The 144,179-nt window shown below is 43.2% G+C and overlaps 2 protein-coding genes and 1 non-coding gene across 5 annotated transcripts in view; 1 reads left to right on the forward strand and 2 right to left on the reverse strand.

Moving 5' to 3' along the window:
* Positions 1-12,223: 12,223 nt before the first annotated feature.
* On the reverse strand, positions 12,224-86,075 carry GPR146 (G protein-coupled receptor 146). Of its 3 annotated transcripts, none has more exons than XM_038763908.1 (3): positions 85,599-86,075; positions 36,148-36,228; positions 12,224-14,413 (listed from the first exon to the last, which is right to left on the reverse strand). In XM_038763908.1, the coding sequence occupies exon 3, from the start codon at positions 14,366-14,368 to the stop codon at positions 13,367-13,369; it is 1,002 nt and encodes a 333-aa protein (XP_038619836.1). In that variant the 5' UTR covers positions 14,369-14,413; positions 36,148-36,228; positions 85,599-86,075; the 3' UTR covers positions 12,224-13,366. The 3 variants fall into 3 exon arrangements, with proteins under 3 accessions (XP_038619836.1, XP_038619837.1, XP_038619838.1); XM_038763909.1 differs by lacking the exon at positions 85,599-86,075 and adding an exon at positions 56,213-56,281; XM_038763910.1 differs by lacking the exons at positions 36,148-36,228; positions 85,599-86,075 and adding an exon at positions 18,308-18,380.
* Positions 86,076-99,114: 13,039 nt separating this feature from the next.
* Positions 99,115-144,179, forward strand: part of C21H7orf50 (chromosome 21 C7orf50 homolog) — a 63,354-nt gene continuing 18,289 nt past the window's right edge. The window contains exon 1 of the mRNA XM_038763912.1: positions 99,115-99,307. Coding sequence (XP_038619840.1) covers positions 99,120-99,307 — 188 coding nt within the window. The 5' untranslated portion in view covers positions 99,115-99,119. The remainder of the gene's footprint in view (positions 99,308-144,179) is intronic.
* On the reverse strand, positions 137,607-137,744 carry LOC119943017. The gene has a single exon (XR_005455504.1). It is a non-coding gene; the product is annotated as a small nucleolar RNA SNORA7 (small nucleolar RNA).

Below are 144,179 nucleotides of genomic sequence, written 5' to 3' on the forward strand. Positions count from 1 at the left end.
CCTGCCCACAACCAGCAGGTAGGTGGGTGGGGAGGTGGCACCCAGGCAAGCTCAGGAGGCTGGAGCCAGGCAAGTCCTGGAATGGTCCAGGAAGGCTGCAGGGCCCGGGGCAACCCATTTTTTAAAAGCTACTGCTACAGTGAAATTTTTTTTGCAGACCACTGCTCTGGTGGCACGTTTAACTGAGATTTGGGTTGAAGAGTCCTCTGCACAAAAGGAAATAGCTCACGTTCTTTTCCAGACCCAGTTTTTGTAATGATTTGGATGTCCACAGAATCCCACAGCTCACTGATATACCCGTAGCTCGTGATAGTGGTAAATATTATGTAAAAAGTCAAGTTTAGCAGATGGCCACAGGATGGAGCTGCTCCAATGCGTCTGCCCTTCTTAGGATTTTCCCTTTAAGTGTTGTGTGAAAGGCCTTAGCCGGTGTAGACAGATCACTTTGCTCCTCACCTGTAGCTGTTGTCATTGATTTACTGATATACTGCCGGTAGTAGTTTCCATTTATTAGTACCATCTGGCTAAGGAAATATGTTTATCAACTGGTATTATCCCAAGTGCTGAGTACAGTCTTCTGTACACAGGATGCGCTCAGTAAATACCATTGACTGATTGATGCTTCATGTTACTATTGTCATCTCCAGAAGGGTTTATTGAGCTCCTACTTTCTGTACCTACTGGACTGTCATACTGCTGTGGGAAATTACCAAATAAAGAACAAAATACAGTTCTGCCCTGACCTCATGGAGTTTACAATCAAATGGGGAGGACACCCCCCCCCCCCGCACCATTCATTCACTCACCACCTCAAAGGAAAAGACCCAGAACTTGTAGTTAGATGACTAGAACAAGGACCCAAGGAATAGAGCTAGAATATAAACAATACCAATCTATACCCAGGATTTAATTATCCCTATGGGAAATACATTAAAGTCCCAGAGGGCAGAGAAAACCAATTTGACCAACACTGGGAAAAGTGGAAAGGCGGGGAGGGTTAACAAGAGAAGGTTTTAAACTGGAGGGGGATTTTGGTAGGATTTTGAAGGGTGGAAGGTTGTGTATTGTGCAAGGGGATGGATGGGAGCGGAGCATGCCAGATGGGAGGAAGGTCATATCCAGTGACTCAAGTTGAAAGCTGATTTTGGAAGCTAGGGAAGGTTTGCATGAGCTGAGATGGGGTGTAGCAGAAGGAGAGGACAAGGGAAGCCAGTTAGTGGTGATCCTTGAAGCTCATGGACGGGGTTTAAATGAATGGCAGTGGGGAACAATGGAAGATAGCCGAGAAAGGATGTGACACCATCCAGGCAATGTTTGAAAAAGGTCAGATTGGTTCAAAAAGTAGGTAGTTGGCAGGGAGACCAGCTGGGAGCCTGTAACGTTAGCCTCACCAGGAGGTGATTAAAGGATTTGGCTGCAGAAGTGAGAAGTAAATACAGAGTTGAGTGACTGTTTAAAATGTCCACTTTCATCTAAAGAGAGACAATTGTTTTATCTAAAACAAAGCATATTTATTAGATTCTCAATGACCAGACTTGGGCTGAAGTAGTCATTTTGTGGTGAAGTGCTGTGAGGGTAGCAGTTTGCTGAATCAGAATAAAAAGAATCGCATCTCCCCTCTCAACTATAAGTAAGATCCTTGTGGGCAGGGAACGTGTCTACCATCTCTCTTGTATTGTTCCAAGAGCAGAGTACAGTGGTCTATTCACAGTAAGTGCTCAATAAATGCCATTGATTGATTTCTAGTTATAACAACATAGGGATAGTCTCTGTCTCACTTCATGCTTTATAAATATTTTTCAAACCTGCCACCAGGTGGCAGGAACATTCAGAATCATGTTGGTTTAACTCCGTTTAGGTGTCTCATAGTACTTGCCTCACTCTGAGCCCCAGTACAACCTTGGTTGCCAAGACTATAATCTCTGCTGCCCGGATCATCTTTGTGCAGAAACGCTCTGAGCATGTTACTCCCCTCCTCAAAAATCTCCAGTGGCTGCCTGTCAACCTACGCATCAAGCAAAAACTCCTCACTCTCGGCTTCAAGGCTCTCCATCACCTCACCTCCTCTTACCTCACTTCCCTTCTCTCCTTCTACAGCACAGCCCGCACCCTCCACTCATCTGCTGTTAACCTCCTCACAGTACCTCGTTCTCTCCTGTCCCACCATCGACTCCTGGCCCACGTCCTTCCCATGGCCTGGAATGCCCTCCCTCCACACATCCGCCAAACTAGCTCTCTTCCTCCCTTCAAAGTCCTACTGAGAGCTCACCTCCTCCAGGAGGCCTTTCCAGACTGAGCCCCCTTTTGCCTCTCCTCCTCCCCATCCCCCCCGCCCTATCTTCTTCCCCTCCCCACAGCACTTGTATATATATGTACAGATTTATTAGTCTATTTATTTTACGTGTACATATTTACTATTCTATTTATTTTGTTAATGATGTGCATATAGCTTTAATTCTATTTTTTCTGACAACTTTTGACACCTGTCTACATGTTTTGTTTTTTTGTCTGTCTCCCCATTCTAGACTGTAAGCCCATTGTTGAGTAAGGGCTGTCTCTATATGTTGCCAACTTGTACTTCCCAAGTGCTTAGTACAGTGCTCTGCACACAGGAAGCACTCAATAAATGCAATTGAATGAATGAATGAATGAATGGAAGGTCATGGAAGTTACCTGGTGGTACTTCCTATTGGATTTGATGGCCATGCTCCATCGCAGCTTGCTTTGGGTAGCTACCAGGATTTTACCATCATCCTCTCCCACTTTATATTTTTTTCTAATGGTATGTTCTTAAGCACTCAGTACTTGCCAGGCACCATTAAGCACCGGGGTAGATACAAGCTAATCTCAAGGTGTCCAGTCGCTGTCCCACATGGGGTTTCCAGTCTTGGTCCCCATTTTGCAGTTAAGGTAACTGAGGCACAGAGCAGTGAAGTGGCTTGCCTAAGGTAACACAGCAGAGAAGTGGCAGAGTTGGGATTAGAACCCGGTCTTTTTGACTCCCAGGCCTGCCCGTGCTCTGTCCACTAGGCCACACGGCTTTGGGCTTCTGGAATGTTATCTCTGCCCCCGTTACTCCTACCCCCTTTTCCTGTCATGCCCCTCTCAGGTCTGTGGCATGGAGCCTTTGTTGCCACCATCTAGTGGGAAATCACAAGTCCACAAATTGTTTTGGCTAAAGGAGCTAGTGCACCTACCCCTCCATTCCTCATAGATGCAGCTCAGGGCAGGCAGGAGTGAAGTGGAACAATGTGGAACCAAGCACTGTTAGGAGAATAAGGGCTGCTTAGAATTTTTTTTTCCAGCAGATTATCTTTGAGGTTGTTGTTTTTTGGTTTCAAGTTGAACCATGTGGTGCGGGGCACTTCCTCTTGGTTGCTTAGAGTCTGGATTGCCCCACACTGGCTTGGGTGCAAAGAGTGGACTCGGCCCCAGGGCGACATTATGGGACCGGTCTCTTGGTATGCCGGGCAGCTGGCTGCGCCGTCAACTCCCACAGCAAGCCGGGGTGGCTTTGGGCAGGGCATGGCGAGCCACTCTGGGGTGGGGGCCAACCCGTCCACCTGCTGCTCCTGCCCTTTCATTCTGTAGGACGTGGCCTCTGCCTCAGAGACCTGTGAGGCCTCCCCCTTCTCCCGCAAAATGCTGTCCAGTAGCACTTGTCTGGGTGAATTCATACTCTGTTTCATTCAGTCGTATTTATTGAGCGCTTACTGTGTGCAGAGCACTGTACTGAGTGCTTGGGAAGTACAAGTTGGCAACCTAGAGACGGTCCCTAACCAACAATGGGCTCACAGTCTAGAAAGGGGAGACAACAAAACAAAACATGTGGACAGGTGTCAAGTCATCAGAATAAATAGAAATAAAACTAGATGCACATCATTAACAAAATAAATAGAATAGTAAATATGTACTCTATTTTCTTCTCCGCTTAGTAAATTATTGTAGTGTCCATCTCCTGATGGGTTGGAAGCTCCTTGAGAACAGAGACCCTGTGTAGTGACTCTGGGGCGCTCTGCCAAGCTCTTAGTACAGGGCTAACTTAGCACACAGTCAAACCGTAATAAACACCACTGATGGATTAATTGGTTCCCCTCCTGGGCCAGGCTTCAGGGTGATCTGGGGGCTCACCACCGTCACTTTGATTTTGAATGCCTGCCTCTCTCTGGTATCCCAGCATGGTGCCTGGAATAGCCAGGCATTCAAGGGTGCCTTGGTTCCTCCTCCATTCCAGTGTGAGTCAGGTTTTACGTTCACCCCTGATTTGATAGTCTGTGAGGGGTGCAGATGGGGCTGGAAGAGAGAAGTGGCTGTCCCCTGGCCTCTACTCAAGGTTGAGGCTTGGACTTTTTTCTTCATTTTAACACCCTTAACTTTGGTACAGAGCACCCTAAGTCTACCCGAAACATTTTTTCATGCCCCCCAGATTGCAAACTGATATTGGCTAAGTGTTCCAGAATCACTGGGAAATGTTAGATTTTCTTCACAGTTCATCTTTTCTAAGGTGCTGTGAATTCAAAGCACTTCATATGTTCCTTCCTTCATTCATTCAGTCATATTAAGCACTTGCTGTATGCAAAGCACTATACTAAGTGCTTGGGAGAGTACACGTTAGCAATAAACAGACATCTGTGGGCAGAGAACATGTATACCAACTCTGTTGTATTGTACTCTCCCAAGTGCTTAGAACTGTGCTCTGCACACAGTCTCAGCCTAATAAATACAGTAGAATGATTGATTGACTGATATGCTTTCCCCATCTGCCTTCTCTACCTCTTTGATTGAAGGGCCCTTGTGGGACATGGACTCTGACTCTGATCATCTTGTATTGGCCACCCACCCATACCACAGCACATGGCACTTAGGTAACACTTTGCCACAAATGGCAAATGCCATTTGCATTTCAGTTAATCTTAACAATTGCCCTTTGAGTTAGGGAGCAAGGGAAGGTGTTATTTCCCTCATTTTACCGATGGAGGAACTGAGGTAAATTGTTCAATCACCTAATGCAACATTCTGATTCCGTAACGCTACAATAAATGGAAACCACAGTGGGAATTGGCACGGGGTGACTCAGGGTTCTCCCAGAAGCTAGGCGTTGATGCTCATGAAAAGTGTCACAGGCTCTCCCTCAGCTGGCCGCAGTCTCTGTCCTCTGCAACCCTCCATCCCCTTTTCTGCTTCGATTCCCACTGCCCTTCCTCACAAAGCAGTGGCCCATCACATCATGTTGGGGAATTGGTTCCTTCTGATTGGATCGGGTTGAATTCTTAGTTCGGGGAATTGGTTCCTTACGATCGGATCATGTCGACATGTTACCCAGGCCGCGGTAACCTGCTCTCTGTGGCCTCCGGGAGTTGACCTGGAATGTGCCCTGTAACTTCCTGATTTTGGGGATAAAGCGAACATGGTTATTTAGGGAGTTTCCCATGGGCCGCTATCCCATGAGGAAAGAATCTCCCAAGAAGAACGTTCACTTGACAAAACCAAACTGTGGGAAAGCACAACCCCTTTACCTCCAGGTTTGCCGCTGCCTAGGGACAACTGGAGACAGGTCCCTTACTCCTTGGGTGAGGAACCCTCCAGCTGAGACTCAGACCCAAAATCCTCCTCCATGAATAATCAACTTAATTTCCTGGATTGTTGTTTTTTGGAAGTCTCCCACGTAAATACTGACGCACTCTGATTTTCTTCCAGTAAATTTGTTCCTATGAAGGAGGAGAGTGAGTGTTTGTATTTGGCTGAAGACATGACCTTCTGGAAAATTGATTGTCCCTGGGGAAATACAGGTGATAATGCTGTAGTTTTTAGAAGCAGCAAGGTGTGGTGGTTAGACCATGGGCATGGGAGTCAGAAGGTCACGGGTTTTAGTCCCTGCACCACCACTTGTCTGCTGTGGGACCTTGGACAAGTCATTTCACTTCTCAGTCCTTCAGTTACCTCAACTATAAAATGGGGATTGAGACTATGAATCCCACGTGGTACAGTGGTTTAGCGGAAAGAGTAAGGGCTTGGGAGTCAAAATTCGTGGATTCTAATTCTGGCTCCACCGCTTTTCAGCTGTGTGACTTTGGGCATGTCGCTAAGCTTCTCTGTGCCTCAGTTACCTAATCTGTAAAATGGGGATTAAGACTGTGAGCCCCATGTGGGACAACCTGATTATCTTGTATCTACCCCAGCGCTTAGAACAGTGCTTGGCACATAGTAAGCACTTAACAAACACCATTATTATTATTATTACAGGGACTGTGTCCAACCTGATTTGCTTGTATCCACCCCAGAGCTGAGTACAGTGCCTGGCACATAGTAAACACTTAACAAATACCTACTATTATTATTATTATTGTTGTTAGAATCAGAAATCAGCATCATTCACTGTCCCAGTTGGTGGAAGAAATTATTTACTTGTATTAGTTGTTCAAAGTGCTACAGTCATTCATTGTCGTATTTATTGAGGGCTTACTGTGTGCAGAGCATTGTACTAAGCGCTTGGGAAGTACATTTAGCACCTCAACCCTATAGTTGGGAAGGTACATCCCCACCACTCACCAAGATCTCTATCCTACCACCCCTCTAGACCCAGTTGGTGGAACCCCAGCTCCATCATAGGCAAACATCTGTCCATTCACTCTTCCTCATTATTACCATGGACTGGTGCTTACTTGATGGCCTTGTGTTTGTTTCCCTACTCTGCTCTTGAGGGGATCTCACCTTATCTCATTCCCCCAACTCACAGGAAAAAGGGAAGGAGTCAATCTGCTCTCTCCCTTCAAAATCTGCTTTCCCATCATCCCACCCCCTCCGTCATTCACCTTCTCTTCTTTAGAAATTCACACCATCCGCCTCTGTCACCCACCACAACTACTAATTGCAATCACCTACCTCCTTCCCAGCTCCACCTCTGGTTTTCTTGAATGACTTGGACGCTTTTCACTCCAATGCTATGTCCTGGGACTTCAGTATCAGCATGGATGCTCCTGATAACCACCCCCAACTGCCTGCTTCCTCTCACTTATCAACTCTGTGCACCTCCTGCTCCACCCCACCTCGAGCAACACACAACAACTTTGACATACCTTGGATCTCAACATCAGTAGTGAGTGTACAGTTTCAAACTGCACTCACTGAAGTTCCACTCTCCTATCTTAGCCTCTTAACATGCCATCTTGGTGACGGACACACACACACTCTCTCTCTCTCTCTCTCTCTCCCTCCCTCCTCCCTCTCTCTCTCTTTCTCTCTCTCTCTCTCTCCCCCCCCGCCCAAGTCTTTCAATCTTTTAGACCCCCTTAATCCCAAACCAGTTTGCTCCACATGTGCTCACCACCAAGCCTCCCCACTTTGGATGAACAATCCATGCCCCCAACACTGTCCTCTCCACCCAACACAGCTCCGTTTCTTCCCTGACTGATCACATACCACCAACCCCCAGCTCTTGTTCAACTCCGCAGTATCCTTCCTGTGCTTCTGCACTTGTGCTCCATGCTTCCTTATTCGTTCTGTTCCTTCACTACACCCCTAGTTCACACTTTTTGTTCTTCACAAGCTAACTTGCCTCATTCTTCTTTCTCACCTCAGACCCCCAGCTCAATTCAATCAGTGGTTTTTATGGAGCATATACTGTATGTACTAAGTGCTTGCCCCCATCCATCCTACTGCCCACAATTCCCTCCCCTTCAAGTCACCAGACCACAGCTCTCCTTGTCTTCAAAGCCCTTCTGAAGTCCCATCAACTTGAGGAAGCCACCTGCAATTAATCTTTCTCTTCCTAGATCAAATCCTCCCAAGTGCTGCCTCAGCACTTTTGCTCTGCCTCCATACTTATACATGCATTCGCAGCCACTCTTAGCACTTTTGTTCATTTCAATGTACTCTGCTATTTAAGCACTTGCTTATGCATATATATCCACTTTCCATTCCCTTTCTCTTCCTAAGTGAGATTTGTGTCTGTTCCCATTCCCCATGCCCCTCAACCAGATTGTTAAGCTCCTTGAGGAGATCGTCTCCTAGCTCTACTGAACTCCCCCAATGTGTAGAACAGTGTTCTGATGTAGTAAATGCACAGTAAATACCAATGATTGATTGCTACCAGGCTCCCATTATGAAAATGGAGAAATGGAAGCCCCCAAAGTTCAAATTTAAGTCTCCTTTCTTAGTCCAAAGCTCAGTCAACTGACCAGGCAGCCTCTTTTTTGAATAGCCTCTACATACTGAAGAAAGTTAGAAAGATTTATCAGAACTGGTCAGAAGGACTTTAAGGCAGATGTTCTTCTTCCCCCTTGAGTAAAATCATATTTCTTTCATAGGAGATATGTACTGAGAGAGGGGAAAGACTGAGCATGTTTCTGTCCATGCTTATGTGCTGCAAGTGCCACTTATGACTTGATTTTTAAATAGGGGTGGTCAAGTTGACTTTCCCTGCTGGAGAACAAGATTTGTCTGATGTACAACTGTAGAAATCAAATGGGTCTGTGCAGAGTTGAATGGCTCTGTCAGTTTATTGTTTTGACATAATTGTTTCTTCTATAGTAGAAGGATTACAGGACAATAAATCAACACAAAAATATCTAAATTAAAATCTGTGAGAAAATAATACTGTTAAAGATGGTACTTCTGTGCTGATTTTCCAATATACAATATGTACACAGGGAAACAGACAGTACACTCTAAGAATTCAAAAACTGAATTATGTGGTAATATACCTGTATCTTAATTTTAAGGAATAATTTAATAGACTCACTATATGTTCTTTTTACATCAGTAGGTTTTTTCATTTACACAGTACTTCATATATTTGTATTCAATACATTGGCTCATATTTACAAGAAATCAGTAACTCAGGTGTGAACCAGGAAGACCCTGATTCTGACAACGGGTATGATATACTTTGCTCTCTCTTAGCTGCACCATCACTGATCCTTTCTCAAGGACTAACTTATGAAATGTCTGTGTGTTTATTTCTTAAGTTTTTCATTTTTAATTAGCTATGGGTTCAAATTTATTTATGTTTTTACACACGTGTATATGTATCACAATGTTACTAGATCAGTCCCAAGATTTGAAAAATAATATAATGTCCAAAACAAGGGGGGAAATTAACATTTATGGGCCTAATAGTAATGTTGCCAATGAGGGTTTTGAGATTTAGTCACACCAAAACATAAAACTTAAAAGAATAGCCAAATCCTAGTGTCCTGCAAAGGATGTTAAAGAAGTATGGTTGAGTGCCTGTTGACCTTTTTTTTTGTGTGTGTGTGTCTTTTTCCGGGACAGTTTCTGAATTTCTTGAACTTCTCTCTCCGTTTAATAAGCGGAAATGATAGAAATATTCAAATACAGCAGAATCGAGCAAAATGTCAGTGGGGTAGATTACCTCAAAGATAAATTTATAGCAAACAACCAACCAACCACATGAAAATAGAACAGAAATATGTGGAAACTAAATTATACAGTATGTTGGAGTTAGCAGCCAAAGATATCTTCCAATCAGCTGAGCATGGAGGAGAGATGACCAGTTTTACAAAAATACAACAGCAGAGAACTCACCTATTCTCAGGGGAAGAAAAGAGCAGGAAGGAATACCTAAAAATGATGGTAGGTTTATTTTCACAAAATGATTGCATGGCTCTACACCTGCTGAAAGCTGGGGTGAGATTCTTTATGGACATGAAATAAAGAATGGAGCTGGTTTCAGAATGAAGGAGTTTAAAAGCAAGAGGCTATTCTGACTGGTAAAGAATCCACCTCCATTTCTATGAGTAGCACTAGTGGAGCATCTAATTAAAATTTCTATCATTTTCAACCAGCTGATCGTGGTGTGTCAGGGAAGTAGGTGGAATGCCTCAGTAGAAGAAATAGCAACTTCTTTGGATAGGGAGCAAAGACGTATGTGTAAATGAATCAGCACTGACTCAGCTGTAGATGGAAGCCAGAGATTCCAAAGAGGAATGAGAAAGCACTGTCAGAAGGTGGGAGGTTCTCCCAAATGAGACTGCAGGAAACAACGAAGACTTGTGTGACCTAACTGATTACGAAAGGGAACTGGAACTCAGCTGAAGACTCGCCTGGTACTTTCATTCAGAGGCTGTTTTAGAACTGTGAAAGGAGGCAATGGTTTCGAGAAATGGACCAAACCCTTGTGATTCTGTCCCTGAGCTTTCAAAAACACAAGTTTGAAACCTCTGCCCATGTGAGCCTCTTTCAGCAGTGGTTAGAGAACAGTGGTGTTTAACCACTTACCAGGTGCCAAGTGCTGTTCTAAGCACTGGAGTAGATACAAGATCATCAGGTTCCCCGTGGGACTCACAGCCTAAGTAGGAGGGAGAACAGGTATTGAATCCCCATTTTTCCAATGAGGGATCTGAGGCACAGAGAAGTTGAGTCACTTGCCCAAGGTCACACAACAAAAAAGTGGCAGAGCCAGGATTAGAACCCAGGTCCTCTGACCCCCAGGCCTGTTCTCTTTCCATTAGGCATACTGCTTCTTACAGCATTAGACAATCATTGGCTACATTTGAGAAAGGCAGTGCTACTGGAAGATTTCAAAAGTTGTATGAGCATCATGTCCATCTTAATGAGACTGCCAATGTCTGCATCATTAGCTAGAAAACTTTAGAGGGGAATCTGACATTAACTCTTTTTGTCAAATTTCATCACAGAAGGGCAGTTAACATTAGGCTGAGGGTATGTGAGGCCAGGTGATTTCCCACTGAGATTGAGTCTTCAGACATATCTTCCTCAGAGGGCTGGGAGTCTACTGGATTGACAGTTACTGACTCGGGGATGCAGGTGCCTCTGTGCTCCCTCCAAATCCTTCTCCCAGCTGCCTGGCTTTTGAAAATGCTATTTTAAAACACCTCTTACGAAGAGCTCGACCTAGCTGAGTAATCTGTCACCGAAGGATTCCTATGGGTTCAAAGATGGTGGGTCCAGCATTGATTCCAGGGGCAAAAGTTAGGTATGGATAGATTCCTAACTTTGAAGATGAATGTCAAGGAGGGAGCCATCAGTTGATCCTCCCAAGAGATCTTTGGGGCCCCTGTTGAAAACACTACTGGACTGTTTAGACCAATGTTCTCACCCAGTTCAGCCGTTTTGGTCTTCTAATGTCTCTTACAGACAGGAAGGGAAGAAAACTCCATATCCTCTTACTAACAGGGGAACGAGAGGATATAGCTGTGGGAGAATCAAGTAGAATGGTGTTAGGAGATGAGGGCAGAATGGAAAGGATTAGTGGTCAGTAATTTGGTCTTTCCCTCAATTCCCTCAGTTTCTGGAAGGGAGAAGTTTAAATAATACAAAATCACTTTGAGTGGGCATTGTATAAAGCACAATTGATAGATGGTTGATGGTTCTCTTAGGGACTCAAACTCTATGATCTCTTCCTCATCTTAATGGATCACCTTTTCAGCATGTACAGCTGTGGGTCCTAGGACTCCAGGTACAATTATTGGTGGATTAAAAGATGTGGGCTGGAGCCTCACCCATTTCAAATACCATTTGGATGGACTGTTTCTAAATGTAGTTTATGATTAATTCATCATTTAAATGCCAGTTTTGTTCTTAAGCAGTATTCTTTCTGGCAAAACAAACAAAGCCTGAGTTACTTTTAAATTAAATTGGGTTATGAAAAACTCTAAAAAAAATGTGTGAGGTGTAAATAATGAGAGATTCAAAAATCTGGGAGAGACCTTGATAGATAATATATTATATTCTCCTGCCTCCAGACAGGACACTTTACCCAAACCTTCCTGCCAGACTGATGAGTATTTATCGTATTTTAAAAGGTGTTCACAGTTCTCCTCAAAAGCACTGGTTGGTACTGAAGTGAAAATGTATTACCCTTAGGTATCAATATTTTGCACCATGGCATTGGGAACAGATTTAGTGGAGTTTTAAAATTATCAGCTCCAAACTGCTGAACATCACTTTCTGCCCATCTAAGGCGGAAAGGCAAATTAGAGTACATTATTCCATTTCAGGAAACAAAGAAATGACCTTTTTATGGAATTTAAGAGCTTACTATGTGCCAGGCACTGTACTAAGTGCTGCGGTAGATACAAACTAATCAGATTGGGCACAGTCCATGTCCCATGTGGGGCTCACATTCTTAACCCCCATTTTACAGATGAGGTAACTGAGGCCCAGAGAAGCTAAGTGACTTGGCCAAGGTCACACAGCAGATGTGTGGCAGACCTGGGATTAGAATCCATGTCCTCCGATTCCCAGGCCCATGCTGTTTTCACTGGGCCAGCCAAACTGCTTCTCTAATGACTTCAATGAAACTAGATGATTTTTCAGTTTAAAAACATTCGGAGACCTCAAACCTTTTCTATTACTTTTTCTGAAAATTTTCTGTAATGTCCCTGAATAAAGTGACAAGGAAAATTTTCCTGCCAGGAGGCCGCTCCACGTTCAGCTCTCCATGGCTTTCTCAAAGAACATTTCAACCTGCTTTTCTTTTAAAGGTGAACCCACTGTTGCACTATGTTTCACGAACACACACGGATCTTTAGGCAGTATTTTTAAGAAATCATTTGTAATCCACTATCATTCTGACTTTCACATTTTTTCCTTCATTTTTATAGTGGTGCATTTTCACTGCATTTTTGCATTTCCCATGTAAAGAATAATAATAATTGGGATCCAAGCATTTCTCAATACAAACTGAGTAAAATGTAAATACTGGACTTCTTCATTTTAATTACTTCACTTTTTTTAAAAAAAGCCAGATTTTGTGAAGGCTTTCAAGTAGGTAAGTGACTTAATCCATATGAATGGATGTATAAGATAAATGCACAAACTTTAGGGAGGAGAAAGATAAGTTAACATAGCTTATATTTCACTTCAGGCTGCTGAGACCCCTACCTGCTTCAACACTGTGACTTTGGACAGAGATTGGCTACTCTGAAAAGACACAGGGTACTTCAAGAAGGATGCTAGAATACAAGGCAATTTCCAATGACTTTCTCTTTCTAGGGAGAAAGGAAAATAATATGTCCTTCTGTAACAAAGTGCTATATAGTCCAACAAGACTTCAATTAACCTCTTAGTCATTTATCCAGCCAAGATCCTTAGAACTGGAATGAAACAAAAACAAAAAAAGGCCCATGTTTTGTCTCCAACTTGGTGCTCTGAATGTGCACATAACTGCCAGGTATCCTAACCTTTTAGTGCAGTTTTGCAACCCATGTTACCGGAGGGTTCAGATTTGGTCAGTGTTCCTTGATTCTTCCAGAATCAATGCTCAGAGCTGTTGCATGAATTCTCCATGATAAGTAGTGGGATAATGCTCTGGTTGGAGGGGTTAAGATCCACAGTTCTCAAGGCTCACAGTATCTGAGCCCCCAGGAGTCGACTTTTCCTCTTACGTCATCACTTGCTGTACAGCCGAACGATCGTGAGAACACCTCTGGTTCCCACAGTGCATTTTCTTAATGAGCCGCCGTAGTTTATGAGGAAAGTTTTTGTTGATATAGCGGTAGAGCAGCGGCATCACAAAACTGCTTGAAAACGCCAAGAATTTTGACACGTCCATGACGAAATGTAGAATCTGTAGATGATTGCCATCTACATACTTCCCCTGGGGGAAGACAAATGTGTTTAGCAGAAGAGTCATGTAATAAGGGGTCCATAATGCAAACTGGGTACAGATTGTGGCGATCAAAAGTCTGTGCACAGATGGATCCAGCCTTCCGGTATCATGGTCAAGCGGGGTGGTCTCCTTGCGTATTCGTAAAATCAACACCAGTGCATACAGAACAGCAACGGCTGGGACCACGTACCCGATGAACACCATGATGGCATCAGCAGCTTCCTTGTTTTGCATTTTAGAGCACTCAATAATTTTAGTGGATACATGGTTGCAGATGTAGAAGAGGAGGGAGGAAAAGCTGGTAAGCATCGCCCCGCCCCAGATAAACCCGCAGACGTGTTTTGTATTGTACACACTGGACATGTAAGTCCGTGGCAGAGCCCGCTCAATGAAGTAGTCCAAGCTGAGCAGGGTGGTCGAGTACATGATCACCAGGGACGAAACGTTGAACAGGATCAGCAAGGTGATATAAACTTCGTTGTTAACGTTCCAGATGGCCCACTTTGTGTTGTCAGGCCCCAGGAGGTACATCGGGGCCACCGCGTTGATAATGAGGCCAGCGATAGCGATGTTCACGAAGTAAACGTCGGGCATCGTCATGGTGGCCTTGTTGTACAGGTTGACCAGGATCAGGAGAGCATTGTAGCAAAGGCCAATGGGAAAGCAGATGATGAGGTAGAGGAGGGAGAAGACGGAGAGGATAAGGTGGAAATCATGGCAGAGGTACTGGTCCTCACTGATCCTGGTACCATTAGACACTTCACAGCTCCACATAGTGATCCAATCCGTGGGGGTTCTCTTGGCTGATTACCAGCTGCTCTGTAGAGAAAGGAATAACAAGAAGTAAGATTAGTTATTTTTGCTTCCTGGTCCCAGAGTCACTGACCTTGGGCATTTTCGGGAAGTCAGGGGAAGATGAAAAATAGAGAAGATGATACACTTTGACAACTAAGCATTGCAGAAAAAGGGTGTGTGTATGTGCGTGTGCATTTTCCAAGGTCGGACAATCAACCACCATAATGACTGCTGTCTCGTTAGTCCAGACCAGAGCTGATTATGACCAGAAGCTTTACGATGTTGTAATAATTGTACTGGTCATGATGAATCCTCTCTAATGTAATTTCTGAATAAAATCTGAGTAATGGATAATTCATTCAGGATGCTCAGCCAGAATATTATAAAGAGTGACCTCAAGCTTCCCCCTTCATTTTGCCCAAGAAATGGGGTTCTGCTTATGCTGAGGCAAGGTCTGCTGGGCCAGTGGGCAAGAAACTCCAAATTTCTGAACTTTTTCCTATGACATCAGCCATGCGAGTGACTCTGGCAATAACTGTTGCTGCCCACATGGCTCTTACACAGAAGATAATCAATCAGTAGTACTTATTGAGTGCTTACTGTGTGCAGAGCACTGTACTAAGCACTTGGAAGAATACAGTCCAACAGAGTTCGTGGACATGTTCCTGACCCCTGGTCCCCACAGGTGTTTCTTGTGTCCGTAGCCCTATGCTCTGCCACTTCCCCTATCTGTATTTTATCAGAGTGCCTGTTTCCCCCACTGGACTGTACCTCCTTGAGGGCAGAGATTATGTCAACCAGCTCTATTGAACTCTCTAAAGCATTTAGTACAGTGCTCTGCAAACATTCAGCACTCAGTAAATACCCTAGATGGTGTCCTTTTTTCCAGCTTCCTGATTTCCACTTGCACAAGGATGCCTTACTCTAGCAATCAATCAACTAATAGCATTTATTGAGCACTTACTGTACGCAGGACATTGTACTGAGCACTTGGGAGAGTACAACACAACACTCTGACACATTCCCTCCCCACAATGAGCTTACTAGCCTGCTTTATATATCAATCTGCCAGCCATGTTTCTAGAGGCAATTTAGGGGAGTTAACAAAGGGAAAGTGAGTTACGGTCCCTGCCCTCAAGGAACTTACAATCTAATGAAGGAGATGGGATACATATAAATATACAAACAGCAAGCACAAGTGCCATTTCATAGGTCATAGAGGATTTATTTAGAGGGATATAAATAACAGAAACTCATCCACAAGAACTAGGTAGTGGTAGCTGTTAACATAATGAAGTGGGGTTAATCTGGAAGGCTTTCATGAAGGATGTAAGTTTTGGGGAGCATTTCAAAGGAGTTCCTATGGGAAATTACCGATATGTCTCTAAGGGCAAGTTCAGGGATCAAACCTAGAGGCTTCCTTTGCCTTTCCAAATGAAGAAAACAGCCAAAACCAGAAGCTTGGGTACCTTAATATAAGGAAGACTGCTATGTTTTTATTTGTTTTATTTTTTAAATGAACTTGTTTGAGTCTTTCTAAAATGCACACAAGTTTTACATTTAGAGAAGCGGCATATCCTAATGGAAAAAGCACAGGCCTGGGAATCAGATGGCCTATCCTGGCTTTGCTACTTGTCTGCTGTGTGACTTTGGACAAGTCACTTAACTTCTCTCTGCCTCAGTTCTCTCACCTGCAGAATGGGGATTCAGTACCCTCCTATTCTCCCTCCTAATTAGGCTGTGAGCCCCATGTAGGACCTGATTATTTTGTGTCTTCCCCAGTGCTTAGTATAGTGCTTGGCACATAGTAAGCGTTCAACAAATATTATTATTGCTATCATCATCATCATTATTATTATTTAGTTTCATGATTTCAGAAGCCCAGTTTGGTGAACAATGATGGTTTCTGAACTTAAAAAAAATATTATTATTTTTTATAATAATATTTATTAAGCACTTACTATGTGCAAAGCACTGTTCTAAGCTCTGGGGAGGTTACAAGGTGATCAGGTTGTCCCATGGGGGGCTCACACTCACAGTCTTAATCCCCATTTTACAGATGAGGTAACTGAGGCCCAGAGAAGTTAAGTGACTTGCCCAAAGTCACACAGCTGACAATTGGCAGAGCTGGGATTTGAACCCATGACCTCTGACTCCAAAGCCCGTGCTCTTTCCACTGAGCCATGCTGCTTCCCCTGAGCCACACTGCTTCCCCTCCTTTTTCCTCCTTCCCTCCCACCCTTTCATTTTCCCCAAGCATAGAAAGACTTCAAACTAGTTAATGGTGTTAACATCACTGCCTCCACACTGGGTATGTATCTGAGGATAAAATGATCTCAGTTATATCCCAGGGAAGGTAAGGTACAATCCAATGCTTAGTGCCATAGGAATGCTTATATTCTGATGTATTGAAGTCTATATGGGTATGTGCACACTCTCTAAAAAGAGAGACAGGAAGGAGAGAAATTAAAATTGCTACAGTATTTTGCAATCAAAATGAATGCCACGGAACAGCATGGGACAGTGAATAAGTCATGTGGGTTTCAATTATATAATGAGGGCTGCATACAGTTTAATCACCACCTGCACTCTCTGTTGTTTCTCTGAATGGGCACACGTGAGTCGATTGCATCATCTTATAAAAAGTACTTGCTGGGGAAAACTAAAATGAAAATGCAAACCTTTCAAATAGGACCCTTGATTTCTTAATTCCTTGACCTTCCCATTTTAAGGTGGACATATACTTTTAAGAATAACATAAGGGAAATGTTTATTATTTTAATCATATCTCACTTCCCCCTTCCTCCTTCCTCGTTCTCCCCCTCCCCTGCCAATCTGACCTGGAAATTCAAAATTTTTACTCCATCCAATATTTTGCATGGCTAAATGGTCTCTTTTAAAGGATCATTTAATCTTTGAACTTTCTACACTTCCTCCTACAGGAAGCGTGTGTGTGCTTTTAAATAGGCCTAAATAGCTGGGCCTCACAATATCATTATTTCTGGTGGAGGGTGGGGGAGGAAGGGAGGAAGAAGAGCTGTCCTTCAGATCCAGAAATGAGTAGTGATGGCAGCAAGCAGAAGTTGCTTGCTGTAGATTCAATGACTTAGTGCAACCACTCTGCTGACTAAGCATTCACATTCACTACTTCTAATAGAGCTACCAACCACCCTGAAATAATTCGATTTATATTGTTACATAGGGAAACAATGCCATTTTTGTTCCTATTTTCATTTTTTTATAAAGCTGCTTTTTTGTTGTTTCAGATGATTGTGCCTTTCACCTTCTCTCCTCAAATTACAGCTCAATCAAACAGAATTCAGTTCAGAAAAAAGCATAAGATTCCTTTTTCTTCACCCAGAAACATTACCCTGGTGAAGTGCCACAACTTTTCTTTGAAATATGCATAAATGTGCTAATTTGGAACCACTTCATGTACTTGGTAGGGGGAAGGGCAAGATTAAAAAAAGGTAGGAGTCAACTAGCAAAGGAAAAATTTTAAGAATTACCTAACAATGTTACAAGAGCGAGAAACTACCTTTATTGCGTACATTTAATAATAATTATAATAATAATGGCATTTATTAAGTGCTTACTATGTGCAAAGCACTGTTCTAAGCGCTGAAAAAACCAGAACAGCTGTCTCTCTCAGCTATAGAAAATAAAAGGGTATTTCAGTTTCTGCCTTTTTGTCAAGTCTAATTAAACATTCACATTTTCACAAATCTTGCTCCTGCTATCCTTGAGAGCCAAAGTACTCAATACCCCAGTTTTCACATTTGAATTTCAGAATCAGAGTTCAGTTTAGGTCCTGGTCTCACAGTCCTTGAGCCTAATCTCATGATGTTTCCTTTCTCCTTTTCCTTATGCAGATCTAAGGCATCTATCTGTAGGATTCGAGTTATTCAAAACACCTACCTCTAATTCAGTCGCGCATTCCTCTGTAGAGTGTAGCCCAAACACAGTCGGTATAAGGTAAAGTCCCAGAGGAAGGGAGCAAACAAACAGAAGAGAACTGCCAGGGTCTTTCTCCTCAGGAGCTCCCTATCAGCTGAAGACATGCAGCATGGCATTTCCAGTGTGTGTGTGTGTGGTGAGCACACTGCACTTGTTTTTCTTCTAGTAAATTACTCACAAAGTTTCTGCTTCACTTGGCAAGCTGCATTGGCCCCTCCCTATCTCTGTTTACAGTCAGTTTCAAAAAGCCAGCCTGGGCAGCAAGGAGTGTGGATTGGAGAATTGCACTCAGCTAGAGCCTCGTGCTTTGGATATTTGTTGTCATCGTTGTTGCTGTTCAGAATTCAGATTCTGAGAGCACTTGGCTAAGTTTAGGAGTTTCCGTTTCATTCCCCCTTTCACGTGACTTGATGGAATTACCCCTGTCAAGGGGGGGAAAGTTTGAAAATTTTTTTCATTGGCTGGGCAGAGTCTTGCAATGACTCTCCGTGGTGGCTGTTTCCCGAAATTGTATCATTGGGAAATTCAGATGACTATAGAATTTCCTTTTTACTGGAAAATATGACATTTTCATCTGTATCAAAAACTCCACTAGTACTCCTAGTACCAAAGAATAAAAGAATTAAGGCATTTGTACGGATGCACTGCATAAATGCAGTGCAGTGAACAATTCCAGCTACTTTCATTTTATGACTGTTGACGGTAAAATGATTATTGTGATGAGAGTGAAAAGGGAAAGCACTAGCTTCTGACTCTGCATTGTATTAGCCCTGGAAAACAAAACAAATTTCTCTGCCTAATGTCTTGTGTTCAGCAGTTCTGTAACTGTGTTGGAAGTCACGAAGTGTTGATGCACATATGTGTTTTAGATTATGTATGCTTTATTAAACTAGAATGGACCTCTTAAAATCGGGTACTTCTGTTAGGTTTAAACATTAGAAGTACATTATATGGCAGAATTGCAGATTAGCAGTTGGATTTTTCTCAGCGTGGGTTCCTCTCCATCCAGCCCTCTTTTGAGAATAGCCCCTCTGAGGGCTAAGCACTGCTCCCAGGTGAAGATGAGGGAATTGTCCAAAAAGATGAGCTATTATGTATTCCCCCAAGAATACCTTCATTTCCAGGAGGTCATTGCACAACAAAAATGTGTCCACTAATTTCTTCCAGTGTTGGTATTCTACCGCTATTGAGTCTTTCTGCCCCATTGTTAATTTTAGGAGTTTATCACTCATTTGTTCCAATTATCAGTCATCCATTTCAATGCCAGACTTTTCCAGTGCTTTTACACTTGACTGGAAGAATCAAAAGATCATTAACTGAATGGCAGTCAGGGAGAAATGGTCAAAATCAGGTTGTGAGCCCCACGAAGAACATGGACTATGGCTAATTCCCATCTGTGGATTCTCTCCCAGTGCTTATTTCAGTGCTCTGCACACAGTAAGTGCTTAATAAATACTATTACTAGTATTCTACTGCTATACAAGTACCACTGTACTAGCACTGTACTGCTCCTCAGTAGTAAAAGTACTGAGGAGCAACATGGCCTAGTGGAAAGAGCACAGGCATGGGAGTCAGAGGGCCCGGGTTCTAATCCTAGCTTTGCCACTCATCTGCTGTGTTACCTTGGGCAAGCCACTTAACTTATGTGCCTCCGTTTCCTCATCTGTCAAATTGGGATTAAATAATAATAATAATGATGGTATTTGTTAAGCACTTACTATGTGTGAAGCACTGTTCTACCCTCCTACTTAGATTGTGAGTGCCATATGGGACAGAGATTGTGTCCAACCTAATTATACTCGATGTACCCTAGCACTTAGTGCAGTGCTCAGCACATAGTAAGTGTATAACAAGTACCATTATTATTTTTACTTATCTTTACTACTAGCTACTGCTTCAGCTCTTAGGAGCACTACCATAGCAGTGTCGATTGAATTCATTAATAAAATATTATGTTCTCCATAATAATAATAATAACAATAATGGCATTTATTAAGCGCTTACTATGTGCAAAGTGCTGGGGAGGTTACAAGGTTATCAGGTTTTCCCACAGGGGTTCACAGTCTTAATCCCCATTTTACAGATGAGGTAACTGAAGCACAGAGAAGTTAAGTGATTTGCCCAAAGTCACACAGCTGACAATTGGCGGAGCTGGGATTTGAACCCATGACCTCTGACTCCAAAGCCCACGCTCTTTTCACTGAGCCACGCTGCTTCAGCCAGTGCCTTACACTGATCATGCAAAAGTAAGCTCAAACAGATGGCTGTGGTGCAACGGAACTTGAAAAACACATTCAACTATGGAGAAGGGAATTTCAGAAAAATAAACTTGTTGCTGCCTGAAAATCACCAGTTTCCTTCATTCCAAAGCCTGAGAATCTCCCTCTGGACTTCTTTAGTAGGTCCTGTGTGACAGGGTTGATGGGCAAGCACATTTCCAGTGTTCTTACGCCTGCTAATATAGAGACATTGCGATAAGTACTAGGGATGGCCCCTGAAATCAGAAAGACAGAGGACAAGTATAACATGTTAGGAACCTAACATGTTAGGAAATAGTGCCTTCTACATTGATTACAGGGATAACTATACAAGAGAATAAACTTCTGCAGTAGCTGAGTCATTGTCATTATTCTATAGGTGATGCACGTGGCATAGTTAACATACAGCCGACATTAGTCAACAGGGAAATACTGCTTTATTCAAGAAACTGGAGTGAGTCCAGTATGGTCTTCTGAAACCATAACACTTGGCATCTGAAACTGAGGTAGGATCTCTGAATTTGAAGCCTGTCTACCAGTCTGTCTCCCTAAACATTGTCCCTAGTGAACACTTTGCCACGATTTCAATGTCAGTCATATTTATTGAGTGCTTCTTTGTGCAGAGCACTTTACTAAGCGCTTGGGAGAGTGACAACACAACAATGTAAAAGATACATTCACTGCCCACTTGGTTTGCTGGGGTCAGTCAATCAGTCACTGGTATTGATTGGACTCTTACTGTGTTCAGAGCACTGTACTAAGCACTTCAGAAAGTATAACAAACCAGTAAATTCCCTGCTCTCGACGGGCTTTAAACCAAAAGGGAGCTGTGGACTGAACGCTATTCTGCATCTTCAGGGAGCCCCATGGGTTAAGCCAAAACTTAAATGGAGAATAAAATGCGGATGCCAGGGTGAATAGACTTCATCTCCCTACAGGTCCCGTTCTTCTTCTTTTTCACTTCCTCCTCTTCTGTCTGGTTTAGTTTTTCTGGCCACTGTTGGCAGACTAGATAAAGGAAACTTGAGCCAAAAGAACTCTGATCCTGTTTGGGGAAGAAGGATGTTCTCAATATGCAACTCAGAGAACAATAGCTCAGTTTTTCTAGTCCCATCCCCTGACTCCTGTGACCTGATCTGGATTCTTGGGCAGCTCTGGAAACTCTTGTCTGATTTCAGAGCTGCCTGAATGTTCCTTAGGAAAAAGGGAAGAAAGCACACTAAGTTTTAAAACCCTCCCAATGTGTACCCACGAAGAGTGTTAGGCGTTCTCAAAAGATTAAATTCTGTGTTGATTAATGAAGTGGATAATTTGATGAAGTTGCATACGTCATTTTTCTCCCTGACTTTCTTGCCTAGAGCCCAAGGCCAGGGAGAAAAGAGATTCCCTGACTTAAAGGTCCTTTAAAGGACCTATAGTTTAGAAGGGAAAGGAGCTAACACCTTTCATATCCCTGTGAAAGGAGAAGAGAATGCCGTCCTTGTGGACAATAGGTAAATAGGTGGTGCACTGATGCACAGAGACCACTTCTCAGCTGCATGACCGGTACGGGAGGGTGGGCTCCACAGGGGCTATTTTCCCAAGCAGGAAGGGACCATCATGTGTCCAAAAGAAGGTACATCTACTCCAAGAAGCCTTCCCTAAGTCCCCCTCTCCTCTTCTCCCACTCCCTTCTGCATCGCCTTCACTTGTTCACTTCATTCATCCTCCCTCCCATCCCCAGAGCACATGTATATATCATTTATTTATTTATATTAATGTCTGTCTTCCCATCTAGACCGTAAGGTCATTGTGGGCAGTGAATGTGTCTGTTGTTGTATTGAACTCCCCCAAGCACTTAGTATAGTGCTTTGCACACTGTAAGCACCCAATAATACAACTGAGTTAATGAATGAATGAACATGAGGTAGGACCTGGCTGGTGGAATTCCTAGCCCTAACCCCACACACATCTATTAGATTCCTTCTCCCCAACTCCACTGGTCAGTGGAATTTCTTCCTCCTCTGAGGCATTGCATAATAATAATAATAATAATAATAATAATAATAATGATTGTGGTATTTGTTAAGGGCTTCCTCTGTGCCAGGCATTGTACTAAAGTGCTGGGGTGGATACAAGCAAATCGTGTTGGACACAGTCCCTGTCCCCTATGGGGCACGCAGTCTCAATCCCCATTTTACAAATGAGGTGACCGAGACACAGAGAAGTGAAGTGATTTGGCCAAGGTCACACAACAGCCAGGTAATGAAGCTGGGATTAGAACCCATGACCCTCTGACCCCTAGGCCCGTGCTCTATCCACTATGCCATGCTCCTTCACATAGCTTTTGCTCTGTGTGCGGAAAGTCCTTTTAGACCAGAAGGAGCCACGAGAGGTCACCGCATTTACATTGGAGCCAAGGTGAATGGCTTACATAGGAATTAAGGGGAGAAGTAGTTCCTAGGTATTATTTCTGAATCATTCAAGTGAGAACACATTCCGGGCCCAGTCCAAGTGTCTAAATGTAAACTTCCAACTCTAAGCTCTAGGGAGTGAGGAAAACAAACAACCCAAGAGTCTTCATTTAGGCAGTCTTCATGTTAGTAAGTTTCCATCTCACTTTATATCATGAACAGCACCAAGCTCAAAATTGGTGTAAGTGGGCACTTGGCACAAGTTCTTCTGATTCAGTTCCTTAAGCCCATGGTGTGCCAATGGAAATGTTGTTTCAGATGCAGTATTTGAGCATCAGGAACTGTAAATCTTACATATCAAACTTTCCTTCTAATTAAGGGACCGCACTTCCAGCTCCCTGCCTTACGAGTTACAATATTTATATTAATGTCTGTCTCTCCCTCTAGTCTGTGAGCTCGTTTTGGGCATGGAATGTGTCTGGTTGTTATACTGTACTCTCCCAAGTGCTCAGTACAGTGCTTTGCACACAGTAAGCACTCAATACATTTGAATGAATGAATGAATGAAAGTTTTTGGGAATTACTGACCTTGAGTGCTTTAGTAGTAGTAGTACTTATAGAATGCTAAAAGTACTAAGTGCTTGAAAAATACAAAACAAAAAAGTGATTTGTTCCCTGGCCACAAAGAGCCAGGGGACACAGGCATTAAAGTATGAACAAATAGATCAGTGAAGATAGTTAACTGAATTACAATTGAATAAATGTCTAAATGAAAGTGTTGAGAACAAGATAGATAAATTCATAAGTACTAGAGATGGATGATGGATTTATAAAACTTAGAGTGCTAGGAATTAATTAGGGAAGGCCTGTGGAGAAGGTGGGATTTTAGGAGGTTTTTGAACATGAAAGAGTTGTGGAGAGCTGTGGTCTGCTGAATTTGGCAAGAGAGGTGACAGAGGTGAGAGCATTGTGAGAGAGACAGAAAGACCTACAGTTTGAAGGACATGGGGGGAAACAAAGAATGTTGGGGAATAGCAGGTGTAGAGAGCATAAAGGAATGGTCAGGGAGTTGGCGGAGAACCTTGAAGCCTATTGCGAGGAATTTTTGTTTGTCGTGGAGGAATATTTAGCACTCATGTATGTATGTCGGTTCAGTTTATTTTGACCACTCTAGTTGCACATATTTTTTGTTTGTCTTCCCCGTTGAATGTAAGCTCCTTGTGGACAGGGAATGTATCACTTCATTATTTTGTACTTCCCAAGCATCAAGCGGGTGCTCAGTATATGCTACTGTTGCTGCTACTGCTTCTACTACAACACAGTGGAAAGTTTTGGGAGAGGAGTGATGTGAGCTAAATAATTATTCAAGGCAATGATCCTCATGTAGCCATGGGTGGTCTAGAATAGAATGGGAAGAGTCTGAAGGCAGGGAGACCAGCAAGGAAACTGATATAATAGCCCATCTCTGATACGGCCAGAACTTATACCTGAAGAGAAAGGGGTGGATCCAGATGCTGTTGCCATTGCTCATCAATGAGCAAAGTTTTGTGCAAAAAAAAGACAACAAAATCAAGAGATTTAGCCAATAAGAGCTCTATGGAAACCTAACTTGAACAGGTTTATTACTGTTCTTCGATTTTTTTAAATTGTAATTAAAAATTACTATAGAACCAACAGTGGGCCAGACATTGCTCTGACCATAAACACGATTCAGATCATTGGAGTTACCATCTAAGATCAGACAGACAAGGCACAGAGAGAGGAGAAAAGACCCACAATAAATATCCAAGTGGTTGCACCTATGTTTTGGAGTCTAATGTGCTTCAGAATAGGCTTTCTGCAAGAGTGGTGGACTATGGGATAATAATCTAAGTTTATGGGGCAGCAGAGAAGAATGCACAGACTGTAACAAGCGAGGGCAATCCAAGGAGCAAAAAGATATGTTTGATCAGAGTGAAATTCTAAGGGGAGAGATAGTAACCTTTCCAAGTGAGCACACTGGGAATCTATTGAAGGAATACTATCCAGGCGTCCACCAGGCTCAGCATTTTGAACAATTTGATAGCCAGGTTGAATCTTTCCATGCAGATTTTGGAAAGGACCAATATATTGGCAAGTGGGGGTTTTCAATACCCTTCTAGACTGTAAGCTCGCTGTGGGCAGAAAGCATGCCTGCCAACTCTAAGTTGTACTCTCCCAAGTGCTTATTTAGCATAGTGCTCTGCAGACAGTAAGCGCTCAGTAAATGTGATTGATAACCTTCTGCATTCACAGTTTTTGGACCCTTCTGATTCAAGTCCAGGTATCACCACTGCATTGTAGGATGTCCTTGGGCCAGTCATTCAACTTTCCTGCACCTCTGTAAAATGCAGATAATAACTCAGCTGCCTTCACAAGGGTGTGGTGAGACGTAATTAGTGTCTGTTAAGGACTTTAAGTACTTCAGATGAGAGGCACTGTGGAAGTGCAAGGTGTTATTATTTTAATTTGTTTTCCTCTGAGGATTCTCAATGTGAGGTCCCTGGGTTTGGATAGCTATTTGTAGAAACAAGCTCCTTCCCAAAAAAAGGGTCTGAATGCTAGAAAAGTGCCCCTCCGATCCCTTGTGTAACCTACTGCCCCTTTTTCACCTATGGGAAGTTAGAATTATTCATGATGAAAATGCTTGTGGGTAAAAGGTCGGGGGGATTGTGCACTTCTTAATGTCTTCCCCTATCTTATAATGACTTTTCTAAAAGCTTCTCTTGAGAGATTTGCAGTTGCCAACGTGATACGTTCGAACTTTATGAAGGTCTGAGAACCTTCTCGATATTAGTGGATCATCCTCTTTGTTGTGATTTGGGAGTAAAGATATTTACTCAGTTATTGGGGTTCCACTCTGATCACTTCCACCCTTCAGTGGTATAAGCATTTATTCCTTGTCTTGCGTCACTAATGGACTAAGCCTACGAAATATCAAGCCACAGGGTGGCTGTGGCTAAAGCAATAATTTATTGATCCTAAGCCAAGGTGCAAACAGTTTGGCAACTGAATATGATAATTGGATGAGAGGGGCAATAATGTAGGGTGAAGCATAGCATAGACTTTTAGTTCCTCCCAACACTAATGAGCTTTCTTTTATGTTTTGAAAACTTAATGTAGCTCAAATGGAAATGCACAAATTCAGGGCAAAATGAACCTTCATATTCTTTTTTTTTTGTGGCATTTGTTAAGCACTTATTATGTGCCGGACACTCTTCTAAGCAATGGGGTACATACAAGCTAATCAAGTTGGACACAGTCCCTGTCCTACATGGGGCTCACAGTCTTAATCCCCATTTTACAGTTGAGGTAACAGAGGCACAGAGAAATGAAGTGACTTGCCCAAGGTCATCCAGCAGACAAGTGGCAGAGCTGGGATTAGAACCCAGGTCCTTCTGACTTCTAGACCCATGCTCTAGCGACTAGGACTTACTGCTTCTCACGTCTTCCTTCCCTGTCTTCTGAACAGTGCAGTGAATCTGAGAGTCTGCTTGTTCTGGGCCTCAGTGCAGTAAACCGTTCATTACCCTCAGAAGTATCTCTATAGTTCTAGATAAGGATCTTCCTAGACTATCAAAGGCATTAGCAGAGCACTGTACTAGTTGGGTCCTTGGCCTCAAGGGGCTAGTATGGTAGAAGGGCTGAAAGACCAGCTTTCTCCTTTAGAAATCCAAATTTCCTTGGGTTGACCATTTCTTCCAATCTGAGGCCCGGGAATGTGGCGTGATCCTGGCACCAGGAGGCTGACAGGAAGCACAGATGTTGGTGTTCCCGGAGACCACTAAACAACGCTATTTCCTATCAGTAAAGTAAGCAAAGTAAGGAAGGGCTGACCCAACAACGCAGCAGCGGTGCATTTCACTGCTTGTGGAGGAGTCTGCTTTACACTCTCCTGCTGCAAAAATAGCTGAACTATGTTTGCCATTTGGATAATCTCATGAGAATGATGCCCTGAGATATTTAAAACTAGAAAACACGCAGAATTGCAAAGAGTATGGCACTACAGGTGGATGCATTAAGTGAAGTTACTAATTTTTTTTTCCTAATGTGATTCATATACTTTTAGGCTACACAATGTTAGCAAACTGAAAGCATCTTGCAACCTTAAATCTGGGGTTTTTGAACATTGGAGTTATATATGATGCTTTAAATATACACAAGACTGGATAATCGATGGCATGATGAGCAAATCACATATGGCAGGAGAATATAGGTTATTTCAGCTGAATTTCATTACCAATTTTGTTTTAAAATTTGGAACAATAGGACAGATATGTGCTGTTCGAAATCCAGCCACAAATCAACTCCAAGTGAATGTCTTGGAATAATCAAAATATTTGAAAAATCTGTCTTGGATGTTTATTTGTTTTTTTTTTCAGAATGGACAGAAACTTCAGCTGAAACTAGTTCGTGCCACTATGTACAAGCCAATTTATTTAGAAAGGTTGATAAATTGCTTTCATTCAGCTGGCAAATTGTTTACTTACTAGACACAAGCAGTGCCTTTAACTTAAAAATAAATGATTCATTAAATATCTAGATTACTTAGGTTTAATAACCTGCTTTAAAAACGATTAAATGGCCGAAGAGTGAAATGGAATTGGCCCTGCTGGTTTATTTGTCTAAACAAATTTATTACTCTTAGTTCTTAAATGTGAATTTTAGGGTGGAAGAGTTTGCTTGGCTAGTCAGCCCGATGCTTGCCTTGGACTAATTGAAAAGTGGAATTAATGCCTAGATTGAGCACACACGTTTCATTGCCTAAGGGGACATTGTGTAATTCTCGTTTCCTGAGGTAATCTGTGACTCCTGGGGTGTTGAGGTTTGGGCTCTGGTACTCTACAGCAGAGGAGAACTCCTCTGGCAGCCCAACTCTGACTGCCTGGGTGGTTTCCTGGTACCAGTCCAAAACTGAGAGTGGTCAATCAATCATATTTACTGTGTGCAAAACACTGTACTAAGTGCTTAGGAGAGTACAATATACCAATATAACAGACACATTCCCTGCCCAGTGAGCTTTGGGGATGGTTCAGCTATGAGGTCACCCATCTGTTGTCAGAAGACCTGTCTACTTGGGCTTAAATCTAGAAGTTCTCAAGATGTCAGAGGTCAGGGAAGCCTTGTTTCCTAAGGGAAGAACCATTCATTCATTCAATTGTATTTATTGAGCACTTACTGTGTGCAGAGCACTGTACTAAGTGCTTGGGAAGTATAAGTCAGCAACATATAGAGACGGTCCCTACCCAACAATGGGCTCACAGCCTAAAACCACCCTTTCGGCTTGGCCCAGTGGTGGTGACTGTTTCTGTAGTACCTCAAGAACTTTTGGAATTTGTGTGAAGGTTGGAAGAGTATTTGCACAAAGTGATAATACTACTACTACTAATAATAATAATAATATTTAAGTGCTTACTATGTGCCAAACACTGTTCTAAGCACTAGGGTAGATACAACGTTATCAGGTTGTCCCATGTGGGGCTCACGGTCTTAGTCCCCATTTTACAGATGAGGTAACTGAGGCACAGAGAAGCTAAGCAACTTGCCCAAAGTCACACAGCTGACAAGTGGCAGAGCTGGGATTTGAACCCATGACTTCTGACTCCCAAGCCCGTGCTCTTTCCACTAAGCCACGCTGCTTGTCAAGCGATGCAAAGCTGACCCTTGAAACAACTGTCCTTGCTTGCAAATGCCCTGCTCCGATGTTCCAGCTGTTTTCTGGCTCCAGTCTAATTATGCCCAGCAAATGCCTGGCTACAACCCTCTCCTCCCACCCCTGGCCCCCACCTGCGGTTCCTTTGTCAGGCCTTACCCAGCCAGGCCATTTACTGCAAGTGGCACCAAACATTCTGGAGAATAAGAAGTCCATATCAGGTAATGTCCCATTTAGAGGGGATACTCAGAAGGGGTGCAAAACTGAAGAGACACCTGTGGGATAGGCAGCAGCATGGAACAAATTCATACCCCACATGGAGCACCACAACCACCAGGAAGCTAGGAGCAAGGGAACCTGTGTGACCTTGAGCAAGTCATTTAACTTCTCTGTGCCTTAGTTTCCTCAACTGTAAAATGGGAATTAAATACCTGTTCTTAGACTGTGACTGCAGACTGCTTAGACTGTGAGCCCCATTTGGGGCAGGGACTGTGTCTGAACTGATTAACTTGGGTCTACCCTAGCACTTAGAACAGTGCTTGACACATGGGAAGGGCTTAACAAACCTCATAATAATAATAGTTATGATTAGAAAGGCAGTGTAGCCCAGTGGAAAGAGCATAAAGCTTGGGAGTCAGAGGACCTGGGTTCAATCCCAGCTCTGCCATTTGTCTGCTGTGTGACCTTGGGGAAGTCACTTAACTTCTCTGTGCCTCAGTTCCCGCATCTGCAAAATGGGGATCCATTGCCTATTATTCCTTCTACTTGACTGTGAGCCCACTGTTGGGTAGCGACTGTCCCTATGTGTTGCCGACTTGTACTTCCCAAGCGCTTAGTACAGTGCTCTGCACATAGTAAGCACTCAATAAATACGATTGATTGATTGATTGACTGTGAGCCCCGTGTGGGATCTGATTATCTTATATCTACCCCCCAGTGCTTAGTACAGTGCTTGGCATATAATAAGGGCTTAATAAGTATTATTATTGTTATTGTTGTTGTTGTTGGTCATTATGGTGCCTGAAGCCAAACACCGAGTGAGGCAGATTGTTCCCAGGCAAAAGCCACTTCCAGGAAGGGGAAGGCATATTTGGAAACCTCATTAACTCTTTCTGACCACAAGGACATCATTTTTTGCAATGACTACTTGGTACTCATAGAAGTTAAAAGTTTTGAAAAACATCTTGTCCTGTAGGCTAATCTTAAAATTGATCTTGCTCACCTAAGTACTTGAGTGCTCACCCCCCCTCACCTCCCTCTTTAGCTCTCATATGGAGTTAAACTTGGTTGCTTCCCTCTACCTGTAATTTATTTTCCTGTATGCCTCCCTCCTCTAGATTGTAAGCACCTTGAAGGCAGGGTTCATTTTTACTAACTCTTATACTCTCAAAGGCTTTAACACAAGTGCTCTATAAGAAACATTAAATGATTGATTAGTCTGATTTTGCATCTACCCTCAGCACAATGTCCTCTCCACCCCAGATCGGTGTTATGTGTCAAGAAGTATGTCACATTGTTGCACTGTCGTAGAAGAATCCTGAACAATGGAGATCATTGGTGAGCCATAAAACACAAATGGAATCCTCCTAAATATAAATTATGTACTGTAGACTGTACGCCTGTTATGGGCAGGGAGTGTTTCTGCTAATTCTGTTATATCGTAATAATAATAGTGGTATTTTTTAAGTGCTTACTATGTGCCAAGCACTGTTCTAAGCACTGGGGTAAATACAAGGTAATCAGGGTGTCTGTGGGGCTCACAGTCTCAGTCCCCATTTTACAGATGAGGTAACTGAGGGACAGAGAAGTTAAGTGACTTGCCCAAGGTCACTCAGCAAACAAGTGGCAGAGCCAGGATTAGAACCCACGACCTCTGACTCCCAAGCCCGTGCTCTTGCCACTAGACCATGCTGTTCCTCATACTCTCCCAAGTGCTTAGTACAGTACTCTGCCCACGGTAAACACTCAAATACCATTGATTGATAGTAGTTAATCAAAGGTATTTCTTGAGAGCTTACTATAGTCAGAGCACTGTACTAAGCGCTTATACTTTCTCAACTGTAGCCTGCAATGTGCTTAAGACAACGGGCACAGAGTTCAAGGTAAAAGTTACATTTTGTCTGTGACTCCAGTGTGGGGTAAGCAGGAGACAAAATTACTAAAAAGGTAAACATGTACTGAAACATTTCCATAAAATGACTCGAGTGTTTGAGCTTTGCAGTATTTATGAAATCAGGCACATGACCTGGGAATTATACGTGTCCCACTAAAGCTAAAAGTCACCATGGCCAAAGGCCAGTGAATGGGATTCAGTCTGGCTCATTTGAATTGTATCCCTCTTGCTGTATGAGGCTGACTTGCTGTCTCTTTGTCCAGCTCTCAGGTTCTGCAGCTGGATTTTCAGCGCCCCTCACTCAAGATAAGGATTCTGCTAATATTCCTAGGTGGGCTTGTGACCACTTTACAAGCACATTCCACTGATGCTTCAGGTACTAAATTGCACCGAAGCAAAAAGCTAAGGACTGTCAGGAGTACGATTTTTTAAAAAAATCATATTTAAGCAGAATAATATATTAGTTGAGTGGCCGAAGATTATCTTGGACCTTTACATTGCAGTTTTAATATTGACCTGTTGGAGTTATAAATTACAGATTACAAGCTAAATGAAGTCGCATTACCTTAACATTTTTTAAACAGTTTGTCCATGTAGAGAGAATTGTTTTCCTTTTTCCCATAAGGCCCAGTATAGGTGAATAAACCTGATGCCTCCCGAAAGAGATGCTCAAAGATCCTGTGAAGTTTTAAAACCTGAAAACAACGCCGGGGCTGGAGGAAAACACTGGGGCTGTCCTGTACTGAGTCCCTTCACTGATAACACACAGTAACCCTTGGAGGTACAGTAGCTGAGAGATTGTGTCTGTGTCATGGGGAAGATCATCAGTTAACTAGTTAACAAAGCCAAGTGGGAGAAGTATCCCTTCAGCAAGCTTGACTGCCATCTAAAAACCTTCTAAAACGCCACACAATCTTCTGCTTAATACTTTCCAATACTGTTGGCTTGAGACATTTACAGCAGAGTTTTCTAGACTTCCAGAATGAGCCACACTGCCAATGTGTAGAAACACTCACCTGAGAATTTCCTCCCTGAAGCTCTCCTAGATAGGAGGTGGTTACATTTTGCCTTCTACAGTGTCTGCTTTCCAGATAAAATACCGCTGAAATGTCTCTGCTTCTATGAAGGTTATCATAGCTTTCAAAAAGTACATGGACTCCACTGCACTACTGATTGTGAATGGCACTGAGCTCTGTATACACATATGACCTCCTCTTCCTTCTCCTTAACTTCCCTTCAACTCTCTCTCTCTCTCTCTCTCTCTCTCTCTCAAGCTGTAGCTGACTGCTTTCATTGGTTTTGGAGTGTATTATAAAAACAAGCCTTCCCCAAGTGATATCGCTAAGTGATTAAGACAGGAGGGTTAAGGGGCATTAATCTTGGGACCTGATCATTGCCCCGAGGCTGCTTGCCGACCTATCCAGTTGGAGACATTTTTGCAGTGTCTGTATTTTTAAAAGCACCCATTTGTTTCTGTGTTTTAAATGAATAGTGTTATTGTAATGAGAGGAACAGAAGACTTTGAAAAGTTACATAAGATAAAACAACTTCGGTATATGTACAACCAGTACAATTACTGAAAATTGAACTAAAATAATTTGCCTCAGGCTCTTACATTGAATTGAAAAGGGATCTTTTGAAATTTCTCAAAAGGATCATAACATCAATTTAATGAGAAAATGTCTGTTTTTAAACCCAAATGATTTCCATTGAATCTTTGCAGACATTAAATTAATGAGATTTTCAAAAAGCCCAATTAGCTAGATTTTTTTTTCCCTTTTCTAGGTGATCCACTGTATTTGCTCATTAAGCTGAGTCAGATAATGCTTAAATTCACCTTGGTTTTAGACCAGGATGTTCAAGTGATGAAATCTTGGTTTCTATGTTCCAGATTCTTCCCAAACAGAAATATTGTTACTGGACTCTCAGGCGTCCTTTTAAATCTGCAGGCAGCCCTCGTCCCCCTCTCCCCACTTCCTCCATGTTTTCTTGCTGATACTTGGACCAGCCCCTTGCTTCCTTTATTTTAAAATATTCTTTTCAGGCTGTAGCTTGGCTGTCCGAAAATGATTTAAATAGGTGATAGAGTCGAGCAGCGAGTTCTTACAGGTCTCAGACACTATAATTGGGTTAGCTTGTACTATTTCCAAATTATTAAATGGCTGGAAAATAACAGCCTTCCTTTTCCCATCCTCTGTCCCCTACATGAGAATGCTGTGTCCCCGATCCCTAATTTTGGTTCAGGATCTGACATGTCCATGCACTTTGGAGTTAGTGAATTTGCCAGATAAAATTTCAACTCATTGTTTTGCCTTTAGTTGAGGTGTGCAACACTGAAGGTAACTTATCAGCTCTTGGTATCTTTCTGTGTTCTCCATGTTGTGTTGGTTCATAAGTAGTAATAGTGGCCTGGAAGCTTGGCCCCTCAAATATCCGCCACCCATCCACCCCCACCCCAAAATTGCTTGGGGATAGAAACGCCAAGAAATGCATCAACTTATTGTCCCTTCTATGGATGCTCAAACTGTGGCTTATCTTCACTTTCTGTGTGGCACATGGTTAAATGATGATGATGATAATAATAATAATAATTGTGGTATTTGTTAACCACTCACTATTTTCCAGGCACTGTATTAAGCTCTGTAGAAGATAAAGATAATCATGTTGGGTAACATTCATTCATTCATTCAATTGTATTTATTGAGCACTTACTGTGTGCAGAGCACTGTACTAAGTGCTTGGGAAGTACAAGTTGGCAACGTATAGAGATGGTCCCTACCCAGCAACGGGCTCACAGTCTAGAAGGGGGAGACAGACAACAAAACAAAAGTAGACAGGTGTCAAAATTGTCAGAACAAATAGAATTATAGCTATATGCACATCATTAACAAAATTAATTGAATAGTAAATATGTACAAGTAAAATAAATAGTAATAAATCTGTACAAATATATACAAGTGCTGTGGGGAAGGGAAGGGAATGAGGTAGGGTGGGGGGGATGGGGAGGAGGAGAGGAAAAAGGGGGCTCAGTCAGGGAAGGCCTCCTGGAGGAGGTGAGCTCTCAATAGGGCTTTGAAGGGAGGAAGAGAATAGAATAATAGATATGTACATATAAACACACAAGCGCTATGGGGTGGGGATGGGGGTAGAGCAAATGGAGGGAGTCTGGGCAATGGGGAGGGTAGGGGGAGCTGAGGAAAAGGGGGGCTTAGCCTGGGAAAGCCTCTGGGGTTTCCAGTCTCAATCCCCATTTTACAGATGAAGTCACTGAGGCCCAGAGAAGTGAATCAGACCCTGTCTCTGTTCCACCTGGAGTTCTCAGTCTAAGAGGAAGTGCGAATGGATATTTTATCCATTTTACAGACTGGGAAGCTGAGGCATGTGGATTTTAAGTGGCTTGCGCAAGGTCACCCAGCTGGGATTAGAACCCAGGTCAATCAATCATATTTAGTGAACACCTACTCTGTGCTTGGGAGAGTACAATATAATCAATCAATCAGTGGTATTTCTTGAGTGCTTACTATGTGCTTAGGAGAGCATGGTACAACAGAATTAGCAGACACGTTCCCTGCCCACACAGGGCTTATGGTCTAGAGGGGGAGAAAACCATTAAAATAAATTATGGCTGTGGATAGAAGTGCTTTGGGCCCAGTGAGTCCCAGGCCCTTGCTTTCCGTGGAAGCAGCATGGCGTGGTGGATAGAGCACAGGCCTGAGAGTCAGAAGGTCATGGGTTCTAATTCCAGCTCCATTACTTGGGTGCTGTGTGACCTCTCCACTTCTCTGGGCCTCTGTTCCCTCATCTGCATATGCTTTGCTATTTATTATTTTGCTATCACCACCACCCATGCTGTAGAACGCCCCTGCTCTAGCCCTCTCGGCAGGGTACAGTGGCATCCACTCAAAGGCCTGGGCCTGGAAGAAGCATGGCACCCAGCCCACCCTGACATCTGCCCCAGTTGTCTCCCACGTGCCACCACCAGCTCAATCAAACCACCCCCTCCCTTTTTATGGTATTCATTAAGTGCTTACAATGTGCCAGGCACTGTACTAAGTGCTGGGGTAAATACAAGATAGGTTGGACACAGTCCATGTCTCCTGTGGGGTTTTTTCACCCCCATTTTACAGATGAGGTAACTGAGGCACAGAAAAGCTAAGTGACTTGGCCAAGGTCACACAGCAGACAAGTGGCGGAGCTTGAAATAGGCCCCTTCCAAATTGAGTTTTACTGTTCAGTTCATGAGGCTATGTTTGTACATATTTATTACTCTATTTATTTACTTATTTATTTTACTTGTACATATCTATTCTATTTATTTTATTTTGTTAGTATGTTTGGTTTTGTTCTCTGTCTCCCCCTTTTAGACTATGAGCCCACTGCTGGGTAGGGACTGTCTCTATATGTTACCAACTTGTACTTCCCAAATGCTTAGTACAGTGCTCTGCACACAGTAAGCGCTCAATAAATACGATTGATGATGATGAGGCTTGGCCACCCTGCTCCATGCTTTTACTACCTGTTCTATTGCTAGTAGGCATGGGTGTGAGATGCAGAAGGCACACATGAGGAGGGAAACAAGTCCTAGCCTATGGGAAGTATTGTTAGCAGGGCCGGTTTCAGGCATTTGGTCACCCCAAGGCAAGGAAAGATTGTCCAAATCCTTTCCACAACACTTATACCCATTTCTGTAATGTAGTTTAATGTCTCTCTCCCCCTCAATCTGTCATTCAATCAATCATATTTATTGAGTGTTTTCTCTGTGCAGAGCACTGTACTGAGTGCTTGGGTGAGTACAACAGAATTAGCTGACACTCCCTGCCCTTAATGAGCTTTCAGTCTAGAGGGGGAGACAGGCATTGATATAAATACATAGAATAAATAAATCTATCATGGCTATGCATTCAGTTGTATTTACTGAGTGTTTACTGTGCACAGAGCACTGTACTAAACACTTGGGAGAGTACAATATAACAATGAACTGACACATTCCTTCAGTGGGGCTGAGGGCGGGGTGAATAAAGGGAGCAAATCCAAGTGCAAGGGCAGCAAGGCCACAGTACACAATAAATGCTCAATCAATACAATGGATTGATTAATTGATTCCCACCTGTTCCATTTGTCATTGCATTGTACAGCACATATATGCAATATAATGCAATATCACATGTAACACTACACTGAAGACCCTGTCTTCCCTGCTCCTGTGACTACCCTCTGTCCAAGTGCCCCTGGTAGCTCAGCTCCAGGATCCCAATTTTTACCCTGCTTGCTATTATATTACTTCCATCCATCATGACAAGGTCCCATCTTTGCGGGTGGTTGTATCACTGGCCCCTCTGGCATTGAATCCTGAGGCGATGGCTTACCTTGCTTAACATCCGATGCTGGCTCTGTGGATGAGTTGGAGAGATTTCTTACTGGCACCAATGAACTTTGTAGAAACTTTCCTGTTTGGAACATAGAATGAGATGCCCGTTATCCAAACTAATTGAACCACAGATTGGATTAGGCAGCCAAAATTTCAGGTAACCAAACAAAATTGGTGTGGTTTTCAAAGGCACTGCCTGCCTAATATTGTTTTCCACCAGGTATTAATTTTGATGATCTGAATTAGCCTTCGTTTTCATAGTTAGCTTAATTAACTGATGTTCAGGTATTGTTTGAATAACAATAATAATAATATGATTTTTTAAGCACTTACTATGTGCCAGGCACTGTACTAAGCGCTGATGTGGGTACAAGCAAATTGGGTTGGACACAGTCCCTCTTTCATGTGGGGCTCACAGTCTCAATCCCCAGATGAGGTAACTGAGGCACAGAGAAGTGAAGTGACTTGCCCAAGGTCACACAGCAGACCAGTGGCAGAGCCAAGATTAGAACCCATGACCTTATGACTCCCAGGCCTCCAACTTCCAACTTCCATTCCATGGTAGAACCTTTTCTCTAGCATCTGAGTTGGGCTTTCAAAGCATGACAGAAGCATTTCTCATGATTACCTGTAAATGGATCATTCTTGGAGACTTCAATCAATTAATCAAGTGTTTACTCTGTGTCTAATACTGTACTGAGCACCCAGAGAGTACAATACAATCGAAGCAGGTAGGAAGTGTAAAATAGGGATTCAATACCTGTTCTCCCTCCTACTTAGACTGTGTGCACCATGTGGGACAGGGACTGTGTCTGACCTGATGGATTTGTAGCTACACCAGTGCTTAGATCAGTGCTATACCCATACTAAGCACTTAACAAATACCATAAAAAATTGAGTAGGTAGGCACAAGACTTGCATTTAGATTGCAGTAATTGCAAGTTGAAGGTTGAGTCATGGGATGATTGAGCATTGTTCGAACTTGAAAGTTGGTCTGGGTAACCTAAGGGCAGTGGCAGAGGGTTCTGACAGAATCCCGACTCTCCCCCATGACTCTTGGAGATTTTCTCACTGTTCTCATATGGCAGTAAATATTACTGGTGTTGTCTTTGGAAGACAAAATCCAGTATGCACAGGTGCTGAGCAATAGGGATTTAGGAGAGTTTGAAATCCCACCATAGACTAGTCCCTCCCCATTATCTTCCAGAAGAAACAACAGAAATAGCTTTGGCCCCAGACACAGTTTTATCTGCAAAGAAAGCCTTTCCTTTGGAGGTGAGTAAACAACAGAGGGGAAAATGACAAAAAGTCTGTGTGTGTATATAAAGTAGACTTTCAAAGAAATACCACCCTTCAGCCAGGGAAAGATAAGGGTTTTATGACTGTGGAATGTAAATAATTCCCCCCAAAGTATGTCAGGTTGCACTTTGCTTTTGTTCGGGAATATTGTTCTCCGTATAGGCCTATGTGTGTGGTACTTATATGCTTGTATAGGTACGCACTACTATTTCCATTACAATAGTGGAAATAGTCTACTTTTATATTTCCATGGACTGGTTCCAATTTCCAGTTCAAAGAAAGCTGGAGATAACTGTGGAAGCCTGGTCTGTGCAGAGCGTTGGTTCTGTAAACTATTCTTTAATGCATATCGTGGCGTCTCATTCCCCATGCCTGGGCAAAAGCGCCAATAAACACGAATATGAACTGCAGGTGCAAGGGCCCCAGTGTAAATTATTTTATAACCTTGGCCTTTGATAAGTAAACTTGTGACTGTCATTTTGTGGCCACTGATGTAGAAGCAGCATAGCCTAGTGGATAGAGCGTGGGCCTGGGAGTTGGAAGGCACGGGGTTGTAATCCCTTTTCTGCCAATAGTCTGCTGTGTGATGTTGGGCAAGATGCTTAATTTATCTGTGCCTCAGTTACCTCATCTGTAAAATGGGGATAAAGACAATGAGTCCCATGTGAAAAATGGCCTGCGTCTAACCTGATTAGCTTGTATGTATCCCAGTGCCTGGCACATAGCGCTAAACAAATACCATTAAAAAAATGCATTCAGCACTCGGCAGCACTCAGGATAAATGTAAATAGGACGGACCTTGGCCTCTGAAGAGATACAAAAAGCAACTTTTGACAGTTTATGAAAACATTAAACTTCCAAGCCTTTCCTATATTCCTAACCATTTAAAGTCTTCTGAATTTCGGGTGATTCATAGAACACAGCTGATAATATTCCATTGCATTCCACGCCCAGTGGACTCAGAACTAATGGCCAGAAATTTGAGAGTCTTCTTATCTCCCACTTTTAGAAAGCCTATACAGGACCTTATTTACATTTGATCTTTAATCTGGGGTAACAGTTCAGTGTGAGGTCACTACAGCTGTAACCAAATATACATACTTCAGTTTTAATCCTTGAAGATTTTCATCCATTTGCTTGATTGTGGATTTTAAACCAGAGAGCCATGGTGAAATCAGTTTATAACTTCCAGCTGATTGTGTTAGTGATGCTTGGAAATAAATATATATTTGAGGCCAGATTTGCCATATTTAAAGTATGGTGGGTTCCTATGTTTCCATTTTAGCACTGTGGTTAATTAATAAGTAGTCCTCTTTGGAGAGGACGATCAAAACAATTCTAGTCTGTAGGACACTACTGGTTTAATGAGAAGAATCAATGCCATTATTTTGACCTTGTGGAAATCATATATATACACAGGTTGTTCTGTAATTATTCCCCAGAAAAAGTGATCTACTGAATAGAATATTTCCTGCCCACGTAAGGAAGTGTGTGTAAATAAGAACAATGCTTTTAGGATTTGTCCTTTTTTAAAGTAAAAAAACTTTAACACTGTATGAGCATTTTGGGATTGATGTATGAAATTTTCCCCATTAACCTGTTAAGAGATTTTGCTCATTGCTATGTTCTGGTAAAACACCAATCCTGGACAGGAGGAGAAAAGTGGATACAGGGTGGTTCTGCCGCTCGCAGGTAGTCAATAAATACTCTTGATTGGTGTCTTGCTCACTCAGAGTTTGGAAGGGTTGGAGCTGTCAATTGGTGGAGGAAAGAAGCGGAGTGGTCAAGTGGAAAAAGCACAGGCCTAGGAGTCAGAGGACCTGAGTTCTAATTCCAGCTTCACCACTTGTCTGCTGTGTGACCTTGGGCAAGTCACTACACTTCTGTGTCCCAGTCACCTCAATTGTAAAAAGGGAGCTGTGTGGGGCAGGGATAGCATTGAAACCTATTATCTTGAATCTACCTGAGCATTTCATACAGTGCCTGACATAGTAAACACTTAACAAGTACCATTAAAAAGAAAAAAAGAGTGAGAGGCCACTTGGAAAGCATCACCTAATGCCATCTATCCACTTCCCTCACCTCCTTGTCCAGACTTCCAGCAGCCAGGCCGCTGTCCAGCTATACTGGATGAGCTCTACAGGAGCTTCATTGGTTATTTGGTCATCAGACAGCTTTAGTTTGCTTTAGATGACAAGCTTGTGGATGACTGACTTTTGGTGGTGCTATAGTTTTTTTCGATCCTGGCAAACGAATTCCAAGAGTTTTAGGTCGTCATGTGCCATTTTCCACAGTAATAATAATAATAATGATAATAATAATAATAATGATGATGATGGCATTTCTTAAGTGCTTACTATGTGTAAAGCACTGTTCTAAGCACTGGGGAGGTTACAAGGTGATCAGGTTGTCCCATGTGGGGCTCACAGTCTTCATCCTCATTTTACAGATGAGGTAACTGAGGCACAGAGAAGTTGTGACTTGCCCAAAGTCACACAGCTGACAAGTGGCGGAGCCAGGATTTGAACCAATGACCTCTGACTCCAAAGCCCGTGCTCTTTCCACTGAGCCACGCTGCTTCTCTAGCAGAAGAGAAGATGACTAGAAGAAGAGAAGATGACTTCTCTAGTCATCACCCAGGTTTATTTTTCTAATGCTTTCATTCCTCCTTGGTGTATAGCCGGTGGTTGCTAGTCAGTTTGTTGGATTCATTTAAAGGAAGTATGCTAAATTTAGTTGATACTAAAGAGAGGGAGTCTGTAGTTGTTCCTGAATATCAATGGGTGAAAATTCTGAATTTGGAGGACTCAGCAAACTCAATTTTGAAAAGGTTTGACCTTTGGCCAGCTTTGACAGTGTTTGTTATTTATGAAGTCATTTCTAGTAGTAATTAAGTGCTTACTATGTGTCATACACTGTGATAAGTACTGGGGTGGATACAGATATAAAAGATTGGATATAGTTCCTGTCCCACATAGAATACCCAATCTATGTATGAAGGATTGTTTTCCCTGAGCAGAAGTCCTTTGAAATATTTTAAGTTGTACGCTCTTTGGAATCCAGCTGTGCCTGAATATTTTGTAACTATGTTGAATTAAGACACATTGGTCTAGGTAGACAGAAAAGATTGATATATCAAGCAGTTTGACCTGTTTGTGGTCAGACTCTGTAGGGTCTTTGAAGAATGTTTAGTTCTTCAAGCTGATCCAAGCATGTATATCCTGACAACTTTTGCTCCAGCCTCCTCGCTGACCTCCCTGACTGTTCTCCCTCCCCTCTTCAGTCCCCACTTCACTCTACTGCCCAGATCTTTTTTTAAAAAAATAAACCATCAGTCCACATCTCCCCTCTCCTCAAAAATCTCCAGTGGTTGCGCATCTATCTCTGTATCAAGCAGAAACTCGTTACCATAAGCTTTAAAGCCCTCAATCAGCTCTCCCCCTCCTACCTTACCGATTTCATACTACTACCCAACCCACAAACTTCGCTGATCTAATGTCAGCCCACTCTCTGTACCTCAGTCTCATTTATCCCATCACTGACCCCTTGCCAATGTCCTCATTCTATCCTGGAACTCCCTCCCCCTTCATACCCGATAAGACCGTCCCTCTCTCCACCGTCCAAGCCCTACTAAAATCATATCTCCTCCAAGAGGCAGGCCTTCCCAGTCTAAGCCCCCACTTCCCTTCTGCATCACCTAGGCACCTGGGTCTGTTCCCCTTAAGCACTTCAATATTTACCCCTCTCCCCATCCCACAACACTTAGGAGCATATCAATCTGTAATGTATTTTAATATCTGCCTCCCTTCTAGACTGTAAGATCTTTGCAGGCAGGATCATGTCTACCTACTCTGTTGCACTGTAATTGTCCAAGTACTTAGTACACTCCTATGCAGTGCAAGTGCTCAGTAAATACCACTGGTGGTGATTGATTGTGGAAAAATTCATGTTCATTCTCATTCACTCTTTCTCTCCATTATCTCATCCATTTCTCCTTCCCCTCACCATATTCTGGTCTCTCCCTCACCCCCAGAATATTTTGGTCGGGGGAATGTAGAGGCTACTTTTCAAGCTGAAGACAAAGGAAATTTAGAGACTGGAAACACAGAATCCATCTTGATAACCAGTTGATTTACGGCTGAAGATTCTTTTTCTCAGGCCTGTAGGAATCACAGCATGAGAGAGAGCGGGTATGGCCTATCCTGCGTTATTCTCTCAAAATTGCTGAGTGAATTGGAAAAGTAATGTCTGGTGCGTATCAAAGCTGGTCCTACAGGTAATAATAATGGTTGTGGTATTTGTTAAGCACCATGCACCGATCCTTGTGAGGAAAGTATTGGTTATGGGGAGGTAGATTGAGGAAGTATTTTGTGTAAAGTGCAGAATGGCAGTAGAAGATTTAGGAATTACCCAGGAGTTGGGAAAAGGGGAAACACTGAAGCACTTCAGTATTCACTACCCTCCTCTTCTTCCTCCATCTTCTCATTAGAGGAGCACGGGCTTTGGAGTCAGAGGTCATGGGTTCAAATCCCGGCTCCACCAATTGCCAGCTGTGTGACTTTGGGCAAGTCACTTCACTTCTCTGGGCTTCAGTTACCTCATCTGTAAAATGGGGATTAAGAATGTGAGCCCCTCGTAGGACAACCTGATCACCTTGTAACCTCCCCAGCACTTAGAACTGTGCTTTGCACATAGTAAGCGCTTAATAAATGCCATTATTATTATTATCATTATTATGCTATTTGTTAAGCACTTACTATGTGTCAAGCACTGTTCTAAGCACTGGGGTAGAATCGAATTAATCAAGCTGTACTATTCATATTGATCTAATCAGTATGAATTAGATCGGTTCATGCTGGAAAATATGGAATCCCTGGGAATATTTTTAGTTTGGTTCAGACCCAGCAGTTCAATCTGAAAAAAAAAAACCACCCAGTGATTTATACCATTTTTCACTTGAGGTTTTGCTGAATTCCCAGGTCAAAGCCTACATAAAACTTGGACCAGGATTATTGCATTTTACAGTGAAGTCCTCTATTGCCTTGGAGGAACTATTGCTAAATGGCTTTATCAGACTTAGTCTGTGCATGTGGTACATGGATTATCTTGCTTTAGGCCATTCTAAGGAGTTTTGACATTTTCAGCCATTTAGTCAGGGGTGAATTATGCATTGTGCAATTGAGTGGAAAACAAAATATCAGCTAAGAACCCAACAGGAAGAGCAGAACCAAGAAGAAAGCCATGTGAAACAGTTTATTCTCCTTCTCCCCCACTACCCCAAACATATTTTTATTTGCTACAACCCAGAAAATGAATTAAAAAAAACCCAGGAGAGCTTAAATTGACTAGCAAATAGAGAAATCTTGGGGTTTAGGTAGAGTGGTCCTTGGTATCTAAAGGGAAGAAGACTAAAGAATTCCAGGGAGAGTAGGGATGGAGGGTGCTGCTGGGAGTTGGACGTGTAGCAGCATCAGGAAATCTTAATCTACACTGGGATTGTGGATATGGATTATGTACATATTATATTATATAAATTATTTATATTAATGCCTGTCTCCCCCTCTAGACTGTAAGCTCATTGTGGGCAGGGAACCTAACTAACTCCCAAGGGTTTAGTACTGTGCTTTGCACCTAGTAGTGCTCAATAAACATGCTTGATTGATTATTTCTGTAAGGATTTAGCTGGTTGAGAGTGTGGGGGCTGTGAGGGAGAAGTGAAGGAAAAGTGTCAGCCAGACCCATCATGGGAAATCAAAGAATAATGATATGGGATGGGGGAGAAGTGCTATGTTGGGTCTTGACAATTGTGATTTTGGAGTGGTTTTCCCACTCTGGGAGGTTTTCCATCTTGATTCTCAGCTTCACTCTGGTTAACAGGCCTCTTTGTCAAGGGAGGGATTTGCAACTGTCATGTGACTGTAAGCAAAGAAGTGGATGGTAATTTCTCTGGTTCATCATGAGAGACTGTATTCGTTCTGTTTCTGGATCAACTTTCTTTCCTGTTTTCAATAAAGAGCACTTCAAGGGGGGAAAATGTTGCATTTATGCTCCTTCAGCAAAGAGGGATGAGAATCATCATGACCTAGTGGATAGAGCATGGGGCCGGGAGTCAGAAGGACCTGGGTTCTGGTCCCAGCTCTGTCACGTGTCTGCTATGTGACTTTGGGGAAGTCACCTAACTTCTCTGTGCCCCAGTTACCTTCAACTGTAAAGTGGGGAATAAGACTGTGAGCCCCATATGAAACATGGGCTGTGTTCAAGCTGGTGATCTTATATTTACCCCAGCGCTTAGTACAGTGCCTGACACATAGCAAGCCCTTAACAAATACCATTGAAAAAAAATAATCAAGTTTACTCGCTCAGTGGCTCCTTTTCCCTCCCAAATTGAAGGGTTCAGAAGATGGTCTTTGGGCTGAGGAAGGAGAGCAGACGAAATTGCAGTATACAATGAGAGGACAAGTGGTCTGGTGAAGATGAACAGGGGAGGTTTTGGCAGTTTGAGAGGGCAGGCCATAGGGCTTTTCTTTTTTAGAGGAGCTGAATCTACAGCGATGAGGAGGGGAGGGGACACTCTTGCTCACCACTGTAGCTTCCAAACACTAGAGTCAACATTCAAAGAAACACAGTGGAAATCATAACAAAAACATTTGCCTGCAGGAAGCAAGGGATCATCCAAAAATAATTTTTGAAATCACCCCAGCAGGAAGGAAGTGTGAAAATCAAACCAAACTTGGAAAACAAAGCTGCCCAGCACTAGTCTCGGATGAAAAAGAAGCCAATGGCAACTTGACCTCACTGGGAGAGATAGGGCTTTTCTTCCCTAAATGAATAATGCCTGAGTGAATGTTCTGGGGAGTTAAACATTAATAAATAAAGGAAGAATAAATTGAATAGGCATATATAAGAGCTGGATTTAGTAAGGTTCTCATCTTTAAGGCAATGATTCTTTCCATCATTTCCTTTGATTGTATTGGGTACTGATAGTAAACATATTAACATGCTGGAGAAACATTGTAGCCCAGCGGAAAGAGCCCAGGCCTGGGAGTTAGAACCTGGGTTCTAATCCTAGGTCTGCCATATGCTCAATTATACTGAGTGCTTACTGTGTGCAGAGCACTGTACTAAGTGCTTGGGAGAGTACAATACAACAATAGACACATTCCCTGCTCACAGTGAGCTTATAATCTAATGGGGTGGAGAGGCAGACATGAATACAAATAAATAAAATCACAGATATGTTCAAAAGTGCTGTGGAGCTGGGAGGAAGGAAGAGTAAAGAGAACAAGTCAGGGTGATGCAGAAGGGAGTAGGAGATGAAAAAAGGTGGAGCTTAATCTGGGAAGGTCCCTTGGAGGAGAGGAGATGTGCTTTCAGTAAGGCTTTGAAGGGGCGGAGAGTCTGGTTGACACCTATCTACTTGTTTTGTTTTGTTGTCTGTCTCCCCCTTCTAGACTGTGAGCCCGTTATTGGGTAGAGACCATCTCTATATGTTGCTGATTTGTACTTCCCAAGTGCTTAGTACAATGCTTTGCACACAGTAAGCGCTCAGTAAATACAATTGAATGAATGGTGTGTGTCTGTGTGTCTGTGTGTCTGTGTATTTTTGCTTGTGACCTTGAGTAAGTCAGTTCTGCCTCAGTTTTCTCTTCTGCAAAATGGGGATTCAATACCTATTCCACCTCCTGTTTAGACTGCAAGCCCCTTGTGAATACCTTGTATCTACCTCAGTGCTTTGACACCAGGTAAGTTCTTAACAAATACAACAATAATAAAAATAAGTTACTACCTTTGAAGAGTGCCATTGTATGGTCTTAAGCTGTCGAGTCGCCTTGGACACATCTTTCCCAGAATGTCCCACCTCCATCTGCAATCGTTCTGGCACTGTATCCATAGAGTTTTCTTGGTAAAAATACAGAAGTGGTGTACCATTGCCTCCTTCTGCACAGTAAGCTTGAGTCTCTGCCCTCTACTCTCTCCCATTCCACTGCTGCCTAGCATAGGTGAGTTTTGACTTGTAGCAGATTGCCTTTCACTCGCTAACTGTTGCCCAAGGTAGAAATGGAAATGCCTCTGCTTGACTCTCCCATAGTCGAGACTGCTAGAGTACTGGAAACTCTCCAGGTGCAACCCTGAGAGGGGGAAGAGTGCCATATTTCCCCCAATATATTACAAAAAAACTATCAGTTTTTTTATGGCATTTGTTAAGCATTTACTATGGGCCAGACCCCGTACTAAGGGCTGGGGTAGGTACAAGCAAATTAGGTTCGACACAGTCTCTGCCCCACATGGGGCTCAGAGTCTTAACCCCCATTTTACAGATGAGGTAACTCAGGCACAGAGAAGTGCAGTGACTTGTCCAAGGTCAAACGACTGACAAGTGGCAGAGTCAGGATTAGAACCCAGATCCTTCTGACTTCTAGGCCTCTGCTGTATCCACTAAGCCACATGTCTCATTTCTCAGGTGCTCAACAGAGTCTGTGGAATGATTGATTACAGCCAGAAAGACCTTTCATAAAAGAGTTACGTGCCCACTGCTGGAATTTAAATCCCATTTCCACATGTTCTCTAGAAACCAAATCTTCTGGCATGCCGTACATTAGTGCCTACCATAGGGTGGGATAGTCATTCATTCATTCCATTTATTCAGTCATATCTGTTGAGCACTTACTGTGTGCAGAGCACTGTACTAAGTGCTTAATGTTCAGAAGTAATGGGCAAGGACCAGAGAAGGTGAACAGGATGGCTTTTTCTCTTGCCCCTGGCCAAGTGATATGAAAAGTGACCACGTTTTCTGGAGCTCAAAGTGGATCAGGGTGCAGGGCTTCCACCCAACTGGGCCAGTGGTCCAAACACGTTTGTGGGAAGAGAATGGGAAGAGAGTCAAAATGAGAACTTGACAGGTGCAGAGACAGGGGGAGGAATAGACAGGCAGAGGTACACTAATTTTCACCCACATACACTCATACCCACAGATGGAACACATTTCTTGAGGATTGGAGTCGGTATAGTAGGCAAGAGACAGGTGAATATTTATCCATCCAATAGTACTTATTAAGCACTTAGTGCGTGAAGAGCACTGTACTAAGCGGTTGAATGCTGCTGCCGCCATTAGTGGCTGGCCGGAACTCCTGCCTCAGCTGTCTGAATCGATACCTGGAAGTAGCCCATTTATGAAACTCATGAAAGCACAACCTTGGAGCAGCTGAGAGAGGTGGTGGCTGGGTTCATTTGCTGTGGTTCTAATTTAAGAGTCTCATTTGAGAAACAGCGTGGCTTAGTGGATAGAGCATAGGCCTGGGAGTCAGAAAGACCTGGGTTCTAATCCTGGCTCTGTCACTTGTCTGCTGTGTGACCTTGGGTCAATCACTCCACTTCTGGCTTCAGTTGCCTCATCTGTAAAATGGGGATTGACTGTGAGCCCCATGTGGGACATGGACTGTCCCAAACCTGATTACTTTGTATCTACCCCGGTGTTTAGAACAGTGCTTCACACATAATAAGCACTTAACAAGTATCATAATAACAATTATTGTGTAATAATATAATAGTGATTATTATCATTAATTAATAACAGTGTTGAAAATGAGTGCAAATCAGTTTCCAGTGGTAAAGGGAGAGCATGGAGATATTCTGTCCCACCACTGTAGACCCATTCCTCAACTGTTTTGCAATGAGGAGTGTTAGTGACACTGGGGTAGATGAGGGCCCCCAAGCTCAGAGCCACCCATAAGGACTACTGGGAAACCAACTCAACTGCATGCCCTTCTGCGTCTGTGAAAAACCCTGACAGGTACATGGGCAGCCTAAACTTTGAGCTGGCCTTTTCAATCCCACTTGATCTCACAGGGAACATTCACCTCGCTGGTTGTATCTTTGAATACAGAGGATGAGTACTGTCCTCTGCATATCATGAGCACTAAGTAAATATTAATGTCTGACTACAGCTTAGGTTCATATTTACCCACCCCTTTCTTTCTCCTTTTCCTCCTCCCCCGCCAAATCCCAGGGCTCTGTCCCCTTCCCTCTCTCCCTCTCACTAAAGCATTTGGGCTCGTAATGATTCCTCGTGTTTCAAGTAATGGGAAACATTCCTGCCAGAGCTGTCGCGTGTTGAAGAATCGTAAAGTGAAAAAGGAAGTGCATCATTTATTATAACACCATGTACGCTAATGAAAACCATACCCCATACTGGAAATTGGTAAAGAACTCAGCTCAAGAAAAGTTTCCATTCAGCAAAAGGCCTTGGGGCCACAACTAGTAAGCTTGTGGCTAAAATGGTCCCCTAGTAAAGAATATAAAAATAGCTGCTCCATAAACATTCGGCTCCTGTTTAGCCATTGTCTTCAGGGTAGGGTCTTGGTGGTGGTGGTACAAGAGCCTGCTGATTTTATGTTTCTCTGTGTCCTTTCTCAAAAGAGAAATTGAAGGGTTCACCTTCATGAGTTTTAAGCACGAGTGAGGTTTTGAATTGTAGCTGTTCTCCTTCAACTTGAAGAAGATTCCGTTTAAGTTTGCGGCTGCATTCGTGACCGTGAATGCCTTTTGAGAGAGAATCCCTTGCACGCTTTGTTCATGACAATGTTCTGTTGCACCTTTGCTGGGCCTTGGCCATTCCTGTGAGTGTCTGAATTGTCCCATCTGATTGTCTGCATCCAAAGTATAAAGCTCAGATGCAGCTGTGCCTTCAGGTTCCTAGAGCAAGCTGTTTTACTTCTCTCAAGTTATACTCTGTACTCCATACAGCTATACTTTGAGAAAAAGAATCGACGGGTTCCTGTAGTGAATTAGAATCCTAGGAGAACCACCTCAGTGATATGGGGCCCCACATATCTGTGGAGTTGGACAGTCATGAAAGGTATTAGAGTAGGAAACTTCTTTGCCACTTCCTCATTGAGATAAATTCAGGGAGATTTCTGTGACTCATTTTCTCACCACAAAAAAAAATTTTATCCCAGATAAACAGAATTTTATCTTGTTGCTTGCAAGGTATGATTAGAAGAAAGAATTACTGAAGAATGCATCTCCTCCCCTTGGTATCAAATGTAGGCGGCTAGACTGACCTTGTTCCAAGAGAATTTGGTTTATTAAACAGCTGATGTGGGTTGGAAAAAGCCTTTAAGAGAACACCCATCATTTCTACTTCTTGAAAGTTTTATCTGTGTCAGTGTGGAACCTTAGCGTAAACTGGTTGTATTTAAATGTTTATATTCTCTCCCTGTGGATTTAGGTTAGTTAGTTGATTGTATTTATTGAGCGCTTATTGTGTGCAGAGCACTGCACTAAGTACTTGGGAGAGTACAGTATAGCAATATAACAGATACATTCCCTGCCCACAACAAGTTTGCAGTCTAGAGGGAGTACACATGGATACAGAATTACAGTTTAAGAGTTTATTTGGATTGGTATTTTCCTGTTGAAAATGCCACCAAAAAATAAATCATTTAACTCAAATGAGAAAAGTGGTTATTTCTGTATAGTTCCTGTATAGTCACCACCCATTTGTGGGGATTAACATTTTTCTTAATTTACTGGTTTGTGCAATGAGGGGTTGGAATTACAAAAGAGGAGTGCTTTATAAACATTTGAGAGAACATGTCCTGTGCATCTGGTGTACTTTCTCAGGCATCTACAGCATTGCATCCAGTAGGTGCTCAATAAATACTATTCATATTTACAAGTACAGATAACAAAGAATGTGGCCACTTGGGGATAGCATGGTGTAGTGGAAAGAGAATGGAACTGAGAGGCAGGGGACCCAGGTTCAATCAGTCAGTTGTATTCATTCAGCGCTTACTGTGTGCAGAGCACTGTACTAAGCGCTTGGGAGAGTACAGTATGGAGAAGCAGCATGGCTTAGTGGAAAGAGCCCGGGCTTGGGAGTCAGAGGTCGTGGGTTCTAATTCTGGCTCCGCCACTTGTCAGCTGAGTGACTTTGGGCAAGTCACTTCACTTCTCTGGGCTTCAGTTACCTCATTTGGAAACTGGGGATGAAGACTGTGAGCCCCACGTGGGACAACCTGATTACCTTGTATCTACCCCAGTGCTTAGAACAGTGCTTGGCACATAGTAAGCGCTTAACAAATACCATCATTATTATCATTACAGTATAACAGAGTTGGTAGACACATTCCCTGCCCAAAAGGGCAAGTATCCGCTCTGCTGCTGAACTGCTAAGTGGCCTCATTCAAGACACTTATAGCCTCACTAGGCCTCAGTTTCTTCAAGTGTAAAATGGGGAGTCATGGTGTTGATTAAGAGCTTACTGTGTGCCAGGCACTGTATGAAGTGCTGGGGTAGATACAAGTTAATTGGTTTGGACACAGTCCCTGTCCCATATGGGGCTCACAGTCTTAATCCCCATTTTATGGATGAGGTAAATGAGCCCCCCCCAAAATAAGTGACTTGCTCAAGGTCACACAGCAAAGTGGCAGAGCTGAGATTAGAACCCAGGTCCTCTGATTCCCAGGCCCATGCACTTTTCACTAGGCCATGCTACTTCTCTACTAGTTGGGAGAGAACTGGCCAAGCCCCAGCACCTTAGGTTCATTCAGTTGTATTTACTGAGCCCTTACTGTGTGCAGAGAACTGTACTAAGCATGTGGGAGAGTACAGACTGTCACTGCTGTTGTTTAGGACTGTTCCTCATTATAGGGACACACTGGTGCGTGTACAGGAACTACCCAGGAGGCAGTGAGGTTTGTGATTCTAGGCAACGCCATTTTGGTGCCACTGGGTATTTGCAACATATTCCTTCAGTCTTCCCCCTCAAGCCTGTAAGCTCGTTGTGGGCATGGACTGCATCTGTTACATTGTTATACTGTACTCTCCCCAGTGCTTAGTACAGTGCTCTGAGCACCGTAAGCACCCAGTAACTATGATTGACTGACTGGGAGCCCATTAGTAGGACGGTAGCAAAATGAAAAAAGTCCAAGCCCGTAAACTTTCAGGACAAACTTGCTGGCTCCCCATATTACCAAAGGAAATCAGTCAGACAGTGAGGTTCACCTAATCTGCCACCAAGCAGTGGGGGATTCCTGAAGAAAAGAGGACTTGGATTAATTTGAGTGGAGCTGGTGAAAATGTTTCAGGCACATTAAATTTGGGCACTCCATAGTCTTTTTATCGAACTCTCTACAAGATAACAAGCAGCAGAAGTAGCTGTAATTATGGTATTTGTTCAGCGCTTACTGTGTGGCAAGCACAAGATAAATACCCAATCAATGGTATTTACTGAGTGCTTACTGTGTGCAGAACACTAAACTAAGCACTTGGGAGGGTACAGTACAACAGAGTTTCTCTGCCTACAGTGAGCTTATGGTCTAGATGAGAAACAGATAATAATAATAATAATAATAATAATGGTATTTGTTAAGCACTTACTATGTGCCAATCACTGTTCTAAGCACTGGGGAAGATACAAGGTAATCAGGTTGTCCCACGTGGGGCTCACAATCTTCATCCCCATTTTACAGATGAGGTTAAGGCACAGAAAAGTTAAGTGACTTGCCCAAAGGCACACAGCAGACAAGTGGTGGAACCGGGATTAGAATCGGTGACCTCTGACTCCCAAGCTCATGCTCTTTCCAAGAGAAACAGCATGGCTCAATGGAAAGAGAGTGGATTTGGGAGTCAGAGGTCATGGGTTCTAATCCTGACTCCGTCACTTGTCAGATGTGTGACTTTGGGCAAGTCACTTCACTTCTGTGCCTCAGCTCCCTCATCTGTAAAATGGGGATGAAGACTGTGATCCCCATGTGGGACAAACCTGATCACCCTGTATCCCCCCCCCCGCCCAGCACTTAGAGCAGTGCTTGGCACATAGTAAGCACTTAACCAATACCAAAATTATTATTATTATTACTGAGCCACGCTGCAAGGGTTCCCCAGCTTGATAAAGATTGAATCTGAACCAGTGATTGGTTTTGGGAACTGAATTATATTGGCCACCAACTTCTCTATTTTTCCAGGGTCTGGAACTCATTCTCCCAATTCCAAAATACTGTGGTTTTTTAGAGGAAAAAAGTTTTTCTTTAGAAAATCTTTTTCATGGAAGATCATGACTTTAAAGACCTTATATGGCAGAATGTAACATCAGTTTTGAACTTTTCGTTCCCTCTTTGTCTTTTAGTACTGGGAGAGTTTTTTTCTCCTCTCACTACAAGTTCATTCTGAAGTTGCATGTACAGCAAGAAGCCCAACTGATAGCTCGGTGAAATTATGAAAGGTCATGACACACTCAATTTCCGTGCCCAGTATTAAGGCCATTGGTTTGCTTCAAAATTTAGGGTCATTGAACTAGATTAAATCCTTACATTTGTGTAATTAAGGGCAGCTAAGGAAAAGCAATAGTTACCATTACGAAGACAGAACGTTACAAGAAGCCTCAAGGCTGATGTGGTTTTATTAGAGTGGTTTCTTGTTCCATGACGTACCTTTATCAAATTAAAAATAGCACTCACCGTCGTCCTTCTTTGAAAAACTGTAAAAGATCCTCCCAGTCAAGTAATTTTCAGATGCATCTTATTTTGGGCCAGGTTGTGTCAGGGTACAGAGAAAGATGATAGGCCAATTACTCAGGTTTGACCTTTAAGAATTCCCACTCTTGTACGTTCTTAAAGAGAGCAGGGCTGAAATTTTCTCAAACAACTGAAGAAGTTAAAATTAACAAATCATCCTTCTTGGGCAGGGCCCACCCAGTTTTTGTATAATGAGTGCATATTGTTTAACTAAGAACAATGCCTGGATGTTCCCGGCCCAAACAGACTGTGAAGAATGAATGGAGAGGGCAAGGGAGGAAGAATCTCCTTCAATCAATCGATCATGGTATTTATTATGAACTTACTGCATTCAGAGCACTGTACTAAGCTATTAGCACTGACCCATCTTCAGAGGATCTATCACTCACATAGATCCGAACAATAGATTGCTCCATCACAGAGTCATAAGGAATGCTATTCTTTTGCAAGTCGTGCCTTTTCTTTTTTGCGGGGTGGTGTGTTCAGATTTGGAACTCAAGGCAAGAGCCATGCTATAGTCCCATCTCTTCTCAAAGGGTCACTTCTCCTCTCGAAGTCCGCTCCGAACCATGCCCAACCACAGCTGACATGGGGCTTTTTCCAAATTCCATGGGCAGAGGATTGCTTATTTGCTTTAGTTTCACATCTCAGTCCATTTCAACTCACTCTCCTTGTCGACTGGTAATTTTTCTTGAAGGAGGAACAAATTCTCTTTGCTTTTCTTCTATGATTACCCTAATGAACTCGGAAAACAAGGAGGTGGCAAACACTTTGTGACTCCTTGTGAATCGGGTTCTTTTCTTAGGCATAACAAAGGGAAATGACTGTTAGGCTGATTGAGGAGCCAGAAGGTTTGGGAGTTTATTATTTTTTAAGTTGGTGACATTCCAGTAAATGGGACTGTGGTGCATAAAGGACAATGGAAAAAATGCTCTTTGGAGTTTAATCACACCTTAGCCTGAGAAAATCTGCAAACCAAACTCTACGTGCACCACACAATTATGGTGAACTGTCCCAGAAGCCCTTTGAAAATGTGTCCTTGTAGATTTTTCCAAGCACCAATGCTTTTATTTCCCTTTTCTGCCTGACTGTATTTTTATTAATGAAACGTCTTTAAGCAAAGTGTTGCCTAGCTAAAGGTAGGAGAACATTAATATCACCATGTCAGGAACAGCTTTGCATTAAAGCTGGTTTTTACTCATAATGTACTTAGGAGTGCAAGGCACTGGGAACATAATCACTTGTAATTGGACCCTCTGTGATCAAACTTCCCAAAGTGTTTAACAGTGTCTTTAATTATGAGAAGTATTACTCCACTCTGAACTGCACTAAGTTACTTGTGCCATTGGATGTAAACAAATTAGCAGCCATTACATGGCAGCAGCTTTCTCCTTATGGCAGTGGATGTTGGCTTAGGGGCCAATTAATCTGAGGTGGCATGAAAAGAAGGAAGGAGAGTTGGCAAGGAAACCAGTATTTTCTGACTTTGAATAGCCTTCTGGGATCTTTCACTTCCACATGAATGCCCGTCAGAGTTGGCAAACTAGACTGGGTTTAACATCACACTTAATGTCAAGCACAGAACTCCCAGCAGCTGCACAACATCACACACTCCCCATTTCCTTCAGCCAGGCCTGGAGATCTGCCCCCCCACAACCACCACTGGCTTCCACCCAGGAGACGAATTCATTAGTGCTTTACAAGATCTACTTCTGTACCAGCAAAGTTAAAGCACGTTATTGCATTTGCAAACCCTGTAAAATATCTGGGACTCTACTCAGGTTAGTTGACTCATTGGTGAAAAACTAGGCAAGTGCAGTGAACAGAAAACAAAGTGCACTTAGTAAGTCACGGTGAGTCTAAAGCCATCCCATGATGGACCTGCTCTGTATTTCTCTGGAAACCTGTAACACCTTCCTGCCAGCGTGACTCCTCACCTTGTGCTGTTTTCACTGGGCAATTTTAGCTGCATCATCTGGGACTTCACATTCCAACTCAACTCACCCTCTGTTTAGAAAGTGTGCCATTGGTTATAATAATACTAAAAAAACCCCAAGCCCAACAAGTTCACCCTGTATAAATAAACATCATGTGTAAGGTTGGAGAACGCTGGAAACAGTACATTTTCAATTCACGCTTTCCAGGATAAACCAATTATCCTGATGTGGGGTGTTTTGGAAATTAACAAAGCTGCATTTCATTAAGCATAGGATGGTAGATAGTCGTTTGTTGGATATTAGAGGGTATGAACTCCAGAATCATATTCATCTGAAAATGTGTGAGCTAGAGAGGGAAAGGGAGAGAAAGGTGGAATAGGAAAAAGAGAGTCATGAACTAAAGACAGTGAGAGGAAGGAGAAAGAGTGAATGGGAAATGAAAAGGAATGAAAAAAGACAGAGTGAAGGAGAGCTAGGTGAAAGGAGAGTGATTGGTGAAAAGAGAGAAAGAGATTGCAATATAATTTATACCTTCCTTCTGAGGTAAGTAGAATGTACACTACAAAATGGCAGATATCCATTCAAAAAAAATTCCTTAACCCCTTCTTCTTTCTTTCTTTCTCTCTCTTTTGAGTACTTGGAGATGCTAACATCGGGTTTGAAAAAGTATTTTTTTTTTAGTGGTTTAAATTTTAGGGTTTCAGCCCCAGGATTTTATATGGGAGACACAGAACTGTATTATGCCCTGACTTTTCACATCTTACTTGAGTGCCTGAAAAAAAGAACTTCCTATTTCTGGTGTAAACATTGGGGGTGCCTCAGTGAATGTGGAAGTGTCAGCTTGAAAACAAACCGCCATACCTTACTTTGATACTCAGTTTACTGTGTCTATCAGTTTCCCCCCTCTTCACTCCCCCCACCCCTCATTTCCTCCCACAGGAGTATGGTCAAAGGAAAAACTGGAAAAATGGACTAATCCAATATCCTAGCAGGCCTCATATTCAGGGCTGTTAGTCTGCATGTCTCCATCCCTCTTCCCAGGTAGACTGTGCTTCCCCTTTCCACATAGCTAAATAGCTCACAATAGAATCTTCAGAGGGGATCTCTATTGACAGGGAATTTGATGCCATAAGCATTAGTTATCCCCAGTTACACTCATTGTTAAATACAAAGGAGAGTGATCTAGTAAACCTACATAGGCTGCTGATCTCATGAAACTGAAAGCAGACAGCAGGACAAATAATCCCACAAAAGGAAATACGGATAAAGAACAGTTGCTGGAAGGCGAGCAAAAACTCACTTCAAGGGAACCAAGAGCAAGGAAGCAACAGGGCCATCTTTGCTTCCTTAATATGTGCTCTAAAGGACCTGGGGCTGCCAGGCACCAAGGTTGATGAGGGCACGGGGATGCTACGGAAGTGGTTCACCTCTGCATCTCCATATCCAGAATCCTCACAGGACTCAGGCAAATGAAAAGTCTAACTGATGAGATCCATATGTGCCCATGGAACACCCCGCCCCTGGATAGCCGTGCCTCATCAGAATCGTGTCTGAATGGATGGATGATTTAGAGGAACAACGCGTGCTTGACTGTAGTCCCAGAGGCAGCTGAAGTCCGGGAAGAGAGCCACATCTTCCTCAAAAAATGTGGCCTTTTCCCAGCATTCCACTATTCTATTGTTGCTGTTATTTATTGTTCACAACTGACATATTAAGGACCCTGAGCATGCTCCGGCCTGGAAAAAGACCTGTCCTTTAAGGAGCCTGTTTCCTACAAGACAAAGATAGGCCTGAGGCCTTGATGTAAAGGGACATAAAATAACTATTTGGGAGTGATGACAGGGTGGGCAAGGGTGGAGAGGAAGGTGGCTATAGCCAAAGGTGGATTTTACTGTGATGATCAACTCTGCTACACTCTTTCAACAAAGTTGAGGTGAATTTATGGAATGCGGGAGTAGGTGCACTGAAAGAGCAGCTGTGCTATTTGTAAATTTGACACCTCTACATCTGGATTAACTTTTCTTTGTGGCCCAAGCCCAAGAAGACACTGTGGGACATTTGGAACTTAATTCAGTGAAAAGGTGGAAGCACCAGTCAGAGAATCCACAGTCCTCTAGTCCCCATCAGCGGTCCCCTTCTTCTTATGGCCTTCCACGTCTCCTTATGGTTACTGATTTTAGGTTAGGTGCACGAATAAGCTGAGAGAACATTTGATGCCCTACTACTAAACCATCTTGAAGCGACCTTTCTACCCAGATTTATCACTCTATTTTTAAACCATCAGGATAAGTAAAGGAGAACATGAAAATACCTCAATTCCCTTGTGGTTTTCAAATAGGATTCTTGTGGTATCAATGCCCAGTCTGTTCCCAGGAAGGGCAGACAGGCAGAGCAGAGAGCTGGCCTGACATGTGTATAGGCAAGTGAAAAACAAAAAAGGATTTGTCTACTCTTGTGTTGTAAGATTCCTAACCTTCTCAGGGCCTTTTGATTCAGCAAAGCCAAAGCCTTCTATTTTTGTGATTTCAGTAATACTGCTTGTAACCATTCATGTTCTGATTAGAACTGACAGCATTCAAATGCAGAGGTCAGTGCACTGAACCACTGTAAATGAAGCCATATCTTGTACATATATGTCTCACACATGTTTACAAGCACGAATGTGAGTGTGCACACACACACACACACACACACACACATTTTGAGAGACTAATTGTTTATTTGGAAATTTCTTTCTATAATTGACATTGTAAAAACATTTTCTGACATTTTCTTGGATTATAGATTCATTTCCTATCTGTTTGCCCCAGCCATTTATCCATTTGTGTTTGGACTTTTGAAGGGGTGGAGAAAAAATGAAAGATTGTGTAAAAATTTGGATTTTCCCTTTGATGAATACCCCCATTTTAAGCTTGCAAGTCATCTTCTTTTGGAATTTACTATATAATAATAATGATGGTATTTGTTAAGCGCTTACTATGTGCAAAGCACTGTTCAAAGCACTGTTCTACTATATGATTTTTGTGCACTATATTTCCAGCATTTAGTGGTATGTTTAAGACAAGAATCTGGTAGTATAAAATGCTTCCATCTTGTTCAGGATTTTAACAACCATAATGTGTGAAATACCAAACTATTTACCTACAACTTCAAAAGTTCTAACAATGAATATACCACATTTTGAAGAATAACCAGGGCTCAAAAAAACTCTCTAAAGGATTTTTTCCTTAGTCACACCCTGTATCTACTTCATAATCTCAGTTGCTGTGGCATGGTGAGAGTTTGTCTGGGATATTGTTAGAATAGGACCACCCACATTGTAGGTAAATTAGTAAATGTTGCATGATGATGCTGTAAGCTCAATTGAATGGTATTTTCAGTTTTCATTAAGCTAGTGTTGACAGTGAAATTCCAAAGGTAGAATATCTAGTTAAGGGACCTACCAAGAAAAACCTTCTAAAGGGGCCTAGGTGACCCTAGAAAAGTTGGCAGGTGAGCAAGCTGAGGTGCCCCATTTAGAATGGCTACCACAGGTCTGCTCTTTGTCTTTAAGTTTTCTCTGCCAGGAGAAGGCATCTCCATGGGATTGTTTTCCCCTCCTGATCCTGGGGAGAAGATGGAAGTGACAGGAAAGAGAAAAAACCTGCTCGTATGGGTAGCCTTGTCAGTTAGTGTATTTGCAAAATTAATGTTGGAGCATCAAAGCTAATACGTAATAATGAAATAGGGGCTTCAGGAATATATAGAAGTGTAGCACACCTGACTAATGTGACCCTAGCCTGGTTATGCCTCCTCTTCAACTCTAATGCTTCCTAGCAGCATTTAAAGAGGGGTTCTCCCACCTCTCCTTAAAGTTTTACCCCTCCATCTGCATCTCCAACCCCATTTCTTCACCTCCTATGCGAATGCTTACCCCATCCCTCCTTCCCTCCCATCTTCAACAGCTCCCTCTCCACTGTCTTCAAACATGACCATTCTCTGTCCTAAAAAAAACCCTTCCCTGGACCCCTCAGCACTTTCCATTTTTCGCCCCATCTCCCTCAAAACCTTCTTTCCCAAACTCCCTGAGTGAGTTGCTTACATCCACTGTCCTAACCTTTTTGATCCCTGACAAGCTGATTTCCACCCTATCCATTCCATGGAAACTTCTCCCTCTAAGACTACTGATGACTTCATTCTTGCCAAATCCAAAGACTTCTACTGCACCCTAATCATCCTAGTCCTTTCTGCTGCCTTTGGCACTGTTTCCATCTCCTGTAAACACTTCACTGATACTGTCCACCCCTGTTCTCCTCCTATCTCTCTAGATTCTCCTTCTCAGTCTCTTTCACAGGCTTCTCCTCTGCCTCTCACCCTCTAACTATAGGAGTCCCTCAAAGTTCAGTTCTGGGCCTTTTTTTATTTTCTAGATACAACTCCTTTGGAGAACAAGTTCACTCCCACAGTTTCAACTACCTATGAAGTGGTTCCAAAGTCTACCTGTCCAGCTCTGACCTCTCACCTTCTCGGCAGTCTCGCATTTCCTCCTTTTATTATTTTTTAATGGCATTTGTTAAGTGCTTCCTATGTGCCAGGCATTATACTCAGTGCTAGGGCAGATACAAGTTAATCAGTTGGACACATCTGGATCACAGTCTTGGTCTCCAAGATGAGGTAACTGAGGTGCGGAGAAGTTAAGTGAATTTTCCAAGATCACACTCAGACAAGGGGTGGAGCCAGGATTAGAACACAAATTTTTCTGACTTCCGGTCCCCTCCTCTATCCACTAGGCCCTGCTACTTCTCCTGTCTTTGAGACATGTCTACTTGGATGTCCCACTAATACCTCAAATTAAACATATCCAAAACAAAACTCCTTGTCTTCCCACCCAAACACTCTCCTTTTTATGACTTTCTCATCACTGTAAACATCACCCCCATTCTCCCTCAACCTATTTCTATCATTTAACTTGCATATTTGGTGTTTTTCCTGTTGCATTTTCCTTTATGTTTCTCGAATTTGCCCTTTCATCTTGAAATTGCTACAGTGGTGATCCTGCCTTGACTACTGTATCAGCCTCCTCGATAGCCTTTCTACCTTCTGTATCTCTCCATTTCGATCCATAATTCACTTTGCTCCCAGATGATTTTACATGCGTCCCCACTCCACAAAACCTCCCCATTGTTCTACTTCCATATCAGAGATTTTTTACCATGAGCTTTAAGGCATTCAGTGAATTCTCCTTCTATCTAAGCTTGTTTATCCTCTACTACATCTTACCTGTCCACTTGTTTTGTTTCGTTGTCTGTCTCCCCCTTCTAGACTGTAAGCCCATTGTTGGGTAGGGACCGTCTCTATATGTTGCCAACTTGTACTTTCCAAGTGCTTAGTACAGTGCTCTGCACGCAGTAAGCACTCAATAAATACGATTGAATGAATGAATGAATGAGAAATTATCTGTGGAAGTAATTATTACCATTATAAAACTAGATCATTCTTCTGCAGCTTCTACCATGAGAAATGTTTCACTTGTTGTAAACTCTCATATAAAATAATATAATAACATCAGAATTGTGAGTGTTTCTTAGAACACCCCAGCAGGTTTGTATTTTCTTCCTAGAATATTAAGAATTGAATTGTTCCAGTAAAATGACCAGGTCAGCAAGGCAAACGTCAAATCCACTATCAGCTAGTTCCCTGTAAATTACTGAGAAGAAAATTTCTGTATTTTAAATGTCAATTCCATATTCATTTGAAACATTTTATACATAATGTTCGGCTCAAAGATGCTTATGCTATCCATCAGCATTCTAGATTTGCGCTTATGGTTGAAAAAAATGGTGATTTTCAACTTCGTTATAAATTTTTGCACATGAAATAAAAGCAGATTAAAATTTTAATATTTAGGGAGGAAATGGCCTTGGCTGGCAAGCTGTGGAGCAGAACAAGCCTTCTGTTGTTACACAAGAGCATTACTGTTTTCTTGAACTTTGTCTTCCTATCCAATTATCACTTGTGCCTAGAAATCATAACTGCGACATTTCAAGTTAGGATTTTTGACAGTACAGAACACCGAATAGCTTCTAGCTTTCAGTGTTGGCCTAATTAAAAAAAAAATACTGTGATGATAAATCTTTAGACAATGTCCATATGCCCTTAATTGAATTAGGGAATGTCATGTATTTTTCATTGTTGAAACAAAGCTACTTCTTGAAGGTATAGCCAAAAAGGGCTCCATCCCTGTTCCATTTACACAAGGAGGTCAAGAAATTATGGGGACAGAGAGCCCTTAGTGAACTGGGCTGTACAACCATTTCCTCTCCAGATCTTTACTCTCTCTCTGAACACAGAAAGTGTTTAGATCCCATAGATGAATGCTATAGCTTAAATGAGAACACCCCCCCCCCCCCAGCAAATATGATTGTTCTCTATCTTGACAAGGATATTAATAAGGTGAGATTTCCATAAGGATGCAATAAAAGTGAAATATTGAGCTATCTAATATATTAGGTCAAGCATGTATAGTTAGTGGCTAATTCAATCTCCCTTGGAAATGTCAATTAATATAAGATATGACATGTTCATATTTCTAAATTCATTTACAGTAGGTTTATTTTATTAAATCATTTGTGACAAGGTAGAGCTCAGGGTTTCTTCTTTCTTTCTCTTTTCTTGAATTCCTTTCTTGAATTTTGTTGAATTCCTCAACAACAACTCTCTCCTCGACCCCCTCCAGTCTGGCTTCCGTCCCCTACATTCCTCGGAAACTGCCCTCTCAAAGGTCACCAATGACCTCCTGCTTGCCAAATTCAACGGCTCATACTCTGTCCTAATCCTCCTCGACCTCTCGGCTGCCTTCGACACTGTGGACCACCCCCTTCTCCTCAACACGCTATCTGACCTTGGCTTCACAGACTCCGTCCTCTCCTGGTTCTCCTCTTATCTCTCCGATCGCTCTTTCTCAGTCTCTTTTGCAGGCTCCTCCTCCCCCTCCCATCCTCTTACTGTGGGGGTTCCCCAAGGTTCAGTACTTGGTCCCCTTCTGTTCTCAATCTACACGCACTCCCTTGGTGACCTCATTCGCTCCTACGGCTTCCACTATCATATCTACGCTGATGACACCCAGATCTACATCTCTGCCCCTGCTCTCTCCCCCTCCCTCCAGGCTCGCATCTCCTCCTGCCTTCAGGATATCTCCATCTGGATGTCTGCCCGCCACCTAAAGCTCAACATGTCGAAGACTGAACTCCTTGTCTTCCCTCCCAAATCTTGCCCTCTCCCTGACTTTCCCATCTCTGTTGACGGCACTACCATCCTTCCCATCTCACAAGCCCGCAACCTTGGTGTCATCCTTGACTCCTTTCTCTCATTCACCCCTCACATCCAAGCCATCACCAAAACCTGCCGGTCTCAGCTCCACAACATTGCCAAGATCCGCCCTTTCCTCTCCATCCATACCGCTACCCTGTTCGTTCAAGCTCTCATCCTATCCCATCTGGACTACTGCATCAGCCTTCTCTCTGATCTCCCATCCTCGTGTCTCTCTCCACTTCAATCCAAACTTCATGCTGCTGCCTGGATTATCTTTGTCCAGAAACGCTCTGGGCATATTACTTCCCTCCTCAATAATCTCCAGTGGCTACCAATCAATCTGTGCATCAGGCAGAAACTCCTCACCCTGGGCTTCAAGGCTCTCCATCACCTCGCCCCCTCCTACCTCACCTCCCTTCTCTCCTTCTACTGCCCAGCCTGCACCCTCCGCTCCTCCGCCGCTAATCTCCTCACCGTACCTCGCTCTCGCCTGTCCTGCCATCGACCCCCGGCCCACGTCATCCCCCGGGCCTGGAATGCCCTCCCTCTCCCCATCCGCCAAGCTAGCTCTCTTCCTCCCTTCAAGGCCCTGCTGAGAGCTCACCTCCTCCAGGAGGCCTTCCCAGACTGAGCCCCTTCCTTCCTCTCCCCCTCGTCCCCCTCCCCATCCCCCCCATCTTACCTCCTTCCCTTCCCCACAGCACCTGTATATATGTATATATGTTTGTACATATTTATTACTCTATTTATTTATTTATTTTACTTGTACATATCTATTCTATTTTATTTTGTTAGTATGTTTGGTTTTTTTTTTTCTTTTTCTTTTTTTTTCTCTGTCTCCCCCTTTTAGACTGTGAGCCCAATGTTGGGTAGGGACTGTCTCTATATGTTGCCAATTTGTACTTCCCAAGCGCTTAGTACAGTGCTCTGCACATAGTAAGCGCTCAATAAATATGATTGATTGATTGATTTCTTTTCTTTTCTTTTCCTTCCTTTCCTTTCCTTTCCTTTTCCTTTTCCTTTTCTTTTCTTCTCATTTCTTTCTTTCCCCTGTCATAGCAGGATACTTAATCCAAGAGCTTGGTTGTTTTTCCAAGAATGAATCAGTTCAACATTAGCATCTGAGAGAAGGATTTAATCTCTGTTCATATACAGTACATATTTGTGATGCAATAGTTAGGAGCTTTGTGCTGTGTATTAAGAATGTGAATGTGTCCAACCATATATGGTGAAAAATATTGGGTTATCTACTTGGATGTTTATATCATGTCTGTCACGAAACAATAGGCAGAACAAAATCTGGAAAGCAAGCTCTGCATTTTAGCAGTTGCAGCAGGTTTACAGACAGCATGTCTTTAACAGACAATTGGGCAGGGGAAAAAGAGGGTGAGTCCCAGTATTCCAACATTCTCCCATTCTAGGCCCAAGTACACTTCCCAGCTTTCCCCCTTACACCAATCAAAATAAAGTACAGATCTGAGAAGAGCCTATACTAGGTTACCCTGTGAAATTTCACCCAATATAAGCCAGTGTGTGCATCGCATATATATCCCCTGATTTGTGTATAGCGTAAATGGACACTCACATCAACCTCCAGTTTCCAAAGTCAATATCTGACTTAATTTCAAGCTTCAAAATTTGGCTGCTCAGCTACCTGGGTTATTGAGGCCTGGTGAGTTAAATCAGTCATTAGCACAGTGGAAGTAGATTCACACCCTTGGTTGTGGGACATGGGTCAAGTATCTTGATGAGGATTAGGGGGAAAAAAACAACAGCCCTTTGTCCAATGCAGCATTGGATTGAATGGAAGATTTTTTTGTTAAAGTACAAAATGGTTAAAGTCTCTTTTCTGTTATCTTGAAAACTGGAACACTGACTGATCTTTTTAATTCCCTCAAGACAATAGTAAACAATAAGGTCTTACTCTTTGGTTAAATTTCTTGCTTTTTATTCATTTTTTTCTTTTTTTCCCTTGCAGTTGTTAGATATTTGAGGCAAAGCATTATCCATGGATTGGAATTAAGTGTGAAAATTTACAAGAAAATCAATGTTTTTGTTCTTCAAATATGTATTTTACCACATAAAATAAGCAGCAAATCAGATCCCTCCTGCTGCATTGTATGCTATTTCTCATTAGGAAAAGCCATGGGAAGAGTGTTATCAGAAACCCTCGAGAAACAGTGAGGCTATTGAATTTACCAGATGGTATTGTTTGTGGAAAATTGGAGTCTTTTTCTGAAGTCTTTTTGGTCAGTTTGTAGACTGTATGACTCCTTTTCCATGGATTTCCAGTGTGCTGTTATTCCTAGGAGGAAGTGGGAAGTAGAAGGGCTTAAGTCCTTTTTGGGAGCTTTCTTGTAACTTATAGGGCACGAGGTCTTGATCCTCTTTGGATGATTTCTAATCCTTTGTACCTTTAACCATTTTACCTCCAGGCCTGCAGATCCCACAAGCACCCAATATTTTCCCATGAAATACAATACTGGCAAAATTGCTCTCCAGGTATACAAGCTCCCTCATTCCTGTTCCAACTCCTAGTGCCTAAATTATTCCAGTCAACTTGAAACTCAAACGCAAACAAACAGAAAACCAATCCCCAAAACCAAAGTAAAATTCCCAGGTTTTTCTAGGATCTTTACTTTCTAGTCTACACCAGTAAAATGAAGTCAGGAATAGAGACAATCATGTGGATAAATCAAGCTGAAGTAGGGATTTAAAATTTGTTTTATACAGATGATCATCCCCAATCTCCACTTCATTTTGCTGATGTAGCTCTGGTCTCACTGTCTGGTTTTCTTTATTTTCAAAATTCAGCAGAAAATCACATAGACTTAGTGGTTTATTGTCTTTATAATAAGGCAGGTGGATTTTGTTATTCTTCTAGGTGTTAATTTCATCCAGATTTTAAGACTAATTAATACAGCATGGTGAAAACAAAGCAATATCTGTAAGGTGTGCTGGTTTGGGGGCCAAAGTGGCAGATTAATTGTACCCTCTCAGAGCCCTGTCACTGAAGGATTTATTGTTATTTCTGATAATAGCCCATTTTCCAATTGAACACACTATTCAATTGAAATGTCAACACATGGACAAGGTTTTCAGCTCTGGACTCCCTTTTTAGGTTAGGGATGAGAAAAGCAGTTTGCCAAGTCAGTTTTGCCTTCAAAACCCCCAACAGGAAATGCTAGGAAGACTCGTGGAAGAATAACCTTAAGAAGGGTAGCAGAGACATTGACCACTAGGAAGCAAGAGCAAGGCTGGTGGGGTCTAGGAGTGCATTTTGATCAGCTGCATCATGTACTTGGGCTGTCCATTTGTCCAGATTTCCACAGGCCAATATAGTTTTCAGTTGGCCTGCCCTTTCTCCAAGGCTGTTATGGGATCAGACACGTTTGATATTTAAACATTAAATATCAAATTCAAATTTAAGTATCAAAATTCAAATATTTAATTTTGGGGGCTGGGTCTCCTGCTGCAAAGTTCCATGGCTCAGGTGCTGGGAGGGGAATGCAAAGGTTCTGGAATGAGTGGGGACTTCCATCTAGACTGTAAGCTTCTTGTGGGCAGGGAACATGTCTACCAATTCTGTTTTATTGTATTCTCTCAAGCGCATAGTACAACCAATCACGTTTATTGTGTGATAACTGTGTGCAGAGCATTGTACTAAGTACTTGGGAGAGTACAGTACAACAGAATTAGCAGGCACATTCACTGCCCATAATGAGCTTACAGTCTAGGGGGAGATAGACATTCATATGAATAAAATATTATAATATGTAATTCAAAGATCTGTACATAAGTGCTGTGGGGATGGTTGTGGGGAGAATATCAAGGGTCCAGAGGTAACGGATTGAAGTGCACAGACACATTCCCTTTCCACAATGAGCTTACAGTCTAGTACAGTGTGCTGCATACAATAAGCACTCAATAAATTGCATTGATTGATGGATTGATTCTTTGACATTTCCCCACCTACCCTCCTCTGCATCACTATGCACTTGACTGGGAACACTTAAGCACTTTGCTCACCCCAGACCCACAGCACTTACGTACATATCCTTAATACTCTATTATCTCCCCTATCTGTAATTTATTTCAGTGTCTCTCTCCCTCTCTAGTCCGTAAGCTCCTTGTGGGCAGGGCTCACACCCACAGACTCTATTGTATAGTACTCTTTCAAGTACTTTGGTAGAGTGCTTTGCACACAGTAAGTGCTCACTGATTGACTGGTAGGAAACTGCATCGAAGAGCTAATGTCTTGCAATGCTCCCTGCTCAGCATAACTCATGTGACATCATGTATGTCTCATTTCATTCAATTGTATTTATTGAGTGCTTACTATGTGCAGAGCACTGTACTAAGCACTTGGAAAGTACAATTCGGCCACAGAGACAATCCCTAACCAACAACAGGCTCACAGTCTAGAAGGGGGAGACAGACAACAAAACAAAACAGATAGGCATCAACAGCATCAAAAATAGATAAACAGAATTATAGATATATATATATACACATCATTAATAAAATGAATAGAAAAATAAATATGTACACATACACACAAGTGCTATGGGGAGGGGAAGGGGGTAGGGCAGAGGGAGGGAGTAGGGGTGATGGGGAGGGGAGGAGGAGCAGAGGAAAGGGGGGCTCAGTCTGGGAAGGCCTCCTGAAGGAGGCGTGCTCTCAGTAGGGCTTTGAAGGGGGGAAGAGAGCTAATTTGACGGATTTGAGGTGGGAGAACATTCCATGCCAGAGGTAGGATGTGGGCCGGGGTTGATGGCAAAACAGGTGAGAATGAGGCACAGTGAAGAGGTTAGCTGTAGTGGAGCAGAGTGTGCGGACTGGGCTAGAAGGAGTGAAGGGAGGTGACATAGGAAGGGGCAAGGTGATGGAGAGCTCTGAAGCCAATAGTGAGGAGTATTTGCTTGATAGGTTGCCTATCAACCACTGGAGATTTTTGAGGAGGGGGGCAACACACTCAGAGCATTTCTGTAGAAAGAGAATCCAGGCAGCAGAGTGAAGTATAGACTGAAGCGGGGAGAGACAGGAGATTGGGAGATCAGAATGTCTCCTTTTCTGGTAGCTGTGAAAGCCATCAGTGACCATTGCAGGTCACACATTGGGCTTTATTGCTTAACCATACTCACAGATAGCAGCGCTAAGATTAATGTCCCCATTCAAATTCAAAGGGTGAGAAAACCACCACGAGTGGCTAGCCTTTGCCCCTTTGAAAGCACACAGAAATGTATCCTTATCTCTCTATGCTTAGTCACTGCTTGGGGATAACCCAAAAAATGGACCCAGATCTGAAGTTGATCTGGGTGGTCTTTAAGGAACACCAAAATCGCTAGTAATGGGGAATTAAACTGCCTTGTGTCCATGAAATCTGGCTGTGAGCAAGCTCTATCATCTCTCTGCCAGTTGTTGCAGGATTTCTGACATTTTAGCAGCAGAATTGCCACAATCTCTTCCACACGTTTTCTTCCTTTGTCACCTTGTTCCTTTCTGCCTCCTAGTGAACTCTCCCACATACTCATGACCTATGAATTCCAACAGCTGACTCACTTGACCCCGTTTCTTCCCACTCCTCTCCTTTGCTCCCTTGTCATCCACCTTTTTCCTCTTCTGCTTGCCCACCAGTCACTCCACTTCAGACTGCTCCCATCCAAAAACATTTCTCTTTCCCCAATCTCTGTCTTTAACCAACCTCTTTCTCACTGGAGCAGCATCTGTTTACTTGACCAGTCAAGCGTATTTATTTATTGAACACCCAGAAACAAAAGACTGTAATGGTCTATTCCAAAAGACTTCAGTCTTTCAATCTCTAATTCCATTGAACTTTCAAAGTGGGATTCATGGCCCTGCCCTCTTTGTACCCCCAGTTCTACCATAACACTTTGCATTTTGGATAGAATGTGACAGCAGAATGTGACTATCTGATGTTGTGTCAGGAGAATCGGCTGTGCACAAGTGCCTCAGTTACCTCATCTGTAAAATGGGGATTAAGACTGTGAGCCCCCTGAGGGACAACCTGATCACCTTATAACCTCCCCAGCACTTAGAACAGTGCTTTGCACATAGTAAGCACTTAACAAATACCATTATTATTATCATTATTATTACTATGTGCCCAGTGTTGGACATGGGTGAGTGCAGCACTATAAGTCCTTATTGTAAGTTTCTGTAAAGAAGCAGTGTGGCCTAGGGGAAAGAGCATGGGCCTAGGAATCAGAGGATCTGAGTTTTAATTCCAGATCCGCCACTTGCCTGCTGTGTGACTTGGAGCACATCACTTAACTTCTCTGTGCCTCCATTTCCTCATCAGCAAAATAGGGATTCAAAACCTGTTCTCCCTCTTTCTTAGACTGTGAGCCCCATAAGGGACCTGATGACTTCTGTGTAGCCCAGTGTTTAGTACAGTGCTTTGCATATAGCAGGCATGTAACAAAAACCACAATTATTTTCCTTATTGTAAGACTGGAACCCCCACATTATAGAAGAACTGAATCGAACACTTCTGTAGTATGGTTCGCTCTCCATTTTCGTGTCAACTGCAGAGTCATAGATAAGTTGGGTATTTTCTTCTGGAAACTCTTAGTCATAGGGTCATGACAGACACTCGTTTGCCTTCGTATCTTGACCAGAGTTGGAACAGAGAAGGAAGCGGGGGTGAAACTCAGTTATTAAATTCTTCTACTTGACAGTGGTTTGTGGGGCTTGAGCTTGAAATCTGTAGGTAAAATGAGATACTGGGCTCTGATTTTTCAATGATTCGTTTGATCTTAGTCACTTTTTACTATGACCAATCAGTAATTGAGAGTATTATTACCTTTTCTATATATTTTCTTTTTTTGGATGAATTGGCCAAGTTTGAGAATAGTTGTAGAGCATTTTATTTTGTTGATGTAATAACTGATGAAAATCGTGCACAAGAATGGTGAGATGATTTCTGGCTTTTAAACAGGATCCCTCAAAGCCAAATGTGGGGTAGGGAAATGTGCACTCCCTACCCAGTAGCAGACTGAAATGTCTCTCACATGTTAGCTTAACTGTTCAAATATTGATTTAATGATGGAAGATTAAAAAAGTTAATCAGACATTTAAAGAATTTAAGATTTCAGTACCTGAATGTTCTGTGTATTAGTTACAAATTAATTCTTGGAAGTATTTTTCAACCACTGATAATTAAAACTTCTCATTATGGAAAACGTTGTTTAAACTTCACAGATCCTATATTCTATCAATTAAACTTTTTCAAGGAAAATGACATTAGTTGAATTAATATTTAAAATATGGGATATTTGTCACTTTAAAGATTAGATTTTCTTAATTGGTATAATAAAAGCCCAATTAAATTTCAATCCCCAAAAGATGGTTAAGTGCTCTAAGGAGAACATATAAAGGACTTAGAGTTAAAATTTCCATTAACCTGCTCAACTTATATATTTGAAATCTAATGCAAATCTCCATACTAAAAAAGTCAATTTTTAACTAGGGAAAAGAAAATTGCTGTTGCTGAAGGAAGAGCTGCATCGAAGAGCTAACAGCATTTCCTCTTCTCTTTCTGCATTTCGGACCTGGTTACTAGCAACTACTGGTCTTAAGTACTCAGTGTGCTAAGTAATATTACAGAACACGTATTCATTCATTCAAACATATTTATTGTGTGCAGAGCACTGTACTAAGTGCTTTGGAAGTACATCAGCAACATATAGAGACGGTCCCTACCCAACAACGGGCTTACAGTCTAGAAATATGTTACCAGGTGCTCTGGTGTTGGCAAGCCAGTCCCACTGTCTGTCCCAGGACTGTGACAGTGTAATGGCTTTGGGACATTTTCAGCAAGTCTGAGTGAGCAGCCAGGAAAGGGGAGATGCCAACCAACCCCATCCTTGTCTCTGGTGTGTCTAAGATGATCATTTTCAACTCAGGATGGTGGAGAGCAGACATTTTTCCAAGGAGGTCATAGCAGGTGGTGGCAGATGGCAGGGGGTTCCTATGTAAGGCTTCCTTTCCAAATTTGCTCCATTTCAGAGAACATTTGGGATGGTGAGAAAAAATTGGGTCTAAACTGCAAGTCAGATATTATACCGCTATGCTATATATAATCTGCCCCCATTTTTTTGCCTTCATGCACATTCATGCTGCAGATATTCATTTATGAGTACCAGAGAAGGATGACCATTTCTCTCATATTTGCATCCAATGCTTAGAACAGTGCTTGGCACATAGTAAGTGCTTAACAAATACCGACGTTATTATTATCATTATCCAAGTATAAAGGCATGATGGTCAGTAGTGCTCTTTCTCCCAGTTGTGATCAGTCATGGAAGCCAGAGTAGAGGGACAACACTTCCAGAAGAGTGTCTTCAAGCAAGCACTGCTACAAGCAATTCATGTGCCAATTCTGGCCACTTTAACCCCCACCCCCACCCCCGCACCACTCACACTCATATGTTAATTGCCCTGGCTATATTTCCTGAGTTGCTACTGCCCTTGTTTAGACTTAGTTTGCTAATATGATGGGTCCAGTGGTCCTAAACTCAATCAAGCCCCTTCCCTACCAGGCCTAAAACAACCCAAACCCTGTCCTCTCCTGTCTTTCCCATCCAGGTAGATAATAGCACTATCCCCTCTATCTCACAAGTCCATAAACTTGGCATTATCCTCAACTCATCTCTCTTTCGGCCTATATATTCAATCTGTCACCAAATCTTGTAAGTTCTGCCTTCACAACATTGTTAAATCTGCCCTTTTCTCTTCATCCAACTGCTATTATGCTGATCCAAATGTTTGCCATATCCCACCTTGACTACTGGATCAGCCCCCTTCCTAACCATCCTGTCTCCTGTCCCTCCCCACTCCAGTCCATACTTCATTCTGCTGCACAGATCATTTTCCTAAAAAAACTGTTCAGTCCATGTCTTCCCACTCCTCAAATACCTCCAGTGGTTACCCATCCACCACCGCATCAAACAGAAACTTCTTACCATTGACTTTAAAGCGCTCATTCAGCTCACTGCTTTCTATCAGACAATTACTCTCCCTGCCTTCAAAACCTTATTGAAAATACATCTCCTCCAAGAGGCCTTCCCTGACTAAACTCTCTTTTCCTTTTCTTCAGCTCTCTTCTGCATCACCCTAACCTGTTCCCTTTATTCATCCCCTTCCCAACCCCACAGCACTTGTGCATATTTGTAATTTATACAATAGTAATAATAATAGTTATGGTACTTGTTAAGCACTTACTGTGTGCCAAGCAGTAAGTGATCTACGTTCTAAGTGTTGGGGTAGATACAAATTAATCAGGTTGGACACAGTTCCTGTCTCACATGGGGCTCACAGTTTTCATCCTCATTTTACAGATGAGGTAACTGAGACCCAGAGAAATTAAGTGACCTGCCCGAGGTCCACAGTGCACATGTGTGCCTCGAATTCCTCAACAACAACACTCTCCTCAACCCCCTCCAGTCTGGCTTCTGTCCACTACATTCCACAGAAACTGCCCTCTCAAAGGTCACCAATGACCTCCTGCTTGCCAAATCCGATGGCTCATACTCTATCCTAATCCTCCTCGACCTCTCAGCTGCCTTCGACACTGTGGACCACCCCCTTCTCCTCAACACGCTATTTGACCTTGGCTTCACAGACTCCGTCCTCTCCTGGTTCTCCTCTTTATCTCTCCGGTCGTTCACTCTCAGTCTCTTTTGCAGGCTCCTCCTCCCCCTCCCATCCTCTTACTGTGGGGGTTCCCCAAGGTTCAGTGCTTGGTCCCCTTCTGTTCTCGATCTACACGCACTCCCTTGGTGACCTCATTCACTCCCACGGCTTCAACTATCATCTCTATGCTGATGACACCCAGATCTACATCTCTGCCCCTGCTCTCTCCCCCTCTCCAGGCTCGCATCTCCTCCTGCCTTCAGGACATCTCCACCTGGATGTCTGCCCGCCACCTCAAACTCAACATGTCCAAGACTGAACTCCTTGTCTTCCCTCCCAAACCCTGCCCTCTCCCTGACTTTCCCATCTCTGTTGACGGCACTACCATCCTTCCCGCCTCACAAGCCCGCAACCTTGGTGTCATCCTCGACTCCGCTCTCTCGTTCACCCCCCACATCCAAGCTGTCACCAAAACCTGCCGGTCTCAGCTCCGCAACATTGCCAAGATCCGCCCTTTCCTCTCCATCCATACCGCTACCCTGCTCGTTCAAGCTCTCATCCTATCCCGTCTGGACTACTGCATCAGTCTTCTCTCTGATCTCCCATCCTTGTGTCTCTCCCCACTTCAGTCCATACTTCATGCTGTTGCCCGGGTTGTCTTTGTCCAGAAACGCTCTGGGCATGTTACTCCCCTCCTCAAAAATCTCCAGTGGCTACCAATCAATCTGTGCATCAGGCAGAAACTCCTCACCCTGGGCTTCCAGGCTGTCCATCACCTCGCCCCCTCCTACTTCACCTCCCTTCTCTCCTTCTACAGCCCACCCCGCACCCTCCGCTCCTCTGCCGCTAATCTCCTCACCGTACCTCGTTCTCGCCTGTCACGCCATCGAACCCCAGCCCATGTCATCCCCCGGGCCTGGAATGCCCTCCCTCTGCCCATCCACCAAGCTAGCTCTCTTCCTCCCTTCAAGGCCTTACTGAGAGCTCACCTCCTCCAGGATGCCTTCCCAGACTGAGCCCCTTCCTTCCTCTCCCCCTCATCCTCCTCTCCATCCCCCCATCTTACCTCCTTCCCTTCCCCACAGCACCTGTATGTATGTATATATGTTTGTACATATTTGTTACTCTATTTTACTTGTACATATCTATTCTATTTATTTTATTTTGTTAGTATGTTTGGTTTTGTTCTCTGTCTCCCCCTTTTAGACTGTGAGCCCACTGTTGGGTAGGGACTGTCTCTATATGTTGCCAACTTGTACTTCCCAAGCGCTTAGTACAGTGCTCTGCACACAGTAAGTGCTCAATAAATATGATTGATGATGATGTGGAAGAGCTGGGATTAGAACCCAGGTCCTTCTGACTTCCAGGCCTGTGCTCTATCAACCAAGCCACGTTGCTTAATATCTGTGTCCCCCTATAAACTGTAAGCTCACTGTGGACAGGGAATGTGTTTGTTACATTGTTTTATTGTACTTGCCCAAGCACTTAGTACAGTCCTCTTGATGCAGTAAGGGCTCAATAAATACGATGGACTGACTGACTAACTCACCTCGCTGATTTCCTATTACCTCCAGGCCTACACTTTGCTCTTCCCACCCAACCTATTCCCTGTGCCTCGATCTTGTCTTTCTCACCGCCAACCCCTTTCCCACATCCTTCATCTGACCCAGAACTCCCTCCTGCTGCACATTTGCTAGACGACCGCACTCCCAGATTTTAAGGGCTTATTAAAAATGACAACTCCTCTAAGAGGCTTTCCCCGATTAAGCCCTGTTTTCCTCTACTCCCATTCTCTTCTGTGTTCCTTCTGCACTTGGTTCTGTAGCACTTAAGTTCATATCTGTAATTTATTTGTTTGTTGTAATGTCTATCTCCCCCTGTAGACTGTAAACTCTCAGTGGGCAGGGAAAATATATACCAACTGTGTTGTATTTTCCCAAGCACATAGTACGGTGCCCTGCACACAGTATGTGCTCAAGAAATTGATGTGGCAAGGGTGGTTGGAGTCTGCAGACTAGCATCAGCAGATCAGTGGAGAACTAGGGAGAAAGGTCTGAGCAGACCTTCCCAGCTATGTCCCCTGTAAACACTGCTTTGGCAGCTTCTGCAAGTTTCATAGACTGCTTCTTGGAGGTGTGTATCCTCTGCACAAGGCAACACACCAAAATCCTTCAGGGAATAGCCGTAGCCAGAGAAGCAGCATGGCCTGGAGAAGCAATGTGGTCTAAGGGAAGCAGCGTGGCTCAGTGGAAAGAGCTCGGGCTTTGGAGTCAGAGGTCATGGGTTCAAATCCTAGCTCCGCTAATTGTCGGCTGTGTGACTTTGGGCAAGTCACTTAACTTCTCTGGGCCTCAGTTCCCTCCTCCATGGGGATTAAGACTGTGAGCCCCATGCGGGACAACCTGATCACCTTGTATCGCTCCAGTGCTTAGAACAGTGTTTTGCGGATAGTAAGCACTTAACAAATGTCATTATTATTATTATTATTATTATTATTATTATTATTAATGGGGAGAGCACAGGCCTGGGAGTCAGAAGGACTTGGGTTATAATCCCAGCTCCTCCACTTGTCTTGTCTGCCATGTGACCTTGGGCGAGTCAGTTAACTTCTGCACCTCAGTCACCTTATCTGTAAAATGGGGATTAAGGCTGTGATCCCCATGTGGGACAGGCGCTGTGTCCAACTGATTTCCTAGTATTTACTCCAACGCTTAGTACAGTGCCTGGCACATAGTAAGTGCTTAACAAATACCACAGTTATAGCCCTTGAGAGGTGACAGCAGTAGTACCAGTGTAGTTTTCTCTTCCACTCCCAGCTGGCTTCATTGTCGAAACAGTAGAGGGTAGGGACCAGTCAGCAGAATCTTTCTGTTTCTGCCCTGGCTGGAAGATTATCTGCTTTAGGGAGGGGTAGCAAGGGAAGATGAGGAAGAAGTTTCCCTTGCCTCATTGCCTACCCTCTCTCCTCTTTAACCACTGTGTCCTTGGCCATCCTCTTCTCCACTGGGTATCTCCTTCTGTGTCTGTCTTTTTGGGCCTCTGCCTTTTAGTGGCTATCTGTCAAACTTTCCTGCCCTTTTGGTATTATCCCTTGTCCCACTTGGAGCGCCTTAAAAAGAAGAGAAGAGCAAGGAAAACTGAAGAGAAAAAGATAGCAAATGAAAGTGAATATGGCTCATTCCCCTCAAAAATTCAGTTTTTCTGGATTTGTCAACGTATGCTGAGGGTGTTTGTGATTTGGCATGTTTTAGAATGGAGGCAAGTTATTCTTCCAGGTGTTGGGGTAAGAAAAGGACTCCCAAGAAGAACAGATGCCACAATAAGATTGGCTGAAATACTTCCTCCCCAGCAAATATTTAATTTAGAGGAAACCTGGGGGAACCCATTTATTTTAGCATAATCCTACTGTTTGAGCTTAGTACTGTTTTCCTAAACTTTAGGGTTGCTTACAGAAAACTAGTGTGCTTTGAGGTGCTGTAAGACTTGCCTAGAAAAGTCAGATTAACTCTTATCCAAATGGTGTTGTTAATTATAATATTTACATTCCTGGAGTTTCAGAATTTGATTGTCTAAAGCAATATCCAAAAGAAACAAGCTGGAATGAAAGATGCTTTTCTAAAGTAGAAATGATGATTATCTTTCCTTTCCTTATCTACCAACCACAGAGAAGGTTGATACAAAAGGAGGAAAATGGTGGAAATGCACTTTTGAGTCCTAAGTAGGAACATAGGAAGGAAAACCATGATTTATTTTTATGTTGGGAGGAAAACGAGAGTTGGGCAAGTTAACGTGTCAGATGTTGATGATTCCCGGCCACTAGCACATTTATCTCTGGATGGCTCCTTCTGCCCATGTGGGCAGGAAGTCCATACTTGTTTGGAACTGCTAAAATTGCTGATCCAGGAAATTGTCATTCCAGCAGCCAAAGAAGAGCAACTAGAGGAAGCAATCCCTTAAGGCTGTTCAGGAAGCATAACTGAGCTACACCCTCTGCTCTCCTGGGAAAAAGTCTGTGCTCATTCACTTGATAATAACTACCATTCACCTACTGCACCTAGACTAATCTTTCTGGTCGACAGATCTTTCTGTGACCACGGGCAAGCCACTTTACTTCTTAGTGCCTCAGTTACCTCATCTGTAAAATGGAGATAAAAACTGCGAGTCCCATATGGGACATGAGCTGGTCCAACCTGATTAGCCTGTATCTACCCCAGAGCTTAGTACAGTGTCTGGCACAGAGTAAATGCTTAACAAGTATCATAAAAAAAACCTGGATTTGATTCAGATCAAGAATATCACCTGTCTTTGTGACTCCCCCATTCAACTTTACTACTAAAAGATAGTGAGAGTTATACAAACAAATGAAATATTTGTAACTTTAGTTTTGATAGAATTGCAGTAACAATGTGAAAAATTCATTTCTTGGTGTTAGAAATAATTGTAAGTTGGTCATTTCTTCAGGGAACATTTTTACCAATTTAACTATAATCACAGGCCTAATTTTAAAGAAAAAAAACCAAAACTTCATTCATTCATTTAAATCGTATTTATTAAGTGCTTACTGTGTGCAGAGCACTGAACTAAGCACCTGGGAAAGTACAATTCAACAATAAGGAGTGACGATCCCTGCCCACAACAAGCTTCGATCAAAAGGGTCCTGGTATGGCACCTAGTTTTAGGGCCTATCTTTACCTACCCCCAAAGAAACAGCAGTGTGGTGTTGAGAGTCCAATTGCCCTCTGCCTTGATTGTCACAGCAGTCTTATCCTTTTTCAGCTGGAGCCTCTTAGTGAAAGGTAGAATGTAAATGAGGTTAAACTACTAAATGTGAGCCCACATAATTTCTAGTACTCTTTTGATGTTAGGATAAACAGCATTGTTTTGTTAAATTGATTTTAATATTTTTTAAATGTGTTGCAAAAATATCTTTGGAAAATTAAATGCTTCTGTATATCTATCTACCTATAGATAACCACATCTATAGGCCATATTTATAAATAGATATGGAATGAGAGAGGGCCAGAGTCTAAGGTCTTCAATGAACAGTTTGTTTGCAGGTTCTTGTTTTTAACTCCTTCCTAGCTAAACATGGAGAGCTCATCTACTAGATAAATCAAACATTCTTGTGAAATCTATTCTGATCCCTTTAGCTTGTTATTTGGATGGACTCAAATACTTTTGGATTGCATAAGCTCTAGGCGGCTGGTCGTCTTACTCCTGTACAGGAAGGAACCAGAACCCTGTGCCGTGACATTCCACTCAAAGGAGCCATGCAGCTTAAACCGACCCTGCCATTGCATAACATTTGCCCTCTGCCTGAACTCACTCCATCATTTGATCCTTAATATTCAACTTCCCCACTCCGTTGTGTGCTAGAAATCACTGAAGTGATAGAGTTTTGCCTTTCGGTTTTTGAATAAAAAAATCAAAGAAGCTCATCAGCTGGCCTCAACTTTCTGGAATCCTTGGAAAATAGTCAGCTGAAACTCTTTCCTTCATTAAGCTCACTAAAGCAACTCATTTGTTCACCGGGTGAGTGACTGTTGGTTTTCTTAATAGCAATTGTCTGGTGATTTAGAGAACAGCTCTGCTCATGAGTTTGAACTGCCCTCAAAACACAATGTGGAGCTCTAAACCTGCCACTTTAAGGATTTATTCTATATTTTTAAGCAGCAGGAGCCCCACATACGTGAAGTTTGTATCATGTTGCAGCTTCATAATCACCTCTCTGCCCTCCCTGCCCCCTCTTAAAGATTCCTTTCTCCCCCAGAATAGGCTAGTTTCTGGTCCTCCTTTGCTCCTGATAGACATTCTGATAGCTGCCATTTGAATCATTGTCCGAATAGGCAGTAACACCAGGTCAGACCTTTCTCTGAAGTTGCTGTGTAAGGCTGAGTAGGCAGGTAGGGTCAGGCAGAGGGCCTTGTCCAGTACTTGCTTCTTGCAGACAATGCTTGCTGGCCCCTTGACCCCAGGCTGTGTCCAATCTTCTACTCAGGCCACCCAGCCCAGCACCCCCTTCCCCCCACCTCTCTCCTTTTCCCTATGCATAGCATTGTCTGCACCTGTTACTTCACAAAGAAGCTGAATGATTTTTTTTATGGTATTTATTAAGCACTTACTATGTTCCAGACATAATAATAATTGTGATATTTGTTAAGTGCTTAATATGTGCCAGGCACTTTACTAAGCTCTGGGGTAGACACAAACTTATCAGGTTGGACACAGTCCCTGTCCCACAAGGGGCTCACGGTCTTAATCCCCATTGTACATAGGAGGTAACTGAGGCACAGTGAAGTGACTTGCCCAAGGTCACACAGCAGACAGGTGGGGGAGCCAGGATTGGAACCCCGTTCCTTCTGACTCCCACGCCCAAGCTCTATCTGCTAGGCCACGCTGCTTCTCCCATACTGAACACTGGGAAAGATATAAGGTAATTAGGTTGGACACCATCTATGTCCCACATGGGGCTTACAGTATCAATTCCCATTTCTCAGATGAGGTAACTGAGGAAAAAGAAAAAGTTAAGTGACAAGCCCAAGCTCACACAAGCAGAATGTGGCAGATCTGGATTCGAACCTAGGTCCTTCTGTGCTCTATTCACTAAGTCACGCTGCTTCAGATTTAAGGCCTTTAATTAAAATGGGGACGTGGGCTTCAGCACATTTTAAATAAGTACATATACTTCTAGAGATGATGATGTAATAAATGAAATACAGAAGCCAAGAAAGTAAAACTATTTTAAACTCAGAAAAAGACTTGTATTGTCTCCTTGTTAAAGAGTCTTGAAGTATTTCCAGACTAATCATTTATCTAGACATTTATTTTAATGTCTGTGTAATCTCTTATTCTGCACTCCCCCAAGTGCAGTACAGTACTCTAGACACAATAAGAGCTCAATAATTAAACACTTACCCACATCTGTTTTTCTTTTCTCATTTTCTATTGGTTATTTTGTGTATTTTGTCTCCCTCGCTAGACTCTAAGCTCCTTACAGGCAGGGATTGTGACTTCTAATTCTACTGGGCTTTCCCAGATACTTAGTACAGTGCTTTGCATGTAGTATTGATTGTTTGAAGCGTGACTTGAGGCCCTGGAAAAGAGAGGACTCCAGTCAGGCAGGGGATTACACTGTACAAAATCTCACAATAAGGAAAGCTCATTCCATTGTACTCATCATGTCTTATGCCACATGCGAGTACATCCCCATTTCCTATGACATCCTGCTGTGCTGTATTCAGACAGGCTTGTTCATCCGAGGAATGTTTCCCTAATTCTGCCATTGCATGCTACTCAGTCAATTGTATTTATTGAGCACTTACTATGTACAGAGCACTGTACTAAGTGCTTAGGAGAATACATTATAACAATTTAACAGACACATCCCATGCCTATTACAAGCTTACAGTCTAGAGGGAGCAAAGCAGAATGCAAAACATGCATTCTGGCAGAACAGAACTTGCCTACATTTGGACTTTTTGTTTGTAAGCTAGAGATAGCCTGCCGATGGCATTGGGAGTTGGGCAGTATCTCTAAAGACAACCTGTGTGGAGAGTGGGAGAATTTGTAAGCAGTAGCAGCGTGGCTCAGTGGAAAGAACCCGGGCTTTGGAGTCAGAGGTCATGGGTTCAAACCCCGGCTCCGCCAACTGTCAGCTGTGTGACTGTGGGCAAGTCACTTAACTTCTCTGGGCCTCAGTTACCTCATCTGTAAAATGGGGATGAAGACTGTGAGCCCCCCGTGGGACAACCTGATCACCTTGTATCCTCCCCAGTGCTTAGAACAGTGCTTTGCACATAGTAAGTGCTTAATAAATGCCATCATTATTATTAGAGAAGCAGCATGGCTCAATGGAAAGAGCACGGGTTTAGGAGTCAGAGTCATGGGTTCAAATCCTGGCTCTGCCAATTGTCAGCTGTGTGACTGGGCAAGTCACTTCACTTCTCTGCGCCTCAGTTATCTGTAAAATGAGGATGAAGACTGTGATTCCCACGTGGGACAACCTGATCACCTTGTATCCTCCCCAGTGCTTAGAACAGTGCTTTGCACATAGTGAGAGCTTAACAAATGCCATCATTATTCCAGTGCTTAGAACAGTGCTTTGCACATAGTAAGCTCTTAATAAATACCATTATTATTATTATTAAAGCCTTCCCCATTTCTACCCAGCAAAACTGTGCTAGTGGCTGGTGGTAAAATAGGAAACTGACTTACCTCATGTCTCTCCTCCTTAAGGGACTCATGTCTCTCCTCCTTAAGGACTCAAATCTGCCTCACCACCTATTAGTTGCGCCACTTTGCTCTCAAAAGACACCCCAGGGGGCAAAAGGGGGCAGCCATCTCATTGAGCAAGGCTATTGATGTGGAGGGTGACTATCCCAAGATGAAACCAACTACAGAGCACTGTGGTACTTCAGGTTTGTTGCCCACTCTAGCACCTGCTTTGCTTATGGGATTTCCCCCTCCTCTGAAGTTCCCCAAGTGGACACAGGGCCTTTTGCTTAAATCTTGAGGCAGCTCTCAATAGCCCTGTGTTTGGGGAGAAAAAATAAAACTGACTTGTGATCAGAGTAGCTCTGGACTCAAGAAATTCGTGTGACCTAGAAGTGCAGTTAGCCTAACCAGACCAAGAGATGGAGAACCCTGGCTGGGTCAGAAAAAATCAATCAATCAATCAATCGTATTTATTGAGCGCTTACTATGTGCAGAGCACTGTACTAAGCGCTTGGGAAGTACAAATTGGCATCACATAGAGACAGTCCCTACCCAACAGTGGGCTCACAGTCTAAAAGGGGGAGACAGAGAACAGAACCAAACATACCAACACAATAAAATAAGTAGGATAGAAATGTACAAGTAAAATAAATAAATAAATAAATAAATAGAGTAATAAATATGTACAACCATATATACATAAAGAAAAAAGGAGCAGTGACAGTGGGAGGGAGGGAGGGGATTGAAGGAGAGGGAGCAAAGGAGAAAGGAGGAAGAGAGAATTAGAGAGGAAAAGATAGGGGAATCAAGCAATGGTATTTACTGAGTGCTTTGTCTGCAAAGTACTGTACTAAGTGCTCAGAGTACAGTCCAATAGAATTGCCAGACAAGTTCCCTGCCCACAAGGAGCTTGAAAGGAATAAAGGCAGAGAAGAAGAAGAAGAGGGAAAGGAAGGGGTCCTTGCATGCATCTCAACCTTTGGGTTTTTGGGGATGACAAGTAGAGCAGCAGGCAGAGCCCTGTGTTTCAGGACTGTCCCACCTAATTAGGGAGGGCGGTGACCTTAAACTTGCCCCTTCTGCAATTTGAAACTATACTTCCCAGGAGGCCTTAGAATACCTAACCTGATACCCAGTTCACTATTCTTTCCCCTGGGCCGCAGAGTTGGATTAGGCTATTATCCGGGAATAATCTCACTACATAGGGAACAGAAAAGCTACTGTTCTGCCTCATTTTAGCCGAGTGGTACAGGCTAACCAGTTATGTTAACAGGAATCAATCTTCCTGGGGTGGAGATACTGTTTGATGGGGCAGGGCAAAAGTAAGTATCCTATACATTGTTTTTGAGGTCGTCTTTCCCTCTTTCAAGGCTGTCCAAGCCTGAAAAGCATGGGTGGATGAAGATAAAAATGTCATTAAAAATAGGGGCTGACTACTTAACCAACCTCCTGAAGAGTATTTGACTCCTCACCCTGGCAATGCTAGCTTGATTGTGTTGCCTGACAGATCTTAACTCAGCTCCCTTGAGCATTTTGGTATGCACAGCTCCTGCATCAAGGCTGCCACAGCTTACCAAGTTCTCCTGCCCAAAAATGGCAAACCTAGATTTCCAAAATAATTTGAAATGTCTGAAGGACAATATAGTACCTACCTAAAGTAAGGAGAGGATGCATGCCTAGGACAATGCCACAGACATTTTCAGGGAGGCATTTGGCCTTGTGTCACACTCTTTATCTTCAAAAAGATACTTGCTTGAAAGACCCTGGGTACCTTTTACTGAGTTTGCTTTGATTCTCTCCTTCTGGACACAGAGCAAGAGCTTTGTGCTTGGAGAATAGAGCCCAGGATGATAATGCAAACCGAGGGGAGACCAAGAAGTTATGACCCAACAATAATAATACTAATGATAATAATAACAGGAGTACTAGTGGTATTTGTTAAAGCACTTACTATGTGCCAAGCCTTCTCCTAAATACTGGTATAGATATAAGATGAGCCCACTACTAAAGAAGAGGATAAAGATGCACAACAAATCTGGTTGCCTAAATAGCAAGAAAGGAGGAAATAAAAAGAATCTGAATATACTCTACAGTACAGATCTGGAGAGTTCATCAATACCTGGTCTTTTCTGTTGGAAATGATCAGAAAGGATCCACTGGTTTCAGAAAGGGTTTTGAAATTTATAGGAAAAACCCAGATTTCTTTAGACAACTGGACAGTATTCAAATCCATAGTGTTTTGAAGGAAAAGGAAAAACTGGACTCCTCTAGAGAAGCAAAAAGCTGTAAGAGTATGAACAACTTTGGAGTTAAATGTTTTTGCCTTGCTGTGCTCTCATAGCCAGTGTGCCTATGATACTTTGACAGCAGCTAAAAGGTGGAAACCCATTTTCATAATATTTTTCTAAAATTGCTAAGATATTTGACATAAACATGCTGTTGTCTTCAAAATGTATGAACTCCAGATAAACCCAGTTTTTCTATAACACATGTCTTCGCTACTCATTTTGGATAGGATACACTCAGACCGTTAAAGAATGTTCTTCCAACAATGTGCATCTCTCTAGGTAGAACACAATACTGTGAGCAGCCCACAACACTGGTCATGACACTGTTCTACAGTGCAGATATTTCTTGTTGAGAGTGTATTCATTGTTATAGGAGGAAAAATAGGTACGTATCAAAAACAAAATGGTCAATCTTACTGTATTTATTTTTGAGCCCAATTGTTCATGATTATTGGAAGGCATGGGGCAGATAGTGAGTTGTCTTCCCTGGACTGTTCTTTTAATTTAACACCTGTAGATGCCTGCTAGGTGGCCTAGCCCTGCACTTAGCATCTGGGGAGACTAGAAAAGTTCAATCATGATTCCTGTCCTCAAGGAGCTTTCAGTCTCATGCATTTTGATTATCAACTCCTGATGCAAGCGCAAAAGTTTCTGACAATCAACACCCTTGCCTTGTTAACACAGTAGATTACTAGGGTAGAGTATATAGTTACTTTTCCTATTCTACTGATTTCTTTATGGATACCATCACATCTCTTCCTTCAGCATAGTTCAGGTTATTTTCCTTCCTCCCCCATTGTCTGGGAGGTGTCTGCCTGATTATGATTTTTAAGCCCCCTGGGGAGTTTCAGTCTCTAATCCTATGTTACACCTGGGGGTAAACTGCATTATTAGGGCTTAATAAATGTCAATTATTTATTGTGATTGAACGTTATAACTCACTTAACAAAGCAAGTGATCCTGTACAGATGGTAGGTGGGAATAGTTAACCAGGTATAAATGCCAACCTCTGGGAGATATGAGTAATCCTAATTTGGCCCCTTTGGACTTTATTTGCCTGTGGTCCATTGGAGACCGTGCTTAGGTTTTCACCCAAGAGTTTTAGAACAAGGTCAAGCTCCTGTCAGCTTAGTTCATTCATCCATTCATTCATTCAGTCAGTCATTTTTATTGAGCACTTACTGTGTGCAGAGCCTAGTACTAAGGGCTTGGAAAGTACAATACAGCAAATAGAGACAGTCCCTGCCCACAGTGGGCTCACAGTTGGGGGTGGGGGTGGAGAGGAGACAGACATTAATACAAGTCCAACAGGCATCAATATAAATAAATAGAATTATAGATATAAACATATATACATAAGTGCTTTGGGGCGGGGAGAGAGGGGAAGAGCAAAGGGAGTGAGTCAGGGTGACACAGAAGGGAGTGGGAGCTAGTTACATCCCGAACCCAAGGCAGGGTACCCTTGACGTAGTCACTAAGGTCTAGCAGTGACAAGATGACAGGAACAGGAACATATGTTGCCAGTTTGTACTTCCCAAGCGCTTAGTGCAGTGCTCTCCACATAGTAAGCGCTCAATAAATACGATTGATGATTGATGATGATAACAGAGGACCTAGAGGTAGAGGACAGTAAATGTGTGTTTGGGGTAAGCCTTGGTTACTGGAAGGGTCTTGGTAGGGAGTAGAATGGGCAGAATTAGAGGAAGGTCCTCTTCCTTTACTTCAGTTTTTCAAGGAGTCAAAGAGGCGGAGCCAAACAGCCCCTGGGGCAGGCACTGATGGGAGATCCTCATGACTAAATCAGTATTTGTTCAGCTGGTGGAGAACACCTGGCACCTCCTATCAGACATGACTCTGACCAGTCAGAGCCTTTCATCTTCACGACTGCTGAACTACTAGCATATGTGTATGTTTTCAATGTTAATGCTAAAATGAAATTAAGTCTGAAACAAATCAGAAAAATGTGATGGCCATCTCTAGCCATGCTGGACTCCCACTGGCTGGGCAGAGCTTTGTACAGAAACCATTGTGAGCTTTTGCCTCTTGGGGGTAAGTGCTATGTTGTTCTCTGAGAAAGCACTTGTGCAGCATGGTTTGCCCTAACTTTCCTCCCAACCCACCTCTCTCTCCCCAGGACCGACTTTGGGATGATAGTGTAAGGAGCATTGATTCCCTGAGTAAAAAAAGATTGCGCTGTCCCCAAGTGTGACCAAAGAGTCAGGCAGGATGAAAGCTAAGGTTTGTGTTGGGGGGAATTGAATGGGGTTAAGAAATTGCCCTGAGAATTCAAGAGCTATACTTTACACAATCAGTGAGTGGCATTTATTGAATGCTTACTGTGTGCAGAGCATTGTACTAAGCATTTGGGAAAGTACAATACAGTGGTTAATACATGCAGTCTCCGCCCACAAGAATGTTACAGTCTACGGGGGAGACGTACATTAGGATAAATTATGGGTAGGGGAAATAGTAGAGTGTAGGGATATTTACAGAAGTACTGTGGGGCTGGTGTGATTAACAGTGGGAGCAAAGAGGCAAGTAACTGTCAAATTTTATGGTTATCAGTATTCTAGGAACATGAACTTTCCCAACCAAGCCCTCATTTCCCTTATCCGTGCTCCCCTCTGCATTGAGTGTGCACTGAGCTGGGTACCCCTTAAGCACTTTGAAACCCACCCCAGTCTGGAGACACTTATGTACATATCCATAAACTCCATTATTTTCCCTATGTGTAATGTATTTTAATGTGTAGTTCCCTCCAGAATCTGAAAGCTACTCGTGGACAGTGTTTGTATCTGCCAGTTGTATTGCATTTTCCCAAGCACTTAGTACAGTGTTCTGCACACAGTGAACACTCAACATCATTGATTGATTTTGATCAATGCACTCCATATATCCCCAAACCATCTCCCATAATCATTCATTCATTCATTCATTCAATCGTATTGAGCGCTTACTGTATGCAGAGCACTGTATTAAGCGCTTGGGAAGTACAAGTTGGCAACATACAGAGACAGTCCCTACCCAACAACAGACTCACAGTCTAGAAGGGGTAATCAGAGAGTTGCTCTCTCTCTGATCACTCCATCAATTATCTTCACAAAATGAAACTTGGCCCCATAGAGGGAGCTGAAAAAGTTAAAAAAAAAAGGGGGGGAGGAGTGTTCCCTCCCCCTACCCCCACAGTTTATTAGAAATCCCTAAACCCAGTTGGGGAACCACCCATCTAGTTCAGATGAAGTCATAATCTCATGCAGTCCCTAATCTCTTTTGATTCGCGGGTGACCAGTTGGAGATTCTGTAGATATAAGTGCTTTAAGGTCACCCCGTGTGGGGGCGAATCACACTTCAATCTGTTCTAATTCATGTTCCCTGGAAGGATTAAGAAAAAAACAGCACAACCTTACAACTTCCCTCAGAACGAGTTTCTGACATTTCCCCCGGGGGAGCGGTGCATATTAAAATTCATGAATCATGTTCTCCAGTTTCCGAGAGGAAAAGGTACATAATAACATATTCATGTGGCCATTGGCAATTCCATTCCCCACGTGAGTGCCGTATTAATTCCTCATTAGACACTTTTTGTAAGTATTGATTTCTCTGGTAGATACTTTCCTCTTTTGCATGACAAACTAACATATCTGAGTGCTGGGTAAGAATTGGGTCTCTCAAACAACTTGCCAGGAAAACAGCAACCCCCAAATCCCACCCTGAATATGATTTAAAAAATGAAAAGCACTTTTAATTGGCTGCTTGTGCCTTTTGCGATTAACCAGGGTATGCCACTATGCTCCTGAGTTGTCCTAATCACAAACTACCATAAGCATTCTGAAAGACCTATTTTGGCATAGATTCCACATTAGAAAGTTCACCAGTTTAAGTATTTGGTGTGTATATAATGTTGTGCAACTGAAATGACAAATAAGATCTTTTAGTACTGAGGAGTTGGATTTTTGGGGAAGGGGTTGGAGTTACATAATATCCCCTGTCTATCTTGTCAGTAAACAAAACAAAGTCTCCTTCGTTAATACTGCTGGAAAACTCTCACCCCAAGTCAGCAGGTACCGAATGGGCTCCAAATCAGACTTCCCGGGCATATAAAGCAGCTTTGTAATAGCCACTGAGGCCAAAGAGTTTAAATATAAACTCCCCAAAATAAGCTCCCTAAACCCAAGAAAAGTTTGGAAAGCCAGCAACCTCAGATTCCAGCACTGATGGGCAGCAATATGGAAAACGACTCGGACTTACCTAATAACGTGTTATCCAGTGTCTTCCATTCAGCCTGTTCGTCGAAATGTTTCAGCTGCTTTAGAACGCGGGAGCGGAGAGACCGAGTTTATCCTTTCAACGCAGTCCGCTCCAGAGCTTCAGAAACTTCCTCGGGTGCTGCCGACTTGCTGCTCTGGACGCTTTCCGCCAAATACGAACCCATGTTGTGCTTCCCCTTTCTCTCCGCTTAGCATTCTCCGGGTGTGAAGCTCATCCGTGTTCTGCCGGGGAGGATGGTGCACTTGTTGGCCCGGTCCCTCCCATCCAGAGCTCAAATAAAAAACAACCCTTTCATTCACACTCAGAACACGAGAAGTGCTCCGGGAACACGGACACTGGGGAAGGAACTCCAAACCTCTGCTCCCTCCTCCTTTCCCCTCCACATGCAGACACGCATCTCACTCCCACCACAGAAAAAAATCTGCATGCGCTCACTACGCTATGGCAGTCGTCAAAGTTTAACCTTAGGGGGAGGGAGAGAGTGGATGAAAACAAACTTAATGCTGTAGAGCCTTCTTGTGCTCTCTCTCCCTCTCCCTCTCTTCCCCCACTGGGCCCCGTGCCTAGTGTTTTTATTGATTCCAATCACTGGGGGCTAGCTCTCTCTCAGAAGAAACACTGTGTAATGTGTTCTTTCCTGGCTTTCATTAAAGAAACTCAATGCACTGTGGTCATGCTGCCGAGCTTGCCTGGCAACCTGCCTACTCTCTGTGGTACTTCTTTCAGTGGAGAGATCCCAGTCCTTTCTTGCTTTTTTTTTTCTTCCCTCCCCACCCCCTCCTCCCCCCTTCATTTTATTCTCCCTTTCTTCCTTCCTTTTCCTTAGCTTTAGGAAAGACTTCCAAACATCCTACTTTCACTGCTGTACCTTTCCCAAGTGAGCAGTTATTAACTGTGAGGGATATTCTCCTCAAATTTATTTTTGTCTTTTAAAAGAATCTTAGGAATTGCTGGGGGGGGGTTTCTTGTGCCTGGAATTGTGGACATGTGTATTTTCTCTAGCAAATATTAGGTGATATCTGAGTAGCTAGGTTGTAATCCAGATTTTTAGTCAAAGCTTTGCTCCATCCCTCCCTGACCCACATTCCTCTTCAGTATGACCTTCTGTTTCTCAATTCCTAAGAAATTAGGGACAATTTACATAGCCACACGCACTTCTGACATCTCATCAAACAACAGAAATGGATTAGATTTCTTGTTCTCAGCCATTATTAATTATATGAGCCTTGCAGTATATATATATATATATATATATATATTCATTTATTCAATCGTATGTATTGAGCACTTACTGTGTGCAGAGCACTGTACTAAGCACTTGGGAAGTACAAGTTGGCATCATAGAGACGGTCTCTACCCAACAATGGGCTCACAGTCAAGAAGGGAGAGACAGACAGCAAAACAAAACATGTGGGCAGGTGTCTATTCGTCAGAACATATATACGTATATAAAATTATATATGCATATGTGATAAAGTCATGCATAGTTGTTTTGGGATTATTCTATAGTGCAAATGACAGAAATTAGGACTCTATTAAAAATGCAAATTCTAACTTTGCCTTAGCTACATTCAAATGATAAAGCTGTCTACAGGGTGCACATTTCGTCTGCATATTGCAGTCAGAATATCAAGAAAATGAGGGGAAACTGCAGAATGAAATGTAACTCAAGTAATCACAAACAGTCAGTCAGTGGAACTTATTGAGCAGTTACTGTGTGAAGAGGTTTGTTTTATGTGCTTGGGAGAGTACTATTCAACAGAGTTGGTAGACATGATGATGATGGTACTTGTTAAGCGCTTACTATGTGCCAAGCACTTTTCTAAGCGCTGATGTTCACTGCCCACAGAGAGCTAGGAACAAAAACGTTTTGACCTAATGTTTTACTTCAATGCTCCCAGATTCTTTTTCTGGTTCTCCTTGGTCCTACTTTTGGTGTAAATTTAATAGGACCTGGATGTTTTGACTTTTCTCTAATTACTCCTGAGTGAAACATCTGAGAGTTCACCCTAGTCCGGTGAGTAGCACAAGCACTGTGATCCCTTTATATGAATTTAAGTGCTATCAGTGTTTACCTTTAAGTTCAAAGTGTTTTGGATATTTCATTTGTCGGAAGTGTGCTTCATGGACCGCTTTTGTAAGTATGAACATATTTCTCTGGCTGCAGATGCCTCTTTTCCCCAGTGTGCCTACATACAATGGTTGAAAGGTGCCTTTCCTGGATCGGATAGATACAAAGGCTTGTTCTCATTTAAATCTGGCTTCCTGCAGAACTTGTTTGAGGTCTTTCTGCCTGAGTTGAGTCTATAGAAACCTTTCCAAATCAAGTTAATGTAATTTCTTTCCTGGGTTTCTTGCCAGGATTTCTTGTATGAGCCTAAGAACAAGTTGGTAAACAGTTCCTTTTTTTTTCCATAGCAGTATCAACTTATTTTTTTGCACAATGTATCATTAAAAAAATACTGTTCTCCTGATAAATGTTTTTCCATCATTTTGAAAATAGTTATCACATTATGAATAATATTTGTATTGGCTTAAATGCCAATAAAGACAAACTTGTTTTCTATGTGCTTTTAAGTTCAGTCTTAAAGAAATCTTGGACAAGTAGCATGGTTTAGTGGAAAGAGCATGGGCCTGGGAATCAGAGGACCTGGGTTCTGGTCCCGGCTTAGCGCTTTGCCTGCTGAGTGAACTTGGGCAAGTCACTTAACTTCTCTGGGGCTCAGTTTCCTCATCTGTAAATTGGGGATTCAATACCTGTTCTCCCTCCCTCTTTGACGTTGAGCCCAATGCACAACAGGAACTGTGTCCAACCTAACACATGTTGTATCTCCCCCAGTACTTAGTACAGTGCTTGGCACACAGTAACAAAGTGCTTAACAAATACTATCAATATTAAATAATCTCTTTTCTCCCCCTCTTAGCCAGATTTTTCCTGTAAAGTCACTTTTAAGGGAAGACAGATTTCTGACCTCATCTTTAAAATCCCCAAGGTACCCTCGCTTGCAAGCACAATCCTATGTCAATCACAGTCTGTACAATTAGTTCTCCCTGTTGTGTAACTAGTATCATGATTTATCCCTTTCATCTGTTAGTGGAAATGAAGATGTCTCCCCCACCCCCTTTAAAAAAAAAAAGTAAAATAAGGAAAATTAATCCCAAATATCCAGTTGTGAGTGTGTTTACCCAATTGACTGTGAGCCCACTGTTGGGTAGGGACTGTTTCTATATGTTGCCAACTTGTACTTCCCAAGCACTTAGTACAGTGCTCTGCACCCTCCACCCTCGCTATGACAGCCTTAAAGTTGGGGCTATCTACTTCGAGGAAAATTAAAGAGAATTCATCTCTTGGCAAATTGGCAGGAGTCTCCATAGGGTACTATTCTAAGCTTCCAGTCCTAAGATTTTTTCAAAGTTATATTTAAAATGATCCCACCATTCTCTTTTGTTGTTCCATAGTGCTCAACCCTCATGTGACCCTGGGTGATCTTTTATTCTTAGCATGAAATGCCTCTCCCTTCCTAGTCTGCTGTGCATCTGCACATCACCTGCCTCCTTATCTTATTTGTGTATTAGTTCTGAGTGGGTTGCGGGGGTGAAGTGGACTTGAATCCAGGCATTTGGGCTGATTGTGGCCCAGGAACACCATGGAGCTGCCTAGACTAATTCATCGCATTCCCTGCTGTCCTCCAGTCAATCAGTGTTATTTATGGAGCACTAACTGTATGCGGAGCACTACACTAAGCGCTCCGGAGAGTAAAGTACAACACAGTTGGTAGACACATTCCCTGCTTACCGTCAACTACAGTCCAGCATTGCCCGGAAGTACTCCATTTGTGCCAACCTGGCTTCAGGATAACAACCTAGAATGAGTTTGTTTGGGTCCTGTACCTTTCCCGTTGCTTAGTACAGCACTGCACAGCGCACAGTACACAGCACATTACTCAGCACACATTAAGTGGCTTAGTAAATATTATGGGGAGCAGTATAGGAGGTGTATCCAGGAAAAATAGGAAATTCCAGAATGTTTTGAGCTACAGTGTAACCTAAGACCTGGATTGGACCGGGAACATCCTGAGGTGAAGCAGTATACTGCTGAGTGGAAACGATAGCGTGGGGACTTCTGCAATACCCAGTCCCCTTCTTAATAATAATAATAATGATGGCATTTGTTAAGCACTTACTATTCTAGCCATGGGCAGCCCACTGCAGGTTCTCCTTAAATGAGGCACAGAGATCCAGATTTCCACTCCTTCCGTTTGCTTCCAGAACCCAAGGAGGGATAAAGGCAAGGGGAGCAGATGTGGATTTTTTTTTACCTCTGGCCAAGAGATATGGGCTCCTCAGGTTCCTGGTCCTGAGAGACTTTGGTAAATTTGGTGGCCCATGTCCTGAAGTTGTTGGGAGGCTCTGAGGAGTACACCTTTTTTTCCCCTCTTTTTCTGTTTATTTTGGTCTCTGGCTGACTTCCATAGACCACAACACTGCATGTCAGTGAAAGCACCACCCTGACATACTGCCTATCTTTATCTCAAAAACTGTCATCTATTTCCTGCTTTTGATGATGTCAGAATGAATCATAGATTTGCCTTCCCATTCAGCCTCTGCATTAATATAGCCTGGAAATCATTTCTGGTCAATTATCTGTGCATCATTCCTTCCCTTGGAGTGGAAAGCACTCAAGTGACAAGAGGTCATTGGACAGGTCATTGACTACTGATGCTGCTGGGAATCAGCAGGGTCTTATTTCTGCAGCTGCTTTATTCCGGCCTCTTGAGCAGAAACACCCAGCACTGATTGCTCTTAGAGTTGGAGCTCATCTTTTCTGTGACATTGTGTTGTCTGTTGTATGTACTTAAGTATGACACCCTCTTTCAGAGATCCCTTTCTCTACTTCTTTGTGGTAATGTTATAGAGTGGAGGTTTTCAGATCCCTAGAGGTTACTTCAAAGCACTCTAGGATATGTACATGAACATTATGACAGACAATGAAGACAAATAATGGGAACTCTAGAAGCTGACAAGAAGAGTCTAGTAGTAGGAACAGTGGATAAAACAGGGCCTGGTTCAGAATTTTGTGACTTTGAGGTCTAGCAGGAGTTGTTTTTTTATTAAAAATAATAATAATAGTAGTAATAATAATTACGGCATTTGTTAAGCACTTACTATGTGCCAGGCACTGTACTAAGCACTGGGGTAGAGACAAGCAAGTTGGGCTGGACACAGTCCCTGTCCCAAGTTGGGCTAACAATCTCAATAACCATTTTATAGTTGAGGTAACTGAGGCACGGAGAAGTAAAGTGACTTGCCCAAGGTCACACAGCAGACAAGTGGAGGAGTTAGAATTAGAACCCATGACCTTCAGGCCCTTGCTCTGACCACTATGCCCAGCTGCCTCTCATGCTGTTTTCACTGCTCCATCAGTCAACTGATTGTATTTACTGAGCTCTTACTCTGTGTACTGAGCACTTGGGAGAGTACAGTATAGAAGAGTTAGTAGTTACTTTCCCAGCCCAAAAGGAGCTCACTGTCCACAGGGATAGAGAAGGACCTTTCTTCTGCTTCAGTGAGTATATGTGTGGAGGAGTGGATGGTGGGAGAGTGGAGGAAGTGGGGAAGGCCTAGATTTCAGTGGGAAGTACACAGTGGCAATTGAGGGGAGTTTACTTCAGGGAGAAGACTGGAAATGTTTGGCTTCAGAAATAAAATTCCTGAAGCTCCTGGTCTAGAGGTTAGTTCAGATAAGAGGAATTGTCTTCATCCCATTTTCATTGACAACCAGCTATTCACCAGCCAGAAGCCATTTAGCACCTGCAGTCTTGCAGTTACAGAAAGAAAGATAGCTGCTCAGGTTGTGGTCAGAAAGCCTTTCGGGCTATTTATCACTCTCTTTCTAAATCTGAATGTGATCAGGCTCCCTTCAGTTTGTCTCACTCCCTGACTGATCTGTTCAGCCTTCTCTCTTCCAGCCTGTCATCATTCCCTGCCAAGGACTGATGGGAATAAATGTCTCTTCAGTATGCCCAATCTCTCTGGGTTGAAGAGGGCTCAGAGAGGGCACTAGGATGCACCATTCCCTACTACTTAAGGCAAGCCCTGAGTGAGCGCTTTCCAAGAAAGATGCCTGCTGTAGTTAGGGATCCTAGGAGTCGGGATCAGCAGAAACCCAGAGTGATATGACCTTTCTCTTAGTAGTAGCCTGAAATTTGCCTTCCTTTACTGCTTTTTTGTTTCACCACTACATGATGTAAGAGCCTTGCTGCCACCCAGAAGGGAAAGTTAGCTGCAGCCCTACACAAAGGCACATTGGAAGAAAAAGAAGTGCCAGGGTGGGCATTCTGATGTGAATTATTTTCAAGCATTTTTTTTTCCTCTTTTAGTGCCAGCCCTCTTCCACCACGGCTCAAGAGAGGGGCACTCACATCCGATTGGAGGCTCCAGACTGGGGACTCCATGAAGGCACAGAGGCTGGGCTCCCCCTCACTTGTTTGGGACCCCTTGTAGCAGAGGAGAGGCCTCGGCCCCGAGGCCACAGCGTGGGGTTGGGCTGCCATTTGCCAGGCAACCAGTTGGGCCCCAGCAGCACTCTCTGCTCCCATAGTGTGACTCTGGGCAAGGACCAGAGAAAAGCGACTCACACTCTCACTGCTCCTGCCCTTTCAGCCAGCCCTGCTAAAATCACATCCCCTCTAAGAGGCCTTCCCTAACTAAGCCCTCATTTCCCCCATTCTTCCTCTCTTCTGCATCACCTATGCATTTGGATTTGTATGCCTTAAGCACTAGATAGTCACCTCACCCCCAACCCCACAGCGCTTACCCATATATTCTCTCCTATTTCCCCTATCTGTAATTTATTATTTTTAATGCCTGCCTCCCCCACTAGACTATAATAAGGTCTTTGTGGGCTGAGATCATGTCTACCAACTCCTATTGTATTCTTAGTCCAGTGCTCTTTACATAGTAAGCATTCAATAAATACCCCTGATTGGTTGATTACTTTCATCCTGCTGTCACCCTATACTTTTTGATGAACAGATAAGACTGCACATGGCATCCCAAGCTCTCTGAGACTCCCTGAACTGATCCTATCAGATCATCCTCTGCTACAAGGGGGGCTTTTTCTATGTGAGTAAAGTGAAGCCTATTCTTTCATGGATTCAGGAGAGTGTGGTATCTTTCATTATGAGCCAGTAGGACGTTAATAATTTTTTTGACAAAGACTATCAGTCCCTAAGATGGATGGCCAAGGGAAGTTGTGGGATATTCTCCATGGAGATCTTTAAACATAGAGTGTGTTCTCTGGGGTGTTAGGCATGGAGCTGTCTGTTGGAAATGTGATGGATGAGTTACTTGGTCTTTTGGCCAGTTGGAGTAGGCCAGAAGGCATGCATGTATTTGCCCAGTGGCTGATAAAGAAAACTACATGTTAGTCTACTGCTCTACTATTTCCCCTATCCCCAGTCCGTCAATCAATAATATTTATGGAGCGCTTACTGTGGGAGAGTACAATAAAACAGAGTTGGTAGATACGTTCTCTGGCCAGAATTTGAATTGCTTAGATTGTAAGCTCCTTGTGGGCAGGTACTGAGTCTACCAACACTGTTCTATTGTACTTTCCCAAGTGATTAGTACAATGTTCTGCAGAGTAAGCACTCAATATATAACATTGATTGATTGATTGATTGGCCTTTGTCTGGAGTAGGGCAACTTTGTTCTTCCCACCTCTTTGAGCACCCCACGCCCCCAAAGTGAATGTCACTCGCCTTCTGAAGCTCCAGCTCTAGCATCCTACAGTGAATAGTTGTTTTTTTTTTTGGGGGGGGGGGGGGCTGCAAAATTGCTGGCATAGTTTCTCTCCAGTGCAGCAGTTTAAAAGCATCATAATAATCTTTGAGGTTCTCTCAGAATAACCTTCATTTTGTTATTAAATATATAAAGCAGCAGTGTGGCTCCACCACATCTGCTGTGTGACCTTAGGTGAGTCACTTAACTTCCCTATGCCTCAGTTACCTCATCTGTAAAATGGGGATTCAGACTGTGAGCCCCATATAGGACAAGGACTGTGTCCAACCTGATTTGCTTGTATATCTACTCCAGTGCTTAGAACAGTGCTTGGCAAGTAGTAAATGCTTAACAAGTACTATTATTATTATGATTATTATTACTTTGCCTACTTTTCCCCAGCTTCACCATCAATCAATGGTATTTCCTGAGCTCTTACTATGTGCAGAGCACTGTCGTAAGCACTTGGGAAAATAGCATCCCAGGTTTTCATCCTAAGCCCTGCACAAGCTGTGGGGCCAGGTGCATGAACAAGTCCAGCTCATAATGTGGTCCTGCTCTTTGTTAGAGAAGCAGCATGGTATATTGGATAGAGCATGGGCCTGGGAGACAGGAGGTCATGGGTTCTAATCCCAGCTCCACCACTTTTCTGCTGTGTGAACCTGGACAAGTCGCTTTACTTCTCTAAGCCTTAGTTACCGCACGTGTAAAATGGGGATTGAGATTGTGAGCCCCTCTTGGGACAGGGACTGTGTCCAACCTGATTTGCTTGTCTCTGCCCCAGTACCTAGTACAGTGACTGGCTCTTAGTAAGTGCTTAACAAATACCATAATAATAATTGTGGGATGGGGTGGTCCAGCATCTTCCTAGCCATGGGCCACAGTAGAGGTTCCCCCCACTCCCAGAAAAAGAACACACTTTTCCTTCCATTGCCCACTCCAAAGCAGAATACAGGAAGGCAGGAATTGTTAGGCAAAGTATAGTAATTACTTTCCATTTACAGAATGGGGCCCCAGGCCACCGTAGTGCAAGAATTTTTACAGAAACAACTATCCGGAAATGAGTAGCGCCCCAATACCCATGGGCTCTTGGCAGGCAGCTTACCTTTGATAGGGAAGCCCAACCAAAAAGATGGAATCAATGCCATCTCCTGGAAGACAGCATACTCTGCCTCCAACAGACCAAAGCCAAAAACCATTCCCTTGTAAACACTCTTTGGCACCCATCCCTGAAAGGTAGAAGTCTTGAAAGCAATCGAGTGCAATTCTGGCAGGAGTGACACAGTCAACTTTTACTAGTGCAGCAGAGAACTGTTAGGTAACCAGTGGGACACAAGCCATAGAGGGGCTTTATGTGTTGATTAAAATCAACACCTTGGATTTTATAGCCATAGAGCCGATTACACAGCCCAGGTGTAGGTTGCTCTGTACTGCCTGGAGTGAGGAGTAAACTGGCCTGGGGCTGCATTCTGCAACAGCTGGGGTCTTGGGGTGGTCCACAGAGCCATGAGTTCTGAAACTAAAGATGACAGGTAGGTAAGAACCTTGGTTTTATTTCCTGTTTGAAACACACCACCTCCAACAACTCAGTATCTCCTAAGAGCTGGTTCAGAGGCCTGACAGGAAAGTGGCCTATGTTCCCTACTTCGCTCCTGACCTCATCTGAGTATTTCCTGGAGATTGCCTGTCAGTGTCTTGGCCCAGTCCATGGGTTATATTGCCTGACCACACAGGCCCAAATCCCCTAGGAAAGAGCAGCCCTGATGACCATGACATCCACGATTGACCATATTCAGCCTTGATGTTTAAACTCGACCTTTAGACCCAGATTGTGAGCTCTGATGAAATCACAACTGGAGGTGAGGTGGCTCCTGGCTAAGCAAATAAGCAGAAATAGAGGGAGTGTGTGTACAATGTATTTGTTAAGCGCTTTCTATGTGCAAAGCACTGTTCTAAGCACTGGGGGGATTCAAGGTGATCAGGTTGTCCCACGTGGGGCTCACAGTCTTAATCCCCATTTTACAGATGAGGTAACTAAGGCACAGAGAAGTTGTGACTTGCCCAAAGTCACACAGCTGACAAGTGGTGGAGCTGGGATTAGAACCCATGACCTCTGACTCCCAAGCCCAGGCTCTTTCCACTAAACCACACTGCTTCTCCAGTGAGTGTATGTGTGCAAACAAGTGTGTGCACTCGTGTGTTGAGAATATGTGTGTTGAATTCATGTGTTTTAGATTGAGAATGTGTGTTAAATTGATGTGTTTTAGATTTCACCCTCCGTGTGTATATCCCATTAGTAAATGAATATATTTGCACACTGGAGTACATCTGTTAAAAATCTCAATCTTCCAGAGATTGGTATGCAAATAGTCAACAGAAAATAAAGAGGACAGGAAATCCTGTTAATATGACAATATCCTCCATTTGTCCATCCTACTGTTAATGTAATGGAAAAAACGTTACTTTTTTTTTTTTAAAGCCCGTGGTCTTTTCCAGTCAAGCAACTCATTTTTCGCTACACAGATGGCAAGTTCTTGGCTTCCACAGGAATCACTGTTCCAACAAAGGCAGAGTTTAGGAGGTATCAGTTTCAATGTTGGAAGTAATATGTGTAAGAAAAGAGAATAGGCAGGAAATTTTGTTATTTGGCATATTTGGAAGGAAAGTTGTATGACACTTGGACTAAACTTGATGTACCTCTTTTTTTAAAAAAAGTTCACAGGGAGCAGTCTATATTTCAACACATTGCTGATGTACTCACACCTTGGAATATGCACACGGAGATTTCTTTAAGTGGAGACATTCCAGGGTCTAAAAGAGGGATGGTGGGAAAAGTAGGGGGCAGCTGGAGGGGGAAACATTTTTTTTTGTTTATTTCAGATGATCCAGAAGAGGCAAAGCTGTCAAGTGTGAAACAAATGTTGCTAAGGGATTGACATTTTATGAGGGGTCCTGCTGTGGGGGTAGGGTTAGGAGACCAGAGGGAGTGGCAGAATGGGAGAGGGGGGAAAAAAAGGCAATGCAGTAACTTGTTCTGTTTTTACTAGAGCTGCATGTAGAGGGATAAAAAGCTTTCTGATAATTCGAGGAATGGTTAAGAAGGTAGAGAGCGAGGCATTTACTGTAAGTATGCGGAAGCAGAGGGCTCTCTATCAGCGCTTTTGTAGTCCTGGGCTAGGGCCCTTTTTGCAAGCTTGTGGCCCAAGGAAAAGTAAACATGTTTATTATATCTTTTTTTTTTCGAGAAAGATTGTGTGACTTAAGTGTGTGTAACTGTGGCATCTGTCAGGCAGCTGCCATAGTAATCTTTTAAAAAGCATTTGCGAAATGATGGTGTCAGCGGAGTAGGTGTCGATTCTGGAGAGGGAGTAGGCAGGAAAGTTATCTTTGGTTTTAATCAAGGTTATTTTGCTATAATTCAATAATTTAACCAAGGGAGCTGCTTCTTTCTCTGCGGCAACTCTCTTTTCACATCCTAAATTTTAACTCTCTTCAAAATAAGGTATTCTAGGCATTCAGATGATGTGTAAGTGCCTGGAAGTGTGGATTTTGACTATAGCATTTTACAGTTCTCTTGGGGACTGTCTTCTCTTTGAGTACATTGATATGTAGTAGGAAAAAAGCTAGTGCTCTTTCTCCCTTCAAGGCCCTACTGAGAACTCACCTAGTCCAGGAGGGCTTCCCAGACTGAGCCCCTTCCTTCCTCTCCCCCTCGTCCCCCTCTCCATCCCCCCCATCTTACCTCCTTCCCTTCCCCACAGCACCTGTATATATGTATATATGTTTGTACATATTTGTTACTCTATTTATTTTACTTGTACATATCTATTCTATTTATTTTATTTTGTTAGTATGTTTGGTTTTGTTCTCTGTCTCCCCCTTTTAGACTGTGAGCCCACTGTTGGGTAGGGACTGTCTCTATATGTTGCCAACTTGTACTTCCCAAGCACTTAGTACAGTGCTCTGCACACAGTAAGCGCTCAATAAATACGATTGATGATGATGATGATGAAAAAAGACAACCAGTTGCCTTGGCTTAAATTGTCCCTGACTCCGGGGTTCTGTTGTGGATTTTATTTTGTTGTTTTTATGCCATGGTTTCTCCCCAGTGGCAACCATTAAAACCAATCACTGAGAAGGGAGAGCCCAAGAGGTTTCTGGGTGGAGAGATACTGACCCTTCAATTACTGGGGTGGCATGGGTGGTGTGACAAAACAAGGTGTCACACTTTTTTTCCTCTCTCTTTCCATTGCATAGATTAGGCAATGAATTCCCTGTAATCAGCCTCCCACCCTTTGATAACACCATGTTCATTACAGAACTAGGTTTCTGTCTTCCATCCTCCTTTCCACACCCAGTTGTCATCATCTTTGAGCTTCCGCTCTGTGTCCAGGACTGTAGTTGGCTCTTGGAAATTTGTAGTAAGTATCAAAGGCATTGTCTCTGTCCTTGAGGAGTTTACGGTCAATTGTGGGAGTCAGGCAGGCTCAGAATAAGAACATATGATAGGAACAAGAGCAAGAACCTAGAAGCAACCTAGAAAAACAACTGAGTAAATCAGTACGCCTACCTTATGGACACGAGGCTTAGGATAACTGATCGAGGAGGTGGGGATTAGTCCAGGAATACCTCCTGGAGAGGGGGTTTTTCTAGAACTCCAAAGAAGATCTGGGTTCTAATCCTGGCCCCACCACCTGCCTACTGTGTGATCTTGGGCAAGGCACTTAAATTCTCTTTGCCTGAGTTGCCTCATCTGTAAAATGGAGATTTAGACTTCGAGCCCCATGTGTGACATGGGCTGTGTCCAAAATACCTCTTCAGTGTTTGCGGCATCTGAATTACACATGCTGACAGGAAAGGATATTAAGAGTTGATTTTTGTTATAAAAAAATCATTATCATCCCTCACTGAATGGAGAAGTAGACCCTTTAATAGAGAAGATCAAATCTGAGAGGAAGATGTATTTTTCAAAGGGAACAGGAGAGTCTTATTTAAAGGATGTCATTTGTTTTAGAAACAGAACCAGGAGACCTTATCAATTTGTGGAGACCAGACTCATTTCCATTCCTAATGTCTTTGTCTCCTCTTCCCCACTTACTGCCAAAACATTAGGCATGAACACATGGCCTGTGCCATGTGCTACTTTACAATGGATTCCATGATTGTCAGTGCATTGTCTGTAGTATCTCAATTTAAAGGGGAGCATCAAGAGATTTCTTTTAAAATCATTTTAAATCAGAAGCAGTGTGGAATAGTGGAAAAAGCATGGGCTTGGGAGTCAGAGGTCATGGGTTCTAATCCTGGCTCCACCACTTGTCAGCTGTGTGACTTTGGGCAAGTCACTTAACTTCTCTGTACCTCAGTTACCTCTCTGCAAAATGGGGATTGAGACTGTGAGCACTACATAGGACAACCCAGAAACCTTGTATTTATCCCAGCGCTTAGAACAGTACTTGGCACTTAGTAAGCACTTAACAAATACCATTATTATTATCTTTCTAGACTGTGAGCCCTTTGTGGTCAGGGATTGTCTCTATTGGTGAATTGTACTTTCCAGTCACCTAGTACAGTGCCCCCCATTGTACAACCTGAGTGCTTGGCACATAGTAAGCGCTTAACAAATACCGTTATTATTATTTCCTTTTTGAAGCATTCTCTTTATATTTGGGAACTCCAACAGACATTTTTTTCCACTTGGTTTGTTTTCAGAAAGAAGTAATGCAGGATGAGAAAGAACAAGGAGAGCAAGAACTAACTCCAGAGGAGAAGAGAACCCTGGAAAGGAAACTGAAGAAAGAAAGGAAAAAAGAAGAAAAGAAACAGCTCCGGGAAGCCGGAATTAGTATTAAGAAAGACGAGCCCCCAAAACCATCAGGATGTGAGTTGGCCCTGGAGTATTTAACTAGGTAAGAAGCTTAACTCTCTCGCACTTCTTGTAGAAATTATTAGGTCATCTATATTGGCTTGCAATTCTTGTCTTAGTTCTATCACTCAAAAAAATATTCCTTTGGGTCATTGCTCAGCCACATTACCAAACTCTTACTCCATCCCATGTGACTTTTTTAAATGACATGTTGGGTTCATGTTTTATCTAGAATGGCATATGTCTTTGGGATCTTTGAACAGTGGTAGGAATGAAAAAGAGAGCCTGCATAAGCAAAACTGATTAAGAGTCTTGATGAGGTGCTGATATGGCCTTGAATTCACTTTCATCTCATATCAATCATTCATTCAGTCAGTCATATTTATTGAGAGCTTACTGTGTGCAGAGCACTGTACTAAGCATTTGGGAGAGTATAATTCAACAAAAAATGAACACAATCCCTGCCCCCAGTGAGCTATGTGGAGTATTGTAGTAAGCAATACAGTCTGATAGAGTACACCATTACCTAACCAGACCTAATGTACTCTTCAGTCTTTGCAAGTTCCGCATTCCCAAAGACATATAGTTTTAGAACCGAGAGTGGGTAATTATGTGCCCATTGAAGAGACTGGTTTTGATAACCTTTTACATCAGCAAGAATTCAAACTCTCACACATGAAAATATTACCTAGTGAGTTTCCCATTATTAAATTAAAATAGAAAGTTTTTTTAAGACCATCCTTGAAAAATAGTATGAATTATCTAAAGGAGAAAAAACATGAAAAATGGTATTTTATATTTTTACCAAACTGCTACCTCATTGACAGTCACAAAAGGAAACTTCCAGTGCTTTCATATTATTGAAAAATTGAATAATTCTAGCCTTTTCTCTCTGGCAACATTTAACACCCAAACACTCGTGGAGCACAAAAGGCTACGTAAAACCTGCTCCTCTTTGTGGAAATGGAGGGAAAATAATTATATTCCGGGCTGAGGACATACTCAGTTCTCTTGTTAAACTTAGTTATGGAGTGATAGCAAGATGTCAATTTTTTCAATTGGAGAAACCAGTGGAATGCTTCTTGGTGGTTTTGAACTGCCCTTGGATTAGGTTATTGTTACTGACTGTCCAACCATCCCCATACTTTTGAATTTTGATTTTGAAGTTTTGAACTGCAAAGCTACAAGCAACTTTTTTGTTGATGCTTTTAATGGCACCTGCAAAGGTGGAAGTGGAAATTATTTACTCTAAGGACCCTGACTATAAAGAAACATAAGAATGCCATCCTGAGACGGACTAATAGTAAATCAATCAACCGTATTGATTAAGCACTTATCATGTGCAGAGCACTGTATTAAGCACATGGGAGAATACAACAGAATTAGCAGACATGTTCCTCTCCCATAATGAGGATCCACCTCAGTATAGTTTCCAACAGTTGCTTGGATCCATCAGGGACCTTTCACACTGGATCTTCTTAAATCCATTTTAAGCTTTCCTACACTTTCATCATGTACACACACACACACACACACACACACAGGACTATGTTTTTGCATGTGGAGAGAGTATATGAGAGAATCTGTGCATGCACATATGCAGTCTTTTTTGTCAGTTTGTGTGAGTGTGGTTGATAAGACAGAGGCTCCAACAATTTTTCCATATTAGGTACATGAAAATATTTCCCTATCCTCCACTTCTGGAGTCTTTTGTCACTTATGTACAAATAAATAAATAAATAAATAATTTGTATTGTCTGTCTCCCCCCTCTAGACTATTATCTCACTGTGGGCAGGGAATGTGTCTGTTTATTGTTATATTGTACTTTTCCAAGTGCTTAGTACAATGCTCTGCACACAGTAAGCGCTCAATAAATACGATTGAATGAATGAATTAATTGACAGATCGGCCCCATCCAATTACAAAGCCTTCAGGGCCAAGAGTCCATGTGAAGGAATTGATTATAGTGCTAGGGGTTTGCATAGTGCCAGTGCCACTGACAATGTTTCATCACTACCAGTTGTGTTCTTGCTGTCTTGCTGCGGCATGGAATATAACAAGAAAATCAGTGGGCAAAGATGTAGCACACCTTGAAGCATCCTTAAGATTTTAGGTATAAAAGCCGTTTCTAACCAGGGTGGTATTGATGCCTTGATGTAGAACCAGGTGTCCTAAACCAGGAGGCAGTTGTCAGGGTAGCCATCTCAGTAGTTATTATGGCCCCATTTTTAAAATGGTGTTTACACTTACTCTGTGTCAAGCACTGTTCTAAGTGCTGGGAAAGATAAAAGTTAATCAGTTGGGTTATAGTCCCTGTCCCATATGGGGCTCACAGTCAAGTAGGAGGGAAAACAGGTGTTGAATCCCCATTATGCAGTTGAGGAAATTGAAGCACACAGAAGTGAATTGACTCGCCCAAAGTCACACAACAGACAAGTTCCTCTGGCCTGTTGCTGCTAAGTTTAGCCAGCTGTTTTCAGGATTTCTGTTGAGCCTGTCCACCCTGCTTAGATTTTTGAGTCAGAAACCTTCAGCACTAATTGCACAGCCCCAGCAAGTACTTCCTTACTGTTTGTAGGAAGTGCACCCCAACAGCCATGATGGGGTATGTGTCCATGTTGGTTGTGGGACAGAGTGGGGGTGGGAAGAGGGTTGTGGTATGCCACAGTATCGCACTTGGTATCCACAGTCTGTAACACTGTTTTCACTTCTCACTTTTAAGGTCACCTTCTTCTTGAAATATCTGTCCTAAATTAATCATCTTTTTGAGCAGGGATTGTGTTTCCAGAGTAAGCACTCAATAAATACCATTGATTGAGTCAATTTGTTTTGCTACTGATCGGCATCTATTCTACTGACCCCCAGCCGTACATGGCTATGCTATGGTATTGAAGGTTTATCCTCCTGGGTCATGAAAGTTGTTTCTTCTGTCCGTCTTGTTTATGGTTTCCTCATTTCCGTTCATCTTACAGCAGCTCTTTGGGTAGCCTGTTTCCGTTCATTCTCTTGTCTTTTCCCTCCAGCAAGGATGGGATGCAAAGAACATTGCTTCCGTCCTGGTGAACTGACTCTGTTCCTGGACACTTTTAGTTTGTACCTGTAGACTGGAAGCTCGCTGTGGGTGGGGAGTATGTCTGCCAACTGTGTTTTATTGTACTCTGCCAAGCACACAGTATGGTGCTCTATACACAGTAAGTGCGCATTAATTATGATTGATCCTTTCTTGCCATTGGATGTAAAGTAAGGTATAACATAGGTAGCATTAATGGAGCTGATTTAGAAGCTGGAGGTGCCATCTGAAGTGTATCCAAACCCCACCCACCGCAGTGTGGCTCAGTGGAAAGAGCACGGGTTTGGGAGTCAGAGGTCATGGGTTTGAATCCCAGCTCAGTCACTTGTCAACTGTGTGACGTTGGTCAGTGCACTTAATGATGGTATTTATTAAGCACTTACTATGTGCAAAGCACTGTTCTAAGCACTGGGGAGGTTACAAGGTGATCAGGTTGTCCCACGGGGGGCTCACAGTCTTAATCCCCATTTTCCAGATGAGGTAACTGAGGGCCAGAGAAGTTAAGTGATTTGCCCAAAGTCACACAGCTGACAATTGGCAGAGCCAGGGTTTGAACTTAACTTCTCTGTGCCTCATTTACTTCATCTGTAAAATGGGGATTAAGACTGTGAGCCCCAAGTGGGACAACCTGATCACCTTGTATCCCCCCCCCAGCGCTTAGAACAGTGCTTTGCACATAGTAAGCACTTAACAAATACCACCATTATTATTATTATTATTATTATTATTATTATTATATCAGTTTGGACCGAATCTGGGCATAAAATTCTGTCAGTTGAGCCCCTGAGGACAGAGTGGTGCTTTTGATTCAGTTTTCTACCTTCTCGTCTATCCGTACATTCATTCATTCAGTCGTATTTATTGAGGGGCTTACTGTGTGCAGAGCACTGTACTAACTGCTTGAGAGAGTACAGTATAACAGTAAACAGACACATTCCCTGTCCACAATGAGCTTATGGTCTAGAGGTGGAGAGACAGACATCAAGACAAAGAAATAAATTACAGATGTATACAAATAAATTACAGATATATCCTCTGACGGTATATAAAGAGACAGGGGAATATAATTATGGCGTTCAGTTCTGTCAGCATTAGAGGTCCATGGCTAGATTTAGGGCTTATCAGATGCAGCTTGGTACGTAATTGCCACCTTCCTGAGGAAACTGTCCAACCTTAAAGATTTGCTGATTCGTAAAAGCAATGTTTAATCATTGGCAAATCTTCTTCTTCATGTGGGTGTGTGAGGTGGGGCCTGGGAGGGGGTTGGGGGAAGAACCGGGTGTGCGTGCAGTTCCAGAGCTTAGTTCCTGTATTAACAGTTCAAAGCTTTGAATGCTGTTTCCAGCCTGTTGCCTCGAAAGAACTTCCAGTGTCTCTTAATTGTATTCTGGTTGCAGCTTCAGATCTCCTTGCTGTCTCCTGAACGTTGCCTCTGTACAATAGACTGACCACGACTGGAGCTAGTACACAGCCCTGCCTCATTCCTTTGGTGGTGGACTTTTGGAGTAATTGCTAAGTCTATCGATAGTATCAAATTCTCCTGACAGTTCACATGCCAAGCTTCTAATGTTGTGCCATGTTTTTCTGTTAGCTGGCAAACAGCAAGGATCATTTCTGTTGGGTTTTGCTTTGGTTGAAACCACAGTGAAATTCTGGGAGCACATTAATTTCTGTTTTCTGGGAGGGAGAATGAATGAAGGGAGCAAGTCATGGCGACATGGAAGGGAGTGGGAGAAGGGGAGAGGAGGACTTAGTCAGGGAAGGCCTCTTGGAGGAGATGTGTCTTCAATAAGGTTTTGAAGTGGGGGAAAGCAATTATCTGATATGATGAGGGAAGGCATTCCAAGCCAAAAGTAGGTTGTGTTAAGTGCTTGTTATGTGCCAAACACTGTACTAAGGATAATCAGGTCTCAAATGGAGCTCACAGAGTAAGTAGTAGGGAGACAGGTACTGAATCACCATTTTGCAGATGAGGAAATTCAAGCACAGAGAAATTAAGTGACATCCAAAGTTACTCACTTCCCTAAGCCTTCATTTCCTCTTCTCTCACTCTCTTCTGCATTGCCTTTGCACTAGAATCTGTACCCTGTCTTCAACCCTCCCTCAGCCCCATTGCACTTATGTACATTACCATAGTCAATCTATTCATTTTTGTTAATGTCTGTCTCCCCCTTTAGGCTTAAAGCTTGTTGTGGGCAGGGAATGTGTTGACCAACTCTCTTGTATTGCACCTCCCAAGCGCTTAGTACTCTACCCTGCACACAGTAAGCACTCAATAAATATGATTGACTGATTGAGTGGCAGAACCAAGAATAGAACCCAGGTTCTCTGACTCCTAGCCCCATGCCCTATCCATTAGGCATGCTATTTCTCTCTTGCCACACAAGCATATTTACTATTCTATTTATTTTGTGAATGATGTGCATCTAGCTTTACTTCTATTTATTCTGATGACTTGAGCACCTGTCCACATGTTTTGTTTTGTTGCCTGTCTCCCCCTTCTAGACTGTGAGCCCGTTGTTGAATAGGGACCATCTCTATATGTTGCCAACTTGTACTTCTCAAGCACTTAGTACAGTGCTCTGCACACAGTAAGCGCTCAATAAATGCGATTGAATGAATGAATCTAACAGACTGCTACTCTCCCCAACCTCAAAGCCCTTCTGAAGCCACACCTCCTCCAGGAAGCCTTCCCTGATGAATTTCCAACCTCACCTCGCCAATTCTAACTACCACTAACATAATTCTGTATTACCTAAGCACTTAAGTACTCACGGCCTCCAATAGCTCTTATATATATGTTTTTATATTCTATTACTTTTCCTCCTTGCAATTCATTTTAATGGGTAAAACCCAAGAGACTGTAAAGTCCCTGAGGGCAGGGATCATGTATGCAAATTATACATGGCTTAGTACTGTGCTTCACACAGCCCTCACACTTTGCTCCTTAGATGTCACTCTATCTCACTGTATGTCAGTCTTGTCTATCTCATCGCCTGCCTCTTGCCCACATTCTGTCCCTAGCCTGGAACACTTTCCCGTCTTCATATCCGGTAGACCTTCATTCTCCCCACCTTCAAAGCATTATTTAAAACACACCTCCTCCAAGAGACCTTCCCCGACTAAGCCCTCAGTTTCCTTTTCTCTGCCCCGGCTTCTGCATCACTCGTTCCCTAGAATTTGCATACTTCATTCAACCCTCCCCCAGCCCCATTGCACTAATGTACATACCTCTAATTCAGTGTATTTATTTACATTAATGACTGCAGCGTGGCTCAGTGGAAAGAGCCAGGGCTTGAGAGTCAGAAGTCATTGGTTCTAATCTCGGCTCTGCCACTCATCTGCTGTGTGACCTTGGGCAAATCACTTAACTTCTCTGTGCCTCAGTTACCTCATCTGTAAAATGGGGATTAAAACTGTGAGCCCCACGTGGGACAACCTGATTATCTTGTATCTACCCCAGTGCTTAGAACAGTGCTTGACACATAGTAAGTGCTTAACAAATGCCATAATTATTACCGACTCTATGTTGTACTCTTGCAAGCACCTAGTAGAGTGCTCTGGACACAGTAACAATAAATATGACTGGTTGATTGAATCATTCATTCATTTTTTATGTCAGTCATGAGGAACTGCAAGGCTTTAATTGATTCAATTAATCAATCAGTGGCATTTATTGAGAACCTACTGTACAATAGAAGGAAGAGAGTTTACAGTCAAATAGAGGAGACAAGCAAAAACTATTTACAACTAATGGGAGCAGTTGCAAGAACAAAGGTACACCTTAGGGAAGCAGCATGGTTTAGTGGAAGGGGCATGGGGCTGGGAGTCAGAGACCTGGATTCTTATCCCAGCTCCACCATTTATCTTCTGTGTGATCTTGGGCAAATCATTTAATTTCTCTGGGCCTCAATTACCTTATCTGAAAAATGGGGATTAAAGCTGTGAGTCCCATGTGGAACATGGACTGTGTCCAAACTAATTTTCTTTTCTCTACCTCAATGCTTAGTACAGTGGCTGGCATATAGTAAGTGCTTAACAAATACCATTTAAGAAATTGCTTTCTTCTGGTAGCTCTTTGATCTTGGAGTCATTTTCATTAAACCAATCCTGGTGTTCCCAATCAGCATCTCCTTCAGCCTTAAGACCTTCCTGGTAGGCATAAGCAATGCTCATTAGTGAACCACTTGGGGAAGAAATCTGGTATTCCTGTAGTGATATGACAGCTTCAGTAATGTCACAAAATTTCTTGCCCACATCTTTATTCTCCAAGAAATTGACATTTAGCCTTCTGGATGGTGGGGGCCAGTTTGTGGTACATTAGGTTGATATTTAATGAACGGTTGTAGTCTCTCAAGGGCTTAATACAGTGCTCTGCACATAGTAAGCACTCAAATATCAGTGATGATGATATGTGTCACACAATGGCATAGTCGGTTCTTGGCCCCAAGCATAGCGGCAGAAATATGAACATCCTTCAATCTCACTGTTTGATGATGATCTAGTCAATGAGGTGCCACTGATTTGATCTTGAGTGCACCAGATGGCAAAATAGAGGTGATTACAAGTCACAAAGGACGAGTAAGTCATTGCAGTTTAGCTTTCCTGTCTCCGTGTTTCAGCCTACGCATGCCTCAAAATCTCCCATGACAAGCAGCTTGTCAGATATTGACACCATTGTAATGAGCTTACATAACTCCACCTGAAATTTTTCCTTCTCCTCATTGGGGTTGGTTGTGCAGTGACCACCGTAGCATGCCTGTTCTGTTTTACATAAAGGTGGTAACACTAATGGTCTGGAAGGTTTGGAAAGCTTGGGACAAGAGATTGCCTGACTGCAAAGGCTTTACCCGTGAGTATTCAGAGAAAGGAAAGCCTTTCCAAGAGGAAGTGTATTTGGCATCTTTTTCCAGGAACTACCCGACGTTTTAAATGATATTTGTTAGGTACTTACTATGTGTCAAGCACTGGGGTAGTTACAACTTAATCAGGTTGACAGAGTCCCTACCCCACATGGGACTCACATTCGATGTACGAGGGAGAACAGGTATTTAATCCTCATTTTATAGACAAGTGGAGTGACTTTCCCCAGGTCACATAGCAGGCAGAGTCAGCATTAGAACCCAGGTCCCCTGGCCCCAAGGCCCATGCTTTGTGCACTAGGGCGTGCTGCCTCATCAAGAAGTCTCATATCTCAATGTTTTAGTATCAGCCCTATGTCTGGTTAACCCACAGTCAGCTCACTTGCAACATTGTTGTCCTTCTGACTTGTGACGACCTTTTAGTATTTGTAAAAAGTAGTGTTCTCTCTTCATCCAGTAGCATCCATAAGTTTATCGAAATCCTTCTTGGATCGATGATTACCTTTCTGCCTGGACCCCTGTCATATTTCAATCAGTTAATGATATTTCTTGAGTGCTTACTGTGTGCAGAGCACTATACTAAGTGCTTGGGAAAATACAATGCTAAGGAGTTGGTAGATGTGATCCCTGCCTGTAAAGAGCGTGCAGTCCGTGTGTTTCCCCATAAGTTGAGAGGGAATTAATAAAACTGAGCACCGATCCGCGAACTAATTGCCTCAATTCTCAACTGTTATCAATTATAACTTTCCCTCATCACTGCTGGAGTTAGGGTCTGAAAATGCCTGTGGTTGGTCAAACTGTGGTTGTGAAGACATGAGACAGATGGGTTTGGGAGCCCATGGCTTCAGTCACTCTGGTTAACCTCAATATTCTTAACAGATCTCACAATGCTTCCCCAGCTCCCCAGCAGACATCACACTCCTTCCACATGTGGCCAATCCACTACCCCACCTGCCCCCTTCTTTTCTAAGGAGATCACTTTCTTGCCTTTTTCACAAATTGCTCACTCGTTTTTATCTCAAGGCCATACTTAAAGAAAGCAAAATTGGGAGAAAAATGTAGAGCTCAGTGACTGGCTCTTAACCACATGAAGCACAACCTAGTGAGAGTCCTGAAGTGGCAAGCGAGAGTGTCTGTGGCATAAAATGCCAGGTGGTGGGCAGCCCTGTCACGGAAAGCCACGGCAAATCAAAACTCTACTGTATGGAAGTCAAAATCATAGACAGATTATTAAGGGTGGATTCTCAAAAGTGTGGTGCTTGAAAGCAAGGCAAACAAGCATTCAAATTTAGAACTGGGCCAGAGGGTGGGGAAAAATAGAAAGTGATGTAAACGCAGGAACCTTTCCTAGTTTCTATTGAGCAAATATTTATTGCAATCCCCTTTCTACTTAATTTCATTATCTCCTTAAACCAGAGTTACTAAGTGAAGATTGTCATGGAAGAGTTTTCAGTGTTAAATGGAAAGGCAGAAGAATAGGAAAGGATGTCAGAAATAACTCCAGTTTTCTCTCCCTCTTGACTATTGTTTGGAGAGACTCCAGTCTTCACATATTTTATTAGACTTTAGAATCAATTTTTTAGCAACAGAATATTTTTTGCTCTTGTGAAATTACAGCATTAAGCACTTCTTTCTTCCTTCTGACTTCTTGTAGAAGAACTAATCTGTACTTTATTTTTTAATTAATTAATTCAATCGTATTTATTGAGTGCTTACTGTGTGCAGAACACTATACTAAGTCCTTGGGAAGTACAAGTTGTCAACATATAGAGACGGTCCCTACCCAACAATGGGCTCACAGTCTAAAAGGGGAAGACAGACAACAAAACAAAACAAAATATGTGGACAGGTGTCAAGTCATCAGAATAAATAGATATAAGGCTAGATGCACATCATTAACAAAATAAACAGACTAGTAAATATGTACAAGTAAAGTAAATAGAGTAGTAAAACTGTAAAAACATATATACAGGTGCTGTGGGGAGGGGAAGGAGGTAGGGCAGGGGGAATGGGGAGGAGGAGAGGAAAAAGGGGGCTCAGTCCGGGAAGGTCTCCTGGAGGAGGTGAGCTCTCAGTAGGGCTTTGAAGGGAGGAAGAGAGCTAGCTTGGCAGATGTGTGGAGGGAGGGCATTCCAGGCCAGGGGGAGGACATGGGCCAGGGATCGATGGTGGAAAAGGCAAGAATGACGTACAGTGAGGAGGTTAGCGGCAGAGGAGCGAAGACTGCAGGCTGGGCTGTAGAAGGAGAGAAGGGAGGTGAGGTAGGAGGGGGCGAGGTGATGGAGAGCCTTGAAGCCAAGAGTGAGGAGTTTTTGCTTGATGCCTAGGTTGACTGGCAGTCACTGGCGATTTTTGAGGAGGGGAGTAACATGCCCAGATCATTAATCTTCACTGACTATCAAGCCAGTCACTGGCTAACTTATTTATAGCATTTGACTGTGTAAAGTGGGTATCTCTCTCCTGCACTAATTCTAATCTTCTACTACTTATGCTGACTCACTACAGCCCATCCCAGTTCTTCCATCTGACATATTGGCTCTCTTTCCCCGTGATTCCTCGTCTTGCACTCTTCACTCTTTCTAACTATTCCTTACTCTTAACCCTCCCAACTTGATCCCCTTTGCTCACACTGTCACCTACAACCTTGGAACTGCCCCTTTCCTCGTCCCCTAAATCCGCCAGGTCACAACTCTCTGCACAACACCTTAGTTGTGTTAACCCAAGAGCATTTTTGACCATGTGCATATTTTTATTTGAATTCTCATTTGGCTACTCAGTTATTTAATATTTCATTTCATCCTGAGTTACTTGAACTACCTCCTATTTTATCTCTTTTGTATGCTATTTGTAAATAATTTGTGTCTGTCTACCCCAATTAGTTTGTGGGATCCAGGAAAGCAGAGAACACATGTCCCAAGCACTTAGGAGAGTGCTTTGCAGCCAATTGACACTCATTAAACACCACTGATGGATTCTTTAGTGACAAATGTAATACTATAACACTAAAAGCCTTTCATGTACTTTTCTCATTCTGATTGATCATCATAAATTATTTTGTCTTGTTTTCCACTTCAGTGCAGTTGTCATTTCTCCCAAACTCAGCAGTTATGTCCATATCTATAATTTCCTTTTCTTCACCTGTTACTCAATACTGTTACTTCGTGTTTCCTTTTTCTTCTAAAAATCCATCTCTTTTCTGTTTTAATTTCATGCAGTTACTGATGCCACTTCCCATTTAACATCTTTAACCTCCTAATACTTTCCTTTGAACAATTTTAACTTTATCATCCTTCTTTCATTTAGGCATCTTGATAATGTCAGTCATTCCACAAATTTTCTTTTAGTTTTTCAGACCTCCCCACTCTATCAGATATCCTCTGCTTTTCACTCCTTTCCTTTCCAAACATGTTGGGTAGGCTTTTTGACTTCCCCCACTGAAACTGCACTTTTGATCATCACATGGTCATGTTTGTGTGCTCTAACTTCTGCTGTCACCTACCAATCAGTAGCAAAAAGGGGCAGCCAGGCTAATAATATGGGGAGGGGAATGTTTCCCCACAAAGTCCCACTTTTGCAAAGTTGATTGCCCTCGTCACTCTTCTGTCCCCACCACCCCATCCCTTGAAGTTAGCACTCCTGAACCAAATCAAATCATCCCCCACCACCACCCCACCAAAAAAAAGCCCAAAAACCGCCTGCTTCCCCATAATTAGAATTAAAGCATTGACTGTCATTTGCAAGGTAATATAAGTCTTTTAGAAAACCTTAAAGCACTTACCAGGAATCAAAGCATTTACTATAAATGTTCTTTTTCCATTACCAGCAAGGTAGAGTGAAAAGTAAGCAAGTCAGCTATGGGAACAGAATTTGACTTATTGTAAAGATGTATTGAGTCTTTGTTGATTTTCCCCAGCGTGATTCATTTTTGGCCCAGTGTGGAATGGGTGGGATTCATTCAGAGAATTTGTATTCTCTGGTTTGATAGGATTAACAACTATAGAGTTGTTTAAAAACCCCAAGTTGGCAGTATTCCCATATTACATTCATCTAAACCCTAGGTAGGTCCCATTTCTTCTGACAGTCCAAAGTTCAGCCGGGCACTGGAATTTGTCATAATACTCTCTGGAGGTTTTTCTTAGGTGGCGAAGTCTAGGCTGAGTCTTGACTCACCCTGTAGTGTTGGGAATGTACACAGACCTGCTTCACATGAAGCCATCCCGCCTTCCCCTTCAGTATCACCAGGAGTGCGACGTAGAGCAGCAACACCACTCTTTTGACCCAGCAGTGACAATGTTTCACTCCATCACTACCACAGAAATAGCCCTGTTTATATGGACCCTCTTAAACTTCTCCCAACCACCAGAGGCAAAGACATCAAAACAGCCCAAGAAAAATGATCCTCCCGGATCTTCCAAGCACCAACACTGGTGATTTAGAAATAGAACCAGAGAGCTGGCTTACATTTGATTTCTTGCTGCCTGCCTGGCTTGGAGGGTTCCAGGACAATTTGGGGCCAATTACAGCAGTAATTGGGTGGATCTTCACAGACACTCTGGGCTGCTGAAGCCTTTCCAAGCCCCCCCAAAATATAATTCACAAGTTAAACCTAATTAACTTATTGCATTTTAAAAACTCTTTTCTTCCCCAAAGGTGGAGGGAGAGCCAGGAAATAAAAGAGTATTAGAATGGGAGCAAACACCCTGTAACTATGACAAACTTGAAAACTAATCACTCTGGCACTGTTGCACACATTTTATAGCTATCAATCAATTTACTGAGCACAGAACTCTGGGCAGAGACTGTATTAAATACTTGATAGAGTACAGCAGTTAGTAGGCATGGAGCAAACACAGCCTAGTGACAAGAGCATGGACTTGGGGGTCAGAAGATGTGGATTCTAATCCTGACACCGCCACTTGTATGTTGTGTGACCTTGGGCAAGTCCCTTAACTTCTCTGTGCCTCAGTGACCTCCTCTGTAAAATGGGGAATGTGAGCCCCGTGTGGGACAGGGACTGTGTCCAACCTGATTACCTTATATCTATTCCAGCTCTTAGCATAATGCTTGGCACTTAATAAGCATTAAACAAATACAATTCTTCTTCTTATTATTATTAATAAGCATTATCTCCCCTAAAGGAGCTTCTAAGCTGGCCGGGGAAATAGAAACTCAAATAAATTGCACATAGTGGAAAGCAACAGACTTTAAAGCTATGCACTTAAATGCTATGCAGGAAGGGATTGGTGACCCAAAAGTGCTGGAGTGGCAGGTGGGAGGGAAGTAACATGGGGAGGTAATTAATGGTTCTTTATTGAGCGTTTGCTGTGCACAGAGCCTGTACTAAGCATCTGGAGTGTAAGCTTGTGGTTGGCAGGGAATATGTCTGTTTATTGTTATATTGTACTCTCCCAAGCACTTAATACAGTGCTCTGCACTCAGTAAGCACTCAATAAATGCAATTGAATGAATTTGGGAGAGTGTGATACCATAAAAAGACATGATCTCTGCCCTCAGTGAGCCTACAGTCTAGCAGAGAGAGACAAATAACACCTGGAGGAAATATGATTTTGGTAGAGCTTTGGAAATGGGAGAGAGAAGTGGCTTTCCAGATGTGAAGGGGATAGGAATTCTAGGCCGAAGAAAGGTCATGAGCAAGAGATTGACAGCAAGAGAGATGAGAGTAAGGCACATAATGTAGGTTAGCTTGAGAGGAGACAAATGTGTGAGCTAAGTGGGAGAGGAGGGAGGATAAGTAGGGAGTGAGGGATAATGATGATGGTATTTGTTAAGCACTTACTATGTGTAAGTGCTAAACAGTTCTAAAGCACTGGGGTAGATACAAGATAGGTTTGACACAGTCCCTGTCCCACATGAGGCTCCCAGTCTTAATCCCCATTTTAAAGAGGAGGTAACTGAGACACAGAGAAATGAAGTGACTTGCCCTAGGTCGCGCAGCAAAGTGGCAGAGCTGAGATTAGAACCCAGGTCCTTTTGACCCCCCCCAGGCCCTGCTGTATTCACTAGGCCATGCTGCTTCCCCTAAGAGAGAGCTGTTGGAGTGCCTTGAAGCTGATGGGGAGGAGTTTTCCTGGACATGAAGAGAAATAGGTGGCCATTGGAGGATGTTGAGAAATGGGGAGACATACGCAACATGATCCAAGGGCAGGAGGCCTGCTGAGCCTCACCCTTCAATTTCCCTACAGTAAAGACCTTTTTTAATCCAGACTCTAATACTGTTTAAACAGGGGGTGCACTGTTTTTAATTAAACCAGATATTAGAGAACACTATAATTAACAATTGTTCCTCCTACTATTGTGAGCTCCACTCCTGCAATTACCAGGTGGTGGGGCCATTTCAAGTGCCTATAACTGGCAGCCGCCAACAAAGGAGCCTTTCAGGAACATCCCTGTAATTATGAGTGATTTCCTTTCAAAGTTAGCTTGGAAACAAGCAACAGTGTTCCCATTGAAGAATCTCACCATCCATTTCCCGAGGATAATTTTCCTTCTTCATCTTTTATGAGATCCCGGAGATGATGAATGGACTAGCCTGTCTGGGAACCTACCTGAGGCCGAGTTGAAGTCACTTAACTTTCAACCCCTCCCTCACCTTCCCTATCCATTTATCTTTTCTTCCTCTTAGGTGTGGCTTAGAGGTAGACTTTAGGTTAAAATGAGCATATTTTTCAGTGCTCCCACAGAGACAAGGGCTGGAACTTCCAGGGGGGAGAAGACAAACTTGCAAGTGTAGCGGGGTAGTAAAATAATAATAATAATAACAATTTTGGTATTTAAGCACTTACCACGTGTGAGGCACTGTACTAAGCGCTGGGGTGGATATGAGAAAATTGGGTTGGACACAGTCCCTGTCCCATCTAGGGCTCACAATCTGAATCCCCATTTTACAGATGAGAAGCAGCGTGGCTCAGTGGAAAGACCACAGGCTTTGGAGTCAGAGTTCATGGGTTCAAATCCCGGCTCTGCCAATTGTCAGCTGTGTGACTTTGGGCAAGTCACTTAACTTCTCTGTGCCTCAGTTCCCTCATCTGTAAAATGGGGATGAAGACTGTGAGCCCCCCGTGGGACAACCTGATCACCTTGTAACCTCCCCAGCGCTTAGAACAGTGCTTTGCACATAGTAAGCGCTTAATAAATGCCGTCATTATTATGATGAGGTAACTGAGGCCCAGAGAAGTTGTGACTTGCCCAAGGTCACACAGCAGACAAGTGGCAGAGATGGGATTAGAACCCATGACCTTCTGACACCCAAGCCCTTGCTCTATCCACTATAATAAGGTAGGAAAGAGAGACAGAGTAGAGACAGGAAGCGATGAAGAAAGAGAAAGTGGGTAGAACAGAGAAAGGGAAGACTTGAAGACAATGGCAGCAGACCTAGTCACACACACAGGGACATGCCATATGTGCACCAACGCACTTTAGGCACAGTGATGGTCATCCAAGCTAGCTCCTCCCATAAAGGTAGTGGCTGTCCATGCCCCCACCCACTTGCCTCTTCCTCATCCAATCCCATGTCCCACAAGACCACACAAGTTCTACCACCTGACAGTCTGGTGAGAACCAGATGTGAAGTGGTGGAGGAGAAGGCGCTCCTCATTTTATTCCTTCCCCTCTTTCCCCTCTTTTTATCTCCTTCCCTTCTTTTCCTCTTCCATTCTTTCCATCTCCACTTTTCCTTCCCTTGTCCTCTTAAAAACCTGACCCACTGCCCTGCCCCCACCAAACCCACACCCCCAAGTTTTCCGCTCACCCTCAGAAAAGGTGGCATCTCTGAGCAGGACTTTCCAAGACATAGAGTCCTGGGGAAGGGAATACTTTAGAGGAAAGGGAAAGGCATTTGGGGATCAGGTCCCTTTTGGATATGTCATTTATATTTGTTACCTAATTGACTCAAAAATCCTTTCATTTTTTCCTATTAAAGCCCCAATTAGAACTCTAACCTCCAAGTCTGCACTGAAAAAAGGTTCTTGAGTGGTTCCTGGGGACCAGAGGGATGCATTTGTCTGGAAAGTTAAGGATGATTAGCGGAGATACACCTTCTCCCATCTTCCTCCAAGTGTCAGCAAGAGGACTATTGAATGATACCAACTGATCCACCTGCTGCCCTGGTTGATTACCTGAGAGCCAGTGGAAGTTGTTAGCAGTCTAAAGGTTGGAGAACTGAGTTTTGCCTAGTAGAAGCCCCCAATTCTTGCCCATTCCTGGAAAGGAGAAATGGAGGACTTTTGGATCTTGCAGATACCTTATAGGAACTCCCGAACACTGCTACAATGGTTCCAGGAGCCATTTCAGCCAATTCAATCAATCAATCATATATACTAAGCATTTGAGAGAGTACAACATAACAATATAACAGACATTCCCTGCCCACAACGAGCTTCACCCTTGATCCACCACAGGAAGCCAAACAGGTGGTCCTACTTAAGATATTCATGGAAAAGATGCTTTGGCATGAGACAGTGAGCATTTATTATTTCATTTGGTTGAATTTACTGAGTTGCCTGTTAGTGTATCATTTTCCTTCAAAGACATTCAGACCATGTTTCCTCAGTCCTCAAGAAACTCCAATGGTTGCCCATCCGCCTCTGCATCAAGCAAAAACTCCTCACCACTGGCTTTAAAGCACTTAATCACCTTGCTCCCTCCTACCTCACCTTGCTACTCTCCTTTCACAACCTAGTCTGCACACTTCATTTCTTTAATGCTAACGTCTTCACTGTACCTTGATCTTGTCTGCCTCACTGCCGACCTCTCGCCCACATCCTGCCCCTGGCCTGGAATGCCCTCCCTCCTCATGTGAGACACATAATTGCTCTCCCCAACTTCAAAACCTTATTGAAGGCACATCTCCTCCATTAAGCTCTCCCTGACTAAGCTCTCCTCTTCTCTTTTCCCACTCCCTTCTGCACCGCTCTTACTTGCTCCTTCATTCATCCTCCCTCCCATCCCACTGCACATATGTACGTATCTGTAATTTATTTATTTATCGATTTATTTATATTAATGTCTGTCTCCCCCATTAGACTGAGTTCGTTGTAGACAGGAATGGGTCTATTTGTTGTTATATTGTACTCTCCCAAGTGCTTAGCACAGTGCTTGGCACATAATAATTATTAGTATTTTAATAATATTTTAATATTATTTTATAATATTTTAAAACATTATTTTATTTTGTTAGTATGTTTAGTTTTGTTCTCTGTCTCCCCCTTTTAGACTGTGAGCTCACTGTTGGGTAGGGACTGTCTCTATATGTTGCCAATTTGTACTTCCCAAACGCTTAGTACAGTGCTCTGCACACAGTAAGCACTCAATAAATACAATTGATGGTGATGATGATGATAATAAGTGCTTAATAAATATGAATGAATGAATGCTGCCAGGTGTAGAGTGCAGTAAAAGGCACAGACCCTATCTTGAAGATGTTTACAAACAAACGGGGGAGATGAATAGGTGCAAATCATGTACATGGAGTGTGATCAGAGGAAGAGACATAGGTATAACTGCTAACAGGTGTGGGGAAAAATATCTAAACAAATACGTAAATGTCTAAATCAATGGACTGCATTGATATATGGTTCTATAAAAAGAGGTTCTGTTCTTGAAGAACTTTGCCCTAAGGAAAACCTGTGTAATGTAATGCATGGCATAACCAGTATTGCATGGATGCTCATAACACCTTTCAACAGCAGATCACGATCTATCCAGAAAGTACACATGTTGTCAGATGACCATTCTGTAATTACCCCAAAATGGTCCATCTAAAATGTGGGTTCAAAACACATGTTTTCGGTCACCTAACTATAAAATTTAGTGCTAGGGATAGGTGCTGGGATGTCAAAATAATAATACTGATGGTATTTTTTAAACACTCACTATGTACCAGCCACTGTACTATATCTATACCAGTGTGGATATAATCTTATTTTTCACAGTCTCTGTCCAGCATGGGACTCACTGTCTAAGTGGAAAAGCAAGTATTGACCCAGGGAAGTGCAAATTAATCAACAAATTACTCTAGGAGGAGGTGCTTTTTAGGTGGCTTTGAAAATAGGGAGATTTGTTGCCTGCAGACTTGAGTGGATTAGAGAGGGGAGAGTTGAAGGAGATACACTGAGATAGCTTGGAAGAAGCAAAGAGTGCAAGCTGGGTTGTAGCTGGTGAAGAGACTGAGTATGGAATAAGGAGAGAGCTGAAACTAACAATCAGGAATTTCAATTTGAGATAGAAAGAAACAGGTAGCCATTGGGTATGTGGAGGAGCTGAATGATGCTTTCTGAATTACAATTTAGAAAGGTGAGTATAGGATAGATTACAATAAGAAGAGATTGGAAGTAAAAGGGTACTCTGAGAACGCTAATGCAGTAATCCAGAAGAAATATGGTGAAAGCCATCACTGCAAAGAGGAATACGTGATTCTGAGCTAAATGCTAAATGATGTACATTTAACTTTAATTGTGTTTGTTCTGACGACTTGACACCTGTTCACATGGGTTTTTTTTGTTGTCTGTCTCCCCCTTCTAGACTGGGAGCCCGTTGTTGGGTAGGGACCGTCTCTATATGTTGCCAACTTGTACTTCCCAAGCGCTTAGTACAGTGCTCTGCACAAAATAAGCGCTCAATAAATACGATTGAATGAATGAATGAATGGAAAAACTGATAGGATTTGAAGAGAGACTAAGCGTGGGAGGTAAATGGTGGAAGAGTCAAAGATGAGACTGCACTTGCAAGCTTCGACATTTGGAGGACCTTCTGGGACAGGGAAAATGGTGGTATTGTTGACTGTGTTGGGAAAAAGTGAGGAAAAGGAAGATAAATAGCAGGGACAGGTGAAGGGTAGCAGCAGTCAATGAGGTGCAGCCTTTTCCACCATTACTGCTGCAGCTCTCCTTAGGGCTGCTGTCTAAGCAGCGGACAAGGCTGTGGTGATGGAGAAAACAGCGAAACATGCTTCCGTGAGTCTGGACCTGCTGCTTCTGCTGCCAATCACTGGGATCCTTGCCCCAGCCTCTACCACCATGTCAACTAAAAGAGGACATTTGGGGGTCCTGTCAGCCATTTCTCGCGGGGCAGGTGCCAAGTTCTTAGAACGGTGCTTTGCACATAGTAAGCACTTAACAAATGCCATCATCATCATTATTATTATTATTATAGAGGGGAATAAATTTTTGTTCACATTAAGTGTGCTTGGCTCTAGGCTCCAAATGCCTCGGACTAGTTCAAACTCCATTGATCAGGTGCCACCAGTTGTCATATTTATTGTGTACTTCATCTAGGCCATAGCAGAAAATCCTAACCTTTACATCTCAACTCTGCTTGGTAGAGCTGTAAATAGGCTTGGCTGAAGGTTCACAGGCATTCCGTCCAAATACAGCCAGAAGTGACACCGACCTTGGTTCACCTCCAAATGCTTTTGAACCTCCCAGCTCTGCCCAGGGCCAATAGCTATTTATGGCCAGTCAGTTTATTGTTGATTTTACTTTCTGTGTCATCCAGAACATGTAGTCCAATGGGTAGGTCAACTCATGTCAAAAGATTGTGGGCTGATAAGCCTGTGATATTTATCTGCAAGGTAGAGTGAACCTCTCATGCTTCCAAATGTATTAGATGTAGCCACCATGCTCTGGATTTGGTTTTCTGTGACTTGGCAGCAGCTGACAAAAAGAACAGCTTTTGGGCCTAAGCCAATGTTTTCATAACCTCAGACTGTCCTGCAAAAGAAGTATGGTGCAGCTGTTGCTGGATTGTTGTTGTAGCAGGATTAGTGACTTCTTGATTGGGTGGCTGAGGTTCTTTCCCTCTGCGGTATAACATGTTTGATCGCATAGCTGGAAAACCTCATTAAAATGATTGTTCCTTTATTAGCAGGGTTTAAGAAGCTGCCTCATGCTATAGGTTGGTCATATTGTAGCCTTTATCCTCCATTTGGAATGTCACTGGGATCTAGTATTTCATGTTTGCCAGGCTTCTTGGGTCCAGATGATCCCGATAATGATCCTTTAAAGAGGGGGGAAAAGAGGCACATTAGAGGTGATGACTTAACCCATAGAGAACAGTGGATGGGAAAGAGCACAGTTTGGGGGAATACCCAGGGGATATTACCCCTTCGGGTGTATAGTTTCAGTGTGCACCATCAGTTCTCCCACCCCCATCATAGACACTTGATGCTTACTCCCATAGTGGGTGCCTGAGGAGGGCAAGGGCAATTTGAGCTATGCTTGCTCTGTGGGTAAGTAGGAAGTTTCAGCAATATATGCCAGTAAAGTACTACATTCAAGATTGTATTGATTCAAGATTAAGATTGTGAGCCCCATGTGGGACAGTGACTGTGTCCAACCCTTTTAGCTTTTTTCTACCCCGGTGCTTAGTACAATGCCTGGCACATAGTAAGCACTTAAAAAATACCACAATTACTATTATGAGTCAGGGCAGGGGCAGGACCCAGCCTTCTGGCCTCCCAACCTTCCTGCCTCGGGGAGTCCGAAGTGTCAGCCTATTTGGCCTTGCCCCCAGGTTCACTGGAGCGACGAAAGAGGTGTTCAGATCCGGGGCCCTGCAAGATTCCGACAAATATTCAACAGGGCAGTGGCACCAATAACAAGAGTTTCATTTTGGGACTAGGCCTAATCCACATTGGAAATGACCCCAGAAATAAAATGCGAAACAGCTCTGCTGGTGGATCGCAAGGCTTTGATAGAGATGTTTGAAAGCTGTTGGCCAAAATGAGCTATTAAAAAGTTTCAGTTAACAAGATGCCTTGCGTACATCTAGGTAATTTTTTTTTTATCACCGGGCTGTAAAATGCAGCTCATTTTAATTGTAGTGTAATATTTTTTAACAGCTTAGAATGTTTGTAGTGCCAGAAGCCTTAAACTTCAGGCCAATAGTCGTAACTAGAAAACGGACATAAAATACACTTACATTTTATTTGCCTTTTAAGCATGTTGTCTTCCATCACTAGTAGGTCACCTAGATGCTTTCTGTTCTTCCTTCTTTTTTAGCTCTACCTGGGCCTGAGCCGTAGTGTCCTCATCCCCCACAGTAATGTTGGCCACTGTATATACATTAAATTAACAAAAGATGCCAAACCTGTATTAAATGTTGACCCATCCATCGTGGTTAGTTGGCAAGGTTTCCATTTGGCTCCTTTTGATCAACTTGGGTTTGAAATGATGATTGCTGCTTCAGCTGAATAGAAATTCCAAGTCTCCACTGCTTAGAGAATGGATCTGTTTCTAATCACAGAAAACTAAGCAAGTCCTGGAGAGCATTTCTTCACTACCTAGATTATTTCCCCAAATGACTTTTCTCCTAGGGGCCAAAAATGCTGAATAGGGGAAAAAGTAAGACTGCACCGGCAGGCATAAAGGATATAAAGGGTACTGGATTTAGGGCCGATTTCACTTCTAAAATACCTTCCATTGTCAGGGCCTAAATTAGCAGCATGATGGTAATTAAAGTCTTCTCAATAGTTCCATTAGAATGTATATTTCATCTCTTTCAGGGTAGAAATGTCAGTTTGCCCTCAACTAGTGAAATACCCTATAGTGATCTCCTATAATAGGGGGATGGAGGCTGCATTCTCGCAAAATCCTATGTTAAGGAAAACTTGCACAGTAGTATTCACCATACGTGACAGTGTGCACACGCACAGAAACTGTTTCTTCCGTAGTCATGTTACACTATATCCAAACAGGCTCATGTTGTCAGACAAATATTCCCTTAATTCCCTAACAGCGTTCTAGCCAAATCACTTAGGGAAAAAAGAAACCTGTGAGAGCGCAGAACTGAGTGAACTTGAGCACTGATAATGCTATCATACAAATTAGGCTACCTAACAAATTAAACTGGAAGTGCACAGATAAGCTTCTGCTAGGCTTGCTTTACCAAATGAGGATGAGAGTAATTTCTTTAGTTTGCTTTGGTCTGCTATAGCTAACCATTGACTCTCTTTTTTAAAAAAATGGCACCTATTAAGCACTTACTATGTGCTAGGCACTGTACTAAGCACTAGGGTAGATACGAGCTAATCAGATTGGACACTGTCCATGTCCCACATGGAGCTCACAGTCTTAATCCCCATTTTTTAGATGATGTAACTGAGAGGCACAGAGAAGTGAAATGAGTTGCCCAAGAGCTGGGATTAGAACCAGGTCCATCTCACTCCCAGGCCTATGATCTATCCACTAGACCATGCGCTTCTGTAAAGAGGATGTTGGGTGTTAGAGTTTGCCAGATCCTAGTAAGCATTGTTTTGATTTGCATTCTGAGTCTCTCATCTCATAATAATAATAATGGTATTTATTAAGTGCTTACTATGCGCAAAGCACTGTTTCAAGCACTGGGGAGGTTACAAGATGATCAGATTGTCCCACGGGGGGGCTCACAGTCCTAATCCCCATTTTACAGATGAGGTAACTAAGGCCCAGAGAAGTCAAGTGACTTGCCCAAAGTCACACAGCTGGCAGTTGGCAGAGCTGGGATTTGAACGCATGACCTCTGACTCCAAAGCCCGTGCTCTTTCCACTGAGCCATGCTGCTTCTCATCTTACCACAGGATTTCCAGGAGCGCTGCACAGAGCCCAAGTACTACCCGAGTGTTGCTCAAAAAACAGTCTCAACTAGTCCCAGCTCCAAAACTGGGCTTTATTTACCCAAAGCCTCAATGTAATTTTTTACCTTTTTAATTTTTGACTAGAGTTGGTGCTCACTGTACTTCTCCATGCGGTGCTGTTGGAAAATAACTTAATTTTAGTGAACTTCGAATCAAACATCTTTTTTCCCCCACTCTTGGATCCTTGCCTAGAGTGTTGGCGCTCTCCATTTGCTCAGCTCAGTAGGAAGCTCAGGAATGAAGAGCCATCCAACTCTCAAGAATGCAAATCCCACCTGAACCTATACAGTAAACAAATTCCTTTGTCACCGAAACCTTCATATGAGAGAATTTCCCACCGGTCTTTTCCATTTGTATGTACCAACTCTATTGTATCCTTTCAAGTGCTTAGTACAGTGCTCTGCACGTGGTAAGTGCTCAATAAATGCCATTCCTTGATTGATTTTGTAATTAAATAAGCATAAAAAAGCCCGGAGCAAAAAAACTCTTATATAGTGAAACACCCCCTCATCACAACCACTGGAAATTGGTTTCAGTGACTCAGTGGTTCTAGAGACTTTGCTGTATTTGGAAATGTTAGGTGTGAGTCACCTGAAAGATGCCAAAGAGGCTGATTAAAGAGTTCTGCTCTTTAGTCCTGGTGTAAAGACCTGTCCCCATCCAATTCAGCAATTTGAAAGTTTCCTCTGATTCCAAGCCAACCCTCCGGCCATGTCTCATGGGCCAAGTGTATTTTTTTGAAGATCAATTTTTGATAGATTATTTTCCTTTTGGCCCAAATATTCACAGGGAAAAAAAACTAATATGGGCAGGCCTCCAATTAAGACATTTCAAGCTAAAATGAGAAACATTCCTTCCAATTCCAGTTGAAAAGCAGTGTTGCCTAGTGGCTGGAGCACAGGCCTGGGAGTTAGAAGACCATGGGTTTTAATCCCAGCTCCACGTGCCTGCTGTGTAATCTTGGGCGAGTCACTCAACTTCTCTATGCTTGAGCAACCTCATCTGTAAAATGGGGATTAAGAATGGGAGCCCCACGTGGGACATGGACTGTGTCTGACCTTAGTAACTTGTATCTACCCCAGCGCTTAGTACAGTGCCTGGCACATGGTAAGAGCTTAAATACCATTTTAAAAAAAATATAAAGTTAGAGTCAGCTTCAGCTTTATAGCATGTCAGTTTCAACTTTCCAACACTACAATACTCTCTTCTGTTATGGCAGTGTGAGGGTGCACATATGAGCCAAGGGGAAATGGTAAAGCACTTTTGAAAGCTGTGATGGGAAGAGAAAAATAGTTTAAAGAGGGTGGTGGTGGTGGGTGAGGGAAGAGGTAGGGAGGCCAGAATGAGAGAGGTCCAGGTCAGGGGAGTTTAACGGAATGCGAAACTCCTGCCACATTTGTACAAGCCATCGGGGAACCAAACAATCAACGGTATTTATTTACCGTTTATTAAGTGCCAAACACTGTACTGGCTGCTTGGGAGAGAACAGTACAGTAGGGTTGGTAGACATGTTCCCTGCCCTCAAGGATCTCAAAGTCTAGAGGGGGAAAACAGAAAGGAAAACAAATTACTGATGGTGGAATGGGAGAATAATAATAATAATAATAATAATAATAATAATAATGGCATTTATTAAGTGTTTACCAAGTGCAATGCATTGTTTTAAGCACTGGGGAGGTTACAAGGTGATCAGGTTGCAGTCTTAATCCCCATTTTACAGATTGGGTAACTGAGGCCCAGAGAAGCTAAGTGACTTGCCCAAAGTCACACAGCTGACAATTGGCGGAGCCAGTATAGGGAGTGTGGTTTAATGGCAAGAGCCTAGGCCTGAGAATCAGAAGACCTGAGTTCTAAGCCCGGCTCTGCCATATACCTGCTCTGTGACCTTGGGCTATTAACTTAACTTCTCAGTGCCTCATTTCCCCTATTGGCAAAATGGGGATTCAATACCTGTTCTCCCTCTTACTTAGATTGTGAGCTCTAATGTGGGACCTGATTATCTCCTGTCTATCCTTGTCACTGTTTTTTTTTCATAATGGCATTTATTAAGCGCTTACTATGTGCAAAGCACTGTTCTAAGTGCTGGGGAGGTTACAAGGTGATCAGGTTGTCCCACATGGGGCTCACAGTCTTCATCCCCATTTTCCAGATGAGGTAACTGAGGCACAGAGAAGTGAAGTGGCTTGCCCAAAGTCACACAGCTGACGAGTGGCGGAGCCGGGATTTGAACCCATGACCTCTGACTCCAAAGCCCGTGCTCTTTCCACTGAGCCACGCTGCTTCTGTTCCCAACCTTCTAGTTGTTCTTCGTTCTTGTCTCTCCCGCCTCCATCCCCAGGCTATTCCCCTGGCATGGAATTCCTTCGCTTTCCAGATTCCTCAGACCACATCCCTCTCCACATCCAAAGCCCTCCTAAAATCCTAAAAAGCTGAAGCAGCATAGCTTACTGGATAGAACACAGGCCTGGGAGTCAGAAGGACCTGGGTTCTAGTCCCAGCTCTGCCACTTGTCTGCTGTGTGACCTTGGGCCAGTTACTTAGCTTCTCTGTGCTTCAGTTCCCTCATCTGTAAAGAAAATGGTGATTACGATTGTGAGCCCCATGTGGGACATGGACTGTGTCTAAACTGATTACCTTGTAGCTTAGAACAGTGCCTGGCACATAGTAAATTCTGAACAAATGCAATTGAAAAAAATCCCACCTCTTCCAACAAGCTTTCTCCAATTCATTTCCCATGAGTCAATTTCAGTATTTATGAACTTCTACTACTACTACCACTACTAAGCAGCAGCATGGCATATTGGATAGAGCACAGGCCTTGGAGTCAGAAGGTCATGGGTTTCTAATCCTGGCTCTACCACTTGTCTGTTGTGTGACCTTGGGCAAGTCACTTTACTTCTCTGTGCCTCAGTTACTGCATCTGTAAAATGGGGATTGAGACTATGAGCCCTAGGTGGGACAGGGACTGCGTCCAACCCAATTTGCTTGTATCTACCCCAGCATTTACTACAGTGACTGGCACATAATAAGCATAATAATAACAAATACCATTATTATTATTATTACTTCTTAAATTACAGAGCCGCAACAATATCCTCACAGCTGCATCCAGTTAGGTTGTTCATTGCTCAGGGGGAAGAAATGAAATCCATGTTGCAAAAGATGTCAGTTGGTATAAATTAATTCCTCACTTGGCCGCACCAAAAGGACATGCACCCTCCCACCATGTAGCCTGATTTGAAACAAATACCACATTCATCTTCAGCACATCATTCAGTACTGTAGAAAGCACAAGGCACTGTAAGCCAAACACACTGACCCACTGAATAATCTTAATAGTGGCATGTGGTTTTGCTGGAGGAAATTTCTGGGAATGATTGCAAGAGACATTGTTGGAGCAGTGAGGCCAAAAGGGGCTCGCTCTGAACCAGTGCCTCCTAATCTTTTCTGATAGGAAGGCACCCATCTAATGAGGCGTGACCTCTGGGTGCATCACCTCTCAACTCACTTCCCCCCAATTTCTGTCATTCGAAGCGCATAGGGTTTGAGGGAGAGGGAGGTCTCTCCCAAGCCACTGCTGATAGACACCGATGTCTCTGGTGTGGAATTCCTGTTGCCCTTGGCCTCGGGCCCACCCGCCCAACCTGGGTCCTCCATGGTGCAGATCGTATTTAAATTGGGGAAAGCCTGTGCTCCCTTCTAGCTAATTGCTTTACCATCTCACAGTGTACACCCTCACACCCGAAGCCATCCAGAGTAGCAGCAGGATGGGGTGGCAAAGTCTGAAATGTAATCTCTTCCCTGCGAGTGGCTGTGGATAGGTGGTGACCTGGTTTTGTTTTGCCAGAGGTCAGATTGTCAGGGAAAAATCACCTCTGCACCTGAGGCAAAATCTGATCCCATTCATTGGTTGAAAGTCAGCAACGCATGAGCTTCTAGGGGAATTGGCGTCCGACAGACTCTTAAATCATCATAGGCTTTTCAGAAACCCTTGGGATATGCAGGATTACAAAATTCCAAAGATCTTCCGATTGAAAGGGAGTGGGATCCTGGTGAGGAGAGACAGAGCAGCAGTCTCTGAAAGGATGCTCATAAAGTACAGTAGTTTCCCCCTCTAGACTGTAAGCTCACTGTAGGCAGGAAAAGTGCCTGTTTATTTTTATATTGTACTCCCCAAAGTGCTTAGTTCAGTGTTCTGCTCTAGAAAAACAATTGAATGAATGAACTGAATTTCCGGTCTTTTGAGAAGCAGTGTGGCTTAGTGGATAGAGCACGGGCCTGGGAGTCGGAAGATCTTGGTTCTAATTCCTGCTCCGCCACATCTGCAATGTGACCTTGGACAAGTCACTTCACTTCTCTGGGCCTCAGTTACCTCATCTGTAAAATGGGGATTAAGACTGTGAGCCCCATGTGGGTCAACCTGATTACTTAGTATCTACTCCAATGCTTAGAACAGTGCTTGGCACATAGTAAGCACTTACCAAATATCCTAATTATTATTATTTTGCACTAACGTCATAAGTCGGTATGCTGACATAGAGTTAATCCAGGGAACCCAGCTACTTAGGCCACAGTCTGTCTTTTTCTGCCGCATCTGGTCTAGGCGGGGATGTGGTGGTGGGGATTGCGAGACTCCCAGAGAGCCTTTGCCAGTATATGGTGTTGTAGGTGAGTCACAGTGTTGGATGGAAATGTTGAACTTAAAAAATAATTGTTTTTTGCCAGGAGGATAGAGTGGTCCTCTGTTTCCCTGATGTTCAGATTGCCTGGAGAGAGGGGTGGAAGTTCAAATGGGAAAACCAGTCAGTCAGATTTGGGTTTGACTCTCAGGAAACTCATCTTTGTCCCAGGGAAGGTGAAGCTGGTGCTTAGAAATAGAGCTCTGGCCTGGGTCAGTAGTTGGTAATCATTGCTCACCACTACTTGACTCACTTGATTCAATCCTTTAGCCCCCAGCTCCATTTCTAGTTAGTTTCTCAGTCCCTCACATTACACAATCTGCTCTTCACCTGTCTTGATATTTTCAGGGATCCTTTCCATCTCTCTCCTGATCCCCTGCCAAAAAAACAAAAATTACTACTGGTCCACACTCCTTTCTTCTTAGAATTCATTTGATCGTATTTATTAAGCGCTTATTGTGTGCAGAGTTAGAATATCCCCTTCAGTACCCCATCTCTTACCCCTGCAAGATAGCATATGGCTGGCTCCTCTCCTTGCCAGTAGCTTTTGGCCCTGAGGATCCACATGAAGACCTTAGGGGCTCCAGACTAAACTCTGGTGATATTGATTACTGATTCACTGAAATAATTCTGAGTGTTCCAATACAGTTCAAGAATTAGCCATATGGCAACTGAATGGGTGGCGGTATAAGTCAGTGACCCTGTACCTTCTTAAGCAACATATGAAGCCAGTAGCCTGCCTCTGACTGTGGCATGTCTGCATTGGGCCAAAAATTCCATAGCTGTGCCTCAGTGGCACTTTAGCTTGTTGAGGTGATAGAAATGGGTTGTATCATTGATGCCTCCTAATTGGCTGTCTTGTGGCAGGGAGTATGTGCTGGAAGCCCTATCTTGTGCCTCCCCACTCAACCTGATCCCCAGAGATAACCCCCAAGGCCCTGCAGCAGGACGTTGGGGTGTAAAAGTCTGAAATGAAAAGCAGTGTGGCCTAGAGAATAGAGCACGAGCCTGGAAGTTAGAAGAACCTGGCTTCTAATCCTGGCTCTGCCACTTGTCTGCTGTTTAATCTTGGGCAAGTCACTTAGCATCTCCATGCCTCAGTAACCTCATCTGTAAAATGGGGATTAAGACTGTGAGTCCTATGTGGGACAGGGATTGATTATCTTGTACCTACCCCAGCGCTTAGTACGGTGCCTGATATGTAGTAAACACTTAACAAATACCATATTAAAAAGTGAGAGTAGCACAAAAAGGATAGGGGACCCAGAGCAGAACCTTAGAGGTTGCCTGCAGGAAGAGGATAAAAGGCTGAGGAGGAGCCAGCAAATGAAACCAAGCAGGAGGTTGGCGAAAGCGAGGGGAGCATTGAGTCAGCAAAACCGAGGCCTGATAGCGTTTCCAGGAGGAGGGAGTGGTCGACAGTGTCCAAAGCAGCTGAGGAGTTAAGGTGGATCAAGATGCAGTGTAGACCTTTGAACTTGGCTGGTCTAAGTTACTGGTGAACTCTTCACAGTCCCTCTCAAGTCAGGCTGCAGAAAGTCAAAAAGAGGGTTGGTGAAGAAGATGTTAAGTAATGGATGTAGGATAGGAAGATTGGATAGGAAGGATGCAGGGAGGTGGAAGGGACTGTAGCATGAGTCTATTTAGGATTTCATGGCCCTTCAGAATGAGGACTTTCTGGCTATCAAATAGAGAATGCTTACTGTACCAAGTGGGGGAATGAATTCCTCGGTGAGATGAAGTTGTAAAGTTTTACTAGAAAGTATTGTTGTTACACCTATAAATACAAGTACTTTGGTAGTATGATTTTCCCCTCGTTTCTGAAAGAGTATCTGCCTCCTTTCTGGATTTCCCCTTCAAGCCAAGGGCCTCTGTGGTTTCCAGCTGTGCAGTTCTTTGTGGTTAGAAAAGCAGAATGAGGAAACTTTTGGGAAAGGAGAAAGCCACCCTGGGGGAATGGGACATTTTTTTATGGTATTTGTTAAGCACTTATTATGTGCCAGGCACTGTACTCGGTGCTGGGATAGGTAAGATAATCAGGTTGGACACAGTCCCGGTCCCACATGGGGCTCACAGTCTTAATCCCCATTTTACAGATAAGGTAACTGAGGCACAGAAAAGTGAAGTGACTTGCCCAAAGTCACGCAGCAGACAAGTGGTGGAGCTGGGATTAGAACCCAGTTCCTCCTGGTTCCCAGGCTCATGCTTTGTCCACTAGGCCACATTGCTCTCTAGTAGGTCATGCTGCTTGGTGAACAGATTCCACACCTCTTGTTAGCTCACACCAGGGCATCACACAAGTGGAGAGACTTCTGTGCAAGGTCACTTTGTTCCTGAATTGTTGTAGGGGTGATAATTATCTTTACCTAGCCTTCCACCTCTCCCCACTGACTCCCAAGCCAGGCAAATTGCCCCATCCTTGACTTCCACTCCCCTTCCCCAATTTGTAGAGAGGATTAGGCTTCATGATTACACCCAAAGTTTTAATTGGGCAGGTACATTTGTTCCCCAAAGTGGGATTAAGTGTCTAATGAAGGTAGACGGAAAGGAAAAACTCCGAAATAATGGACATAATTAACTTGGTGGCAGTTGAAAAACATAATGAGAAAGTCAGAGGGCTGCTACATTCATAATCACATGACTGTATAGCATACATGTTCAGAATATCCAAGTAATAATAATAATAATAACAATAACAGTGTTTCTGAAGTACTTACTATGTGCCAAAAAGTGTAATCAAGATTGGCAGGCTGGGTCACATGATCTCTCTAGACTGTCAGCTCCTTGGGGGCAAAGATTGGGTCTACTTACTAATTGTTCAGTCCCAAGTGCTTAATACAATGCTCTGCACACAATAAATTTTTAATAAATACTATCAGTTGAGTGATTGACTGTACTAAGTGCTGAGATAGATACAGAATAATCAGGTTGGACACAGTCTGCATACCACATGGGGCTTACAGTCTAAGGTGGAGAGAGAGCGGGTATTTAATTCCCATTTTAAAAATGAGGAAACTGAGGCACAAAGACGTGAAGTGATTTGCCCAAGGTCACCCAGCAAGGAAGTGGCGGAGCAAGATTAGAACCCAGATCCTGTGACTTCCAGGATTGTGGTTTTTCCACCAGGCCACCCTGCCCCCCCCCCCCCCCCCCCCCCCGTATTCAGATGGTTGTGAAATGGATCTGAATGGAAATGCAGTACCTGGAAAGAGGGTGTATGATGGTAATGGGTGAGCCAACTAATTACTGAGAGCTTTTAGGATAGGAAGCTGTGGTTGGGGGTAGAGCTCAAGGTTATTTCTAGAGTTTCAGAGGAAATTAGAAACACCCCTCCTTTTCCCACCCACATAGAATGAAGTATGAAAATTCGGGTTGACTTTTCTCAGAAAACATTTGGGCTGTTCTCTGGTTTTCTGGAATTTTAGCTAGATGTAAAAGCATCCTGATGTACAGTCTTGAGGGCATCACACCAGGAAATGCCATACATTTCATAAGAAAGCCTGACCTGAAGGTATTTTAAAGCCAAAAACGTGCAGGCAGGGCTTGTGGTGCCAATCTACACTTTTGGTCTCTTTTCTGAACCCAACCGTGAATTTCCTGCGGCGGCTCCTACACTAATTATTACTTGAGAAATAATATACCCTTCCAGTGTAAGAGCCTTAAAAGCTGGTTGAATTTTAAATCAAAGGTGATAATTACTTCTGTTTTAATGAGTTTCAGTCAAAATAAAATGGCCCATTCACTCTGGAAAATAGTTTTGCTACTGTTCCAAATTGCCTGTGGGAGTAGCCCTGAGAATGATCCTGCAAGGGCATTGCACTTCGTAACTAGTGCTAAACAAAATCATTTTAAAGGGTGACACCGGTAATTTGGGGCTTTTCTTCCAAAGAGTTCAAACGCTCCATCCCTGTAAGGTAGTATTATCCCGGTAAAGAAGGAAAAAAAGAAAGAAGTACAAGCAGAGTGGCACATGCAGGGTGGGGCTGAGGAATGAGGAGTTTTTGAACAGACACACACACATCCACACACGTGCATGCACGCACACACACACACACACACACACACACACACACACACACACATAGAGAGTCGGGGGGAACTACTAACCTCATTTCTCTTGGCTTCCACTCACTACAAGGCGAAGCAACTAACTCACTCTCCTTATACCCTTTCCCAATCACTTAGCTTGTGAGATTATACCTACGGAAATATTTGATTAGGGTCAAGCAACCTGGCAAGAGCCAGCTAAGATTGATCCCTGCAGAGGTTTTGTTTTGTTCGCTGTAAGGGAGCCATGAGACTGCGTATGTGAAGTGTGCCGTACGTGATGCGTCTCCCTGGTTTACATCTTCTCCAGGGTGTCAGTTCTCACAGTGGGGCCGTTAGCTGGGAAAAAATAACCCTCGTCTTGAGCTCTTCGTAATCACACACAACTTCCCGTCTTTTCGAGGAGGGGTGGAAACCCATAATTCAGATTTACAGTTTGTTATTAATGCATTTTCTTTGGTGAAGCTTCAAATTAATTTTTACGGGGGGTCAGGAGTGCAAGTCTCCAAGGATATTTCCTTCTAAAAGTCTGGACTGCAGGGTGATTTACTTTGAAACCCTCCCGGTGGCTGCACATTTTGCTTCATGTCAGTGGGAAGCAAAGCTGTCACAATATTTATTCAAGCACTTGGGGTCTGAACAGTCTCTATAGAGAACACAATAAGTCCTTCAGAGGGGAGAGCCGTTAAATATGAATGTGCTTGATCCTTCTGATTTCAGATCAGTTGACTTCCAGGATAAGCCAGGAAGCTTAGCACAACCACGTTCCTCATTTGGGGGTAAGCTCAACTTTTATTAACCACGTCCAATTTCAGGCCCCGCCTGTAACACTGCCTTTGCTAAGTGGAGGTTGTCCCTATAGCCAAAGGTTAGATTGAATTATGAGAGAAACATTTTATTCATACTCATGCAACTCCTTACTTCTTAAGAAAATTTTTTGAAGTGCTTACTATGTGTCATGTGCTGTTCTAAGTGCTGGGATAGATACAAGTTTATAAGATTGGATACAATCCCTGCCCTACATGGGACTCACAGTCTAAGTAGAAGGAGTAGGATTTAATCCCCATTTTACAGTTGAGGAAACTGAGCAAAGAGAAGTTAGATGACTTTCCCAAGGGCACACAGCAAGAAATTGGCAGAGCTGAGATTAGAACCCAGGTCCTCTGACTCCCAGGGCCATTCTCTTTCCACTAGACCACAACTTAAAATAATCTTAAAGAAGGTTCACAGAATTCAACAACCCCAAATATTTTCACCAGCCTTCTCCATTCTTACCAGTAAAGGAGGCACCAGATGTTACAGCTGATTGCTCTCTGTCTGGCTTCAGGGTTGCTTAGTGTTTTCACCCTACATTTAGTTTGAATTCTAGCCAGACCCACTGTACCCCTGTGGAGGCACATACTGACTGTTGAAGTTTTTTTTCTCCTCAGTCAGGCTCATGTTTTAAAATCTCCACAATGCCCATTCCAGTCCTAGCTTGGGCAGCAGCTAGCCAGGGGAGGGCAGGCCATCTGCTACAGGTCAAAACTTACCTGTGCTAGGCAGCAGTGACATGGGTGACAGTCAAGGGTGGAGACTCAAGTTGACTGAGCAGAAGGCGGCAATGGTCAACCACTTCTGCATTTGGACCAAAAAACTCTATGGATACACTACCAGAACGATGGCAGATGGAGATGGGGCGTTCTGGGAGAGATGTGTCCCTGGAGTCGCTATGGGTCAAAAATGACATGACAGCAGAAGCAAAGACAAGATTTAGGGGGTCAGAGCAAGATCAGGATAAGGCCTAAAGGGCTGGGGTTTGCCAGCAGTGAGGCCAGAATGGATCAAAGGGAGAAGGAAAGTCAGTCAGTCAATCACATTTATTGAGCACTTACTGGGTGCAAAACACTGTACTAAGTGCTGGGGAGAGTACCATACAACAATAAACAGACATATTCCCTGTCCATAATGAGTTTACAGTCTAGAGGGTGTCAGACTTTAATATATATAAATTATACAGATGATGGAACTGAGGCACAGAAAAGTGAAGTGACTTGCCCACAGGTAAATTTCACCAAGAGTGTTGACTTCCTTAAGGACAAAGAACTTCACATGGGATTTTTCTTCAGCAAGAGTTCTCTGATGACTGAGGTTGGGCTAGTGGGGAGGGGAGGGCTGGCTTGTCCTCCACTGCCAGGGTCTTCTCTACTTTGGCCTGGCCTGCTACCAGGGCCAGATTAACAGAGGTGCTTTTGGAACTGCAGCACTGGGCTCTAGGCTATTTCAGGGAGGGCTGGAGGGGCAGTGGAAGACCCAGAAATGCTTGATCCTCTGCCACTTCTGATGGCAATCACACACCTCCTGACCATTCTTGCATGGCCACTTCTTGGGACATTATGAACACTGACCTCAAAATGAACCTACCTCTATTGGCCATCTTTCATGCTCAGCCTCAGAGCAGGCAAGGTGGAGCTGGCCCTCCGGTCCTTACTTCCCTGCGCTCTCTGATGTTGCGGCAACCATTTCAGATTTCTCTACTCTGGAAAGGAAAGAGTGGCTGATGAAGGGGTAGGGTGGAAGAAGAGAGACCGTTTGGAGCTCAACTCTGGTCCCTCTGGTACTGCCTTGGACTGGCCCTGCCTCTGCCCCTGCTGCTTTCTATGTCCTCCTTACTAAGCATCGCTCCAGGGATGAGGCAGCATGCCATCCCATCTCTGCCACTTATCAGCTGTGTGACTTTGGACAAGTCACTTGACTTCTCTGTGCCTCAGTTACCTCATCTGTAAAATGGGGATTAAGACTGTGAGCCTCAAGTGGGACAATCTAATTACCTTGTGTTTACCCCAGTGCTTAGAACAGTGCTTGGCACATAGTAAGCACTTAAGAAATACCATCATTATTATTATTATCTGGCCAGCTTAGTGGTCAGCACCTGCTCTGGGCAGGAGAGAGGAGCCTGCCTGTCCTGGAGTCAGCAATCCAGGGATGAGTGTGGGATCCTCTTTGTCACCCCTCCCCACCCTGGTCCCAGTTAAATCTCTTACGGAGGGAGGTTCTGGGTGGGTGGGGAAAGGATGTAGGCATGGGAATCTTAGCTTTAGCTGGGGGTGGGGGGGTCATCTAGTCTCCCTCTCTCTCACTTGCTGCCTTCCTCACAAGGTCACAGTTGGGCCCCCAGCCACAGTGAGGCCTGCCAGTGAAACAGGGAGAATCCAAACTCATCTGTTATTTCTCTACAGTTCTGGGGTAGGATTCCAAGTGGCTCACATACACATGCTTCCTCATTCTCCTGCCCCATTCCCACAGCCAGGGGTGGAGCAGAGTTTCTGTCTGCAGCGTGGGCGAGCAAGAAGTACCAAGAAGTTGGAGATCCAAGCCCAAGATTCTGAGAGACTACCGGTTCCTTGGTCCCCCTTAGCACAACTCCTGTTCCCTTAGCCCATCTGCACCAGGGACCACTGTTCTCTCTCTCTCTGAGGGAGAGGGAAAGGTCTCTTCTGGGACTTGTGGGGGGAATCTCACAATTTGGTCCACCCCTGGTCTGGTGGAGGTTGATCCGCCTTTGGCCATCATGTCAACTCAATTGATCAATCAATGGTATTTACTGAGTGTTTACTGTGGGTAGAGCACTGCATTGGAACTACTGCTACTGTACATTTCCTGCTGCCATAGCGACCCAGATATTTCTGCCTGAGTCAGAGGTGGTGGGAAGTGAGGATGGTGATGATTAAGAGGCTACTGCTGCTCCAGCCATCGTGGAAGAAGAGAAGGACTTTGGGGTCTCTCAGAACATGGGACAAAATCCTGAAGCTCATATGCACCTACCTTAAGTGGAGTTCTGCTCATCTTACCCTCAAGGGTGGAAGTAGCAGTCATGTGGGGAATCTTTCCTGGACACTGCTCAGTGGCCGTTAACAAATCCTACAATTTTTTTTAGGTGCTTACTATGTGCCAGGCACTTTACTAAGTGCGGGGGTGGATGCAAGCAAATTGGGTTGGACACAGTCCCTGTCCCACATGGGGCTTACAGTCTCAATCCCCGTTTTACAGATGAGGTGACTGAGGCACAGAGAAGTGAAGTGATTTGCCCAAGGTCACACAGAAGACAAGTGGAGGAGCGAGATTAGAACCCATGATCTTCCAACTCCCAGGCCTGTGCTTTATCCTCTAAGCCATGCTTCTTCCCTGTTAAACCTCCAGCCCTCCAAAAGCAACCCTAGTAGGTCCGAGTGCATTGCCAAACAATAATGGTGGGGGATTGGGTATTTCACCAAGCAGCAAAGCCCTGTGGGATAGCCTACAAGTAGCTATCTTGGCAACTAGCACAATTGGTTACCTGTGGAGAAGATTCGGCAAGAAGTTTGGACCTTGGGCCCCACCCCTCGTTGAATCTGAACCTGGATTGATTCAGTCATTCCAGCAGGGGGTTTCCATGGTGTTGTGAAGGTGGAGTTATGGTAATCATAGCTATTGGACAATTACATGTCAATGCCCAATTTTCCTCATTTCCCTGTGAAGGCCTGCTCTTAATTTTGAGGATTTATAATTCGCTCAGTTTAACTGCTTAAAGGGCTAAAAGGGAAATGACTCATTTCACAGGAGGAGAAGAAATCTCTTTATTATGTACTTGGCAAAAGTTCTTCTGTTTTCTTCCCCTCAGTCAAACCCACTAAATGCACACACATGCCAACACACATTTATCTGTGCCCATTACAGTGCTACACTAAGTGGGTGTTTTATCAATTCTTGTAGATGTCGATGATGATTTGCTTTTCACAAGAGCAATTTACCTGTCTTTGTGAAGGAGTTGATATTTCAGTTGACGAGGAAGTTTGTCGTCATTAAAATAAAATGGCTGCAAAAATCTCATCTCTCCCTGCATGCTCTAATCATCACCCCTACTAAATAACTAAACTGTAATATCCTCAAAGGCAGGAGTCGTGACTACCAAATCTATTGTATCGTACTTTCCCAAGCACTTAGTACTGTGCTCTCCTCAGTCAATGCTCAATAAATACTATTGATTGATCAATACTGTGAGCCCTCTTTTGAAGAAAAAGATTAAAGTATCCGACAGGTGTAATGCTTGTAAGTATTTTAGTCAATATGTCTCAGGTTTCTGTGGTCAGAACAGTTCCCCATAAAACAAATTCCTAATTTATGGACTGACTGACATTGAACATTTCTGTGCCTTCCACTGTGAGTGAAAATGGAAAATTTGGTATCAGAGGTCATTCTGGGTTTTCTTTTTTTTTTTTAATTTGACGCTTAGTTCCTTTTTTCCCGTCCAGGAAACCTCTAGTGTTTTTCAGATTGAGAAGAGACATTCTGCCTCTCTCCCTCCCTCCATCCTTCCTTTCCATCATTTCCTGGAAAAATCACCCCGATGCCACAGCAGCTGCACTTCCAGCTGGATGATGGCAGGGAAAAGCCCTCAGTTAATAACACATACAAAATACTGGCAGGGAGTTGGGGCAGAAGAATCACCATAGTTACACCCTTTCCAACTTCACCCTTCTTTGACCCAGGATTACCAGAAAACACAGGCAAATTGACCATTCTTACAGTTGACTCTGCCCCATGCCTCAGGAAGTTCTTCTCTCACATGACCCCATGATGTTGCCAACAGTAAAGTGAATAGTTGACCTCTCTTCTGGGAATAAGAAATCAGGAGCTGGGGGAGGGAGAGAAAGTAGAAGAATCAGATTTATAGAGAAATGTGTTTAAAATATTAAATTCTTAATCATTAGTGGCCTAGTGGACAGAGCATGGGCTGGGAGTCAGAAAGACCTATGTTCTAATCCCAGCTCTGCCTCTTCTCTGCTGTGTGACCTTGGGCAAGTTACTTAACTTCTCTGTGTCTCAGTTACCTCATCTGTAAAATAGGTATTAAGATTGAGCCCTATGTGGGACAGGGACTTTGTCCAACCTGATTACCTTGAATCTACCCCAGCACTTAGTACAGTGCCTGGCACATAGTAAGCACTTAACAAATACAACTAGTAGTAGTAGTAGTAGTAGTAGTAGTAGTAGTAGTAGTAGTAGTGAGTTGGCTCACCTAAACTGGCCTCATTCCACTACTCTTATAAATCAGTGATTGATTTGAACAATTACAAGGCTTTGGCAGGTGTGTTTTAGTCCTTTCTCTATGCTGAAATTCTCTCCGATCAGGAACGTAGGCTGTGACCAGTTCCATGTCAAAGCTCTAAAAAGCCATAAATAGTAAAAGCAGAGAGAATTATAGGCTAAAGTGTGCCCCTTTAGGGATTTCGTATAATATACTATTCCTTTCAGAGAGGTACCAAAGAAAAAATAATAAACAACCTGCAATTTGAGCAGCGCTAGTTACGCATTCCGACAATGCATCCTTCACCTTCGCTCTTCCTTTCAATGCATTTCCAGTCACAAGTCAACATGAAAATTAGTCTGGCAGTGGTATATGGGGGAGCACAGCAGAAGCCAGCGGTGCTGAAAAACGTAAAGTGGTCCGACTATGGAAATGATCCATGTGCATCCAAGAGGGACAGTTTATTCCATGTGGGTCTGCATCCAAGATTTCCTTTTAGAATGGAGCTCCTGAAGAGCTAGAACTCAGTCTCCATTTCTTAGGGAGCAAATCTTGCATAAGAACTCAGCCACAGGCATGGGACCATAAAGACATTAGAGAAGGCCTAAAAAGCAACCAGGATACAGCATGTTCTGCAAGTCGGAGCTTTTATGAAAATGAGAAAATGTGGTCTCTGACCCTGTCATGCCTGAAAGACACACTGCTAGGGCACTGGTAATAGCAATTATGCTAATAAAGGTCGTTAAGTGCTTACTATGTTACCAAGCACTGAACTGAGCACTGTCTTGTCTTATGCTGTCGAGTCATCTCCCACCCATAGCGACACCATGGACACATCTCTCCCAGAATGCCCCACCTCCATCTGCAATCATTTTGGTAGTATATCCATAGAGTTTTCTTGGAAAAAATAGAGAAGTGGTTTAGTATTGCCTTCTTCTGTGCAGTAAACTTGAGTCTCTGCCCTCGACTCTCTCCCATGCCGCTGCTGCCCAGCACAGGTGAGTTTTGACTTGTAGCAGATTGCCTTCCACTTGCTAGCCACTGCCCAAGCTAGGAATGGAATGGGTATGGCTCTGCTCAACTCTCCCTTCCATAGCCAAGACCTGTAGAGTACTGGAAACTCTCCAGGTGTGATCCTGAGAGGGGGACTGAACACTGTGGAAGATACAGAATATTCAGGTTGGACACAGTCCCTGTCCCACCTGGGGCTCACGGTCTAGAGGGAGTAGGATTTAATCCCTGTTTTACAGATGAAACTGATGGTCAGAGAAGTTAAGTGACTTGCCCAAGGTCACACAACAGATAAGTGATGGAGCTGGGCTTAGAACCCAGGTCATCTGACTCTTAGGCCCATGCCCTTTCCACTAGTCCATGCTGCTTCCCTACATGTACATGGCACTATAGTAAGTAGTAACTAAAGTGACTAAATCTTAAGATTTTGGTTTTTCGGTGTGGGGGTTTTTGGGGGGTTTTTCTGTGTTTTAAAAACCCTGTTCTGTATAGCCCAGGGCCACACACCACAGACACTCTATCAGTATTTGACAAAGATGGCAGCAGCCACTCCAAGGGTGTAGGTGTGCTGATTCTCATTTTGCTCAGACCCTAAAACCACTCTGATCCTGAAGGGAAACCAAGTCGTGGGATTGACTCTTTCTAGAACCAAATCCAAAGAATTTCTGGCTGAGGAACTAGGACAACAAAGTACCTCTTCCCACATCCCCCCCTTCCTCGGCCCCCACAAGAAGGCTTCTAACCCAGGACAATATAATCAGAGTTCTCTTTGTTTGAATGTTTGAAACCCCTGAAATGTTACTTCTGTTTGGCTCTGGGGAAGTGTAAAGATTTCCCAGCCTAAGCCAAACATTTAAAATGTAGTTGAGAGGAACTTCTGAGCTCCAGGGAGACAGCTAGAGAACACTGCCAGAGCTACAATTTCAGAAGTAGAAAAGGACAGAAATTATTAATCATTTAGCTCTGGGGAGCTGTCATTGCCTCACAACTAGAGTTAAAATAGCATGCTTGCATGAGTGTGTGTATGTGTGTGTTAAATTTGAATTAGTTTTCAAGTTAATAAATTTAATCTGTCACAAATTTAAAATTAAAATGACCCTGCAAAAAAAAACAACCTATCATTTCTCTTCTGAGTAACTGGAACCAAGTGAGACATCACCCAGAGGCAGAGAAACTAGTATCAGTCTCCCAAAATGTAGGTGATTGGGTTGTGAATTCAGTCTTAGTACCAGAACATTGCAGTGTATTCATGGAAAATCCGCATATAAGGGAACGCAAGCCACAGAATAGGTCAGTCCAGCTAACTAGTGAAATGCATTTCATACTGACATGAAAACAAGAGAAAGCAAAGCCAGGCCTGAACTACTTTTACTTAAAGGGATCAGCAACTAACCGGACTGAATGACAACACAGCGCCAAGATACACTCTCCAAGCAGAGATTTGCGATGACCAAGATTTAGGAGATGAAAAGTACATAGCAGTTCTCCCAGACCATTTCAGAAACTTTAGCTTTAATAGAGGACAGAGGCTGCAACCAGAGGAGACCACATCATAGCTCAATTGCAATGTATGTCCTGTTAGGCCTACTGTATTTACTCTTAAATTTGCTGCCATGGCATAATTGTCCCACTCTGATTTGGGGGGGGGGGGGGGGAATGGAAGATTATATTTTATACTACATAATTTAGGCAGTAGTTGCACCCAGTTTAGGGTAAGGGGAGGAGGGGTAGAAGGGTGCGAATACACAATAAAGGATGCAGGAAGCTAATTCAGGAATTTACTTATTGTATGCAGCATTTGGGAGAGTATAAAAGAAGAGATGCAGTCTAAAATGCCTTCTCCTCATCCTTCTCCCCTCCTTTCCATCTCCTTTTATCCTTTGCTAACCGTGATTTTTATATGACCCACCTAATGACCTCTGTTTCAATGGCTCAAAAATTATTTAAGGCAGTGGTGTAATTATGCAAGTAAATATGGTATGTTATTAAAGGGTGTGTGGGAGTGCCTGTGTGTAAGGAGTGTTGAAGTACATTACAACATCCTAGAAAAGAGGCAAACAAGTTTTAAGCACCAGTATGTCTTAAAGGACATAGTTGAGCTCTGTGATTTTTGGTTTTGAGGTTTGTTTGTTTATTTTTTTAACCTCAGAAAAAAGCCCTGGAAAAATACTTTGGGGCAATGAGGAAGAAAAATATTCCTCAATAATGCTGGGCTGAGCCTAGGGACTCCAAAGGGCAGGGAAGTTTCTCTTTCACCTTATTTCCTAGTCTGTGTTTGCTCTCTTGACATTCATGAGCTTCTCTACTCCATCTTAATCCATCCCTTTCTCCTGGAAATATTATCCAACTTGGCTTCACTGACACTGTCCTCTCCTGGTTCTCCTCCTATCTCATTCTGCTCATTCTCAGGCTCTTTCAGGCTCCTCCTTTGCCTGCCACCCTCTAGCTGTGGAGGGTCCCTTAAATCACAGATCTGGGTTCCGTGCTATTCTCCATCTACACCCACTCCCTTGGAGAAATCAAAGCAATTAAAGAAATCAAATCAATGAGAAGCAGCGTGGCTCTGTGGAAAGAGCCCAGACTTTGGAGTCAGAGGTCATGGCTTCGAATCCTGGCTCCACCACTTATCAACTGTGTGACTTTGGGCAAGTCTCTTCACTTCTCTGGGCCTCAGTTCCCTCATCTGTAAAATGGGGATTAAAGACTGTGAATCCCCTGTGGACAACCTGATCACCTTGTAACCTCCCCAGCACTTAGAACAGTGCTTTACACATAGTATGCGCTTAATAAATGCCATTATTATTATTTTTATTATAATCTCTCTCCTGGCTTCAACTACCATCCCAAATCTACATCTCCAGCCCTGACCACTCTCCTCCTCTGCAGGCTAAAATTTCCTCTTGCCTTTGGTATATCTCTACCTGGATGTCCCACCACCACCCCCTGCTAAATGTGTCCAAACCAGAACTCCTTATTTTCCAACACAAACCCTATCCTCCTCCTGTCTTTCCCATCACTGTAGACAATGCCACTATTTTCCTATAGCCTACAACCCACATATTCAATGTCAGTTATATCTTAACAACATCCTAAAAATCTGCCCTATTCTTTCCACCCAACTGCTATTATGCTGATCCAAGCATTTATTTTATCTCACCTTGACTACTGGATCTGCCTCCTCACTGTCTCCTGTCTTTCCTAACTCCAATCAATCAATCAATCAATCAGTTGTATTTATTGAGCACTTACTGTGTGCAGAGCACTGTACTAAGCGCTTGGAAAGTACAAGTTGGCAACATGTAGAGATAGTCCCTACCCAACAGTGGGCTCACAGACTAGAAGGGGGAGACAGAGGAAAAAAAACCAAAACATACTAACAAAATAAAATAAATAGAATAGATATGTACAAGTAAAATAAATAGAGTAATAAATACGTACAAACATATACATATATACAGGTGCTGGGGGGAAGGGAAGGAGGTAGGGTGGGGGGGATGAAGAGAGGGAGAAGGGGGAGAGGAAGGAGGGGGCTCAGTCTGGGAAGGCCTCCTGGAGGAAGTGAGCTCTCAGTAGGGCCTTGAACTCCAGTCCATACCTCACTTTGCTGCCTAGATGATTTTTCTAAAAAAAAAAACCCCAATTAGGTCCATATTTCCCCTCTCCTCAAGATGCTCCAGAAACAGCATGGCCTAGTAGCAAGAGCACAGGCTTGGGAGTCAAAGGATGTGGGTTCTAATCCCATTCACCACTTGTCTGCTGTATGACCTTGGGCAAGTTACTTAACTTGTCTGTTCCTCAGTTACCTCATCTGTAAAATGGGGATTAAGACTGTGAGCACCATGTGGGACAACCTGATTACCTTGTATCTATCCCAGCACTTAGAACAGTGCTTGGCATGTAGTAAGCACTTAACAAATGCCATAATTATTATTGTTGCTATTGCCCAACCACCTCCCCTTCAAACAGATATTCCTTATCATTGGCTTTAAAGCACTCATTCGGTTTGCCCCCTCCTATCTTACCTTTCTCTCCTCTGTCTACAGCCCAGCCCACACATTTCACTCCTCTAGGGTCAGCTAACTCACTGTGCCTCGATCTCATCTATCTCAGCACCATCCCCTTTCTCACGTCCTCCCCATAACCTGCAACATATACACCAGACCACTACTCTCCCCACCTTCACAGCCTTATTACAGTCACATCTCCTCCAAGAGACCTTCACATATTAAGCCATTTTCCCCTCAGCTCCCTCTCCATTCTGCATTGTTCTGTGCACTTGAATCTGTACCCTTTAAACACATGATATTCACCCCACCCGCAGGCCCACAACATGTAGGTAAGTATCCATAATTAATGTCTATTTCCCCCTCTAGACTGTAAACTTGTGGGAAGGGAACATTTCATCTATTTCTACCAGTGGCCTAGTGAAAAGAGCATGGGCTTGGGAGTTTGAAGACCTGGATTTTAATCCCGGCTCTTCCACTTGGCTGCTATGTGACCTTGGGCAAGTATCCTGGAATGTCTTTCCAAATCCTGACTGTGTCAACTTTTTGGGTTTTTTTTTTCCTGTTCTTGAGAGATCAGGTGTCACAGCTGACAGCTTAGTTTCCCCACCAAAAGAAGATGTGATCCAAATCATGGTTTCTTCCCTTCTGCCCTCTCTTTCACTTCCTCTCCCCTCATGGAAACACTCTTAAAGTTTTGACTCTTGTATTAATTAGGAAGGTGAATAACACAAAAGGTGCTAATCAATCCTATCTATTGAGTGTTTAACTGTGGACAGAGTACTTTACTAAGCACTTGGAGTACAATACAGCAGAGGTTTTTTCAATGTTTTTATGGAGTTTACTAAGCACTATACTAAACTCTGGGGTAGATGGAAGCTAATCAGGTCGGACACAGTCCATGTCCCACATGAGGCTCACAGTCTTAATCCACATTTTACAAGTGAGGTAATAATAATAGTAATAATAGCATTTATTAAGTGCTTACTATGTGGAAAGCACTGTTCTAAGCACTGGGAAGGTTACAAGGTAATCAAGGTGTCCCATGGGGGGCTCACAATCTTAATCCCCATTTTACAGATGAAGTAACTGAGGCACAGAGAAGTTGCCCAAAGTCACACAGCTGACAAATGGTGGAGCCAGGATTTGAACCCATGAGCCTGTGCTCTTTCCACTGAGCCACAGAGAAGTTGAGACTTGTCCAAGGCCCACAGCAGATAAGTGGAAGAGCCAGGATTAAAACCCAGATCATCTGACTCCCCCCGGGCCTATGCTCCTTGCCCCAGGCCACACTGTTTCTCTTTGGTAGACACGTCGGAGGACATTTTCCCTGCTTACAATCTAGCAGGGGAGATAGACATTAATATAATTAAGTAAATTATGGATATGTACATAAGTGCTATGGGCTTGAGGGTGGAGTGAATATTGTGGTTAAGGAGCACAGATCCAAGTGAATAGATGACTCAGGAGAGAGAGGGAGCTGGGGAAAACAGGGCTTCATCGGAAGCAGACCTTTTGGAGGGGTTGGTAGACAAGATCCTTGCCCACAAGGAGCTTACCCTAGTGATCATTCCTCTATGTCTTCAAATCACAGTTTGTGCAAAGAACAGTTTCTCAACAAGGGTAACTGACCAGTGGGACCTACCTCAGTGTCAGGGGGCAGTCAGCATCTATCCTTGGATGGTTGAAGCAGGAGAGGATATAGAAGTCCTCATTTTTCTTCCCACAGCTGACAACTTCACCATCATCTGGCTATTTCCACAGTATTCACGTGACTGCAATGAATTGCCCACAGCATACTTTAAATGATCTCGTTGGATTAAGTTAGCTTTTTGTGAAATCTGTATGCCAGGAATGGGGCCCTGTTCTTCTCGTTTCTTGTGGTGGGTAGAGAGAAAAACCAGTTGTTCTTTTTTTTTTTTTTTGCCCCTTTCTTTGACTCATACTTTTCCCTCAAGTTGAGCAGAATTTTTCACGCCCTTTGTGTCACTGTGTATTTGCAGTGAATATGATCTGGGAAAAAATAATATCGGACCTTCTCTGAGTGACGAGTAAGATGTCACCACCTGGAGGTAGGTCCCACTGGGTCACTTATCCTCGGCGGCTGCGATCAAACCTTAAGCCGAGTTGGCCCCACTGTCCTCTGGCCCCAAGACAAACCGAGTGAAACTCAGAGAACGGTGGACAGCTGGAGCAGAAAGAATGTAGGCTGTATTGCAGCATATCCAGGAGAGCTAAGAGAACACACACACTCTTTTTAGAAGTGACACGGCCTAACAGCAAAGGCGGGAGATTTTTTTGTTGACTTTTGACTTTTTTCCCCCCCCTCTTCTGGGCTAGCCTCCTCGCATCTGTCCTGTGGGTGCAGATAGAATTATGAGTCGCATTAGGAATTTTGAAAATGATGTGCAGCGGTCATCCAAGAGTGAACTTTGAAAAGAGCCTCCCTCTTTTGCAAGCAAAGAAACAGTCTGTACCCTTGGCTGGTTGTAAACCCTTGAGATTTCCGGGACCCAAAGCAAAGGAGGGATAGCTGGCTGAGAGAGGGAACCAGGATAGGAGTGTG

Source organism: Tachyglossus aculeatus, chromosome 21 (genome assembly GCF_015852505.1).
Source record: "Tachyglossus aculeatus isolate mTacAcu1 chromosome 21, mTacAcu1.pri, whole genome shotgun sequence".
NCBI classification, from domain to species: domain Eukaryota; kingdom Metazoa; phylum Chordata; class Mammalia; order Monotremata; family Tachyglossidae; genus Tachyglossus; species Tachyglossus aculeatus.

Coding starts and splice junctions, on each gene's coding strand:
- GPR146 (XM_038763908.1), bottom strand. CDS start 14,368: ATGTGGAGCTGTGAAGTGTCTAATGGTACCAGGATCAGTGAGGACCAG.